This window comes from Neolamprologus multifasciatus, chromosome 6 (assembly GCF_963576455.1).
Source record: "Neolamprologus multifasciatus chromosome 6, fNeoMul1.2, whole genome shotgun sequence".
Taxonomy (NCBI): domain Eukaryota; kingdom Metazoa; phylum Chordata; class Actinopteri; order Cichliformes; family Cichlidae; genus Neolamprologus; species Neolamprologus multifasciatus.
In genome coordinates, this window is record NC_140444.1 from 26,752,035 (window position 1) to 26,873,930 (window position 121,896).

The following is a 121,896-nucleotide window of genomic DNA, read 5'->3' on the forward strand; positions in this document are numbered from 1 at the left end:
GGTCAGACCACCTCGAGTCACTGGAAGAACAATACCATTGACTCCTCCTACCTGGTTGCCTTGTGTGTCTTTGGGTGTGGGAGACTATGAATGGGCATGTCAACAGTCAGCTTTTCAGATTTTGTCATGGGTATTTGGTTGAGCGTTGAGCTGTGCTTTGATATTTTTCCCATCTGACATGCAGCCCCTCCCACTCCTCCACACACTGACTAAGGCTTTGTGAACTACAAAAGAATCTGATGGGAAGTTTGTTTAAGAAAGAGGATTAGACGCTGGTTAATGTGTCCAGAGAAAGAAGCAAATCAATGAAAGATAAATGGCTTTGTGACAAACGCTGTGCAGCCTAACTGTATCTGTGACTGTCTACACTTCAAGAGGAAAAAGATGGCTCATTTATAATGTAAAATGCTAACAATGTCATATGGTACTGTCTGGTGTAGTTACACTAATGAAAAGCTCATCAACTGGGATAAAGCTGGAAAAGGCAGCAAAGGTAACTGGAGAAATATAATTGTTTCCTCCCTTCAGATGCTTTACTGAAACCTCCCTCAGTTGCTGTTTATTTGTGCATTCGTATTCAGTGTTGTATTTAATAACTGAAAAGCACTGAAGAATATCTCCTTTCTTTGCCTCAAGAAACTCTTGAATTGAGCAGAAGGTATGGATCTGTACATTTCACAAATCATCCCGATACCTTTTTCAGCTGTCACACTATCAAAACACACTTTGAATGTGTGACCTTTGTGCATACATGTACTGTAATGTTGCTTGTGCCATGTTTGAAAGATGATGTGGTATTGTTTGTATGATGAGCCGTTTCTTCCTACTTTTCTGTTCCCGTCACTGTGGTACAAGTTCATCTTGGTTCAATCTATCCAAAGATTTCCAGGGCAGTTTTCTGGCAAAGTCTAATGTCCTTCCTGTTTTTTAGTCTAACCAGTGGTTTGCACCATTTTGTAAATCCTTTACAGTTACATTACAGCTGTGAGGGACAAATAGTTGCATGCATCTATCTATCTATCTATCTATCTATCTATCTATCTATCTATCTATCTATCTATCTATCTATCTATCTATCTATCTATCTATCTATCTATCTATCTATCTATCTATCTATCTATCTATCTATCTATCTATCTATCTATCTATCTATCTATCTATCTATCTATCTATCTATCTATCTATCTATCTATCTATCTATCTATCTATCTATCTATCTATCTATCTATCTATCTAATATATATCTGGTAAAAAGTGTTAGTATGTTCTTCTTGCAATTTGATAAGATCAAAACAAAATAGAATTAAAATCTTCTTTTTTTTTTAACTTTTACTTGGATTTAATAAGTCTGATAAAAGGTCACATCTGCTTTCATCAAGTCATACTGAGGGTATGCGTCTGCATCTTTATGCAGAAGTATGGTAATAATGTCCAAAAATTACATTATGTTCTTTTTTATGTGGCTAATCTGTTTGTTTGTTTGTTTTTAACAGTTTTACAAGTCTATGAAAAAGCAGCTGTTTTGGCATTAAAGTCTTAAAGTCTAAATGTTTCTGAGCAGGGCTAAAGTGCTGAACTGAAGACTTAGAAACATGTTTTCACATGTCTTTTATTATTATTCATCAGGAAGACACTTGTACAAAAGGGTTTTGTGTCTTTAGACTGACTGAAGAGGAGATGGGAACACATCAAAGGGGTTTTCTAAAGAAGGTGATGTAATACTTTGAACCAAGGACTCAAAGGCTGCTGCTTTCACAGCTATAGCTTCCTCTATAAGAGGAATAAACAAGACGAGACATGCCCAGTGTAACTTATACAGGAAGGATAAGGAGATGCACATACCTGAATATGACTCAGATGAGCTGATGATTATTGATAATAATGAGTCTCCCCCCAGGGGCTTCCTCACCTCATCAGGGCTTAGAGTAACAGTTTCAGATAATCCGACTTAACAGGGCTCCTCATGCTGTGAAGAGGCTTTACACAAATACTGTACAACATGTATTTACATTAGTATTTCATGAATTTTAAAGAAACAAAGAGACTACCATTAATTTTTGTTTGATTTTTGTTTGATTGAAAAAAAAAAGGAACAATTTTTTTTTCATATATATAATATCTTTTCTCTTCTGAGGTACTAGAGGTGCAGTGCCTGCAAGTCTCTTTGCCACAAGCCCAAACTTTAGGTACAGTTTGTTTTCTTTTTTTTAAATAGATTTCTGTTTAAGGTCGAGTGGGCTCACAAAGTGACACTGGATTCACAAGAGAAGGACATATTATAATATTTGAATGCTTTTTTTTTTTATGTAATACTAACTGACTAAAGGAAAAACTTTGTGTGTGTGCCTGTGTGCTCAAACACATGTGAGGTGTGACTACAAGCAAAATCCTCTGAATACACCCACCTAATCACACCTACAGCATTACTACAAGCCAATACCTTACAAATCTTACAATCGCATATAAATTCATATGTGTGTTTGATATACTTCATCAGTTTGCCGACCATCGAGAGTAACTTCAAGTCATCCGACAACGCCATTTGAGTGGAAGAATCCACTTACAAATGGCTTATAAAGTGAATTGGCTCTGGATACTGGATCACCTTAAGCAAACATTTAAGGATCTGATCCCTGTATCCTGCTTGTGGATTTTCCTTCTTATCTGCACTCACCCCTGGGTAAAACAAATTAACCCACAAGATGACTAAAAATAGAGGTGTGGAGACATTTTGGTGGTACAATTTCCTACTTCACCCTTAACCTCTGACTGTGTGGTGACACTCGATTGCACCCTTGAGCTGTGATGAAGGATTATTTCGAACAGTTTGTCTTTGAGCATCTCTTTTATGGCGTCTGAGAGAGAGGACTGATGTGGAAAAGGTGGAAGTCACACTCCAGACAACTTTTGTGTGTCTGTCTGAGGGAGCAAAGAGGTCAGAGGCAACACTCCCTTGTCCAGGGACCACACATATACGCACATGAGTGCACACATCTGTAACATTCGAGTCTTACTACTTATATTTCTGTGAGAACAAGCGCTCGTGACACCGGTTGCTGTCACTGAGAAGATAATTAAAGGCTTCTACAGGAAACTTCAGGAACAAGCCTCCTGTTTGGATGCCATGCACAACTGGACCGGTTATGCATTTGAGTCTTTCATGATTTTGTGGAGTGTTAACCTCAGGGCAAGTCATCTGGGTCTCAACTCTGTGTGGTGTAGTTCACAAATCATTTCATCGGCCGTACAGAAGTGTGCTCTAATTGTGAGGTGGAAGATGTTTTGTTCAGCACAAATCTCAGATACAAAGTTTAAAATTGTTGGAGGGCTTTAAAACACAAGCTTAAAACACATGTAAGGAGTTTCCATGTTCCCCCTGTCCCTAAGTCTAGTCTAAGTTGGCTGTAGGTGTGAATGTGAATGGTTATCTGTCTTCTGTGTTAGCCCTGTTGTTAGCCCTGTGAGAGACTAGGGCTTTCTGGGGTGTTCTAGCGAACTTTCTGGGGTGTTCCCTACCTCTTGCCCTGCTAGTATAAGGCCCACACCCCAACCTTGGATTGGATAAGCAGAAAGTGATGGATGGATACAATAGATGGATATGTGCGCTGCACAGAGACTGTTTGTGTACATTATCAAATCCACATTGTTATTGACTTATAGAGCAGCTATGCATAATTTCACAGATCATACTAGTCCTTATTTATCTCATACGGGGCTTAGACCAGTCCCTCAGTTTATTTATATTTTTTCCTCTATCTTTATCCCAACTTTCTTCTGATTGGGTGCCCCTCAAAAACAGAAGGTTTAAACAGCAGATGTATTGCTGTGTGCCCTACTGACATCATATGGAACCAAGAGCAGAAAGAACTTGAGGTTACTCTATTCCGTAACCCCCGTTCTCTGATAACATGAGTGAGGTGTCTCACTATGGGGAACGCTCTCTCAGCGTTGTCCTCAGAAGCCTCTATATCATTACTCCAGCCAGTATTGGCTGGCAGTCGTGACGCTTGCGTCAGGGAGGGGCCACCCTCTTCCCTATAAAAGGGTGTGACGCAGCGTCACCCGTCATTCAAGATAAGCTCACCTCTTCCTCGCTTCGTGCAAGGAGGGTGATCTGGTGAGACACCTCACTCATGTTATCAGAGAACGGGGGTTACGGAATAGAGTAACCTCAAGTTCTCTTTCAAACATTCGTTTCGGTGTCTCACTATGGGGATATGCAGACTCCCGTATTGCCAGATAAGCCCATCTGAACGACTGACTGCCAATTTAGGAGGTCTCGTGGGGACCCACACTTAACACAGTGTGGGCTAGAGACGGTGCAGTGACATCCAACCTGTAAAACCTTGCAAAGGTCAAAGGTGAAGCCCAGCTCGCAGCTGCACATATCTCTTCTATAGAGACACCCCTAAAAAAGGGCCCAAGAGGTTGCCATCCCTCTGGTAGAATGAGCACGAAGTCCCTCCGGGGGGGGCAGACCCGTGCTGGAATAAGCCAATTGGATCGCCTCAACAATCCAGTGGGAAATGCGTTGTTTGCTAACGGGCTTGCCAAGATGTGGTTTAGCCCAGGAAACAAACAGCTGATCCGACCTCCTGAAAGCCTTCGTTCTCTCCATATAGGTACATAAAGCCCTAACTGGACAGAGAGCATGTAGGCGCTCCTGTTCAGGGGAGGAGAAAGGAGGAGGGCAAAAAGCTTCCAGCTCCAATGGGGTGCATTGGAGATAAGGATTTTTGGGCACAAAGGCCAGATTTGGCCTGAGTGTGACTCTAGAGTTATCCCGCGTGAATCGGGTGCACTCTTTGTGTATTGACAGCGCATGAATATCACTGACACGCTTCGCAGATGCGAGAGCCAGGAGCAATGCAGTCTTCAAAGACAGGATTTTTATTTCCACCTGGTTTAGTGGTTCAAATGGTGGCTGTGAAACTGCCCCCAGCACCAGGGATAAATCCCACGTGGGAACGAGAGGTTTAGACACCGGGTGGAGCCGTCGTGCCCCTTTCATGAAACGGCAGACTAGCGGGTGATGGCTCACCGGGCCATCCACGAAGCCCACATGGCAGGCTGAAATGGCTGCTAGATATACTTTAATTGTGGAAAAGGCCTTTCCTTTATCTAACAGTTCTTGGAGAAAGGAGAGAATTGTTGTCACAGAGCATTGAAAGGAGAGAGTGTGAGACTTTCCACACCATTCCTCAAATACCCTCCACTTGTTCTCATACAATGATCTTGTGGAGGGGGCTCTAGCACTCTGAATAGTGGCTATAACACCCTGGGGGAGTCCTGCCGTACTCAGATTCAACCTCTCACGGGCCAAGCCCACAGGGCAAGGCGCTCGGGGTGAGGGTGAAAAATCTCCCCCCTGGCTTGGGAGACTAGGTCTCGTCGGAGAGGGAGAGGCCAAGGTTCGCTCCACAAGAGGGGCACAATCTCCGCTAACCAGTGGGACCTCATCCACCTTGGGGCGATCAATATCATTGTTAGCCCTCTCTCTCTCACTCTGGTTAGAGTGGGAGAAATTAAGGCCAGCGGAGGGAACGCATAAAGCAGAGCATGTGGCCAGTTGTGAGCTAATGCGTCTACCCCTAGCGGAGCCTCCTGGTCCCTCAGGGAGAAATACAGTGGACACTGAGCGTTCTCCCTCGAGGCAAACAGATCGACCTGTGGCTGGCCAAAGCGGGTCCAGATTTGGGTCACCACATGTGGGTGCAGGGTCCAGTCCCCGTACTGCGGGTTTCCCCTGGACATTAAGTCTGCTCCCAAGTTCAGAGCTCCTGGAATGTGAGTAGCTCTCAGTGACAATAGATTGATGCTGCTCCACATGATCAGTCTGCGAGCCAGCATGTGCAAGGGACGGGAACGTAACCCGCCCTGCCTGTTGATGTATGCCACAACAGTGGTGTTGTCTGTTCTGATCAGAACATGGTGGTTTCTCAACAGGGGAAGGAAGTGTCTCAGTGCTAGAAATGCTGCTAGCAATTCTAGCCAATTTATGTGAGCACCCCTCTGTTGTGAGCCCCAGCTGCCGCTCACTGCTCTGCCCTCGTGAGTAGCACCCCAGCCCGTGAGACTCGCGTCCGTGGTCACCACCTTTCTGGCTGTGACAGCCCCCAGTGACACCCCCTGAGTGAGAAATGTGGGATTTCTCCAACAGTGGAGTGCTGCAGCGCAGTCTGCTGTCACTCTGATATAGCGGTAGGTATGGCGCTTTCGATTCAGTCTCAGTGATGCAACCCATCGCTGAAATTCCCTCATATGCAGTCTGCCTAGTGGAATGACTGCCAGTGAAGACGCCATTAATCCCAGCATCTGCAGGCATTTTCTGAATGGGAGATATCTTCCCAACTGAAAAATGCCAGCATGTGATAGCATTTTTTTACTCTGTCCACAGAGAGACACGCTCTGTACGAGGCGGAGTTTAGAGCTATTCCTATGAAAGAGATGGCCTGAGCTGGCTGCAGGACACTCTTTTGGTAGTTTATGGTGAAACCCAGAGCCATCAGATGATCCACTGTCAACCTGGTGTGCTCTCTTCCCATTATTTCGGACTCTGATAGCAGCAGCCAATCGTCTATGTATGTTGCTATGCGGATGCCCCGCCTCTTCAGTGGGGCTATGGCTGCCTCTGTGCATTTCACAAATACCCGAGGGCTCAGTGAGAGACCAAACGGCAGTGAAATCTGGGAGGGGTGGTTGCGAATTGCAAACGATAGCCTCGCTCTAATGTCCTCACAACCCATTCTGGCGCAGCGAGAGCTCGCCATCTCTCTATTCTTGCTGACAGCGGCCCCAAAGACAGGCACTCCACAGTAGACGGAGCTCTGGCTCCCTCTTGTGGCGGAAACTGGTCCTTCGGGACAGACCCGACTGCGCATGCGCGGGTGGCCCGCGCTTGACCAGCGCTTATGGGGCCGGACACCACTGAGGGAATCAACCCCGGTGGTGTCTGGGTGCGTGGGGGCATTATGTTTTTCAACATGCTTTCTGTGTTTTTCACACATTTTTCCCGTGCCCTTGGCGACATACCTGGATGCAACGGGTGAGTTTTTAATAAACAGTGTGTTTTGTGAGACAGACATGCTTGATTCAGCTGAACAGTGTCTCGCCGTCTCTTTGTTGAAATGCGCTCTGTGGGATCCAACTCGAGTCCCAGGCGCTGAAGGTGGAGGCAGAACACACTTCTCCGAACGGGCTCCGGAACTGAGCCCTGGAGTGAACTTGGAGCCCGGGCTGGTCCGGCTCCGATCTCCCCGTGGGGGATGTTAGGCAGTCCGCTTCTTCTTGCGGTCCGACTGCTTGGCTGGTGGTGGGGCACCCTGAGCGGCAGCAGGCGGGACGTGTTTCCTGGGCCAGTGGGTCTTAGGGTTCTGCGATCCTAGGGGACCCTGGGCCGCGACCTGCGGGGCTGGGCGGCGAGGGATTTTAAACGTCGGCACGCCGGCTGGACGGCTGTTGACCTGAGCGAACGTGCGGCGACTGGGTGGAGGCGCAGCCTGGGTCTTCCTAGGGAGACACAGCTGCAGGGCCTCTCCCTCTTTCTTTTTCTCCTCGCACCGTCTTTGCATGGTGGCAACGGCGGTCCCGAAAAGCCCAGCGGGGTCGATGCTTTCGTCCAGAATGTCACGTTTTTCTCTGTCCGAAAGCCCCGACAAGTTCAGCCATCTTGCCCTCTCCTGTAGGACGATGATGCTGAGGGCTCTGCCCGCCGCTTGTACTGCTGCTCTAGTGAGGTGGAGACACTGGTCCGTAACTACGCCCAGCTCTTCCCACAGCTCGCTAGCATCCGGGTTCGCAGCAGCCTGGTCCTGGAGCTCCGCCGAGTAGGCTAGCAGGAGCGATGAGGCGTTCAATGCCCTCGCGGTGGTGGCAACCGATTTATACGCCTTGTCAGCCAGGGAGGACTGCAGGCGTTCGGCCTTGGAGGGCAGGGACGGACCAGATGACATGGAAAGTTTCTGGTTTGGGTGGAGATGAGAAGCCACCAGATTCTCCACTGTGGGAATTTGGTAGATGCCCTTCTCTTTCATTCCAGCGCAGTCAAACGCCGCCGCTCCCTGCACGGGGTTGGGTGACGAAAATGGCTTTGCCCAGCAGCGTGTGACCTCGTCCACGCATTCGGGGAAAAGCGGCAGTACCTGCTTAGTAGTGCGCTTTGCTACGGGGAGCCTTTTACCCTCGTATCGTGAGGTGGAGGTCTCCGTTGTCACCGCGGGCCATGGGATTGCCAGCTTTTCAGCTGCCCGTTTTGCAACGTCAAATAGCTCCATGCCGCGGGACTGTGTGCCGGGGTTATCACAATCGGCCCCTTGTGTCGCAGAATTTCGACCAGAGGGGGCAAAGAAAACGTCGTCATCCTCGTCCGAGACGAGATGTTCCGACGCTCCCTCAGAGGATTCGCTGAGTAGCTCGTCATTAGCCTCGAGAGAATCAAACATAGCTTCGCAGCTGACCTCGGCATCATCCACCAGCGGGAGGACGATATCCATCTCGTCGCCCCAGCTGGTGCCTGGTGTGGCGGACTCAGTGTGCTCCATCGGTGGGCCGACTGGAGACAGCATTGGGTCCTCCTTCGACAAGCTAGCCTGGCGGGCTAGCCTTCGGCGAAGGCTTTTGTGGGTGAAGCGAGCGCAGTGTTCGCATATACCCGGTGTGGAGATAGCTGCTTGGGCGTGTTGCAGCCCGAGGCACATCACACACGCGTCATGTGTATCTGAACCTGAGATTTTGCAACCGCAGGAGCAAATTCTGGGCAGCGGTTTGCGGTCTGCCATATTAAGGAAGCTTGGTGTAGCTAGCTTGGAATGGCTGGACGGCTAATGCTGAACTTTTTTTTTTTTTTTTTTTCTTTTCTTCTCTCGGTCGGGTAGCTATGGTGAGCTAGTATGACCTAGCTAGTGTGGTGGCTAGCGCTTGCGCTACTCGGCTTGGTGGCCGTGTGTAGCAAAGACAGATAGCTTGGTCAGCTAACTGTTGAGCTAGATGCGTGGTGGCAGCTAACACACTCTCCGACCTGGCTCTGTGGTGAAGAGCAGGTGACACGAAACGCGAGCCGTGCTAGCGCCCGGTGACCAAGGTGTTAGCTTGCTCGTGTGGACAGTTAAGCTAGCACTCACGTTCACAGTCAGGAGAGATGAGGATTCTAAGAAGCGAGAAGAGGAAATTGAATGACGGGTGACGCTGCGTCACACCCTTTTATAGGGAAGAGGGTGGCCCCTCCCTGACGCAAGCGTCACGACTGCCAGCCAATACTGGCTGGAGTAATGATATAGAGGCTTCTGAGGACAACGCTGAGAGAGCGTTCCCCATAGTGAGACACCGAAACGAATGTTTGAAAGAGAACATTTTTAGTCTGAGCAGTTATTTGTACATGATGAGCAGGGGTGGTCCTAGCCTGTTTGGTGCCCTGGACGAACACTCCCTCTACATATATAAGGATTGCAAATTAACATATTTTATTGTGACAACTGTTGTCGGAACCGTATTAAATTTGACCTGATAAATATTTTATATAGTGTGTGTGTGTGAGAGAGAGAGAGAGTTGTCAGGGCGAGGAGGGCGAGGCGAGGAAGAAGGAACCCAAACGCAGGACTCACAGGTAGGTGAAGACTGGTGGATGTTTATTATAAGGAGTGGAGGAACAGAGGGTGAACGGACACTGACTGGCTGGAACACTGAATGGCTGACTGACTGAGAGAACACGGGGAGGACAACATCACACGAACATCATCAATGACACGACAAAGAACGAATAGAAACAGAAGACTTAAATACACAGACTGATGAGGATGATAATGAGAGACCGGTGAGTACACAGCTGAACATAATCTGGCTAACGGCACGAGACGAGCTAACACAGGAACAAACAGGAAGTGACGAAATAAACTGAACGTGAACAAAACGGAAAGCACTGGGTCACCGACCCAGGAACCCTGACAGTACCCCCCCCTTCAAAGGACGGCACCCGATGGCCAAAAGAGAAAAAGACCAGAACAGGGCGGGCGGAGGGGGCCCAGGACGGAGGGACGGAGTCCACAGAGAGACAAACAGTTCAGGCGGGCGGCCACGTGGCCGGCGGCCGAGACGAAACAGTTCAGGCGGGCGGCCGCGTGGCCGGCGGCCGAGACGAGACAGTTCAGGCGGGCGGCCGCGTGGCCGGCGGCCGAGACGAGACAGTTCAGGTGGGCGGCCGCGTGGCTGGCGGCCGAGGCGAGACAGTTCAGGTGGGCGGCCGCGAGGAAGACGGCGGCGGCCGCTGAGCTGGTCCGGTGGGCGGCCGCGAGGAAGCCGGCGGTGGCCGCTGAGCTGGTGCGGTGGGCGGCCGCGCCGGCGATGACGGCCAGAACGTGGCTGGGGCGACGGTGCGGCAGCCGCCGGACCAGGCGAAGCAGAAGCTGGCGACGAGGCTGAGGCCGGACCAGGCGAAGCAGAAGCTGGCGACGAGGCTGAGGCCGGACCAGGCGAAGCAGAAGCTGGCGACGAGGCTGAGGCCGGACCAGGCGAAGCTGAAGCTGGCGACGAGGCTGAGTCCGGACCAGGCGAAGCTGAAGCTGAAGCTGAGTCCGGACCAGGCGAAGCAGAAGCTGAAGCTGAGTCCGGACCAGGCGAAGCAGAAGCTGGCGACGAGGCTGAGGCCGGACCAGGCGAAGCAGAAGCTGGCGACGAGGCTGAGGCCGGACCAGGCGAAGCTGAAGCTGGCGACGAGGCTGAGTCCGGACCAGGCGAAGCTGAAGCTAAAGCTGAAGCTGAGTCCGGACCAGGCGAAGCAGACGCTAAAGCTGAAGCTGAGTCCGGACCAGGCGAAGCAGACGCTAAAGCTGAAGCTGAGTCCGGACCAGGCGAAGCAGACGCTGAAGCTGAGTCCGGACCAGGCGAAGCAGACGCTGAAGCTGAGTCCGGACCAGGCGAAGCAGACGCTGAAGCTGAGTCCGGACCAGGCGAAGCAGACGCTGAAGCTGAGTCCGGACCAGGCGAAGCAGACGCTGAAGCTGAGTCTGAGTCTGAGGCTGGCCCAGGCGAAGCAGACGCTGGCGCTGAGGCTGGACCAGGTGACGGCACGGGAGTCGGGGGTGACGGAGCCACAGCTTTAGGGCCAGCGGGCGCGGAAGCCCCTGGCTGGAGACAGGCCGGGCCAGCGGGCGCGGAGGCCCCTGGCGGGAGAGCGGCCGGGCCAGCGGGCGCGGAGGCCCCTGGCTGGCAAGCAGGAGGGCTCACAGCTGGCTCTGGGTGCTGTGGCTGCAGGTCCGGGAACTGAACTGACTGGACTACAGACTGGACAGACTGGAGGACGGGAGGAGACTGGACTACAGGGGACGGGAGGAGACTGGACTACAGGGGACGGGAGGAGACTGGACTACAGGGGACGGGAGGAGACTGGACTACAGGGGACGGGAGGAGACTGGACTACAGGGGACTGGAGTGAAGGCTGAAGAGCAGGTGAGTGAACTGACTGGAGTGGGGAAGCTAAGGGATGAACAGAGGTTGGCGATGCTAATGGCTGAGCTAATGACAGAGTTACCGAGGGGGATAAGATTGCGGCCTGGGCTAATAAGGCTGGTGCCTGAGCAGGGGACACTTCAGCTAGCCTAACCAGGGACAGTGCGAGGGCGTGAAAGGTAGGATCAGGAGGTGGATGAAGAGGTGAAGTAGTAGGTGGGCCGGTTAGCTCTTCCAAGCCTCCAGGGAGGTCAGGCTGGGTTGAGGCTGCCCTCAGCCTGGGCGCTGGGACAGGCACGGGAGGTGGCTGGACACCAGTCACCCCCACCCGGGAAACAAGAGTGGATGTGGAGGTAGACTGCGTCGCAGCTGCCTTCCTCCTGGGAGCTGGCACCGGTGTGGGTGTAGGCCGGGCTCTAGACATCTGAGGGGGTGAAATGGCTGAAGAAGAAGGCCAAATCTGGGCTGCCGTGCTGGTGGGGAATGGCTGAGTGACGGGTGTGGAAATGGTGACCGGGTGTGTGCTACTGGCAGGTTTATCAGAGTTCGGTCTGTTTCTTCTGCCACCACGATTTACAGTCTTTGCGGGAGCACAGCAGAAAAACTCTTCCCAGTCTACATCATCCAGGAGGGAATCTCCCCATGAATCGGAGATGAGTCCCTTAGTTAATCTGGGTGAAGTGTCAAATGAGGAGGGTGGAAAACAATTACCGGAACTCACCACCGGGAGTTGTTGACAATAGTCCGTGTTATGGCGGCGTGTGCGCCGCTTTCTCCGGGAAGAGGAAGCGGCCGGGGTGAACAGCTGAGCCTCTGGCGCGGTAGCCTCCATTGAGCCGAGGTGGGAGGCGTAGCCGCGGTGTCGTGGCGAAGGTGGAGGTCCGGCGAATGAGGCGGCGGGTGTGCGAACGAGGAGCGGAGCGGCGAGAGAGGGAGCGGCTGAAACGCGGCATGAAACGTCCGCTCTCCGCGGCAAATGCTCCGGGGCAGGTGTGGCAGCAGGTGGGGGAACGCGGCGTCTCCGAGGCCCGCCCAGAGCCAGGCGAGTCCCCTCGAAGACGTGCTCTCGCTCCGCGAAGAGCCGCTGTTTTCCCCTGACCAACTCTGCCCAACGGTAAAGCGCTGCCACCTGCCGCTCGTTGAGGTCCGAGTCCGCTGGGTCCCAATCGTGTCTTCGTGGCACGGGTCGTGTCATTCTGTCAGGCGTTGTGTGGAGGCGAGGAAGAAGGAACCCAAACGCAGGACTCACAGGTAGGTGAAGACTGGTGGATGTTTATTATAAGGAGTGGAGGAACAGAGGGTGAACGGACACTGACTGACTGCGAGAACACGGGGAGGACAACATCACACGAACATCATCAATGACACGACAAAGAACGAATAGAAACAGAAGACTTAAATACACAGACTGATGAGGATGATAATGAGAGACCGGTGAGTACACAGCTGAACATAATCTGGCTAACGGCACGAGACGAGCTAACGCAGGAACAAACAGGAAGTGACGAAATAAACTGAACGTGAACAAAACGGAAAGCACTGGGTCACCGACCCAGGAACCCTGACAAGAGTATGCAAATGGCTAACAAACAGTCATTATAATTCGTCTTACATTGAGAATAGCAGACAAATCAACAATACACCTCTTCCAGTTAATGGCTAATTAACACTATGCTGAACACAGTCCGAAAGATTAACTAAGCCACATCTGTGTCTACTCTCTGCCTACTGTTTACCATCATAGCCGAGTGGCTGACAAAAGTAGTTTTTCCAGTCCCTACTGATGAATGTTATCTTGTTTCAGGATACATAATACATGTCATTATCCAAAGATACATCTGTTTACCTGTATCTTTTGCTCTTTTCTCCTCTTCTTTTCTCTTTTTTTCTAAACGGAGGACCTGATAGCTTTGACCTTTTCTTGTCCATCTTCCATCAGTAATTTTGCACTCCACTATCAACACCCAACCCCACAACAATATCTAACGGACCTACACTTTAGTGGAATCAGTTTTGTGTATGTTTTTTTCTTCTTCTGGTATTTCAAAACAACCCAGGAAAAATAATTAATACATAATGGGCTTGGATTGATAACATTATGAATGAAATGTGCACTATTTGATAGCAGCACACCCCCTCCCCTTTCGACAGGTTGTGTGTGAGCAGCAGCAGCGAGCAGGTGCACTGAGGGCCCTCACGCTCACTTATATGTGAGTGATAGAATTTAGAAAACACATCGGTGCAAATTATAAGTCTATATCATAATGTCTTCTGGTTTTGTGTTTGTTGTAGGTCTGTCAACGTGTTAACACTGTCATTACTATTAATGCAATAAAAAAATTTAATGCAATCAATCTATCTGGTGAGCAAAATTATTAATTAATTGCATTAATCGTGATGTTAACGTTGGAAGCCCTGGTTTTGTTTGTTTTTATTTGTTTTAGAGAATCCCCCGCTGTCCCGCCCCTCTCCTCCCTGTGCAGCAAGCAGCAAGGAGGTAAATGGAGGGCGTCCTCATTGCCAATGCCATGATGCAGCATGGCCCAGGTTGCCCATATCAAAAAACGCTACTGATGATGAGTTCCTTGACTATGATTAATGAGACTAGTAAATGGACTTGAATATATAAAACACATGGTTTTACTGCTCTTACTGAGCACTCAGAGCTCATTTAGACTACGAGCCACAGTCACCCAGTGCTTGTTATTCAGTGTGTAAGGACATCTCAGAATGTACACTGGTGAACCGGAGAAATAACCACCAATCTTCCAATCAGCAGACACAGTCACTCCAGCCAACAATAATATGCACAAAAAGTCTTTAAGTAAAAAGTTTGAACTGTTGGAAACACTGTTTTAATGAAATAAGACTTAGTGAGGACAAGAAAAGACAAAATCTGACACGTTTGCTGTTTATATTTTTTTTTATTAAATTGCTCAAGGACTAAAAAACACAAATGTGGAGGATAAACACACAGATTCTTCCATTAGTGGTTGAATGATGACCAGAGGTAGAAGAAAACAGACAACTCATCATAATGAGCACTTCTGCGAGACAAACAGCAGTGGAAGAAGCATTCAGGTCAGTTACATTAAAGTAACAACAGCAGTGCGGTTAATCATACTTAAAATGTTTCCTGTCTGTAGGTCGGGGACTAGGTTTTAGATCCTAGGATCACAACAGCGCTTCAATGACACAACATGAGGTGATTATACATAAACACACAGAGAAACTGACACTTTATACACAATCTATCGCTCTGACTATGTCTGATCATGCAATAAACGTGTCTTTTTCGATTATACATGTACAAATTATCACAATGTTATATTTTAATGTATTAACATGAAAGAAAATATTCAAAATTAAAGTCCATGGATGATGAATGTCTGAGCAGCGTTTAACAGTGAAGCTAATTAGAGCATGTCTACTTTATGGGATAAAACACAAGGATAAAAAATAATCCCAGAGTAACACAGAAAATCCTTACTTTTCACAATTGCCCATAAATTATGGCATTTCCAAGAAACTAAAATCTTCAGCTCTGATCTGTTGAGTCAAACTCAACTCATAAATAAGATCACCTGAGTAAAATTTGTAGACTAAAGCTGGTGCGCATGCGCACAGAGAATAATCTGATTATTGCTGATTAGAAATAAATGACACACAAAAAAGCCGCTCATGCGTCCTGGAGCTAGCAGTCCTCCTCGCTTTGCATCATGGACAGGAAGAACGAGCACACGCTGGCCCAAGAGCTGCTGCAGTACTCTTCCGCCGTTTTGCCGTGGTCCGCGCGCCGCCTCGTGCACGCTGTCGTTGCAGTGGAGGTGGAGTGAGATGATGGGGGCGGTGGGGGAGGCTGAGTCCCCGGGTCTCCGGACTGAGCGGAGACACGGGAGCTCGAGATGTCCAGCTTGAAGTGCGCACTTCGTGGCGCGCGCTTACACATCCCGGCCCTCACCAACGCGCGCTCGTCCTTGCACACTTTACCTTGGAGCCGTTTAAGCGCGCGTGCCACCTGCTTCCAAAAGTTTTGGGGCTCGGACAGGTAACCCGGGCAACCCCGGGGTTTGGCGTTGTATTCACAGCGCAGGTCTGTAATCCCGCCTGTGACACGCGCCTCCGGGTTCTCGCATTTGACCAGTAGCTGGACCGCATCCCTGACTTCGTTGGCGACCCACGTGCACTGCATCCTTTCCTTTGTGGAGAACTTTCCCCGGCCACCCGCTACACCCACCTTGGACACGGCTCTGTCCGATTTTCGGGCACCGCAGGACAGAGAGACCAGCTGTCCGAGGAAAGCCAGCAGCAGCCAGGGAGCTGAAGCCTTTAGTAGCTGCATGATGTGTTTCAGCAGAGTAACTTTCCACCTGAAAGCAAATATATGTCTATAAATGGTGACACTCAAAAAAGTGCAGCTAAAATGTCTCAACACTGAGATGCTGTTCCTAACTTACCGACAATGGCTATAGTTGCTGTGCGTAAAACCTCTTCTTGTGCTGCTACTGGCCTGCCACATGGCTTTCATACATAGGTACTATCACGCCCACTGCTTCCGTCCAGCACGCCCGCACACAGACAGAGAGAGAGAGAGCTATAGAAATCTAAATGAGAAAATGTGGCAGCAGTTCCTTATCAGATTATGTTTTGTTATGACATGCCCAAAACGGATTTTTCCACCTCTTACAGTGAGTAGAAGTGAATATGATCAGGGGGTGATGTGTCAGCATGCCAGTACACGTTCTTGGTTGATCCTAAAGAGCCACCATGAGCCTGATTACCATTACAACTTCCACAGCACATCCTGATGGTCTTCCAATTCCAACCCTCTGCTGTCTTCAGGAGATACGTCCCCAGATTATGTTTGCAGGTTTTGTGTTTCTTCTTCTTTTGTCTTCTTTTTCCCTTGTTGTTATAAAAAGATTCTTGATCTTCTAATAATAACCAAGATTTAAAAGAGGACAATAACAATTAAACATGAGGAAAATCCATTCTTATGAAAAAAGACTGTATTCTTTGGATCATAACTTTAATTTTCCATGTTAAACTCAAAATACCATTACGGATTATAAAGCTGCGGATCATAGTTCCCTATAAAGAACCAAATATCCATCTTCCCTGGAGTTGGTGGAGATCAAACACAGAACTAATGGAGTCTTACAGAGAGACCAGAGGCACAAAGTTGCTGTTCTGGATTTTAAATAAGCAACAGTCTGGTATGAGTTCTCTTGTGATGCACACATATGTGTCTAATCCAGACTAATGTTTTATGGTCTTTTTTTAATTTTATTTTACTGCATATATTCTGATTTCCCATCATAGGAAAAGATTGTTTTACTTACACAAGTGTAAAATTACATAACTCCATGTTACTTGTATATAGTAACTGACCACTCCTCATAGCTCACATGTGAATTGTTCCCATTTCTTTAGTCGGTTCTGTAAAAAAATACCAGGTAACAGTTTGACAGGGAAAAAATAGTGTTTTTGCACCAACAAGGTGATTCCCAAAGAGCTATTAGCTGAAAATGTGGCACAAGGTGTGCAGTGAGTCCTTAAAAATATGGGGAAACTGGATAAGAGCAGGAAAAAAGAAGAATCAACAGGCTCAAAAGCAACTGTCCACTGCAGATGAACAGTATCTGAAAGTCACATCCTTAAGAAATGTTGTGCAGTGTCCTCCAAGAGGTTGTACCTTTTTCCCTTTTTTATAATATAGAGAAGTAAAGGAGGACTCAAGAGGTTTGCACAATACTGTAAATTGTAAATCATTTAAGGTGAGTGGACTGAGATCTGAAGTTTAATAATCAAATTAAGGCAGTGGTAAAATCTAGCTTCTTTCAGCTCAGGCAGCTGGCAAAAATAAAGCCAATTCTTTCACGGCAGCACTTTGAGACAGTGATCCACGCCTTTGTTAGCACTCGGCTGGATTACTGTAATGCACTTTATATTGGGGTCAGCGCATCATATATTACTCATCTACAGAGGGTGCAAAATGTTGCAGCTCGTCTTTTAACTGGCACTCGAAAGTTTGAGCACATTTCTCCTATTTTAGTTTCACTTCACTGGCTGCCCATTTCTTTTAGGATTCATTTTAAAGCTCTCCGTGGCCTAGCCCTCTGAGGTGCCACAGCCTTATACACCCACCTGCTCTCTCTCAGGTCAGGTGCTCCTGAATGTACCCAGGACTGGGCGTAAACTTAGAGGAGATCGTGCTTTTGCTGTAGCAGCTCCAAAACTGTGGAACGAGCTCCCTTTAGAGATTAGACAGGCCACTTCTTTACCTGTTTTTAAGTCACTCTTGAAAACCCACCTCTTTACCCTGGCCTTTGACACCGCGTGAGATGTTGGTTTTTATTTTTATTTTATTTTTTAATTTAGTTGTTTTTAGTTGATTTGATGCTGTTTTATCTTGTTTTTGTTTTTATATAGGGCTGTTTTAATTTTATGCATTATGTGTTTTATTTATTTTTGCTGTTTTCTGTTATTCTATTGTTTTTAACTTACTTTCTGTACAGCACTTTTTTCCTGTGCTGGGTATTTAAAAGTGCTTTATAAATAAAATTGGATTAGATTGTTGAGGACTTGGTTTAGAGAGTTATCATATGCTTTCAGGAAATGATTGCAAGTCAGTGTAAAGTCCTTTAAAGTGATGCAAACTATGACTTTGTGCTTGTTTGTCTCCATGTTTGTTTTGGACACATTTTGGGAAAAATCTCACAGCGAGGACACTTCTGCAGCTCTACAACGTTTTGATTGCTCCTCTTCACACCTTCATGGCACCACTAGAACAGGGCCTCAATCTGTTTTTGAGCTCCCAGCTCAGCAGCATCATCTTGTGTTCACCGCAGGTTAAACAGCCTAAAAACAGATCACAAGTACAGTACTTTCTACTCCACGGTAGTTAAAGGCAAAGATTATACAGAAAGTAAAATGATGAACGTTTGACTCCAGCAATAATAGTTGCAGGGTTTTTTTTATTTATATTTGTGCTTCCAATTTCCTCTTTAAACCTGCACACATTTAGGTGTTGTAATTATATTAAATCAGGCCTATAATAAACTATAGAGTTTGTTTTAGTCTTATATTAATACCTAAAACAAATTCTATAGTTTTCTTATGGTCAGAGAGACAACACGGAGAACACAGCTCTCACTTTGATTTGGCTTGTTGTCATTCTTACTTTTTTTTGCTTGGCTTACTCTTTTCCCAAACATATTTTCTGCTATTTATTTTTACAACAACACATTTAAATTTCAAAGACTTTTTCCTATACTTATAGAACTTATAGCAAATGATAGAAATTTGCAATATCACACAGGACTTCTACTTCCTCTTTCAGCCCTGTATCAAATCTTTATCTTTAAAACACTCTATGGCTCTTGTCTGTAAAAAAAAAAAAAAGAAAAAGAAAAAGAAAAGTTTAAAAGAAAAATGCTGAATAAATAAATATTTTTTGCTTATTCCGTCTTCGGGACTGAAAAAGTGCTAAAAGTGACGTAACTCTTCCGTCTTTATCAAATTGTGTGTGTGTGTTTCACGGCCACCACATCCATTTCCACTCGTCTTCGGCATGCGCACAGACCCCCTCTGTTCCTGCACACTGCTGCTCTCAGGACTCAATTCATCAGCTCATACAAAGAAGTTTTTAGCTCTGCTCAGACACCTCCTGCACCACATGGGTTCTTTCAGACTTCGTGTCGCATGGTAACAGCTTCCCCAGCTGGACAGCAGTCGCGGTGCTTCAGCCGAAGGGTGGAAAGAAACAAGATCTCCTTTAAATAAATGAGCATGAAAGCTCTCTGCTTTGTTTCAGCTCAGTAGAAGAAGAAACAGAGGGACACAGAAAAGAGGAGGGCCACCACTCAGATTTTATTCTCTTCTGCAATTAAAGCTGGAGCAAATTTTCCATCATATACAAACAGAAACACATGCCTGCTATATTTTCTCCTTTGTCTTGCTGTCATTTTGACACATTCAAAAAAAAAAAAAAAAGACACTACAGGAAAGAAATCATCTGCTAATTGCACACAGGTGTAGTTCAAGGGTTTTGGTCTCTTTGGAAGTGTGGATGGGGCACTCCAACTGAAATAAAAAGAAAAATGCACTCAGGAACATATTGTACTAGCATTTTCAAACTTAAATGACAAGAAAAAGTCACATTTTCACATTAAAAATGTAAGTTTATAAGCTAAGATCGCTCCCTCTTTGCCCTTTCTTTTCCTTCATTTGTCACTCACCTTTGGCTGCGGTATCGTCTCAGTTTTGGAACCAGTTGATGACGTAGGTGCAGATGCCTTGAAAGCTCTTCCAGCAGTAATCGGATGCGAGACGGGAAGCTGTGGATTCAGGCAGCTCCGTCGGGTGATCACTGGTTTTCTCAGGCTTAGGAGTAGTCTTCCTGCTCTGACGCCCCTTGCCTGGCTGCTTATTGGGCTTCACAGGTTTAGCAGAAGTAACAGGCTTGGTCTGAGCTGGCAGTGCTGGTTTACGTGGTTCCTGAGCGGGCTTGGAGAGCTTCAAGTTGGCTGTTTTGGGCCAGGAGGCCAGCAAGGTCATCTGAGTCTCATCTGGGTATTTCTTGCACATGTGCGGGCGGTAGATTTTATTTCCCTGGCAGGCGTGGCTCAGTTTCCTCAACTCCCACATCATCTGCGTGAAGTAGTGGCGAGGGTTCTGGTTGTAGGCCCGGCACAGGGTGGGTTTGCCCTGGAAGTCGCAGTAGTAAGAGCGTCCTGGGGTTTGGCCCTTGCAGGAGACACGAAGGCGGGTGTAGTTCCCTGGTGCAGACACCACCATGGTGCAGGAGTCTTTGGTCTTGGTGCTGAATCTGATGGGTTCATCCCAGATGCTGCGCTGCTGCTGCTTGTCATTGTCGCTGCTGTTGTCGGTTTGAGCATTTGAAACACAAACAGCTGCTGCCGAAACCAGCAGCAACAGTCTCAACCCAGCTCTCATGGTGTTCAGCGTGGACTGATGGACGGGCGAGGGCTCAGGGGTGATCTGTCCGCAAAGAAAGTTAAGGTGTGGAAGGACGGAAAGCATGCGACTGTGAATTTATAAAGCTGAAGCTCACAAAGAAGGCATTATTCAGGTAAGCTGAAAAGTTTTAACCCCTCCCTTATGCTACAGACACACACAGAGCAACCACAAGGTTCGTGTGGTACGCTAAAAAAAACACCAAGGAGTAATGTATGGAAGGAAAGGGTGAACATAAACTTAGAGATGAAGACAGGAAAAGGAGGGGGTTGGCTTGTGGGAGCCGAGGGAGAATTAAGACGTCTGAAGAACACGCATGAGGCCAAATAGCTGCAAGTCATTATGCAGTGTCACATAAGAGTTTCATTGACCATTGATCAGGAGGGGAGAGCAGTGAGGCTCCAGAGCCACACTGCAGGCTCAGGTTACTTGGTGGAGATTTAAGAGTTGATATGTGACTCAGTAAAACAACAAATCTTTAGATGTTTGATGACTTTTGTTGCAGAATTAATTGAAATGGACTTCTAGGACGTCTCTCAAAGTTTCCAAAGATGGTAAATTATGTTTTACTTGCAGTACATATGTTACACTACAGGAGTGTTTTTGGTTGCACCTGGAGAAAATGTTTTATCCTGATAGTTTGAGAGGGTCTGACTGCAAACCTCACATCCGGGGGCACCTCTAGAGTCTGCGGGCGGAGGTAGAGCAGGTCATCTGCTAAGTGGAAGGTCAGCGGTTTGATCCCTGTGGCTCTTCCAGTTAGAGCCGGGAATCTATCTAAAGATAGTGAACTCCAGACTCCATAAAGAAACAGCAGTCCATTTATCATTTACCACATGCACACAGCGACTCTGTTGGCGGCTCTTGCATACATGAGCTGTTAATGTTGTGAGCTGTTTGGATTGAGCGGGCATGGCGTAGGTCTACTGCCTGGTAGTTTAAATGTAAATATCCCCCTTCCCCCCTACTGCATAAGCACTCCCATTCCTTGGGCACCACCAGTCTGGAGAGCCCGAGTTCAAAGTCAGACCAGACTGAAAATTTCCGCATTAGCTAGCGGGTTTGTTTGCTGAGTGAAAGAGTGTGTAAGTGCACGCACAGCCTCAGTGCATTCTGGGAGTTTTTATTTTTATGGCGGTTAGCCTGGTGAAGCGGAGAAAAAGCTCAGCTGGAAGAAATGCTGAGGATGTGTGTGTTTGTGTGTGTGGGCTGTCTGCACCATGTTTTCCTATATTTAGTTCTCTTCTCATAGGGTGCAACAGCATCACACCACCTCAAACACCACCAGCACCATCATCACTTCCTGTGAACGTGTCTACCTCCAGCTGCTGTGTGCGCATTGCAGTTATATTTTTGTATTTTCTAATTAGCTTTTATCATTAAATTTTTTTACTTGTTTTAATTCAGTTTAGTTTCCAGGATGGATTTTCTCATTTTCAGTTTAGTTTCTGTCTTTTTAATTATTACTGAGCACGTGTCAGAGGGCAATTTTCAGAAAATCAGGACAGATGTAATAAGAAAAAACACTTTAAAAAAAGTTCATAGAACCATTTCAGTTCATTTTATTTTAGCTAAAATATTTTGTCATCTAGTTTTAGTTAACTATAATTCATCTCTGCATGTGCCACATGAGCATCACGTGTGTTCCTGAGCACGTATCAAACTCCTTTTAAGTCATTTTTTAAAGGTTTTGCACACAATAAAACATTTCCTTTATATTTAGAAACGTGCGATTTATGAACCATGTTTATGCAATAAAAAACAGACGACACTGGATTTGAGTTTTTATTTAGAGATTTGCATCCTCACCACAAGCCCAGTTGTGTTTTTCAGACCTTTAATATTGCAGAGGCTTCTGGGAATTTTATTCGACAACACAAGCAACAGGCCCTCATTAACATTCTCGTGAAACATGATATTTTGTGTCATCGCTCCTTAAATCCTGTTAAAACAGCGCTTACCAAAACTTTTGAAGCTGATCAAACAAGTTGACAGCCTACATACAGTTTTTATGAACAAACAACAACATAAACAGGAACTTAATTAAATTTAGTTAAATAAAAGCTGATTCAATAGAATAAGCACATGTGTGTATTTAATAGCTTGTAACACTTTGTAGTAAACTGCGCAGTCTTCATGTTTCAAGGATGTACTGAGCCAAGCTGCCGCTTTGCTGCTTAAATGAATAATTCAATACCTTTTTCGCTTTTGTCTTGAGTTAGTTGAGAATATTAGCACTTCTGCTCTGTGAGGTTAACTGAGATTTGGACAGAAAGTGTGGAAACAGCTCAAAACATGTCTAAAGTCTGCTGTGACACATAAATGCTTAGAAAAGACACAAACTCTCACTGAATGTAAGCTTATTCAACTCTTTGGTCAAAAACACAGCTGCACAGCTGTTTGGTAGATTCCCATGAGAGATGTGATCTGTGTCAGTTTCACCTGAAGCACCAGGAGCTGTGTGCTTTTGTTTCCTGGTGATATATATGGGTGGCTACTTAATGAAGTTTTCTGCAGCCTAAATCAAAGCTGGATTACTTGTCCTTGTTTCAACATTTATTCATAAATCTGATCTGTTCAGCTGTTCGGTTTGTGTATTATTTCAGCTAATCCACTTCTATGAAGGATGACATGTACACTACATGCTTGGCTGCAGAGTTCTTGAATTTTCACAATGTGATGTGCTTAGACTGAGCAAAGCAAGTTTTGCACTTACTGGAAAAGACGATCCACCGTTTGACCACCATCGTCTTTCTAGCTGCCGAGTTTTACAAATAACCAAAAACTGCGGATCCTCTGACCGCACAAAGTATATCGACAAATTCAAATTCTTTTATATTTTAAAACGAGATATGATGACACATGGGCGGGTCTGACTGAAACTGCACGCTCACTGGCTACCAACTTACCAATCGCAAGCCAGTGAGCAGATCCTGGATAATCCTTCTTTCTGAAACATAACGTGACCAAGATTTACAAAATGGACTTAACTTGTTAGTCAGTATTAACCCAAAATAAGTGACAGAGCCCATGAACTCAGCAGAGACTTCTGTAGTGTTTTTAGCCACAGGTGTGGCCCCCTGGTGGTTTATAAAAACAATGCAGCTTCTTTGTTGACTTCACTTTTCATACCTGGAAGCTACATCCATGTTTTATACTGTGTGAGTGACATCATGGCCACCAGTGACCATACTCTGATGATAACTCTGTTACCTAGCAATGGCATTTTCCCCCTATTGGCTGAACTGTGTTGGTGGTTCCTCCCTTTTTTACTTTTGCCAATTTGGGCACTATTGAGAGTGCACGTAGCACAAGTGTTAGCTTGTTTTTCTCTTCGTCTTTTTGCTTTCCAGCTGCTTGAATTTCACATAAACTTCTCATCTAACCCTCTGAAAGAAAGCGAGTAGCTACTTTTTTTTTTCAAATTGTCAAACGATTCCTTAAATAAACACCTGCTAAGTGCAACCTGTTTGATGCAAATTATGTCAGCTATATTACAAATATTCACAGAGAAAAAGAAAGCTATTACTACAAAACCTACTTACATGTTATAAAACAAAGTTTAACAAAAAATATATAAAACTTTCAAAAGACTTGAAAGTGTAAAAACTGTACACTTGTGTTGCCTTGTTTAAAACTGATCATGTAAGTACAAATTGATTCTCTATGCAGCTAAATATGCAGCTGTTGCTGTACATAATAAAATGGTAAAGGAGTCGAGAAAACACTTCATAGGATTTTGCTGGCATTAGTGGTTTTGTCAAATGGCCTGAAGGACTACTGAAAGACGCCTTCATCCCAGAGTTCATGATTGTTCTTCCCTTTTGTCCTTGGAAGTGTTAAAAGATCTGAATCGGAAGCCTAAACAGCCCGGTGATCCTGGAAAAGAAGAAAGCTTTAAGAAAAATAAAGTGCACTAAGAGTCAGGTATGAAATATGTGAAGAGATACAGATGAGCGCTTACCACAAAGGGAAGATCAGTTCCAGTTCTCCTGTCCACTGTGGAGTGAAAAGAAAAGGTAATGTTTTATGTTAATGACTGGAACATCAAATCATCAGGAAGAGCAGCTGGAGCTGTTGCGACACCTTGTGACTGTTACTGTCATTGCTATTATTATAAGTTGCAGGGTGAGGATGATGGGTTTTTTTTTTTTTAAACCACATAGTAGATGATTATAAAAATCAAATGATTTCCTGTGGTCCACACAATGGGAATCACTTCCACAAATCTTTGAAGATTGGAGGGTAAACATGTACACAGGTATACAGGAATTATATTCATTTGTCTATAGCTGAAATATGTAAGAGTTACACACAGAATAATATTTATTAATTTATTTTCCTGTGAGGTTTTCACCTGCACACATTCAAAGCCAGGACTTGTGTTTTGGGGCCTTTACTGTTATTTCACAACTGGTGGGGAAAACATGAGTTTTCCAACATTTTTGTAGTGTTTGAAAACAGTTTTGGGTGCTCTGTTATTCAGAAGGAAACACAAATCAAGCATGCAGAGTACGTGCGTTCGTGACTCCTTCCAGCATTAGGTTTCTTCTGTTTTGTCCTGTTGAGGCTCATTTTCCTTTAACTGGAGAACACAACAGCTTCATCCTGTGCAGCTTTGACTGAACACTGCATATATCCAAGGATGAAAACTGATCTAATTGAGGCACAATCTGGATGCCTGACACGTGGCAGTATCATGTGGATATAAGCAGTTACCTCCATCACAGAAAACTTCATTTCAGTGGGCTCTGATGTTTGAATGCAGTGATGGATGAAGGATGAAGAAGAGGGAAGTCAGGAAAAAGAAGGATGTTTTTGTCAGAGTGAAATCAGCGGGGTGATGGTGGGATGCTGGATGGTCTTACATGGCTGGTTGTTAGCGTAGCTGTAAGGGTTAGTGGAGTCATCAGTGATCATCAATACCTCATCAGCAGGGAGAGAGTTCCAGTGGGTCACCAGACTGAGTAGCTCGGGGGGGCAGAGGCCCGAGGGAACCGAGTCAGGGTGTCACAATAGGGAGAGCTGAATGCACGCACGCACGCATGCACGCACGCACGCACACACACACACACACACACACACACACACACACACACACACACACACACACACAGGGAATTCTTTATATCTCTATATGTGGTAAATAAAAATTTACGCTGACAGGACTCCAAATATCCCTCCACCAATTAACACTCCAGCATGCAAGTCAAATTTAGCTCCACGCGGCTCGTACCTGATGGCAAGGTTTCCATGGATATCACACACCTGTTCACCGTGATTACCTGTATTGCCATACTGCAAGAGAAGAACGAGGGGAGGGGCAGATGAGAAAGGGGAAGACTCCTGTGAAAGTGACAGGGATGGAGTGATCCACAGAGAGCGACGCTCGCATCGGAAAGAAAGAGAGCGCGAGCAGTGATGGGAAAGTCCATGTTAGGAGCTCGTGATTTCAAAAGAAAGAGTGAAAAAGCTCAAGAGATTCGAAGCTGAACAGTCCCGTTCCAAAAAGCGAGTAAGTGTGTGGGAGAAGATGAGAAAGTGCGTGAATTATCGATGTTAAAGTGCAACAAGCCATGGGTAAGAGGAGCTGGAGTGAGCGGATACAACACAAGGAGAAAATACGAGGAGAATCCGTGTCCGTGAAAAGGAATAATGGACAGAGAAAAGGAAAGAAAATTATTAATGAATTTGGCTTTGATTTACATCAGAAAAAAACCCAGGAGGATAACGAGGAAGGTTTGGACTCACTCTTCAAAGACGTCCTCTGTGTCCATCCTTCTGTAATACTTGGCCAGTTTGACAGAGAAGACGATGCTGGGGATGAGCAGGACGCAGCAGCTGCCGAGACCAAACCAGAATGTGTTCTGGAAAAGAAAAGTACCAGTAATCACATCTTATTAGATTTCATTCATTGCTGTTACTTTAAACACTGAACTCTCCGGAGTAGATTTTTAGTGCTAAAACATTGTCAAAAAGATTTCAAATCTTGATATTAATGTGGGTATAATAAGAACTCATATTTGGTACAAAGACTGTACCTGTTTCTCTGTACCTGACGAAAGTTGCAGAGACTGAAACATTGCAATTGAATAAAAATAATGTTAAGCGGGACATTGTGTGGAGGTTATAATAAGATAACGAAACCACTATTTTACTGATTATTATCATTTATGGTCCACCTGCTTCATATTATTCTAACATTATTGTAACACAATACAGTCCTGTGAAAAACTAAGTACACCCTTTCAGTCCATAACTTGTAGAACCATCTTCAGCATCAATAACTTGATACTTTTCCTGTATGAATTTATTGGGAATTTTGGCCCGATAACACAGGGCTCTGTGTGAGAAGTTTGAGTCCAGCTTTATCTGTCACACAGATGGAGTGGAAGTGGAAGATGCCCAGTTCCCGTGTCTCCAAAACAAACCCACTTCATCATCCATCCTCCGCCGTTATGAGGTGTTTGTGCTGCTGTTTGGTTTTCATCAAATGTGGTGCTGTGCATTAAATACTTCACTTTGATCTCAGGAGTCCAGAGGACATTGTTCCAGAAGTCTTGTGGTTTGTTCAGATGTTACTTTGCAAACCTCATCGTGCTGCCATGATCATTTTAGGGGTAAGAGGTTTTGTCCTGCAACCCTTCCTAAGGAAGTCATACTTACTCAGTCTTTTTCTAATCTGAATATTATGAACTGAGGCCTTTAGAGTCTGAGATGTAGCTCTTGGATTACTTTCAGTCCTTCTGAGCCTGACTTGAGTGTGAGTTTGCTGGGACATCCATTCCTGAGAGATTGCGGCATTGTGTTAACACACATCTGAATATCCAGATGTGTGTTAACACAACACCTGTAACATCTAGACCAACAAACTACCAAAATGTCCGCCTCGTAATGATCTTCAGACTTGCTGATGATCAATGAATCAAGTGATTAACAGTGAGTAGCAGCATCTGGCGGCATCTGGCCTTAATTCCTATTGAAGAAGTAAGGGTGTATTTAATTTTTTTAGGGCTGTAGAGAGTCCCATAAAAACTTGTTTACCTCAGAAATGTACTGATGTACAAGTTTAAAGTAGACTAATAGAGTAATTGTAAATGCTTGAGCTAAGGTACTTGTTAATATGCAACAACTCTTAAATCAGGGGACTTTTTATTTGCAATCATCACTGAATGAAATGTCAGGACTGTGACTTTTAAAGACATAATAACATCATGGACCAATGAATGAATAATAAATATACTTGTTGTAGTACTGCTAATGTCACACGTTTTTGCAGCTGAATTTCACGAACAGAAGCCTAAAAAATGTGTGCACCGTGCACACAGACACACACCCATGCACACACAAAGCACATCTAAATGTACAGTAGCTGCAGGCAGTGCATACATTAAAATCCTGTTTATATTGCTCACAGTCTTTGCCCTGTTTGGGCTCATTAAACTCTCAGGAAGTTGCATGCTTGATATACAGCAAGTATAAAAACATAAACCTTTATAACTCCTCACTCCTCTGGAGTGAAAACACTGAGGAATCCATGTGTGTGTGTAAATCCCCGGCCCAGACACAAAACAGGCTTTATTTAATCTCAGTGTTTGGTACATTAAGGTACATGCACTGTGCAAACAGCTGGGAAAATACTCAGCACACATCCACACATACAGTGGGGCAAAAAAGTATTTAGTCAGCCACCAATTGTGCAAGTTCCCCCACTTAAAATGATGACAGAGGTCAGTAATTTGCACCAGAGGTACACTTCAACTGTGAGAGACAGAATGTGAAAAAAAAATCCATGAATTCACATGGTAGGATTTGTAAAGAATTTATTCGTAAATCAGGGTGGAAAATAAGTATTTGGTCAATAACAAAAATACAACTCAATACTTTGTAACATAACCTTTGTTGGCAATAACAGAGGTCAAACGTTTACTATAGGTCTTTACCAGGTTTGCACACACAGTAGCTGGTATTTTGGCCCATTCCTCCATGCAGATCTTCTCAAGAGCAGTGATGTTTTGGGGCTGTCGCCGAGCAACACGGACTTTCAACTCCCGCCACAGATTTTCTATGGGGTTGAGGTCTGGAGACTGGCTAGGCCACTCCAGGACTTTCAAATGCTTCTTACGGAGCCACTCCTTTGTTGCCCGGGCGGTGTGTTTTGGATCATTGTCATGTTGGAAGACCCAGCCTCGTTTCATCTTCAAAGTTCTCACTGATGGAAGGAGGTTTTGGCTCAAAATCTCACGATACTTGGCCCCATTCATTCTGTCCTTAACACGGATCAGTCGTCCTGTCCCCTTGGCAGAAAAACAGCCCCATAGCATGATGTTTCCACCCCCATGCTTCACAGTAGGTATGGTGTTCTTGGGATGCAACTCAGTATTCTTCTTCCTCCAAACACGACGAGTTGAGTTTATACCAAAAAGTTCTACTTTGGTTTCATCTGACCACATGACATTCTCCCAATCCTCTGCTGTATCATCCATGTGCTCTCTGGCAAACTTCAGACGGGCCTGGACATGCACTGGCTTCAGCAGCGGAACACATCTGGCACTGCGGGATTTGATTCCCTGCCGTTGTAGTGTGTTACTGATGGTGACCTTTGTTACTTTGGTCCCAGCTCTCTGCAGGTCATTCACCAGGTCCCCCCGTGTGGTTCTGGGATCTTTGCTCACCGTTCTCATGATCATTTTGACCCCACGGGATGAGATCTTGCGTGGAGCCCCAGATCGAGGGAGATTATCAGTGGTCTTGTATGTCTTCCCTTTTCTGATGATTGCTCCCACAGTTGATTTTTTCACACCAAGCTGCTTGCCTATTGTAGATTCACTCTTCCCAGTCTGGTGCAGGTCTACAATTCTTTTCCTGGTGTCCTTCGAAAGCTCTTTGGTCTTGGCCATGGCGGAGTTTGGAGTCTGACTGGTTGAGGCTGTGGACAGGTGTCTTTTATACAGATGATGAGGTCAAACAGGTGCCATTCATACAGGTAACGAGTGGGGGACAGAAAAGCTTCTTACAGAAGACGTTACAGGTCTGTGAGAGCCAGGGATTTTCCTTGTTTGAGGTGACCAAATACTTATTTTCCACCCTGATTTACGAATAAATTCTTTACAAATCCTACCATGTGAATTCATGGATTTTTTTTTTCACATTCTGTCTCTCACAGTTGAAGTGTACCTCTGGTGCAAATTACTGACCTCTGTCATCATTTTAAGTGGGGGAACTTGCACAATCGGTGGCTGACTAAATACTTTTTTGCCCCACTGTACAGGTAACCACAATGACATCTTACCAGTGAGTCGATTATGAAGCTGCATCCTACTATTTCCATACTGTCCACAATGTTGCTGATGGGTTTACACTGGGCCACCTCTGCAGTTAGCTGTAGGATAAAAACACACATGCTGGCTGATCTCTCTTCAGAATCCACATTTATTCATTAACTTCAAGTTAAACCAGCAGTTCTTAAACCATACTAAAACTTAAACACTAAAACTAAATTAAACAATGACTCAGATAATCAGAAGAGGCAGAGGAAGGATTTACTATACTGCAAATTTTGTACAAAGACACTGAAGAAAACAACAGAGAATAATGGCAGAGTACTCACAGAGTTTTTAACCCATTCTGTGTACTGTTTGAAGTATCCCACCAAGCTCTGCACATACGCCTTTGTTTCCTACAACCACAAAAATGAAAAACACTTATGAGTACTCACTATCATCACGATTGAGATTTCAAGCTCTGGAGTTCGTTTCCCTGTTGGATCAAGATTAGCTCTTTATAAACTTTTCTTTAAAATGTAACCTGTTTTGAGCACTACGATAATGACGTTCTTGGCCAGTGAATTAAGTTTGGATTGCAAACACAAAAAATATTTATAATAATGTAATCAGTCTGCTTACAATGGGACTCTAATAAGCCACAGAAAAACAAGTCGTCTTTATTCTGAGGCAACACGTTTGCTACCAGAGAACAAAATCACAACACCAGTCGCCTCAGAGCCCTTATGATTATAAAGCAAAGACCCTACAATGACAGACGGAATATCACAACAATCATACAACCCCTCTATGAGCAAGCATTTGGCAACAGTGGGAAGTAAAAACTCCCTTTTAACAGGAAGAAATCTCCAGAAGAATCAGAGGGGGGGGATGAGGGGAAAGAAAAGAGAAAAAAAGGAGACCATAAGGACACAAAGACAAAATGCACATTTTGGGACAATTTAATGATGTGAGTGTTGGTGTAAAAACCCCTGAGAGAAGACAGGAGTGGAGCACAATGCCCAGTGCATCATGGGAAGTTTGCAGCCTGTTGTGGCATGCTTAAAGAGCTTTTTGCTGTGTGTTCAACATTTATCTTTTGATGCTCCATGTCACCATGTTATGTTGAAGCCCTGATCGATGTACCTGCTTCACCACGTGGGAGGCATTATGAGTGAGGAGGTACTCTGCTGCATCAATGGCGCTCAGCACATTTGTGACTTTGACCTCAGAGAGAAAAAAAAGCAAAAGAAATTAGTTCACGAAATGTGGATAGGTTGCTAAGGAAATAGCTGTTTACACTGCTATCTGTGGTCTATTACAATAGTTTTAGTATTTACTGGCAGGTCGTTGGATGTCTTCTGCAGCTGTTTGATACTCTGGTGCAGCGTACTCTGTGTGAGAAGATTAAAGCACAAGCAGTCACACGGTGAAACAGACACACGCACAACTCCCTTCTTATTTACAGATATACATTCATCACATCACGCCACCGCTGTCACAACATGAAGGACGTTGCTAAGACAACACACACAAAAAAGAAAATAAATCACTGTCACAGTGCTGCACATCAACAGCAGCTTACCCGTGCTCTGACATATTTCTGTCACCACATTATGAAAGAAAAGAACAAAAAGAAGGAACACTGAGGAACAGAGCAAAAAACAGACCATGTAGATGTGTTTTGTCCCTGAAGACATTCTCTGTTCATTAAGATTACGTAATTACTACTATTTCCCTATTAAATAATGGTAAAAAAAAAAAAGAAAGAAAAAGCTTAGCTGTAATGCTACACGTTTGCCTCATTCAGTATGTGCAGATGTGCAAATCCTCCCTAGGCCACTTGCCACCAGCTTTCCTTTGCTAGGCCAACTCACAGGTTCTCCTTCTATGTGGGGTGAGACGCTGCTGAAATACGTGCTGTTGTTTTTTACATGAGAGTCACTGCTTCATACTAACTCAAATACTATTATCTTCACCTCCTTAACCCTGTGGGTATCTGTTTTTGGCTCAACCACTGACAGTTTGTTTCATTAATGGGATCAAAATGATTTTAATTTTACCCAAAACTGGGTAAAAAATTAAAGTTTTTTGTTGTGATGCCTGAAATAAAAAAGCCTCAATTCAAAATCCTCTGTTCATCTAGGACACTGCTAAAGAAAAATAAACAGGTGATCTTCATTGTCTTGGTAGCTGAATATATAAAATAAGACCTCTACCTATCTGCTTATCCAAGCTATGAGAAATAAGTGTTGAACTGTTAATAGTGCTGTTTGTATTTGTGCTGTGGTTAGTTAATTACCATTGCTTGCTCCAGTGGCACCACCTGTTCTCGGTGAATGAATCTAATGCTGCTGGCATGGCCTCTCAGTGCGTTCTCCAGAGCACCACGTGGCTGTAAACAAACACAGTTTTAAGGATACAATATGTTATTACAGATGTATATTGTTTAGGTTCCCATGAAAATGTAGAATAGATTTTGAGTCTTTAACGTAACTGAGAACAAATATTTTGTCATTGTTTTATTATAAGTTTCACTACAAGGGCACATGCAAAGTCAAGTACTGCCAGAGATGTGCCATCCTTCATGAAGATGAAATTAAAAAATCCACTTTTAATCAGATCATTTAGACAGATGTGAAGATTCACTTTAGGTCTGTGGTGAGAACCTGACTAATTCAGCAGCTCAAGTGTTCATAATTTTAACCAACTGTGACATCGTGGCTAATAGTTTTTCACCATATAGGCCTGTTTTGGAGCCATAAGAGAGCAATAGTGGGACCTCTGACTGCCACTGCTCTACAAAAGGCTGTAACCGTGCATGCGTACAATGTGTTGATGCTGATCTACAACACATGTGCAGACATTAATGACTCACCAGCTGGTCAGCCTGACCCTCCAGGTCACTACAGAAGGACAGCAGATCTATTAGAGTGACTCCTTTATTTACCTATAAACCAGGAATTCACACATGAAAGATGGTTAGTATAAAAGGTTTTCGTTAAGGTTTGTTTGGGGGTGGGGGTATTTTTATTAGGGATAGCTTTTAAAGTTGCAGAATCACTGTTTCAAATTAAATGCATTTTATTTATGCATATTAACAAAACTGGGAGATGTTATGATTGTATTCAGAATATTTTACATTAAACAAGAAAAATAAAATTAGCAGAATGATGGAAATAATTTTTACTGAGTGTATGCGCATGTAAGTGGAGTGAAAGGCTTTTTGTGCACAGATATAAAGGAAGTAAACAGTGTGCATCGTGCCATTCAACATAAACACAACCACAGATGCACACAGCTCACCTCAGTGAGATAAACCTGAAAGTCAATCTGTCCAATTCCAGAGTTGGCAAAGTTGATGAGGTTGTCTCTGCCAGCCTGCTCCAGCAGCGTGATGCCCTGCAGGTCCACCTGCACACTATCAAACACTTTGGCCAGGTCCCTGTTGTACTATTGTGAAACACGTGTAGAGTCAAACTACCATTCACCTTCTGCCATCAATGCACCTGTAATGGTGGCATACAGTAACATAGCTCTTACCACTGTTCTGTTGAGGAAGGAGTTAATGTTGAACATGGTCTCCAACTGCAGAGCGTGATACAGACCGTTGTTGTCATAGCACTCCCTGTGAGACAAAACCATGATCATCACAAACACAGTGCTGTGATGTTTTCTGCTTATCTGCAGGAAATGAGTTTCTTACAAAAACAACTAGAAAAATGGATTCAGTACTTTTTTGTGATAACTTAAATGTTACCTGTACATGCCGCCTAGAGTTAAGTCAATATTTGGATTCTGGAAAAGCATCCCAGGAAGGAAGTTCCTCTTTTCAGGATGGACCAGGAACGGCGTATCAATGATCTACAGACACACACACACAGTTTAAGAAAGCAGTGTTGTCCATTTTACGGCTCAGATAAAAGGTGAAAATAATAAAATCTCCAGCAGAATAAAAATAAAAGACAAAAGAGAGTTAACACCTTAAACAGTTGTCTGTTAGCCAGAGGTTCACATATCAGCTTTTCCACGTTGCCCCCGACAACAAACAGGGTGGTAACGATGACCATCAGCACCCAGGCAAAGATAAATGAGAAGCCAACACCACTGCAAGAGTAAAAAACAGACTCTGAGAGACAAAAATAATATTTTTGCTGTTATTTCCCACCATATATCACAAGAGATAATCCCGTAAGGGTCCACTTTTGATAAAACCAGTATTAATGTGAGGAAACTCTCTGAACTTGAGACGTTTCTATAATTATTTCATGTATTTACTGTTAAATTTAATCTTATTTGAAGAACACTATTGTGAGACTTCACTTTTTGTAAAGTAAACCTTTACTCAGTGTTTATAATGCTTCCTTTGTTATATGACTGTAAGCTAAATGGATCACAGCCACTTTTACAGTTTGAACTCCACCCTGAAAAAAAGATCCCTGAGTGATGCCTTCAGGTGAGTGAGAGTTGTGATGGAAACCTACGCCATCAGCAGGTTTCCCCCAGTGTTCGACAGGCAGCCGCGGGTGGTCGGGCTAGCTTGCTTGTCGTAGCCACAGTTACCACACAGCAGGCCGAGGATGTTAAAAGCCATCACCAAGACGACCATGCAGAGCACCGCCACGCAGGCGATCCACCTGAAGGTTAGACAGAGAGGTTTACCCACTTTAACCTAATTCATTGTAACCTAGAGTGAGATTATTTCTCACAAGCTGTTCAACTAGTTTGGTTCTTTTTATTTATTTTTTAAAAGCAGTGAGAAGGACCATGTGTTATAACTAGAGCTGAACCTTAACAGTCTTGTTTCCATCTATGACTTAATAGATTTTTAAAGAGAAACACACAAACCTGTAAAAATCCATCTGATCGATTTGGGGGTAATAGGACTCAATAGCTTTGTGTCTTTCATTTAGGAAAATGGTGAAATTTGCCAGAGAAGCTTCCACAGGGAACATCTTGGAGAAGCCGGTGATCTCTGCACCGATCTTATCCAGCATCCCCTTTACTCCTACAAACACAATTGCAACAATAAATAAGTCAGACAGAAATAAACTGGAAGGCTGGGGGTTTTAAGGTGAAGTGAAAAAGGGATAATGTGTCTGACACAGAAGAGAAAAACTTACGAGGCAGAGCTGCAGTTTCATCATCCACAAGTATGCAGACAAAGATGAAAGAAGAACATGAAACACTTTATACTCACTCTTATCTCATTTACAAAACAGAGCTCTAGCTCTCTCTCTCACACACACACACACACACACACACACACACACACACACACACACACACACACACACACACACACACACACACACACACACACACACACACACACACACACACACACACACACACGTACCTGCAACAATGTTTTTTGTTTGCTCTTTAACCAGTCTTGGTGTGTCGTTAAAGGATGCGTAACCCTGTTGGTGAACAGAATAAGAGAAAAGAAAGATGGCAGGTGAGACAAAAAGTTTTAGTATGGACAAGATGATGATGATGATGATGAGTGAGAGACGGCCACTAACCTTTTGTACAATGTTGCTGAAATCTGTTTTCAGGACAGTATTGACATTGGCCAAGGCATGATTAACATCTGGGATCTGACAGACAGAAAAAAGAAGCAGAGTAAACCTGGGGATATTTCTCACGGTTAAAATGTTCCAGTATTAGATGGCATATTGCTTCTTATCACCTTGGAGAAGTCAGCATTGATTCCCAGCTGGGACAGTGTGGAGCGGATGGTGCTACAGGTATGCGACACTGCTCCGTTCGTGCAGGCGGGGTCGGACAGGGTGTTGGACAGAGAGGCACGCTCTCCTGACAGGCTGGCCTGAAGCTTCCCCACCCCGTCCTGCAGCACCTCCAAGGACGAGCTGACGTTCTCCAGGGCCTCTTTGGTCTCCCGCATGGCTACAAACAACAAGAAATATGACACACAGTGAAACTATTTTTTCTTGAGACAACAGCGTGCTGGGCTTTTTTACACTGACCACAGAGGCACAACCCACAGAGGAAAACTATAACAAAAAACTGTTTCCAACTTAACACAAAGGTTCAGAATCACCATCTGCTTCTAACACTTTTGCAGACACAGCCACGAACACTGCACCACTGAGTCCCACTCAGCTCACTTTACCTTTGATGGCACTCTCAACTTTTGCTTTAGACAAAAGAAAATGTGAGAGAATCATAGAGGGGAAAAAAGAAAGAAAAAGAAATGAAAATAAAATGGTGAGGACTTTTCCTTAAAGACTGTCTTTAGTATTAAACCCACAAGAGAAGTTGTGGCATTTAAATGGCAGTCATTAGATGTAACCGTAGCAACTACTTAAAAAACTCCTGATTTTATTAGAAACTTAAATTTGCTATAAAATTTAAAATTATATGTGTATTACAGTACATCTTTTAAAAGAACAACTGAGATTTGTTTAAGAACTTGCACACTGGTTTGTGAGTCTCCGTCCAAGTTGTGTAATCTCAACGGGAGGTTTATACGGAGACGTTACCTCCTGCCATACGCAGGGCGGTGTCCAGCGAAGGAATCACTGATTTCTGCAGCTGAATGTGGATCCTACCCCCCAGCAAAGGGCCAATGTCTGTGAGGAAGCAGAGAAAGGTCAGAAAGTTCAGCACAGTTATGTAAAGTGAGAGATATCAGACAAACACTGTGTGCAAACATGCAGGGTCAAGCTTACTGTCGAGGTCTGACAGGACTTTATTCTTGGCTGTGGTGTACTGGGCTGTCAGGTAATCGACTTGCTGCAGCAGGAGACGCACAGTATTAATAGATATTGGTTATGTTATATTATTGGCTTTTGTTTTTTCAAAAATAAACAGGGTTATTGTGAGGACATACTGCAGGCGTGTTGTTAGCGAACGTCTTCAGGTCTCTCATGTTGGTGTTAATGAGCCGCCGAGTGCTTTTGACCTGTGAGCTGATGTTGTGGTTTGCGGCGAGAGCAATGAGAACACCCACACTGAAAAACACATGCAGGATCGATTAGGAGAAGAGCAGTGCAGTGACCACACTTTAACAGCAGAGAGCAGCACAGCTACATAATGGGGACTCCTGCATTATGAGTTTTAATTCTTGCTCACTGAAGATTCAACTCTGCCCTCCACAGTTAGTGATGTAAGAAAAACTGTACTGCTGAGTGTACAAGCTAAACATGCAAAGTGAAGCTAAGCATTAGGATTATGTGGTTAGAATTCACTTTGATTCACTGCAAAAACACCTTATTAGTTTTACAGTAGTGATATTTTACACTTTCTGTACGAACAAAAACAATGTAGAAACAGTAAAAAACACAAATCAACAAAAGCAACCAACTGGTTATATTGTGCTTTGGATGTGAGCATGCACATTTGTGCTGTGAAAGGACTCATTCAGATGGCGAGGCCTCTCATGGTCAGCCAAGTAATATCGGTAACACATAACTGTCCTTCACATTTAAATCAAATTTCAGTGGGCTTGCCTCTTCCACACAGCAGGTACTCCGCATGCTCTCTGCATATGAGCAAATTAAGTTATTGGAGTTTTTTTTTTTTTTACCCCACATAAAGGCAAGCATTTTTCATATGTGAAAAATTATACGTGTAAATCTGTGGCGCCAACATTGACCTGCTGAGATCTGTTCATTATTACAAGGGTTGTTAACTTTTTGGTCAGACTGCTTTCAGGAGCATTTTTGTTCATAATTTTAAGTCGTAACTTGCTTGTAGGTTGTAATCTATTTGAGAAAACAGATAACTTGTGTAAAGTTTTGGGTTCATATGCAGTGAAGAAAGCTATCCAAACCTACCTGGCACCATGTAATTTGACCCCTAAGCCTAATAACTGGTTGTGCCACCTTTGGCAGCAAGAGCTGCAATCAAGTGTTTGTGATAAATGGCAATGGGTCTTACACATCACTGTGGAGGAATTTGGCCCACCCTTCTTTATTTAATTGTTTGATTTGGTCACATCTGAGGATTTTCAAGCATGAATGGCCTCTTATATGATTTTTGAGTCATTCAGAGGTGAGCTTGCTGGCAGGGATGGGAATCGAGAACCAGTTCTGTACAAGAACCGGTTCCCAGTAGTCAAATTCTTTGGAATTGTTAGTCTGTTAGCCTATCAATACCATTTATCGGTTTCAGTTGCAGTTCAATAATTTCCGTTTGTGTGCCGGAGATGGAAGATAGTGGTACAGTCTACAGCCTGGATATAGGCATTACATTTAGTTTTAGTACACAAAAGGACAAGAGCACGATGGTAAAGTGGAAACTGCATCCAGGTCAGAACAAAACGCATTATGCTGCCAACACAACTTCGGCTTGACTTTCTTTAGATTGTGGTATGATGTGTTGCTTTTTCAGATTTTTTAATCTACTTCACTTTGTCAGACAGATTCTGTTTATTTCTATTTAACCTCTATTTATGCAGGTAGTCCTATTGAGACTCAATGTCTCATTTACAAAAGAGACCTGTTTCTGACAAACATATTAAAATTACAACAATAAATTAAAATTGTCTAATGTTTACACAGTTTTATCAAAAACAGGTGCTTTAAACAAGTGTTTAAATGATTTCATGATTCAGCAGGTCTGGCAATAATCATAGCTGGAAATGACTAATGAAATTATACTCAAATGTGATTAATTGGAGCAAAGGGGGTAATGATTTTTTCGCATAGGGCCAGGTAGGTTTGGATAGCTTTTTCCCTTAAAAATTGAAAGAATCATTTAAAATCTGCATTTTGTGTTTATTCTGGTTACTGTGATAATTTTTAATCATCAAAATGTCTTTGATGATCTGAAGTGTGGATGTGTGACAAATATGCAAAAATAACAAATCACCACAGAAGGTGAAATCTTACAGGTACTTCGCGATACAGAAATCAAAGCAGAGGAGAACCAGTGTCATTAAAATCATCCTCATTTTGGAGTATAGCAGACTGATAATGATAAAAACTGTGAAGAAGAGGAATGACGACTCACATGATGAAGATGGTTGTAGCAACCAGCGAGGCGGTATAGAAACCTCTGTGACAGTCTGCATTTTTCCTCTGTCTCTGATGCATCTCCCCTCCACAGTTATCACAGCATCGACACATGCAGAAGCACATAGCTATGATGGGGATAAAGACCACAAACACGACGCCGAAGGTTGCACATATGAGAAATCCGGACTCGTACTGGATCCACTGCGGGAGGAGAGCATTCACCCAGTTATCAATCTGCTCTCTGCCCTTTACTTTCGACAGAGATATGCAGTGAAAGCTGTGTTGAGAGGAGTTTACCTGCAGCAACAAGACGACGTTTTCTGGCTGGAGCACCAAACCAGATGTGGAGGTGTGCAGAAATCACACAAGCATGAACAAAAAGAAGACATCCAAACCAGGTCAATGTGACAACAGAGGGATTAAAAAAAGGAGAATCCTCATTTCTAAATGAATAAAGTTTTTCATGATGTGACACAGTCACTTCGTGGTTCTTGCTGTGAAGTGATATTTTAATTTCATCAAAATTATCCAAACATAAAAGTAATAAACTTTAAAGTGAGACACAAAACATGTTTTTTTCATACACTGGTCAATTGTTTTGTGTAAGTATAAAATTAGATAGTGCTTCTTTTAAAGATTTAAATTAAATAAATTAAATTTAAATTATACTTCACAGTGACGTGTCATCTACTAGTAATTTGTGAGCAGTGTGCCCCCAATACAACTGCAAAAACCTGCAAGTACACAATTTCGAAACTCAATGGTCTAACATCCATTCAAAATATGTTACTGTATCAGAAGAGCATGTGGGGGTTCTGTGGAGGGTAATTGGGGTGGCTGTAGCTCGGGAGGTAGAGAAGGTCATCTATTAATTGGTGGTTGGATCCCAGGCTGCTCTTGTCTGCATACCTCAGCATCCTTGGGCAAGATACTGAACCCTGATCCATTCATCAGGGAAAAGTTATAAAGCACTTTAGTGTAAAAGACAAGTGCTTGTATGAATGAGGCATGTTTTATAAAGTGCTCTCAGTATTCAGGTAGAACAGAAAAGCACTATAAAAGAACCAGTTCATTACCATTTGCCAGTAATTTTAACACTTAACATACCTTTCTCCATTCCTCTATTTTGATTCCACCCATGTTTTGCTGAATGACTTTGACAATGAGATCTGCAAAAAAAAAAAGAACACACACATACAGACGAGTGCTTACATACAGAAAAACTGCCGCACAGTGTAGATGCTGTGTTTCAGTGATTTACAGACAGGTACGTGATTACAAGCAAAGTTGGAGAGGGTAAAAAAGAATCCATTTATGTGCTCACAAGCAGACAACGCGGATTACGTGGGATCGTTTTTTAATTTCCGAGGAGAGAACGGCACTGAGACCGTGTTTTAGTGTTTTTAACGGGAGCTGTTTGAATTGTGTAGTTTGTCACCAGTGACTTCAGTTCAGTCCAGCTGTCTGTGTTTACTGTATATAGGTCAGCCAGCGCTAAGCCTACCTGCACTGTGACTCACAGCAGTGTTACTCAGCATGTAAAAGATGATTACGATATGCTTCTATGGACACAAGCTCACACATACATATTACATGTATGCCTATTTGACAGCATTAAAAGCAGGATATCTGTGCCACGTATAGGCCAGGCCTTTCTTGTAGGCCAGGCCACATCCAAACGTTCCAACACACTCACGTCAAAATACTGTATTTGAAAACTCAGCAGAGGTTATTTGAAGTTGTACAATTAAATGACTTTACAGCGTTTGTTTGCCAGATTTCTCACATTAAATCAGTAGTTCACAATTTCTTTTTTCGGGTCGCACTTCAAAAAGATACAAATGTCGTTTACACACATTATTTAACTCAAACACTCAAACGGCATTATTATAGTTTTGCATTTTTCTTATTAGTTTTTATTTCTGTTTAAAGTTTTTGTTTCCAGACAGTCTCCAGAGTGGGTTTAGTTTGTATTCTTTTCAGTGTAGGGTTTAGTCTTTAATTATTCTAATATGACAGGTGATTGTTATGGGCAACCTATTAGACATACAGAGTACAATAGAAAACAAAACAACACTTTATGAAAGCAGCTGACTCTCAGTCGTCTAGAGATCTCAAATCTCGGTAGACATTTGCATCTGGGCCTTGTTCGGCATGCTGTGCTGATACATTTCAATCACATAGTAGCTCATGATGCAGTACAACTCCCAGGCAACCCTAATATGTGAAGTACAGAAGGAAAGTTATGTTTTTCTAGTATTGCACAAACTAATGAGAATTAAAATCTACTGAGAAGTGAATGAGTCCTGTAAACAGTCATATCTCGTTTCACTAAAATCTGACCAGTACTCTAGGAGGAGTGGTTCTTGTGAAAATGGTGAAAAGCTCCTAGGAAACAACAAAAATACGATCTTGAGCATAATTTGGGTGAAGACTCATTAAGTGATTAAAAAAAAATCGGACTAAAAATCAGTCCTTGTGCCGGGTGGGCTGAAACTAAAAGCGAGAGCATTTCCACTACTTTTACTTTGTTGTTAGTGCACAACACTGTTTGCTATTTTTACCAGAAAAATCTAGTTTTTATTTTAGTTAACAAAAAGCATTTTTTAAAGAAAACTATAATAACGTCAACATAATGTTGGCAAAGTTGTTTATTTTCCCAAAAAGAAAAAGTATTCAACTTATTTCCAATCATTTTATAGATGTACCTTTTCCCTTTTTTTCTGTCTTTTAACTTAATATTATCTCACAGCAGAGCTTCTCGGATTAGTACCGTGTCATGTGCCACTGCACACAACAGGCAGATGGAGACCAGTTTAGCAAATAGATGTCTCTCTCTCTCACACGCACACGCACACACACACACACACACACACGCACACGCACACAGATTCTGGTTCCAGCTTCTGCTTGCACACCTGCTGATCATCAGGTGAGGTGATAAAGTGCACTTCACAGTGTCTACATGGTTTTTAACCTTCTGTTTGTATAAACATTTAATTTCTCCTTTTTTCCGGTGGAAAGTGTGCAGTAATGTCTGTTTTCATAGCAGATTTAATTGATCACATGTCAGAAAATTACTTTTGTGAGTCTGAGGCGGTTTCTTTACACGGAGAATTACACACACACACAAAAAAAGCAGCAAATCCATCCACATCAGAGAATGTTTAACATTTCGTGCTGGAAATTTTTGACAGAGTTAATTATGAATCAACAAATCAATTAGCTACCTTATCCTAGATCTTGTATTGAGTACTATCAAAACAAAGGAACAGATCTTCCAGATTACTGAACAGAACACTTTGTTTTTTGTGTTTTAATTTATTTTTTGATGCATTTATTTTTGTTGACTGGCAACAAAGTGTCTTTTTCTTCTTGCATTTTCAGACTTCCTGAACATTTCTGCTCAGTCAAACAAAAGTAACAGTGATGTGTGCTTTTCTTTTGTAACCACACAGATAATCCTCTCAGTACCCAATACTGTGTTTCTGCTCGTGGTGGGAGGGGACTCACATTTCTGTTTCTCTAATCTCTGTGAAAATGCTGCTAACACTGACCGGCCTGTCACAAAGTGTGAAGACATCGTTACTGGTTAACTCTGCAGATGCAGCATATGAGCACCTCACAGTAGGGTCAGTGCCACCTGCTGTTGCTCAGCTACTTAGTTAGCATTAGCCACTGAGGGCAGTTAAGCTTACACAGCTTAGTTCAGTGACCCAGTATAGGAGCTACCTACGGGAAATGAAAGGAAGAGAAGGGATAAACAAGCATCAGACTTATACCTAAAAGGATGAACAGACCACTGCCCAACATGATCTCATACAACCTCAGTAGTCCCCGAGGAAAACAACTCTTTTTTTATTTTTTTAAAATGAGCAAATATAAATAGAAAAATTACCATTTTCTTGCTTTTACTGTCTTGTGAGAGAAGCTTTTGATTGGTTTTAGTGTAGTTAGTAAATATTTTGTTTTTAATTAAAGACATTTCAATAAATCCCAGCCTGGCCTGAGTGTTTTTCTTACATATACTATACCTTTACTATAAAGGCAGTTGTGCATCAGAACTGCAAGAAATACACAGGTAAGATCCAAAACAAATTATAATAAAAATAAAAATCTAAAAATAACCCCTCTAGTTAGCTAATCTGATCTACAAATCAGAATTTACAACCATCTTACTGTAATCTGTAAATGTAGGTAAACACAATCCTCTACACTGACCTGCTCTGAGAGATTACTGGAAGATGTGGGCAAAACCTTATGCAACCCAACCACCACCTCTGATGCTTTTAGGAGACATTTGCATGCATGAATCATACACTTAACGACTATATTAGTCAGTTTCTATTCATAAGTGTTTGCCTTTGTGTTGCAGTTAACAAAATAATAGACTCACCATTTTGTATGAAAGGTTTTTTTATTTTTGATCAGAAGGTTTTTAAATTTAGCCATCTAAAGCAATCCAAGCTCGTCAAGCAGTTGTTAGTATTATATACTTTTGCTTTGGTGAATAAGACGACTATAGTGGAAATCTGCAATAAGAAATGTAATCAGTCCCAACCATGTTTTCTTGTCTTTTCCTCCAAGATTTATCATCCGACTCCTTCATCCTGACCAATCCCCACTTTAGGAACAGCTGCTTCCAATATTAGCAGCTACCAAGAGCGAACATATAGACAGACGCTGGCTTGATTCAATTTCTTTTCCTTTTGAATTCCTGAAATTCAAAAGTGCTCATTTACTGCATATAAGTGCATCAGTGCCTGGGTTGCAATGGAAAAGGTGTCGCTATCGTGATATAAGATCTTCCAAAAACAGAGAACTTTTGTTACTTTCAATAAATGATGGGTTTTAATGAGTGTTACACAATCCATTAAGCGCTGTACTTCATGTCAGCATGAGACACTAAAGGAAGTCAGAGCCAACTGTTTGCTACAGCAAAACTACTAAGAGGATTATGTGCCATGTCTTTTTATGCTTTTGTACAACACACTCAGACCTGTTTCAGATTCACATTTGAAGAGATGAGAAATGAAGACAAAGAATTTGAATTTCAAATGTATTACTCAACATTTCCTTGATGAATTCAATTATCAAGTGAAATTGTGAATAAAAGCTGGTTTCCTCCCACAGATCAAAGACTTGCATTGGTGATTATAAACTGGCCATAGGTGTGAATCATCACATTAATGGTTGTCAGTCTCTGTGTGTATGCTAGCCCTTCAAAAGGCTTGTTCTAAAGGTTGCTTCTTGTGTTACAGAATTAGATGAGAAGTCAAGAAAATGGATGGCCTTAAAAGAAAAGTTAAAAACAAAGCTAATTTATTTAAATAGTTGTCGATATCCAGCTGCCCAAACATTCAAAGATAAGAACATCAGCTAATATTCACAAACACGGTGCTTGGAAATAATTAATTTTGTTAATATACATAAAGAGGCGTACAAAAACTGCAGAAAATGTGCCTAACGTCTCAGATGCTAAAATGCAGGATTTTAAATAATTTCATTCTCCAAAATGTGCAAGTTCCTCTTCAGAGTGATCTAATTTAAGACACTTGGTAAACATTCCCACAACCAATCACAGTAATTAAGGCAAGCAGACAAACACCAGGACTATGACCCACTTTCGGTATTTGTGTGTGCACACGCCTGTGCATGTATTTACCCAAAGTTGTGAGTGTGTGTGTGTGACAATGCCATCTGCAGCAGTGGTAGCAGGACAGTGTTAGCATTAGCCTGTGGATGCTAATCCTCTAATCCAGCCTGTGTGTATCAGAGGGATAAGACGCTGCCTCCACACTCAGTGAAAGAGCCCAAAATGCTTCTTCACTGTTAGTGGAAAAAGGGATGAGTGAGTCCCAGAGGAAACCCAGTGTCAGGAAATGCTGATACCCCGCTGAACCTAAGCACACATGTTTTATTCTCTGCTAACACTCATATGCAAACAGTTCTGCTGGAATCGCCAAAAATAAATGAAATTTACAAAGTGAGGGGATTTATGGGGATTTGGACACAGTCTGATAACTGTGCCACATTACACTGATTAACTCTTTACTGATTAATTTTCAATGTTCTGACAGACCTGACAAATCTCATCTTTAACACTGCAGCCGAACACAAACTTGCCACCTCTGCAACAACTAACGATGACCGCATCTAAGCTGAGCACATAAGCATGCACTGCAGCACAACAGAAAACACGGACACATAGAGTTTAGTGCAGGACTCCATGGAACAATGTAAACTTACTCAAAAAGTTGTCAACTGCTCTGAACGGAGGCGAAGAACAAGCAGGCAGCAGGAGGAAGTGAATCAGTGAATCAGATTGCCAATAAATCAAATTAATTCAGCTGCCTCACTCAGTGAACAGACTGATTACCCCACACAGTTGAAAAATACTTTTGGCATTCTTTTCAGTTGTTATACAGTTAGTTATACAATGTTTACCACACCTCTTACTCTTTGAATTCAGTTTTTTCAGTCCCATTGCTGTATCACGATGCATTCATACCCAGATTGATTCCCACCCCTTGCTTTCCTGGCAATTCTCACTTTGGAAAAATATATGGAAATACTTGCCAGTATTTTATTTTAAAAAATTAAACGTATAAGCTTTACAGATACTACTACTAATAATTCATTTTTTCAAATAACTTTAAACTCAGATCACATGTGGTGTTTCTTTTGACCACACAGCAGATGTGCTTCAAACACAAAAAGGTGTTTGCATGTGGAAAGACCACAAAACACTACACACCTGTATTACTTCAACTTTAACGTCATGACACATCCAAGTATGTGAAAAACACGTTTCTCAGATGAACATAAATTGTCATGTTTATTAGGACTTTATTTTGTTTAGGACAAACTTTTTCAGCCTCTCGGCACATTATTTTTATTACTTCCTTCTATTAGTACATGAAAAAAATATACAAAAGGCTAATGAAATTAGCCTGGTTCATAACTTATGTTAAAAGCAATTTATCTGAATGTAGGGATCGATAATACCAAAAATTAGACTACCCTCAACTAACCCACATGGGAGTAAAGCTATCAGTATCTCTCAAGTCCATAGAAATGTAAAAAAAATAAAAATCAATAAAATCAATAAAATGTATTTTAAAGTTCTTTTATGTTTTGTCTCTCTTTTGATTTGTAAAAACTAATATCGTTCAAATTTCAGTGAAGGAAGATGGAAGGGATTCTGGAATTCAAGCAACACTACTGGATTATTTATTTATAATATTACAATTAATATAACCATATTATAATTTTTTCACATTTTTAGGTTTAAATATCAAGGTTATCTGCATATTATGACATCACTTAATATGTTTTTTAAGGATGAAGGAAGATGCAATTATTCAATTATCGTTTCTTATGAGAAAATATTTCGTGGAGGCTTAAAAATATGTGTTTTATTGAACCTTCTCTTGATTTAGGGATTATAGCAGCTTTGCAACCACCAGAAACAAACACATGCACTGGTCACTACCTCAGAGGATCAGGATGTGTAAAGCATTTACAGTGGGTAAAATTATTGAACACATCGGTAAATTTCTAAGTAAATATATTTCTAAAGGTGATATTGACATGAAATGATCACCTAATGTCGGTAACGGCCCATCCAATCCACACATGCAAGGAAATCAAGCTGTAGATGTCTATAAATTAAGTTACATGTAATAATGAGAAACAACACAGGAAAAAGTGTTTACTGAAATGTATTTAATACTTCGTACTAAACCCTTTGTTGGTGATCACAGATTCACGATGTATAGAGAAACTAGCCGCATGCATTGCTCGGGTGTGATTCTAGCCAGTTCTTCCCTACAGCCACTCCTCAAATCCTGGAGGTTTTGTGGACCCATTCTATGAACTCTGAGATTTACTTGTTTCTATAGATTGGCTGGGTCATTCTAGTAGCTTTGTTTTCTTCCTCTGAAACCAGCTGGGAGTTTCATGGCTGTGTTTGTGACCATTGCTTCCTGAAATGTTCTTTCAAATGTCCTGAAATGTCATTTCATCTTCATCATCCTGGTAGACGGAAGCAGATTTTTATCAAGAATGTCTCATCACATTTTTCCATTCATCCTTCTTTCAATTAGATGAAGTGTGCTAGTGCCATTGGCTGGAAAACGGCCATACACTGTGATACTCCCACCTCCAAACGTCACTGTTGGTATGGCGTTTCTGGGGTGATACGCACTGCCTTTTGACCTCTGAACATTGTGTATTATGGCCTCCAGTGATATCAATCGTAGTCTAATCTGACCAGACTATACTCTCCCAGTATTTTACAGGCTTGTCTAAATGTTGTTCTGCATACATGCTTCAGCATGCCTTTTCTTTGCCAATGGAGTATTGCAAGGTGAGTGTGCATACAGGCCATGGCAGTCAAGTGCATTACTTATTGCTTTCCTTGAAACAATTGTACCTGCTGATTCCAGGTCTTTTTGTAGCTCTCCACAAGTGGTCCTTGGCTCATAGACAACTCTTCTGATATTTGTTTTCACTCTTCTGTCCCAAATCTTGCAAAGAGTAGCTGGTCATGGCAATTTCATAGTGAAATTATGTTCTTTTCACTTCCTGATTACGGCCCCAACAGTGCTCACTGAGAAGGCTCATTAGTTTTACCCATAATGACATATGTCTTGTATGATACCTTAGTAATGAGACAGATTTTTATGGGCCTTCAGATAGGATTGAACCAGGTGATATTAAGTGGCCAATCAATATCATTTATGTAAGTACTGACAAATTTCAGCTGGTGCAATGACTTTTGTCTTTTTCTCTGTCATTTCTCATTATTACACATAATTAATGTATGTCTGTGGTTTGATTTCATTGCATGTGTGGGCTGGATGTGTTGTTACAGACATCTTGTGAGAATTTCCTTTAGAAATATATTTACGTGTTTAATCATTTTCCCCTACTGTAAGCTTGAAATTGGAAGCTTTAGAAGCAAATGAACAAAACATATATATGGCACCTTCTTCTGATTTAATGTTCATAACAGTTTTGCTTGATAGTGTTGCATTCACCACAAATGAACACATGCACCTGCCACTGTCTACAAGGCTCAGGTCGTGTAAAGCATTTATACATATATGTACAGAGAGATGATGTGGCACCCAGGTGGGCTACCTGTGTGTGTGTGATAGTGAGTCATACTGGAATGGAATAGCAGCATATGGTGCAGCGGATTAAGGTATTATGCTGTGATGCAGGTGACTGGGAAAGCTTCCCTTAATCGCAGATCTGCTAATTGATTAGCCAGCCAGGGGCCCTAACCCTGGACACCGAAATGGCAGCAACTTAAAACCTTCAATCCAATTGCTGTGTGTCATCCACCAACGTAACCACCCATAGTTGCACATACATACAACACATAAACAAACTGTTTTAATGGGATGTGATCACTGGATTACTGGCCTTCATCACAAAGACAACAGAGCAACATACATTGTTTTTATTGATCCTGTGATCACCTATGAATCACCTGGAGCATGGGCTTGCAGGAGATCATTCATGACTTATGACAGCTATGGATCCCTTTAAGCTGCTCAACAATCGCATATCATCACGGCATACCACCCCCCTTTTTTTTGGGGGGGGGGGGGGCAGCAGTGTTAAAATTAGATAATGATGACATGGCACAGGTTTACCTCTGGGTTTAAGGTTACACACACAGCAGCACAGCACAAATAACTCGTGCCACAGCAGCCTTGTTGAGGTTATTACTGTTTATTTGGACTTTGCCATTTGGTTTATGACGTACAACAGTCCAGTCAGGTCCCCAACCTCTAAGCCAAGTCAGTGATTTGTGAGCTGCCTGACGTTCAATGCCTCAAAACAGATCATGGCATCAGTATGGGCGGTGAGGAGAATCAAAGTCTAAAAATAAATGTCTTTGTTTAATCAGGATATATATATATTTTTAGATTCTCACATTAATCATAGCTTGTGTGGACCCAGACCTTTAAATGAAAAAACAATGGTCCACTTTTTTTCTTTTTTACTTACTTGCTTTAATATTGAAATGCATATCAATATTTTTATTTCATGTAAAAATATATGTTTAATATAGCTGTATCTATTTATAATGAATTTTTTTTTATGTGGTTGAATTTACCCAATCAGAAAACATTTATTTGATTTTCAAATGGATAAAAATAGAAAAATCCACAGACACCTATTAAGTAAGGTTATGCAAACTAATTAGCTTATTCATATGCAGACTAATAGAGTTTCATCCCTGAAAGCCTGCTTTAAGCCAAGAGAAACCCTGCATACACACATTCTCAATTGTACACTTTTCCACAACAATTGCACATTTAGTGCACACAATAAAGTATCTCTCTGTCTCATCTGTGATTGTGACGTGCCTTTAAAAATCCTGTGATTACACTGACAAGTAATGCACTTCTTACTTAAATGTACTGTGCACTTGTATTTCATATATAGACAGATATGCATAAACATATGTATACTGAGCATCTGTACAGCAGCATCTGGATGACAAGTAAGGTTGAGTCAAGTTTGTGGTCATAACGAGTTCTGCTGCTGTAAATAACAGATAATAAACCGGGTGCTAAAAATACTTGCTGAACTTTCTCCTCAGGTAGCCTAATTAAATGTGATTGGTCGCACCTGTTCGAGCCGCACTAACGTTGAAGTTGAACTAGGCTACGCGTTACAAGCGGTGGTACACCGTAAAGACAACGTCCTGGGAATAGGAAACACGAGTGGGGAGGTGTCGGTAATCTCACCTTTGGGAAAGGGGTTCGGCTGAAGGATGTAGAGAAACGCGTGGACCATATGGAAGAGGATCCCCATGCTCCCTGGCTCGTAATAAGCGTGGGTGTCGTAAACCGCCGCGGGTACAAACCCAAAATCCAGCGGCTCCACCGGCGGAGGTGAGCGCTCTCTGCGGGAGTCCGACCGGACCTCAGCCGGTACCGCACCCCTCTCATCCGCCTGCTGCTCGCTGCCTGTGGCCCCCCAGCAGAGCAGCAGCACGAGCCAGCGTGTCCACAGCATGGCTCCCCAAGGTCCTACTCGGTTTCCAAAAAAAAAAAAGTATGAGGGGGAGAAGAAACACAAAACTGGAGGGAGAAGGGTGGGTGACACCTGTCCCTCCTGGTGTTTTTTTTTTTTTTTTTTTTTTATCCCCACACCGCAAAAACAACCGTCCTAAGGAAAAGTTTTAAAAACAACATCCAATGGTCGCAGGAGTAGCAGCCGTTAGCTACGGGTTTCCCGGTACGGAGTCATCACCGACATCTTCCCGGGGCTCCGGCGGCCGAAGACGAGCGCTCACACACTCTCACCGGCTTCATCCTGCGAGCAAGCAGCCTAATCTCGCGTGCACGTAAAAGGCTCGAGCACGCTCGCGCGCGTTTGAAAGCTGGTCGGGAGCATCTGTGGCGCGCGACACCGCTCTGACCAGCCACCTGTCACCCTCTCTCTCATCCCCAGGTGTACTGTTCAAGCAGAGGTTCACAGAGTCAGCTGAGCAGGCCCGCAGACTTCACAGCAGGAAACCAAAAGGTGGATTTAAGCAGGCTGTTTGTTTGTCCAGGTCAGAGTCAATACAGTAAAATATAACGAGGTGTGGAGATTTTTTGTTAACTAAAAATAACAAAATGAGTGAATAAAAACAAATGTTTTTTTAAAAAAATCATAAATCTTGCCTCTGCTATTCATAGTAATGTCTTACTATTTGACTTTGGTTTGTGTTCTTTTTCTCTCAGGAATTAAAATTAATTCTGCTTCCAACATCTGAGCCAATAACGCAACTGGTATAAATTTTGAGCTTTTACATAACCCTTTTTGACCCTGCAGTTGATCCAACAATCATCATTTTGAAGGGTTTGGTCCATGGGGAGATATTTGTTTATGAACATGTTTCAAGCTTGATACATTTAGTCTGAGCCTGCTAAAGTAGCTTTGCATGATTCAGAAGTTCAGAATAATCTTGTTTTAAATACTGTTTGACTTGGATACACCTTGGGCCTCTGTGACTAAAAGTGAGTCTGGACACTTAGTTGTCTGTTAGATAGTTCAGCGAAGGGAACATCTAGCAAAAGATGCAAGGTTTGACTTGGCAAGAAAGTGTGGAAACAAAGCACTGAGTTTAATGGAAACAGTATAGTTTGGTTAAGCCTTTAAAAACAGCTTTGATGGCTTCATGAGTCAGTGCTCTCTTTTGCCTCTTTCATCTCACATGCAGCTTTTATGTGGCACTGGATGGGTTAAATGTGAAAAACCTGAAATATGTCGACACAATCAGGGATGTCGTGTATCCAGACCATTTATGTGAGCTGGACCTTTGGCAAAAAGCCCCCACCCTACCCCTGTGTGTGATGACATACACCCCCTCTAAATGTCCATTCAAGGGGAACAGTAGGCTGCAGTGTTTGCCTGGTTAACAGGGAGGGCATCGACTCCTTTCACTGAAATGCATGCGCGTGCACACACAAAATCACACCAGAAACTTACAAAACAAAGTCTTGTTTTATTCTCCTTCTACCACGTAAGGAGATGCATTACACGAATGAGCTGTACATGGAAGAGAAAAAAAAAACTCATACAATGTCTGTTTTTAGGTAGAGATCCATCCACATGCTGAAAAATACCTCTCACATATGACACACACACACTAATGCTGCATTCACACTCCTTCCAGCAGTATACAGCTATTTTTTTCACTGTACGGACCATGATCCTGTAGTGAGACTGGCTGTGCCCCTCATGGACCCTCACTGGTCTCAGTTAAGTTAAAAAATCTTGTTCAACAGTTGGGTCTATAATTTGTATAAGTATTGCATAAAAATGTCTCTAATTCCCAAACAGTTAATGGATCATTTTTGTAAATCCCCTTGAACTGAGGTTTGAAGTCTGCACTTCAGTCACATCTTCACTGTTTGATTTAAATCCACTCTCAAACTACAAAAACTGTGTCACTGTCCAGCAAATTAAGGACCGAACTGTGCCTGATCAGTTTTTAGTCCTGCGTTCCTCCTGCTCAGACCTTTTGGAGTCAAAGATGTAGCAAGCCCAAGTTGCAATTCTCTTTCCACGCAGCCAGAACCCATCCTTGTAATAACTCTTTACTTCCTTCCCCAGAAAAATCTTAATCCATTGTTTTGCATAAAAAGATATAAACTAGCTTCAACACAGAAAACTTGCACTTTGTTCATTGACAAGCTAGTTTTGGCCTGGATTATGAAGAAATCAGCATACAATGAAGCATTTCATGTGATTTTTCCATTCACTCTCACTCAGATAGCGAAGAATGAGAAAACATGTCAGATCAGTTTCCAACATCAAAAAGCAAACAGAAGAAAATGTTATATGCCTGTGATGTGTCGCCACTATTATCTGTAGGCCACATGCTTCAATGAAAAAGGTACAAATTAAGCACATAAATAAGTCACACCTGTCAGGCCTGGTAGGCCATCTCAAAATAAATACAAATCTGCACCATCATCTCAGTGCTTTAAGGTAATACCAACACAAATGACATTAAGCCTTCCAACTTTTTATGTCTCTTAAGTTACCAAACCAAACATTACAACTGAAGCTGATGCAGCCAAGCAAAGCCATTCTTAGTGTCACTGCTGCCATATTTAACCTGCTGGGACTGCAGCTCACCTCATCACCTCAGATCAACCTCAGAGTGTGTGTGTGTGTGTTAGAGCTTCAGTCTGCAGAATAACTTCATGATTTGAATCCTTCCATGTGATTGTGATTCAATTTAGAAAAAAGATTTGAAACCTGTCATAAAAACTTCATTTCAAATATCATCAGCCTTTTTTTGGGAATAATTTTAAAAAAACTAGTAAAAACTTTTGTTCTTTCTAAAAACAGCTTCTTACTGATTGTGCTTCTGAACACACGTGATTTGACATACGCAGATTTCTCTCTGTAGTCTGCTCCTCCCGTGTTTTACATGCTGTCTTCATCAGCGAGTGCGTCACCGCCAGGCCTCTGACCCAGTGCCAGAGCCCGCTTGGCTCATCAGACACACGCAGGACCAGCTGGAAACGTCTGATGCCGCCTCGGATCCTTGTAGTAACAGCTGTATGCCTTTGCTGGTTTTGTCAGTCAATAAATAAATAAATACTTGAGGGGTCAGGTGCACAAAAGTAAGTACGGTCTGAGCATGCTCCATGACCCATGTCTGATCCCTGAACCCTGTAGTGTTGCCAGGATTGCTACACTGGTCCTTCAGTCTATTCGGTTGCCACAAATGGTGAAGCGATCTATCTCCAGCAGGTCTTTCTTGGGTGGTCGGTGTGCAAGTCCGCCTCCTTCCAGTCCCGTGTCAGCGTTGATGATTTTGTCATCGTCCTCCTCGTCAGGAGTCGTCAGGAATGTGTCTGAGTCACTCTTCGGGAAGGAGGGGGCAGCGTTTTCTGCTGTGTTGGTGGGCTGACAGATGTCTGACGGCAGAGAAGTTTCTCCTTTGTCAGCTGTGGATTCTGTTATAAAGCAAGTTAAGAGTTTTTAGCAGCAGTTAAGCTCAGGAAAAGAGACAGTGAGACAGAGTGACTGAGCTACCTTGCTGCGGTGAAACGTGAACATGTTTTGTCCGGTGAGCTCTAGAGTTTGCACGGCTGGAGGCGACAGAAGGCGGAGGGTCAAAGAGCTTTTCCTCCATATTGGCCTCTTTGACAAACACACAGGAAGTTCCCAGGAGAACGATACTGTTGAGAACCTTCAGAGTGATCATCCTGCTCACAGAGACAGGCAAAAGTCACATGGACATGAAAACAAACAGTGTCAAGAAAATAATTAAAAATGATGAAGACATGTTGGCCAATTACCCCAAGTAAAACAGCAGCACACACATAAACGAGAGCGACCCCTGGATCTTCACTGAGCTGGTCACCACTCTGATCAGCTGAAAAAAATTCGTCACATTTATAAGCAAGCAAACGTGGGAGCAAACATCTCAATATCAAAAGCCATCCTGTGAAAGAACAACTGACCAGCAGCGCTAAAGGAAGCGGGATGAAGCCCATTCTCCTGGATACTGAGTCACTGTAGTCTGTGTACGCCTGGAGACACAGTTAACACATTGTTATGCAAAACATCAACAAGCAGCACAGTTTTACTCATGAATAACTCCATTCTTTTAATGAAATCATAAACTAAAAATCAGGAAAAACTGCTGGATGTGCTTTCAACACGTTCCTCATTCACTGTTTAAACGTTACTCACCGACTGATAGATCAGAATCAATAATTATCAGATGTTATGATTAGAGGTGAATAGCAATAACAGAAAAGAAAAGGACATATGTACAACACCGTCATCAGTGTATCATGCTGCAACTGAATCAAGGTGTATGAGGCAGGGCTACTGGCAATGGTGGATGCTGGCACGCGTGTCTGAGCTCTTCTGAGTGTGGTGGAAATGTGACCGGACAGAGGTACCAAGATGAGGCGCCCCAACCTGCACCTGTGCCATTCTTGCGGCAGCAACCCACCCTACGGCTGTTACTGGCGCACAGTGGCCAGTAGATCAGGAGCATGTCCTGACGCCAGTCAGGATTTAGTCCCAAAAGGTCTCCTACTGAGCATGCCGGGGACATGCTGTGTTGAAATTCATGAGAGGCAGCCGCAACAAGTAAGCAGGGCACAGCTGCAGCCTGCACTCAGGAATGGAGAGACATTCCTCAACTTACTCAGGCACTGAATATGCAGTCCAGGCCATACCTCGTATTATAGTGAGGGTTTATGAAATCTATTCGAAACACTAACCTGCCTTTTGTTTTTGGACTAGTATATATAATAAAAAAAGAGGAAATAAGATGATATGTAGTGTCATACAGAAGAAAATATTGTCTTTCATTAGAGAAAACACAAACAGCACCTTGTCCTTTTATTTGTATTTTCCTAAATTACTGTGATTTGAGCCGCTTCACTCACATTTTTCTGTCGACTGCTGACCAGGTCAAAGGCGAGGCTGGCTCTGTATTCCCCGTATACCTGAGACAGAGGCAACGTGTCAACCGATACAAGAGAAACATCAAAATATAAAACAAATAAGCTACTGAGTAGAGCGCCTGCCTTGTCGTGGTGACGTAACAAATGTTAACTTGTTTGCTGCAAGTCTCATAATTGGTTTACCTGCTTGTTCTTTACTCTGGTGCATGAATGCAAGGTGAAAGCACAGGAAAGGTAAATTCATGAAGCCGAAAAGAAGCAAAAATGTGTGTGTGCGGATTAAACGTGGATTAGTATGGACTCACAGGTGCTTGAACACTTACAATGTGAGTGAGGTTTGTGTGATTAGGTTTGACAGTTTGGGGATAAAGGGGTTAATCCCTTCCTGTGGGGCTACTTTCTGTTACATAAGCATAGTTACAACTCCTTGGAGGAAAATCAAAGAGAAAGGCGACCCATGAGGGAAGGAAGTGAGAAATTGATAAGGAAAAAATGGGCCTGCTGACGGTTTCTCTTGCAGGTGGGTGATTCTCTAACAGTATAACAATAGTGCTAAAGAGACCAACAAAGTGAAAATACACAGATTTGTAAATCATGAAACACTACAATATAACATATTTTATATGGGTCAAGTGACCAGAACTCTAATCCTGTTATTGTTCTAGATCATCTTAATTTGAGGTCCATATCATGGTAAATACTAAATATTTTACCTATTATGTTTTGAAACACAAGACTAGATTTAACATGTATATAACCCTAAATGTTGTGAGATCACAACATTGTAAAATGGGTTACACTGTTTGAATAGTGAAGTTTGTTTCTTCAATTGAAAACAGTGGAAGCATTTTCACTTGGATCAGTGTGCATTAAACGGTTAAGCTCTTGCCATAGGACCAAAATTAGCTAAAATAGAGCAGATCAAACTTAGTTGCTGCTATGCGTGTTATCCTGTTAGTGTGGCATCATTACATTACTCACTGTAAGCATTTTTCCTGCATATACAACTGAAATTCTGCACATTACTCTCAAATTTGTTTTGTTGACCGCTTAGTTGACTTTCTTTTCTGATGCAACTATTGTCAAAGCACAGATTCTCTCTGATGTTAAGTAATATACAGGTTGTACTGACCATCGTGTCACAGGTCCAACCCTTTCATATCCCCAGTTACTGCCTGGAGAAACCTTGTGTCAGGTTAAACTGGCCATCTGCAGGCTGTGTCTGTACTCCCCATATACTAAATCTAACCTCACAGGTATGACACGTTTTCCAAATGATCCCTGACGTCCTTTGAAGAGAAATGCCCATACAATAACTGAGAAAAAAGAAGCTCTAAAACTTAATTATCATAGTCCACTGGTTTTTCTCTGTACACTGCAGCAGACGTTTAATGATGCCAAGAATATATAAATAAAACTGCTGCCTATTTCTAAGTTCAGCTGATATATGGTGACACTATACCTACAGTTAGATGTGCTTATATGCGCAAAAGCACATCCAAATGTAGAAAGTAATAGATTAAGACATAAATGAGAAAATATCCCATCAAAATGGTTTTTTATACCTAGAATAGTGACACTCCCCACTAATCTTTTCCACACAAATATCTGAACTGTGTTGAAGCTGATAGACAACTGTCAACAATTTAAATTGTATTAATAAGCTTTTAAGCTTATTTCCCATTTTATGGGGATTTATTCCAAGTTTTTCACATCAGAGCTTGCTAAGACTGTCAGATGTTCATTCTAACTAACAGATTTATTTTAGCTGATTTAAATTGTGTTTCTCATTGTACTGAATTGCTGTTGGGTGAACATGATAGAATAGTTCAATAGTTTTAACTAATGTGTTTCTCCTCTAGTTGCCAAACACTCAACTGCACTTTAACCAAGTTAATAAACCGTCAAACGTACAGAGAAAGGACTTACATCAGCACTGATGTCATTGAATTTGGTGATAAAGGCGTGCTTGACAACATCCACGGCAACCTCTGAGGCTATCACCATGACTACATCAGGAAACAGCACCCACAAGTGGTCTGACAACAAACACATTGAAATCTCATCAGTATAATTATTTAATCCAGTATTAGTAGTAAAAGAAAACAGTGAGCTACTTAGCAAGAGTGAAAAGACCTGATTATGAACCTAATCGGGGTACTATGATAAAGCACATCTGTATGCAGCTGTATATCTTTCAGTACTCTTTGCAAAGCTTTGTATTAGGTTACCGGCATTCCATGAAAACTGCTCCATGTTTCTCAGACAGACGATGAGCAGGAGGATGTAGTTGGTGAACCTCTCTTTTATGTCTATGGGAAACAAACAAATCAATCCAGGATTAACCTACTTTGTGCTCACTGCAGTTGAGCTCGATTCCACATATTTACCTTGTATTAAATAATCATACTGAGAGGAGGAGGCACAAAGTATTCAAAGATTTTGATTTTTGTGGAACGTAGCCAGCTGTTTTACCACCACTTACCACTGTTTGACATCTGGAAAAGGTTGTTCTTTTCAAACTTCTTAAATACACTCCCTTTGATCTCAACAAACTGCAGAAAAAAGAAAAACCCACCATAAAAACATCAGGACTGAACTGGAGATGCCGCATGTTTTAAACGGGGTAATATGTCTGTGCATAAAACTCACGTTGTTTGACATCATAATGGTGAGCAGGGACTTGTTGTGGGAGTTGAAAGCTACATTGAGAGTTGTAGCCTGAACCATGATGAGGATGGCATGAAGAACTGGATACATGTTGAGGAAAAACACACATTTTCTGCACTGTAATAATACTGACGCAATGACTTTATGTGCCCTACTAGTCTGAAGTACAGCTGTTAGATTTGCTGCTGCTGATTACTTCAACCTTGATTGACTGTTTGGTTTATGAAGAAAGTTGAAGACTGGGAAGATTAAATAGCAGAGTGATGAATAACGCTTGTTTGGGATCACTGGGGGCAAAAGGTCTTTCCTTTTGCCTCTAATGTGGCCTTTTTCTATCAGTTTCAAAATCTGAATTTAAGCTTTTAATTTCATTTGTTTTAAATACACTTCAGAAAAACATTTTGCTGAACGATAAAACTGATTAATGTTGCAAATCAACTTTAAACTGACTAACTTTTAACCATTTTTATATAAGTGATGTTTTTGAGGATACAGACGTAGAGAACAGCCATGAGGAAGTGAGGAATCACGCCTATATGTGCTCTCTTCTTCTCCTTGGGTTCTGTGGCGGTCCAGTACAGAGCGTCCAGTATGTCTTGGCCAAATGATGAGAACAGGCGGTCCGCCACCTGACGACACAACAAGGGAAGGATGACGGGGGAGAGCTAGTCAATGAGTGGTGCAGCGTCATTAGATACTGAACTGGCCAATGAGAAAGATTACACAGTGTACCTCTAACATGTTGTAGATGATGTATAGTTTGATGACAGACTGTCCTCTGATGAGATGGTACATCATGGCGTAATCCACGTAGCTCATCATTGAGTAACACAGCACCATAATGAAGCCTTTGAGTACGTCGCACACCTGGGCTGGCTGAAGCAAGCGGGAGCCGCTAAATAACACACAAACGTCACAGACAAGGAAAATGTTCACAAGAAAATTACCAGAACAGAACAGCATAGTTGGCTGTTGCCTCAGAGCTCTGCTGCCCCCCGGAGGTCAATAACAACATTGCACTGCTTCAGACAAAGACCCTGCCCAGGGTGACAGAGCCCCCTTTAAAGTGGGACTGCAGAACATATTTATTCCTTGCACCTGTTTTTTTTTTTTTATATATTCTCAATTAACCACAGTTTGATTCTTTAAAGTTTCTAAAAAGAATTCTGGATTTGAGGAAAGCAGGGAAGCTCTAAATATGGGTCATGTTGCCTACGCTGTACATATCACAAGATATGCAGATTTTGGAAAAAGTGCACACAACGCAACACAAAAAATTAAGTGACTGTAATCAAAGTGATTAACAGTGTAATATTAGTACTGATCAACAAAGGACTAATAAGGGATGCACCTGCCTAATACATAGAGTGTATATTAGCCCAATCCTGACTCAGAAAGCCAGACTGAGTGTCGGTGAGCAGACGAATGGGGCCAATCTGTTCGGCATTCTTCTGTTTACTTTGTTACACATCAGCATCAGTGAACCAGCTCCTAATGCAAAAGCAATCATAACCGAGGGAATATAGTGGCAAAGGTTTTGCATTTTATAGGCATGTCAACAGCTTTAATTTTTATGTTGATAGAAGTTTATTATTAAACTGCAAACTGTGGTCAAGTTAGGTGACATGATTGAAAATCCCCGATGAACACGATGGTTTCCATGTCGGCGTCTCCCTGCCATTTGCTCTCACTCCCATTATGTTCAGTTTACCAATGTAATGCTTGTTGGGACGCTTTTATTGCACAGCAAGATTCAGAGTCTATTATTACTCCACATCTGTGAGAGCAGGTGCACTCACAGTGACAACAGGTAAACAAGAAACTAGTGAGACTGTAAATAAAAGCATGCCGTAACCAATGAGTCTCCCTTTGAAAACAAATTAGATTGGTGCAAATAATCAAGGTGAATAAAGTAAACAACTTTTTCTTTATTTTATTCATCTTGCTCAAATTGCCGCAAATCAGTAAATGTAAATAGCCAGAGTTTGCTTTTTTTTTTATAACATTATGACAGCAATGACTAGGTCGAGCCTGACATTTTGACTTTGTTTTGCTCTATTATTCTCTGATTTCTTATGTTCTACTAACCAATTTTGAAGACAGAAAAATCACTGATGAAGAGCTGAGGCTCTACTCCAACATTATACTTCACAGGACCTGATAATCATGATAATCACAACATTTGTACCTCATACATAAATGACATCTAACACAATCTATGCAAATATAATTTTAATGATGGTGGAGTTATACTGATGAGAAGCACATGTATCAAAATATTCCCTGTTAATAACAAATGATAGGTTAAGGAAATAATACTTATATATAATGAAATGTACTCTAATACTTATGCTTATACGTTACCTGAGACCACAACATGGCACTGTGAAGAGTCGCAACAGGGCCAGAATCACCCTGAGGGGCAACAGCGTAAACACATAGAGGAAGGCGTCCAGACAGAGGAAGAAGCCGAATGTCATCAGCTGAAAACAGGAAGAGAGGGGAGAAATACATTTATTACAACTGTGTTTATTTCATTTAATTTTTTTTCTTTAAGTGTGGGGGTGTACAGTGTGTTCACCTTCTCCAGTTCTTTGGGGATGCGGAGGCATGTGTAGACCCTCTCTCTGCGCTCTGTGTATTTGGCCTCGTTGTGTTCTAGGAAGTAACCTCTGGTGAGCTCAGTAGTTATGAATCTGACCAGAGACAGGTCTACAGATACAGACAGGAATAAATTATTCTTTTTACTGTGTTTTGAATCTATCACAAACAACACTATCAACACAGCACACATAGAGGAGTCCTTACTTAATGGTAAATTCAATCAGATGAGAACTGGCTACACTAAAACCAAAACTACTCAAGCTAATCTGCTGCTGGAACCGTCTAAACTCCTCTGCTGAAGCTTAGAAACATGAACGAAGGGATTTGTTCCCATTTAGCCACAAGAGTATTAGTGAGGTTGGCCACTCGTGGTTCGATCAGGCCTGTTGGAGCTCCAGTTCATCCCAAAGGTGTTAAGATTTGGAAAGTTAAAGCTGTTCTGGTCATTTGGTTTTATATCAACTTTTTTCATTTCACTTACATGTTTGAAGCGGCTTTAGGCCTTATACTATGTTCTTTTTTTTTAAATATTAGGCTCCTTTTTTACATTATATAATGACAATACATACTCAGTATTCTGTTCAGAGTCATCTGGTTTTTTAAGTACTCATAGCATATTTTGTTCCCTTTATTTGGTTAAATTCAATAATAAAAAAAGAAGTCCTCTTCATTAGTATTAAAATGGACTGTCATTAGCATTCATTAACATCCAGTGCTTTTATTTAGGTATTTAATCTGACTTCTAAATCAGTGCAATTTAACCTATGGTAACGATAAAGAGCTGAGAAACAAAGTCTTTGACATCTAGCAGTCTGGAAAGGAATACAACGCCATTTCTAAAGCTTTGGGACTCCACAGAGGCATGGTGAGAGCCATTATCCACAAATGGAGAAAACTTGGACCAGTGGTGAACCTTCCCAGGAGTGGGCAGCCAACCAATATTACTCCGAGAGCTGATCGATGGCTCATCTATGAAGTCACAAAAGAACCTGAACAATATCTGAAGAACTGCAAGCCTCACTTGGCTCAATTAAAGTCAGAGTTCATGATTCAACAATAAAAATAAAAAAAACACAGACTGGATAAAAATGGCATCCATGGAAGAGATCCAACCTTTGTGTGTTTTTTTTTTTGTAACGAAAAAGAACACACAGGCTTGTTCCACATTTGCCACAAAACATTAATGATCTACATGACTTTTGGGACAATATTCTGTGGACTGATGGCACAAAAGTTGAATGTTTGGGAAGGTTTGAGTCTGGCATAGAACTAACACAGCATTTCATAAAAAGATTATCATACACAAAGATGGTGGTAGTAGTGTGATGGTCTGGGGTTACTTTGCTCCTTCAGGACCTGGAAGACTTGCTGGGGTAAAAGAAAACATGAATTCTGCTCTTTACCCAAACATCCTGGAGGAGAATGTCTGGCCATCAGTGCCCTGAAGCTCAAGAGCACTTGGATTATGCAGCAGGACAATGATAAATAAACGACACCAGCAAGTTCACCTCTGAATGGCTAAAAAAACAAAATAAAATGAAGGTTTTTAGGGTGCCCTGGTCAAAGTCTGGACTTACATCTGATTGAGATGCTTCGGCACGACCATAAACAGGCCATTCACGCCTGATGAGAAAGACTCATTGCCAGCTATCGCAAACGCAGTTCTTGCAGTGTTATCAAGGGTGACGCAGCCATCAGGTTTAGAGGGGAATTATTTTTATAATTCAAACACATTATTAAAATGTGTTTGATGTGCAGCAGATATGAAAAGGGCTCAAACAGTACTGTATTTTTTTCCAGCTCTGGGGGAGCTTTATAGATAAAGTTTATTTTCTGAACAAGAGGAGCAGAGTTCAAAACATGTAGGTGTTTAGCAACCAAGAATGGTCAAGAAAATCTTTATCCAGTTGCATTAAAAATAGCAATATCGAGTATATACATAAGAAGACCGCGAGTGCACCTGCTGAATTCACAGAGAAAGAAAAGTGTATAAAATTTAGAAACAGCTGAGCTTTATGGTGGGGGGTATGTCCACGCTTTCTAATAAACAAATCTTACTAGAATAAACCATTACAATTTATGGTGCCAATCATCTGAAAACACATGGCCTTTTTTCTTCTTCTTGCATCTGGGTTAAAAATGATTGCCATAAGCATTACGTTGAGCAATCTTTCAAGTCAACACGGGTGTCTGTGCACCTATGGCTCACACAGTGTCCACCGACTCATCTGAGTACGCCTGTGCAGAGAACCAAACCGCACGAGAAGCCAACTGGCTGATCTGGACTTTCTGCATGATCACATGCAGTACTGCTGTCTTACTAACAGTCAGAAATCCTCCTGTTAGATTTAATTTGGATGCATATCACACAATTGTGCCACCTGCTCGTTACTTTACTCTAGCTCAGTTTCTCACAAACAGCTACTGAGGCTTCCTGCAGCTACAACATGTGCAAACTCGGAGCAAGCCCCGAAAAGCTGCAGAAGCTCTGTTGACATTTTACATGCCTTCTCGAGAAACTCTACAAAAAACACCCTACAGCCGCCGTAAACAATAATTATCTCAGCTGCTAGCTAGCGCTGTCAAACTGGGAGTCAGCGCCTGTGGAAACGAAGCTAGCTCTCACCTGACAGGTTGCTCTTCTTTCCCCTGCTAGCGCCATTTTTATCGTTAAACCCCAGCGTCTCCGTGACTCCGTCTTTCTCCTTGTTCTTCCCCGCTGTGGCAGCCTTCTTCTCCCTCTCCCCGTCCTCCTTCTCCTTCTCTTCACCCAGACCTGTCGACAGCGCCTCCGCCATCTTCGCCAAACGAAAGTTTCAGGCCGCTGCTGCCTGGGAGACTGACGGTCAAACGTCATCACGCACAGCAGGTTGTCCAACTCACCGGCAGATGTCGCCAAAGCCCTGAGATTATTTGCCGCACGTTTCAGTTTATAATCCCACGAAGCTAAAGACATTAAAAAGACTGTATAAAATGACACAAATAACAGCTTACGTTTCATTATAACCTATTCAACTGAGAAAGACTGTGAAAACATACAAAGCTGATTGAGTTTTTATTACCGTATATGCAATAGATTCACTATCATCATAACCCTTTTCCAATTGCACCTATAGGCAATTAGTTGTGTGAACGTAACAGAAACACACACACAAATGTGTTCAGTATTTAAGGAATTTGCTGATTTGCGTGGTCCTGCTCTTCTTATATATATCGCTGCCAACACAACTCAAGAGACACAACTTTTACTTTGAAGGCGGACTCTGGCGGACCATTACACCACTAGCAAGAAGGTGACACAAGGCAGGATGAATTCATGCTTTCATGTCTTTTATGCCCATTTTGGACCCTGCCATCTTGATGTCACAGCAGAAATCAAAACCCATGAAACCAGGCAACCTTCTCTAATCTCCTGTTGTGCAGTTTTGGTGAGCCCATGTGACTTTCTGTACAGAAAAGCCCCTGGTGCAGCCTTCTGCTGCTCTAGACCATCTGGTTTGTGTTCAGAGATGCTTTTCTGCATACCTTGGATGTAACCAGTAGATCAACAGTAGATCTACAATCTTCGGTTTTGAACACATCTCATCTTGAAGAAATTTCTTCAAATTTGCCAAATGCATTCACTTGGACCACAAACTACTTAATATTTGGAGGTCAAAGGTCAAAGTCATCAAGACTTTATGTCTACTTAATTTCAGCAACGCCTTGAAGGTAAGAAGCGGAGGTCGAAACACAAAGATGGGGACCAATAAACCCTGGCGGTAGCTAATAGATCACGCTGACCTTCAGGCTCTGGGACATAATGAACCACATCTGTCATAATTAAGCACGGTTACATGATTTTTAAAGCTGTAACCAGAATTATAGGTAGATTTCTGCATGCAAAAGCCGAGCAACAAAGGTTAATTAATGCCATGGATAAAGAGGAGAGTGAAAAGAGGGAGAGAGACAGAGAGAGAGAGCAGAAACCAAGCGCGCAGCACGGATAGAGTTTCTCCCGGCGAGGGATCACTTTGACCTCCATGGATTCAGTTTCCCCTTCCTTGTGACTCACACGTCAAAGCTACACGCTACACGTTGATGCTACACAACGGTGGGAGCAACTTATGATGCTTTTTCTTTTCTTTTCTTTTTCTTTCTTTCTTTTTAAATTGTGGGATAAACTTATGGTGATCGCCGAGCGCGCACTGCGGTTCCTGCCTCGGGGCACCATGGGCTCGTAAGATGCCTTCTCTGTGGAAGCGGATAACATTCTCGGTGGCCTCGGCGCTCTGTATCGGCTCGGTGGTCCTCTTGGTGGTGGCTTTATCCACGGAGCGGTGGGTTACCGGGCGGATCCTCTGTAAAACCGGGGTGGAGATAGTGAATGCGTCAAATCCCGAGCTGGACCAATTCATCGGGAGCATTTATTACGGATTGTTCCAGGGAGGAAAGACCAAGAGGTGCGGGCTCGGGGACAGGCGGTCCAAAATTTACAGTAAGACGATTTCAGACTTTTAAAACTACACAGATGCTGTCTTATTAGAGTAGAACAACACCTGAGCATCACTTTTGTTTATTTTTACAGGGGTGTTTACCCTGAACTCAAACTTTGTTCTTTTAGTTGTGACATGAGTATAAAACATTTACTAAGATATGATCATAGAGAGGCACAAAGAAGCTGATGCTGTGAACTCAAACCACTTTCACACTCACAAAAATCAGCGCGTGGTCTTATTTTAATGAATATACCAAACTTTTAGGGTTTGGGTAGCAAACAAAATACTAAAATTATCTAAGTTTGTTTGCTATCCACAAATTTACATAATAATGTAGAGGGTTACAGCTCTACTTTTTATACAGTCCAACAGAGCTGACAAGATGCAGTATTTGATTCTTTCTGCTCTCTCCAGTTTTCCCAAAGCTTGTGCGTACACTGAACGGGGGCCTCCACATGATGGTGATCCTGTTCCTGCTGGTGGCTGTGGGTTTTGCGCTGGTCAGTCTGTCTTTCTGCATTTACAACGCACGCAAGGTTCCATACCAGAGCATCAAAGGGCACAAGGGACTCTATCTGTGGAACTTCATCGCTGGTATGTCTCAGATGATGCATCATTTTGTTTCTTGTCCTTTCCCTGACTTGCCTGCTTCTCTGTCTGCAGCTCTGTTTGGTGCCCTGGGTGTTCTGTGCTTCCTGGCAGCTGTCAGACACCACAGTCTGACCGAGCGAGTGGCAAACTTTAGGGAGAACCTCTTCGTCCTCGTTGTCTTGGATGACAGTCTGGACTGGTCTTTCTGGCTCGGCGTAGGCAGCATTGCAACTCACTTTGCTGTCTGTGGAGTGGTCGCGATGAGTCGTATCAAGCTGCCCAAACCGGAGATCAAAAAACCTGAAGAACCGACTGTCTCTGCTGTGGACCTGCTGTACTGAAGAATATTGTTTTTTAGCATTTTCATCACTAATGATGGACAAGCGCCAACCGTGAAAACAAAACAGTGCCGGGGCCCTGTTCCTTTGAAGCTGTACTGAGTTTTAGGTTAATTACAGCCAAAATTACGGAGTCATAACTACATAAATTAACAAGTTGGGACTAAAGTGGCGCCTAACTCGCATACAAAGCCTAGGCAAATTCGTCCTTACCTTGATGATCATGCAGCTGTTTGAAATGACTAATGTATTAGTATAAATCTGGCTTTGATGCATATGGATTTATACATTATTATGTTTGATTTTTCAGAGTAAAAGTCAAGCTTAAAAGTAAACATGCCAAATCTCATACTTTGAATGAGTGCTGCAGTGTGCAGCACAGATCCTAAAGTCAGTATGAAAATAGATTTTTTTTCTTTTAAATAGTTGTGTAAATAAAGTGTTAATGTGTAATACTATGTTTGTACATCATGAATTTCATTCAGACACTTCAAAGCTCAGCGATACATGTCTGCAAAAGAGCATAGAGGGTTACTTTAGTTATGTCAATCATTCACACTAGAAGAAGATTCACGTCTCCTTGGTCAGTTAGTTCATGCAGGAGACAGACCATCGAGATAGAAGAGATGGACTGAATGAATGAAAAGGCTGCAGAGCGTCCATCCTGAATTACACCTTTTACCCTATTCATCATCTACATATTGTTTGCAAATACATGATTATTTTTCAATCATATTTATGTGTTGACAAAGACAGAGTAGTGTCTCAAGTACGTGGTCAATGTCAAGTCCTTTTCTGATGCTTTTTAAAAATTTATTTATTGATATATTTTATTTACTTATTTCATTTTTAAAAAGTTTTAAATGTTGAGCTTGAGAGATTCTTAGCCGATGATGCAATAAATAATTGTATGATGTGTTTAAATAAACGACAGTGGTTTTAAGTAAAGTCTTCCTATGCAGCTTTCTATGAAGACAAAAAAGTTGTTTGTTAGAAAAAAAGTGAAAAAATTATTTTGAAAAAGAGTTCATGTTACATCAGCATGTCGAACTATGTCAGAGTCTTCAAGATCCATTCTCCCTTCTTCATAGAAACGTGTGTTCAGGCGTCTGTATATAAGATAGCATTAAACATCAAGTGCTTACTTTTTGTGACTAGTTTATGACTTCCCTTGACACCAAAGCTTTGTTTTTCTTCTTAAGAGACTGTCTACAGCAGGGGTGGACAATCTTCCCAAAGAAGGCCACACGAGAAACTGAGACTGTTTCTTACGTGGCCTGACATTAATTTGAACTTTTTATAATTTATTGGACTGTCCCTCAAGAATAGTTTCTAATGTGACCCCATTGGAAAGATTAACTACCCACCCCTGGTCCACAACATATAATGTCCCATATCCCTTCATTCACACACATATACACATGGTTTAATGATGTTAGAGAATCCCCTAAAAATCATTCCATGTATACAATTGCTGTACCTACTAGTAATATTGATCAGAAGAAGACTGACGATGCTTTTTAATGTCAAGCTTGAAAGAATATTTATTAGTAGATTCATGTTATTGTCAAAAATAAAAATACTGAAGATAAATACTGTGTGTGTTTTTATCTTTTTGCAGTTTATGTCAAGATTGTTTTACTTAGTGAAGTCAAACAAAGGCGATTGTATCAGTTTATATTACAGCCATTTTAACATACAAATAAGGAACCCGTAAAACAAATATAAAGTGTTCATTAAAAGTATGAAGTTGCTACATGTTTTTTTCAGCTTTAGGTCTTCTTAAACTGCTTTGATCGCCAAATAATATCACCAGTATCCGTAATACTGGCTCTTAATCAATTATCCATCTGCCGCTAGGTGGCGACAAAGGCCCCTCTCCGTCGTCTCACTGTGACGTACAAATAAACGCGACCGTTCGGCTTCCTCTCGCATATGCTCAGTGTACGACCTTTAAAAGTGATTTATTTGGGCTCTCGGTGTGTGTGCAACAGATGGCAATGTTTCTGGTGAGGACAGCTGCGCGGACGGCGGTGCGGACAAACTCCTGCAGGTCGTTTTGTGTCTCACACACTCAGCTGAGCGACAGAAAGGTGAGTTTAGCATCTGGTGACAGTTACATCATCATTATCACACGAGACTCATTCAGTTTCAGATCAGTTCGGCTCCGTGTGTTGGTTCAGATGCTCTGCAGGTTCATGCGTGAGAATGTGGCCGTCTGCATCTTTTATCATATTGATTGTTTGTGTGTCTGCAGGGTCTGGTGCTGGGAGTGTTTGAGAAGAAGGAGGAGGAGGAGGAGGGCACTCTTCACCTGACAGAGGCGGCTGCAGGGTTTGACAAGTCTCTCTCCGGAAAGCTCTCTGAGCTGCTCAAACTGTGAGTCTCTGTTACCTGCAGACTGAGAGTGAACAGCATTCTTTGTGTGCGATTAGCCTCATAAACATTTGTATTTCCCAGCTCTGGGCCTGCACTCAAGAACGGCAAAAGCAGAGTATTTTATGGACTTCACAAGGTAATAAGGTGTGACTTTATGTTTATAAACCCCGTCTCCTCAGTCTAAGATCTCCTGATGAATGTTGTTTGTGTGTCTCCTGCAGGACTTCCCATGTGTAGCAGTAGTCGGTTTGGGTAAGAACAACGTAGGTGTTTGTCGCACAGAAAACTGGGACACCAGCAAGGAGAACATCAGGCAGGCTGTGTCAGGTATGCCGTTGGTGTGTATAACAGAAGGAGTAAAGTGTTGTGCAATATGGCTTAAATGTGTTATGGACTGGTTCTTATATAGCGCTTTAAAGCTTTATACAACATTCCCCATTAATACAGGCATTTTTTTTAAAACTTCAGCGAACACTTCATCAGCCAGGGATCAATCCACCAATCTTCTGATTAGTAGATTATCTCACCCATCTATCCATCCATCCTCTTCCACTTGTCCAATACGTGGTTCTGGTGGCATTCCTACATATTTCCAGTTCCTTATGATGGATCTCAAGGTGTGAGATATGTAATCTCTCCAGCGGGTTCTTTGTCCACCACGGGATCTCCTTGCAGTTGGGTGTGACTAGAAAAGCTCCATTTGGAGGCATCCCAACCAGATGCATGAACCACCTCAGCTGGCTCTTTTTTTTCTTTTTCTTTTTTCATCTATGACCTATCCCAAAGTCATTGACCTTTAATTGTATCAGCCACAAAGTTAACTCTGCCTTTTCTTATTCTTGTTTGTTAATCAAACATGCTATAATAATCTGTCAGTGTGGAAACTGCTGTTATGCTTTGACACCCTTAGAAATGTACAAGTCTAAGGTGCGTTTGCAAATGGGTGCTTGCGTAATCCGTGTACTCTGGGTACTGGAGCATAGCACAGCACCTCTGAAATGCTTTGGATCTCAAAGTGAAAGTAAAGAAAAAAAGCGCATCCTCTGATTCGGACACGAATGTTACCTATCTTTAATGCCTCTGGGATGTTTAAAAGGTAAAAATAAATGCATCATATTTGACCTTTAGCTCAGAGGTAATGCAGATTGTCACCTTTAGGTTCTATTGCACAGCAGTGCTTCTGTTGCATGTTACATCTTCATCTGCACTCATTCGGGTTTATGCTGAATTCGTACCTGGTTTGTTTCTGTCATTCATGCATGTTCAGCTGGCTGCCGGTTGCTTCAGGACCTGGAGGTGAGCCACGTGGAGGTGGACAGCTGTGGTGATGCCCAGTCAGCAGCAGAAGGCGCCGTTCTGGGATTGTTTTATTATGACCAGCTCAAATCCAAGAAGAAGACCAAAGTAACAACGCAGCTTCACGGCAGGTAGATCCGAGAAACTGAAGCTCACTGACTGTCAGAGGTTTTTAACGCTTTAAATACAGCAACATGCTACTTCCTGTGTCTGACTCTTCCTAGCGCTGACGTGGTCGGCTGGGAGAAAGGCATCGTGTATGCTGAGGGCCAAAACCTGGCACGGCTTCTCATGGAAGCGCCGGCCAATCACATCACGCCTACTGCTTTTGCCAAAACCATTGAAGAGAAACTGGCTCCACATGCTGATCGAGTCACCATACACAAGAGGTGAGTGTTTCGTTAATCACCATCATCCCCGGCACCGCTTTCAAAATCAGGGAGAAAAAAACATTGACTTTAAACTGTTGCATGTTTCAGGGGAAACTTTTCCAACTGATTTTCTTTGGGCTTGTTCAATTGGTTGAACAAAATGTTACCATGTTTATATTGTGTAACAGACACACAGTGGTTAATTGATATAAAGCAAAAGCTGCGTGTGGCCTTTAGGCATGGCACATACTCTTATAAACAGATAAACAACAGAGCATCTTCAAAATAACTGCACTTTGGCATCTAAGAATTTCCCCTCCAGGCTTTCAATTCAGTTTCCAATTTCGTTGTACTATTGTACTAGGCATGACTGTGCAATGACAATAAAGATTTATGTCTTATCTCTCAAATTACTTTGCCTCCTCTCATCAGTTTCTAATCATATACTGTACAATAAATGGTGTCCCATTCCCCCGACTGAAGGCATATAAAAAAATATTTTTATGCATCCATTCTTTTCCACTTACCTAATTTAGGATCGGAGGGGGGTGGAGCCTATCCCAGCTGCCACAGGGCGAGAGGCAGGGTACACCCTGCACAGAATAGCACCAATAAGTGAATTACTGTTGTATATTTACCGATCCTGTTTTTGTTCTGAAGAGTAGATGAAGTAGAAGAGTTTTTGTTTAATAAACTGTGCCATTGTAGACCGCAGGCTTGGATCGAGGAACAACAGATGGGAGCCTTCCTTAGTGTGTCTAAAGGTTCAGAGGAGCCCCCTGTCTTCCTGGAGCTACATTACAACGGTTCTCCTGACAGTAAGCAGCCTCCGCTGCTCCTAGTGGGGAAAGGCATCACGTTTGATAGGTAACACACAGCAACACGGGCTGGGATCAGATACTGTAAATGCCTCACTGAACTTTTTTATTACACCATACAGTGCTGTCTTTATGATTCTCTGTCTGTAGTGGGGGCATTTCTCTGAAGCCCTCTGCCTCTATGGATGCGATGAGGGCCGACATGGGCGGAGCTGCCACGGTGTGCGCCTCCATCGTCACAGCAGCATCTCTGAAACTCCCTGTCAACATTGTCGGTGAGCATCTTGATATTAAATACCCTGTTTGTTTGTTTTTTAAATTTATTTTTGTCATACATAATATGTGTAAGTCTGAGCACTTCACTGCCCTGATTCATTCAGGTCTGGCCCCCTTATGTGAGAACATGCCCAGTGGGAAGGCTACTAAACCAGGTGATGTTGTCAAAGCCAAGAATGGAAAAACAATCCAGGTTAGTGGAATCCTGAAATGGGCATCGAACTGCTACCTGAGTGTGCTTGTGCCAACACTGTGGCTCAAGTGTTGGAGCGTGCCATCTACCAGTCAGAAAGCTGATGGATCAATTTGCAAAAACTTGGAGTTGCTTCTGAATGTTAGGTGCTTCGACATGGATTAACGTGCTGTAAGAATGTGCTTGTGGCTGATGTTTATTGTTAAGGGGGGAAAAAATCCAAACCTACATGGCCCTGTGTGGAAAAGGTGATTTCCCACTAAACCTAATAACTGGTTGACGACCCTTGGCAGCGACAACTGCAACCAAGTGTTTGCGATAACTTGCGATAACTTTTCCAGCACTGCGGAGGAATTTTGGCCCAATGATCATTGCAGATCCCAAAGGGTTGATTCTGTTCGTCTGGACGTAGCGTTTTCAGTGGGAGAAATGATTTGTCACTCATCCAAATGACTTCTTCAGTCTCAGCTGACTGCAGGTTTCCCCAACCTTATAAACAGTATATTCGTACAATGACTGAAACTAGCCCACTGAATGAACAATGGGCTGTGAGGTCAGTTCCTTGATCATTAATATGCAGATTGTAATGACCATTGATCAACAACCAATTAAGCCCAATTATTTGCAAAATTGTTGTAATTCAGCCCCACTGGAGGGTTTTCAAGCATGAGCTGCCTTTTTAAGGTCATGTCACAGCATCTCAATTGGATTCAGGTCAGGACTTTTGACTAGGCCACTCCAGCGTCTTCATTTTGTTGTTTTTAAGTCATTCCAAGGTGGAATTGCTGGTGTGTTTTAGATCCTTGTCCTACTGCAGAACCCAAGTGCGTTTCAGCTTGAGGTCACGACTGGCTGGACAGCCTCCTTCAGGATGTTTTGGTAGACAGCAGAATTCATGGTTCTATTTACCACAGCAATCCTCTAGGTCCTGAGGCAGCACAACAGCCCCAGAACATAACATTACCACCACCCTATTTTACTGATGGCATGACGTTCCCTTTCTGAAATCCTGTGTCGGCTTTATGCAGATGTAATGGAACACATACCTTCTAAAAATTCAGCTTATGTCTCATCAGTCCACAGAATGTTTTCCCAAAAGTCTTGGGGATCATCAAGATGTCTTTTGGTAAATGTGAGATGAGCCTTTATATTCTTTTTGGTCAGCAGTGGTTTTTTCCTTGGATATGCCATGGATGTAATTTTTACCCACTCTCTCTCTCTCTTATTGCTGAATCCCGAACTCTGACCTTAACTCAGGCAAGTGAGGCTTGCAGTTCTTTAGATGTCGTTCAGGATCTTCTGTGACCTCCTGGATCATTCATCGATGTACTCTTGGAGTAATGTTTTGAGGCCGGCCATTCCTGGGAAAGTTCGCCAGTGTTCCATGTTTTCTCCATGCCTGTATAATGGTTCTCAACATGGTTCATTGGAGTGCTTAGAAATGATTTTGTAACCCTTTCCAGCCTGATAGATCTCAATTACTTTGTTTCTAAGGTGTTTCTTTAGATTACTGTATGATGTGTTGCTTTTTGAGATCTTTTAACCTGTCAGACAGGTTTTATGTAAGTGACCTCTTGATTCAACAGGGCTGCCAGTAATCAGGCCTGAGTGTATTTAGTGAAACTGAACTCAGCTTTCCAAAAAATGTGGTTAATCACAGTTAATTTATGATTTAACAAGAGGCATAACTACTTTTTCACACAGGATCGGGTAGGTTTGGATAACTTTTCTCTTTCACACCACTGTAAGTACCAGGACATTTACTGCATGTGTACAGTTGTACAGTGTTTTTGTTTCTGTGTTCCAGGTTGATAATACAGATGCAGAGGGCAGGCTGATCCTCGCTGATGCTCTCTGTTATGGACATGTCTTCAACCCCAGAGCCATTGTCAATGTTGCTACGCTAACAGGTATGATTTCTCCACCAGTTTGTTTACACAGTGACATCAAATTTTCTTTATGCTGCAAGACATTAATCATAGACAAATGTCAAAACCGTGGCGTATTTTGTCTTCAAGGTGCGATGGATGTAGCGCTCGGCTCAGCAGCAGCAGGAGTCTTTACAAATTCTGACTGGCTCTGGGAGCAGCTGCACAGGGTACTGCAGATACACGTTAAAACACGGTGCCTCAGTTCAACTGCTCTTCTGTTAACGTGTGTGTGTCTGTGTTTGTAGGCTAGTGTTGTGACAGGTGACAGGGTGTGGCGGATGCCTCTGTTCCAGCACTACACCAAACAGGTGACTGACAGCCAGCTGGCTGACCTCAACAACATCGGCAAGTACAGCCGGTACGTATCTGTGTCATCTCCTGTTAGAGGCATTGCTGCAGCAGAGAGACGTCCAGTCAATGCTCCAGTGTGCAATGAATTGGAATTTTTCTTCTTCTTCTCATGAGTGATTTCTTTTTAGTTCTGGTGGTGCGTGCACTGCAGCTGCATTCCTGAGGGAGTTCGTCAAAGCTCCTCACTGGGCTCATCTGGACATCGCCGGTGTGATGAGTAACAAAGACGAAGTCCCCTACCTGAGGAAAGGCATGTCTGGAAGACCAACACGTACACTGGTGGAGTTTGCTGCTGGTCTAGCCCACAATGGCTAAAAGGAGACGGACAACAAATATTGATTAGACTCTTTCCCAATCTTCTAGCAAGACTCAACAGTGTAGGAACAGACCGGGGGCCAAACACAATGGTCAAATGCCACACAGTGTGAAACAGGCCACTGGATAAACTGATATAATTATATGAAATGGAGATATTTTTGTAAAACATCTGAGCTTCACTGTTTCCATAAACCACATGCATCTGTCTCAGACCAGTCCCTGGTCCTGTTGTCATCCTGAAGCTGTGTAGCATCAACAGTATTTTTTGTAGTATGAATAAATAAATTCTTACTGGTAAATAAAAACTGTTTTGTATGACTGTCACTGTTCAGACATGCTCTATTGAGAATGGTGCACCCACACTAAAGTGGGAAAACCGTTTCTTGTAGACTGGCTGTAGACTTGTACATAGGGGTGTTTAAACTACGTTTGCATTCCACTACAGTGATGCAGCTGCTGCCAATTTCTGGTACATAACTGTACAAAATGTAATGAGACATTACTCAGAAGCTTTAATGTATATAAAGATATAGATTCCTATCATCTCCCAGGAGGACGCTTTGACTAAATTATGTCCCCCACAAAAAAGCAACAGACCAGAAAGATATTGCCACTGTGTCCCGAAAGATGTACAAAAGGTTGTCCACCTAAGTTTGGCTAGAAAGCTCTGTGGACTGTATACGCATGCGCGGACTGTAGAGGGGAAAAACAATCAGATCAAGATGGCTTCGTCCATGAGTGGGATGTTTAGCGGCCAGCAGCCTCCTGGTGCACATCCTGTCGGGGGTTCCGGCGGACCGGGCCAGCCGAGTTTTGCTAGTGCCGCTCCCAGGACCCAAGGAAGCAACACACTGGTGGATGAACTGGAGGCTTCTTTTGAGGTAGGAGTCTTCAGTGGTGGCTTCCTTTAGCTGTGCATGCTAACTGTCGCTAGCAGCTTTAGCCGGTTAGAGTTAGTGTTTGTTTGCTGGTGCTGTTGTACCACAGGGTGTACCCATTTTACATTCAAGTCCTGTTCTTAAAATTATTAAAAATAATAATAATTATTATTATGAGCAAGTATTGTGGCGTGTAACAAAGTCCCAGCCTCGCCCCCTGTCTGTGCCCTGCTAATTAGCAGACACTTGGTAACAAACACACGGGCTGCTGTCTTTTTTTCTAACACCTAAAACACCATAATCCTCCCTCTTTGTCACTTAACTAAATTTAAAAAGAAAAAAACACAATAGACACACACTTAACACATTATGCACACCCGACTCCTTTGTTGGTTTAATGCGCTATGCTTCTAGCATTAAGCTGGGCATACACTGCGATTTTTTTTTTTTTTCTTCAGTCGCGTTATTCAGCTCCTGCTCAAACTGTACGATTGAGTCGCAGGTATTAGAAGTTCGTAGGTCACGATACTATACGGCCCGATGCTCTGATGCGACCTGAGAGCTCATACTGTGTCTGTCGCTCTCCTTCTCTGTGTTTCACTCACACAGCCCCCCCATCATCAACTTTGCTAAATTGCTAATGGAAAACATTGACCAGGCAGCAGCAATGTCTATCCAACTCTTTTCACGGTTGTTGCGGTCGTTTTAATTTTGTGACGCCACGTCGAAATGTCTCGGCTGAGCTTGTGTCCAGATCACACGCTGCTCTCTTTGCACAATATTCGCTGCCCGAATGAATGCCATTTATGTGCCAGGTGTTTATCACCACTGTGAATAATGCTGCTGCCAGAGTAAATCTCTGCACCCAGTGACAAACACAAGAATGGAGCTTTTTAATGCAGACTATATTTAAGTTTCACTAAGGCATAAACATAGAAGTAGTTCTAGTTACAGTTTTTTACTAGCATTGATGTCTTTAACGAATTTATCCTCAGTTGCAAATCAACAGCATTGCTAATTTCTTTGTGTAGGTTGGAAGGCAGGTATTATTCACATATTTTAAAGTTTAATTAATCTATTTGGGGACAAGCAGTCTAGAAAACTGCCTGGACTCAAAGCTGGAACATCACTCATTCCACATCAAATCATCACTTTTTTTTAAAAGAACATTTTCTGCTTAAGCACCTTTGATTCGCTTGAAAGTTTCAGGGTTTGAAATTTATAATGATTGCTGTGAAATTTTAGCTTCATTTGTTAAATACTATTTTAGATATCTAGGCAGTGTGTGATCACAAATATCTCAAAAACTTTAAAAAATAAAAGCATGACAACGTAACAAGTATCAGTTCAACATTTCTGGTACAGGAAAACAATTAAGATTGGGGAAAAGGGGATTAGTAACTCATTTCACGTGAGTAGTTCAGGTTTCCATCTCCACATGCTGTAATTAGCAGTCCAGTGCAACACCCTTACCCTAATACTACGACTGCTACGCGCACTCAGGGATCGGCAATCGGCATGTTGACTACTGCCATGAATGCTGCAAGACTGTGAACTTGTTTGACTCCCCAAGGCAGATTTCAGGGTGAGAAGAAACATGCTGGAAGTGGGTCAACAGATCATTTTTCTAAAAAGTATCTGATATAGAAAGGTAGCATTTCACAGAAATCATCATAATGGATTGCATTTATATATTCAAGGCACCCAAAGCGCTTTACAATTCCACTATTCATTCACTCTCACACACTGGTGGAGGCAGGCTACAGTTGTAGCCACAGCTGCCCTGGGACAGGCTGACCATATCGCGCCATCGGCCTCTCTGGCCAACACCAGTAGGCAGTAGGGTAAAGTGTCTTGCCCAAGGACACAACAACCAGGACAGAGAACCCAGGGATCGAACCGGCGACCTTCGGGTTACATATGCGCTTCCCAACCCCCTGGGCCACGGTCGCCCCAGATTTTGGACCTTTGGACTTTGGACCTTTGGACTTTGGACCTTAAAAGTTTTAGGCAAATTTGAGATGGTTGAGCAGAATGTCTGTTATGATTTAAGAATGTTGTCTCTTTTTATTCTTTAGGCATGTTTTGCATCCCTGGTGAGCCAAGATTACGTTAATGGAACAGACCAGGAGGAGATTCGAACAGGTCAGTGAAGCACAACACTTTTATTTTCCACATTTCACATTTTAGTCCGTATGCTGACATGTTGTGCTTATTGTAGGTGTGGACCAGTGCATACAAAAGTTTCTGGATGTGGCTCGGCAGACTGAGTGCTTCTTCTTACAGAAAAGGCTTCAGCTGTCTGTGCAGAAACCAGAGCAAGTGGTGAAAGAGGTAAACTATTGCAATGAATTGGCTCCACTTATGTTTCCAATAAATTTCCTTGTTATTTGTGCAAAATAAAATAAACAACTAGTCGTGAATGTATGTATTATTCATTTTTCTCAATTCGTCAACTTGTCCTCTCACTTCAGGATGTGTCAGAGTTGCGTAATGAACTACAGAGAAAAGAAATGCTGGTTCAGAAGCACTTGACGAAGCTACACCACTGGCAACAAGTGCTGGAGGATGTGAGCGGCCAGCATCGTAAACCCTCAGACCTTCCCCCTCCTGGACCGCTGGCCTTTCTGGAGCAGGCCTCTGCAAATCTGCCCCCTGCCCCTTTAAAGCCAAACTAACACACCACATGTACAGTCACATCATTTGAAACTGCCCCGCTCTCAAAATGTGCTGTTATGCATCCAGTGTGTGCAATAAACCACCTGGAAACAGCAAAACAGTCACTTGCCAAAATAAAGACTTTTGCTCTGCAAGGTTGGGATTGACCTGAGTCCACCAAGGCTGGCTGGAGATGACACAGAAACAAGATATGTGAGCTTGCATTCATCAGTTGTGCATGCTTCATTTGAAGTAATGGGCAAATAAAGTCTGTATTTGGAGGATGGCAGTGTAATGTGACTGTATCTAAAACGAAGAGCACTTTCCTGCAGAAATGCGGGGAGGTTATTACAATATTTCTACAGTTATTTTCCTCTGTTTTCATTTATGTAAATATTTTCGTTGCTGATTTTTTTTTAATTGTAAAAATAAAATATGAGAATTTTTGAAACTATACTGAAGTCTTAGTTATTTTTTACCAGAGTGCATTTTGTGATATAGTGATTGAAACAGGTTTGACCTCGCCCTGTAAAATTTCCAAGGTGTACTCCTCGGGTTTATTGGTGGGTCACAAATGAGTAGTACTCAACCTCTAAAAGTAGCTTTGTGTCATCTTCTGATAAAACACTGAACCGAGCCTTTGGTGCAAACCAGAGGGTCAGTGTTTAAATGGCATGAAAGGATAAAAATGATTTGTGGCATTTTGGTCCAGTATTGATACTCCTTTAGAAATCCTTCAGTTTTGTGGAAATTAACTATTAGATCAATAGAACATACATGAGACTGTAGCTCAAAAAACAATTTACAAATAAATTATTTGGAATGTCGTCTGTGTTTACATAAAAACCAAAATAACATTGTTATCTTGGCATTTTGGTTTAAACAAATCTACCTTCCAACAGCTTTTATTCCAGGTCACCACTACACTGAGTCAGTAGTGAGTACAGAGAATTATGAAAGCATGTTGTCTCTGATGTAATTGGTGTCTTCACACCACAGCAGATTTGTTCTGCTCATTCTCACAGCTCTTGCATGTTCACAAACAGTACAGTCAGGCAAAATATCCTCACAGATGGTGCTCCGAGGACAAATTTCTGCAAATGGGTCTGTGGTCCTGACATGAAGAAGCCTGGATTTTAAATGTAATACTAATGTGTTTAATTAGCAGTTATCCACTCTTTTAGTACAGTTTCTGATTGACATGGACTAGATTTAACATGTTGTACAGTGTGTATCTAATGCAGGCAGATATCTAAATTGACAGAAAGACTAATTAAAAACATAAATGCTCATGTATGTTAATTTTTGACTTCCAAAGACATGACTTGGGAGAGAAGAGCAGAACATATTAGTCGCAAGGATGAGATATATGAGTATTTGTGGTCATGTTTGTGAGATACACAAACAATTAGTAGATAATGAAGCAATCAGTCTCAATCAGATCTCATTGTGCAGCATGACAATAGCCCCAGGCATGTACTGCTTTATACGGGTTCTGAGTAAGTGTCCAAATAATGAAATAAAAGTAAACTGATAAGTGAGAATTATGATGCCAATGAAGAAAATTTTGACTTACAAAGTAAAATGCTAAAATAAAACTTTGTGCTTGATGATAAATAAAAGTTTTGTAATCCTATGTTTACATTTAATCAAAATTGTGACTTACTAGGAACAGAATAACAAGAATTTAAGCCAGTAGTGTAAGATATAAAGCTAAAAGACATAGAAAAGAATAAAATAGAATAAAACTTGATTGTCATTGTACATGTACGACAAAATCGCGGGTGCTCCACATCAGCTGTGTTGGAATAAAATATAAATAGTAGACAGCAGGAATAAATAGCATACAGGAGAAATATATACAAAAACAATAGAAAGATACATTGGAGAACAAATTGCAAAGTGCTTTGAAGTAGTGCAAAGAAAATCTTTGTTAGATATTATAGTATAGTATTATTTTATGTGTTTATTTATTTATTTTACTACAAAACACATTGGTCTTAACTGTGCATATAAGTAAAACTGACTTACTTAATATAATACTACAAATTTAGTAATAAAATCAAAACAGAGAAATGCTAAGGCAGGTTTAGCATGAGGCAAACACTCAGTAATATGATATCTAAAATCTGAATCCATAGTATCTAAATTCTGCCACGAAAATTTAAAATTCAAACTTACTGATTTATAAATTGACCTTATTTAATAAAGTATAACTTAGACTTTAAAAATCTAAAGTTTGAGTCCTTTAATCAAAATCGTGGTAGTATATCAAAATAACTTGTTATAGTTTATGAAAGTAAATCAAACACCTTGAGTTTGTAGCTGAAAATGATACAAACGTAGATCATAAACAGTCAACCAAGTCAAATTTATAACAGGATCAAATTTAGAGTACGAGGTCAAAACTGTGACATTATAAAGCAGTTTCTGATCTACAAAGTCAGATTTAGAGACATAAAACTTTGGGCTTGATGAGAAGCAAAAAACACGTTTCATGTTTCATGTATTTTTTTAAATTGAATAAAAAATAAAAAGAAATGCAACAAAAATAGGGCCAAAATTGTCCATCATAATAAGACCAAACCTGGAATAAATGATGAAGTCTAAAGTCTTTACAGTGTCACTTTTCAGTTTCCCCTTGTGATACTGTAAATGATTTATAATGTAAGGTCCCCTGATCGTGTTTATGAGCTGTTTCTTTATGAACAAACTGAACTGAGTGTTTGTTCAGTTTCGTGAGTCTCCCACAGCTAGAGGGAGACAGCGCTTTCTTCTGGGACGCCTTGGCTGCTCAGAGGACCGTCTTTACCGACATGTCCTTGTTTGTGCGTTTTAATCAGCGATTGGAAAATAACAGGTATCCTTGTCCGTCCGCCTCTCGCACCCATAAACACCCAGGAGTAAAAGAGAGGGGACGCTGAGTAAAAACAACCCCCGTCTAACCCGGCGGTGTGCGCCTTTCCTGCGCGTTTTTCGGCCCACATAAGGAGCAGTCCGCTGGGTACAACAGCCGGACTGAATCGCAACGTGTCTGTGGAGAGTGTCACCGCAGCAGTCGGGCTGTGTGTTTCTATGGAACAGGCTGCTTTAATGGGGCTGTCGTCAGCCCGTCTCTCCGCCTCTGGACAGATGATCGCCGTGATTCACGCCTGAATTTAGACCCATCGAAGACGACACTGTGTGGATATGGAATGGTGCATGCCGCTGGGCCAAGTTTTCAGCCTCTGAAAAACACCAGAATCATGGACAGTCATCCGTTGTAAGTGCAAAAAGCTGCTGAATCTCTCTCTCTCTCTCTCTCTCTCTCTCTCTCTGTGTGTTGACGTTTCCCAGTGGCTGCTTGACGGATGGTGCCGCATTGACAGAGACAGCGGCCAGCCGGTGTGGCTGCTCAATGACCGGGTGGGGAGGACTGATACCCGGGGACTGTGGCTGCAGGATCAGGCTGCAGGCTCTGTGGTGGTGTCATAACGTTGTGCTTGTTGGTCTAACGCCTCTGTTTCTGTTCGTGGCACTGAGGACGTGTGCTTCACAGCCGTGTGTGGGTGTATTTGTGACAGTAAACAGAGGAGCAGCATGTAAATGTACATGTTGAATGTTTGATTTCAGGAGAGGGAGGGCAGAGGTGTGCGCTCAGAGGTGCGAATAACAAAGTAATTGTGCGGATTACATATCATATACTTCTAGTCCAGCACAGTTCAGCCAACTTCATCGATCTGTTTTTAATGAATAGTCAATAGTGAAGGTTTTAAGTACACACGTGATCTTATCAAACACCTTGGGCAGTCAGAAGGTTCCATCTTAGGTTAAGCCTAATCCATGTTTTACGACATACGCCAGAGTGTCAAACATGAATGGAAATCTCTGTAGCAGGACTTTTCCTGTTCTCTCTCACAACCTCTTCAGACTTATCATGAAACCCTCAGGAGAAGGGCCCCTGAGTAGAGCTGCTGGATTATGGTGCCACCTGAAAGTGCTACTTGATTCATCAGTATAATAATATCTTACACACAGGAGTCATTTTTCTTCTAAATTGTAACTCGTATTTTTCTCAGAACATTTTCGCTATTAATATTGAATAAGCACTTTTATTAGTGCTGCAGTGTTCTTACATTGTTTCACTACTTATGTCAGTGACAGGAGAACTTATGCAGGGTGTGTTTGTATTTTAAGATGTGCAGCATCTTCTTCTCACCTCAGCAGATCACCCGCCTCCATCTCTCCTTATCCCCAGCATCCTCCTCTGTCACACCAACCCTCTGCATGGCCTCCTTACCTACAACCATGAATCTTCTCTGTGATCATCCTCTTTTTCTCCTGCGTGGCAGCTCCGTCTTCAACATCCTTTGCCTGATATATCCACTCTCCATCCAATCCATCTCAGCCTTGCCTCTCTAACCTTTTCTCCAAACTTCTCAACCTGAACTGTCCTGCTGATAAATGAATTTCTAATCCTGCTCATCCTGCTCACTCCCAATGAAAATCTTAACATCTTCATCTCCTTGTCAGTGCCAGCGTCTCCAAACCATACATCACAGCATGTCTCAGTAATGATGTGCAGCATGTGACTGACTGCATTCTATGTAACTACAAATTATAACAATAAACAAAAACAATATGAATTTGCATGCAAAACATATAACTTTGGCAACATTGGCTATGCGCTAAACTGCTCTTTCAAACACAAGTATCAGCAGTGTCTCAGGCAGTGCATCCCCTGTTCTAATCATAACGTTAGTGCAACAACAACAGTTAATAATATCAACAATAATAATAATAGAATTTATAGCAGAACCGTTCAGCTTTTACATGCTACAACTGAGAGTCTGCACCTTGTTGATATAAACTAATAATTAAGGTCTTTAGATAAGATTTTAAACAAGACAAAGCACTACCTGATACTGCAGCTTTGACTGGACTGCTAAACAGTTTACAAATGAGCATTTAATCTTAATTGTGGTCTCCTGGGAAGATGCCTTCTTTACGTGTGTGAAAATCAAGCTTGGTCCTGATACAGCACCCTCTAAGTGTGTGTGTGTTTTTTGTCAGGAAATCAGGAAATATTACACCGTCAGTTTCCAAATCAACAGTAATTTATCTTCTCTAGGAGATAAACCAGCCACGTCGGGGTTTAAAGTGATTGCAAAGACACTTTGGAAAACTTAATGAGAAGTTAAACGCAGTGTGTGATTGTGCTTTTGGTTAAAGCTATGGTGTTTAGAAGTGATTCTAAACAAAAAGATGTCCTCACTGTGATTGCCGTGCACCAGGAGACCCGAGTAGCTCTCAAGTTACGCGTTTTGTGTTCCCTGTGTGTTTGCTTCTTGTTTACGTATCTGTACTGTTCCTCTCAGGTGCACTAGACTTTGTCCACACTCTCTGGACAAAGAGGACGGAGTGGAAAGGCACGGTCCCGTCACTCTGAACCCTCGCCACATGAGGAAGGCGTTCAAAGTCATGAACGAGCTGCGCAGGTGTCCCACACTGTCTCTTCAGTTATTTGTTGCCTCGTCCTCAACAAATCCTTTCTGTAAACTGTAACGGTTTCTGTTTCCTACTCGTGTGTGTAGCCAGAGCCTGTTGTGTGATGTGACCATCGTGGCAGAGGACGTCGAGATCGCTGCTCACAGAGTGGTTCTGGCTGCTGGGAGCCCTTACTTTCACGCTATGTTCACAGGTAACGACCTGTGAACCTCCATTCTCATCTATTCGGTTCCTTTCATTGTTTTTAGTGCCTGACACAGTTGCTACCTTTGTGGTGCTGAAAAGCTAACGTGTGCATATGTACTAACAGGCGAGATGGCAGAAAGTAGGGCAAAACGAGTGAGGATAAAGGAGATGGATGGCTGGACTCTGGGCCTGTTGATTGACTACATCTACACGGCGGAGATACAGGTCACGGAGGATAATGTGCAGGTAAACACACACATGCATTAGCTCAATAACTACAGCCTGGAATCACACTGAGTGGGTTTGCAGCATTTGCAGTGACCACAAACTATTGTGGGTTTTAACCTGCTGGCCAGCTGTGGGCTTTCTGTGTGGGAACTCTGGTTTTCTCCCATGGTCCAAAGACTCGTATGTTAGGTTAGCTGATGATTCTAAGTAGGTCATATACATGATATCTTTCATATTTTCCATATTATGTCTTCACGCTTCTTAAGCTTTTCTTATCTTGGGATGACTGTGGATCAGGAGGTAAAGCAGGGTGACTACTAATTGAAAGGTTGGTGGTTTGATCTTACATTGCTAACACTGGTAGGCTCAGTGTTTTTGGTGTTGTGGGTCAAGCAGTCTATACTAATCAAAGGGCTGGTGGATTGAAATTTTTTAACTCAGTAGGAAGTCGTGTATTATGATCAGGGCTTTTGGTCAGGTTAAGGTCTGGAGTCTGGAGCCCAGGGCCAGAAGCTAGAGAGACAAGGTGGTGCAGCGGTTAGTACTGTTGCCTCACAGCAAGAAGATCGCGGCTTCTAATCCAGTCCGGGGCCTTCAGTGTTGGGTGCTCTCCTGATATTTTAACTTCCTCCCACAGCCCAAAGACATGCAGTTAGTGGGGCTGGCTTAACTGGTAATTCTAAATTGGTGTGAGTGTGATTGGAAAAATCTCCTGGGTTTCAGGAAAAATCTAAAACTTGCATCTGTATTTAAATAAGGCTGTATTTAATATTTGGTGTCATTTAAAAAAAGATGACACTGACCTGGATGACTAAGTTTTTCTGACGTAAATATTTCTGAAATGCGTTCATGAAATGATGAAATGTGATTTAATCAGGCTTTTTCTCTAGAAGATTTGTACTTGCTTTAAAACCCACGAAATTAAACCAGAAAAGTAGTTTCCATGTTTGAACAGATTTTTTTTTTTAAACTTGGGAAGGATCAGATCACCACAGTGCAAATAAAGACACGATAAAAGATGCACGTACAGCATGTGATCACTTTGATTGGTAGCTGTGCTCTAAGCTCAGCTGAGTTTATTTTTAGGTTTTCACTTCTTTCTTGGTCTAAAAGTTGAAAAAGACTGGAACAGTTTCGTTAACATAAACTGTCAGTGAGTCAGAGATTGCTCTTCTGCACACCAGGCCAACCTGTCACCGCTCTAAATGTACTGATCTGTACGCTGTGGCAGTAAAGCCGAAACCTGTGTGCAAACCTCGTGCTCTTGTTTCTCAGGCGCTGTTGCCTGCAGCGGGGCTGCTCCAGCTGAACGAGGTGAAAAAGGCTTGCTGTGAGTTCCTGAGCTCTCAGCTTCATCCGTCCAACTGCCTGGGAATACGAGCCTTCGCTGACCTACACGCCTGCTCCCAGCTTCTCACGCAGGCTAACAGCTTCGCAGGTTTGTGCGTTCAAAAGTCTGCATGTGTGTGGCAGCACTTCCTGTTCCTTTATTTAAACGAGTCCGCGTGTCCGGGAGGATCTGGGGAGACAGAATGAGAACAGGTGTAATTAATGAAGTTGTGGAGAGAAGCAGCTGTGTTTATCTGCAGTTTGTGCCCGCAGAGCAACATTTTACAGAGGTGGTCGGCAGTGAGGAGTTTCTTAATTTGGGCATGGAGCAAGTGTCCAGCCTTATCGCCAGCGACAAGCTCACCATACCCTCAGAGGAGAAGGTACGCTCTCTCGTCGTTCTCATTTTGCACGTGTAGCAGAAGTAAAGTAAAAACTTTCCAATGATGTGCGTGTGCCTGTGTGCGCTGTTGTGTAGGTTTTTGAGGCCGTCATAGCTTGGGTCAACCACGATAAAGACGTCCGCCAGGAGCATTTGGCTCACCTGATGGAACATGTCCGCCTGCCGCTCCTCTCCAGAGAATACCTGGTGCAGGTGTGTTTAGCTGCTGTTCTTTAATCTGCTCTTAAATGAAGTAGAGTTAAAGTTTTATGCACTATCAGCTGCCAGTAACCTTTTGTGTGTCATCCTTTTTTTAAAAAAAGAAACTGGGCTGGTGTAAAGCCTCCTTAATGATTTTTTCCCCCCATCTCTTTGAGTGATGTAGAAAAGCACTATATACAGAACATGAACCACATGTAGGTCAGAGAAAGAAAAACGGCAGGAAAGGGTGATTAAAAGTGAATTCAGTAAAAAATGTGGGAAATAAAAGATGAAAGAGGGGCTGACGGGAATAAGGTGCCACAGTAAATTATGAATGTACACAATATAATGTAATTTATACTTTTTAAAGACTAGACTCGTGCGAGTGCAAACAGTGCAGCAGAGCAGTGCTTCAACATTCAACGATGGCCTGTTTTATTGTTTCTGGAACGTTCAAACAAGCTCACGCAAGCAAGGAGAGCTTTCTAATTCTGTCATCTTGCTGGTGAGGTTGGTTATGACAGGAAGATGTTGTGTGTCTGTGTGTCTCTGTGTGTACACTTCACTGATGTGTTGAAGATATCTATAAAAAAACAAAACTATGATGTAAAGTGAATGTGTGCTTCACTTGTCAAAAAGGGCACTTTTATTGAAAGTGATGAAATTAAAAATATAAATGTTTGTTTTTCTTTGTCACTTCTGTTGCTTTAAAGAAGTGGATTTGATTGTTTCTTGGTGCAAAACTGAGTGCAGTGTTTGCTGTGGCTGAATCTTTTTTACAGTAAAGTGGCAGCGGCTGAAGTCCTTTAGCATTTTTTTTTTACTGAAAAAACATGATGCCCTTGTACAAATACCTTTTTTATGGGTTTTTCTTATGCTGACTTTTAGCTCAGAAACATCACACTCACTGCGATGTACTGTAACGGTAAATCATGCAAGCTAATTCGTTCCTCCCTCACTGTTCACTTGTGTCAGCGGGTGGAGGAGGAGTCTCTGATTAAGAACAGCAGTGCCTGTAAAGACTACCTGATTGAGGCCATGAAGTACCACCTGCTGCCGGCCGACCAGAGAGCTCTGATGAAGACCGCCCGCACACGCATGAGGACTCCAGCCTGCTGTCCTAAGGTACTAACACACTATGAACACTTACATCCACATCAAAACAGCATGTGCTCTTGTAATGGCATCGCTGTTGTGCGTAGGTGATGGTGGTGGTTGGCGGTCAGGCTCCTAAGGCCATTCGAAGTGTTGAATGTTACGACTTTGAGGAGCAGCGATGGTACCAAGTGGCTGAACTCCCAACTAGGAGGTGCCGAGCAGGTAGGAAACCCTCAGTAATCATAATAAATGAGCTGAAGAATGTCACCTGGAGGCTCCTCGGATTAGGCAGTTTGATTCTCATCTGCCTACCAGGATTTTCCCAAGAAAAAGTGAGAATAAAAAATACATAAAGTTTTATGTCACTAAGCACTGATCAGGAGAATGACAGATGTTTTAAACTTTGTGTTCTCTCTCAGGTGTGGTGTATGTGGCTGGATGTGTGTACGCGGTGGGCGGTTTCAACGGTTCTTTGCGCGTACGGACGGTCGACTGTTACGACCCGATGATGGACCGCTGGACGAGCGTGAGCAGCATGCAGGACCGTCGATCGACACTTGGGGCCTCTGTGCTCAACGGACTCCTGTACGCTGTTGGAGGCTTTGACGGCAGCACAGGTCTGCTGCTGCGATTTTTAATTCGTGCGGTCGTGACCTCAGCGTGTGACGCCAAATGTCCTTTAAAAATGTGACAGCAGAGAATTTTCAAAATGTTTGCTGTATTTTTGATTGACGCTCTGCGTGTTTGCAGGTCTGTCTACGGTTGAGGCGTATAACGCTAAGACAGACGAGTGGTTCCATGTGGCGCCCATGAGCACCCGACGCAGCAGTGTAGGAGTCGGCGTTGTCAATGGTGAATATGATTCCCAAACTAAAATCAGCTTTTAGAAATAGACGGTGAACAAACTAACAGAAATACCTAGTCTGGCAGGAAAAACGGCTTCAGTAGAGCTCATATTTTTCTTTTTTAAAGCAAACCACTATTGCAAAATACTACAGTACTACGATATTTACTATGGCAAGAGCGGTGTGATTAAAAATATCATAGTTCCTCCATCACTTGTGTCTTTTATCCGCCCCTGCACCTCGTTCTAAATTATGGATTGCATGTTTTTCAGGGATCCTTTATGCTGTTGGAGGTTATGACGGAGCCACCAGGCAGTGTTTAAGTACGGTAGAAGCTTACAACCCTAAAAGCAACACGTGGAGCTATATAGCAGAGATGGGAACAAGACGCAGTGGAGCAGGTGTGTCAACTTTTGAAGTTATTTGTGTTTTAAAATACTAAATGGACCAACTGATCTGTTTGTCAGTACAAATCTTTACTGAAGCTTACTTATAAAAGAGGACTAAATGAAAAACATTGCACAGTGTGCTCCTCTGAGTAGATCGTGATCTCTAGTAAGTGCATGTCCAATGCCTTCCTCAGGTGTGGGTGTATTAAAAGGTTTACTTTATGCTGTGGGGGGCCACGATGGTCCATTGGTGAGGAAGAGTTGTGAAGTTTATGATCCAGCCACTAACAGCTGGAGACAAGTAGCCGACATGAACATGTGTCGACGTAATGCAGGTAAGCAACACGGCGTGTGTTCACCAAGCAGCCTCGGATGTGTGGTGCTCTTGTGTTAGATGTCTTTTAATCGTTGTGCGTTTGTGTGTGCAGGCGTGTGTGCTGTAAATAATGTACTCTACGTGGTGGGAGGAGATGACGGAAGCTGTAATTTGGCCTCGGTGGAGTTCTACAATCCGATCACTGACAAGTGGACGCTACTGCCGACCTGCATGAGCACAGGTCGCAGTTATGCAGGTCAGCGCTCCACATATGGAGCCACATAGTTTTCAATGCTTTCTTGAAGTTGGCTTTTGTTATTTCTTGTGGTTACTTGAGCCATACTGTGCAGAATGATTTAGAAAGGGGCGCTTTATATTGTAAGGTAGAGGCCTTGCAATAACATAGAGAAAACTGCAACAATAAAATGAATCCTCTATGAACAAGCAATTAGCAATAGTGGGAAGAAAAAACTCCCTTTTAACAGGAAGGAAACCTCTGGCAGAACCAGGCTCACAGAGGGGCAGCCATCTGCCGTGACTGGTTGGGGGTGAGGAGAGGAAAACGGGACAAAAGACACACTGTGGATGAGAACCACTTAATAATAACTAAAGATTCAATCCACAGAGAGTAAAGAAGAAACACATCATGGGAAACCCCCAGCAGCTTAGAGCTATTGCAGTGTAACTAAAAGAGGATTCAGTCACCTGATCCAGGCCATCACTATAAGGTTTACCAAAAAGGGAAGCCTGTTGTGTAAGAAAACGAGGATATAGTTGTTTGAACTTAACTTATTTTATTTCTGTTACTTCAGGTGTGACTGTGATTGACAAGCCCTTATGACTGCTCTAAACACCCGCCGCTGATTGGGAGCAGAACGTATTCTCCTGCTGAATACTGATCTTGGATCTGTCTACGATGCCAATGCTTCAAATGTTGGGCAGCATTAGCACAGGCACTGACGAAGATGAAGGAAATTACAAGAATGTTGTTGAAGATGACGAGGATTTTTGCACTTACCTGAATGGGGGAGGAGCTGTAACCAACAAGGGGATCAAACCTGTGTTTTAACCCCTTCCCCTCCCATCTCTCGTGGCAGGACTGCAGCAGCGACTGGACAAAGCTATTTGAAGCATCTGTGTACCACTGCAGTGCCACAGAAACGCTACTGATATGAAGCTACTTTAACTCCAGAGTTATTTTAACATTAGTAATGTTAGCTCAGAGAAAGACCACTGACCTGCTCCATGGGAGAGGAAGGCAGAGAAGGACCATTTGGGACTGAAATGGGTTTCTCTTTCATTTTTTAAAAATCCTATTGAGAAGTGAGTTGTGTGTGAGTGTGTGTCTGTTTGTGTGAGGGCTCATATGTGTGTGTGTGTGTGTGTGTGTACGCTAGCATTTAAAGGTGCTCTGTTGCTTGCACATGTGAGCATGTGTGTTTGTGTGCATCTGGTGTGGTGACGCCTAGTTCGATGCCGCATGAACGCACTCCGTGTGACCTCCGATCTTTTACAGTGTTGCAGGGTGGCTGCTCAAGAGTGCCTGAATGTCAAAGTACGGTCTGTCTCCCCTTCTCCTCTATTATGCCTTCAGTACTGTTACTGGACAGAGAGTGGCTGCTGGTCTGGGATAGAGAACACACATTTTGACTTCGGGTAGGATGCGATGGCTGTGTTAGCTCGCTTTCAACCAGAACAGCAACATGAGAAGCAGCTGTAGCAGGTGACGGCGTACAATTATTCTGGAGGAAGCTGACTTTGATTGGAGCCAGGAGCCTCATTCACCTTGCCAAAAAAACAAAACAGTGATCAGTAGAGGGGAGAAAAAAAATACAAAAACCAGTTGGATGTGTCACCTGGCAGCCATATTTAGTGTGGTTGTAACCACTCATGACAACAGCAGGCTGAACTCACTGCATGGTTCCTGTCTCTAACCTGCTACCCTCCAAACCGTACCCTCTTCTCGTTCGGTGTAGCAACTGTATTAACTACTGCACACCCTGACATACTATGAATGTGCCAATTTTAATATGTCTCTTCTTTACTGTCTCTCTTTTATGACTCTTCTCCACTAATCTGTTCTCTCTTTCTGGAAAGTGACCAAACTTACTGTTGAGTTTCTTTTGTTTCTTCAGTCTCTCGCCTCTCCTACTATATTGAGAACTTGCTACAAATAGTAACTGGTATCGCTGTTTCTTGTCAGTGTATTGAGGAATGTCATGTAGGCTAATGACTTTGACAATGTTTCACTACTTGTTTTATATTATCATTAATAAATATGCTTCTTGTATTTAAAGCTGTGAAATGATAAAATCTGTTTTTAATATTTTGCCAAATCAGTAAAACCTTGAAATGGAAATTCCTGTGTGTGATGCTTTACTCCTGTTACAAAAACTGATATTTCATAATGCCCAGTGTCCCTTTTGGCCATTTCTCATTACTCTAGTATATCTGGTACAAAATACACTTCATGATGCTTTATTCTGTTTTAAAGGCAAATATTGTATTTTCTTTCTCCTAGGACCTGGCGTCCACATATGTGGACATCACATTTTGGGTTATTTAGACCAAAATACTCCATTTTGCTCTACAGGGGCCTGATATCCACTTACGAGGACATTATACTGCTAGTGTTCTATCGAAATTTTAAACGAATATCCTCATATGTGGCTCAATTTTTCTTAAAACCAAAAATCAGGTAAAAAAAAAAAAATCTGGTTATTCTTTGTTTTTACATTCATCAGGTCCCAATCAGCCCAAATATCAAAGAGAAATTAAAAATACATGCCGTGGAAGAGTTCGGGTCTTAGGAGGTTAAATGTATTGATGAAGCAAATGGAGAGTAACACAAAGCATTTTTTAAAATCTTTTTTCTTTTTTTTAAATGGTAAATGGTCTGTATTTGTATAGCGCTTTACTTGGTCCTAAGGACCCCAAAGCGCTTTACACTATACACAATCATCCACCCATTCACACACTGGTGATGGCAAGCTACAGTGTAGCCACAGCCACCCTGGGGTGCACTGACAATTGACGCATTAGATGCATTAGTAATTTAAATTTGCCAAAAATACTTCTGTTTCTTGGACTGTAGGGGTTTTATAGTGTGGTCTACATTTATGTCCAAAGTTAGGCAAAATAATAAAATTAGTTTGTTGTACAATGTATACCACCACGGGGAATTTTAAGCCAAGCAGTTAGGATTTGATTGAAGATTGAAGGGGTTTAACAAAAGTGTTGTATTAACTGTTCAGTAATTACAGGAATTTTATTTTTATGCATAGTCCCCCTATTTTCAGTGGCTCGAAAATAATTTAATTATTGGCTTATGAACAGTTTTGTAGTGCAGTAAAACACTATTCCTCTTTTTTTAATGTCGCAGCAAACACATCTGAAGTTTTAATTCAGGGTGTTGAATTTTTGTTTTATAGATTTTCACTGTAATTATCAACATAAGGCCCAAAGGGCTATCGGTGCAAGGTAGGCTAAAAAAAACCTAAATAAATCTACCACACAGAGAGCATAATGTTTAGTGGTGACATCCTTAATCTGGTACATTGATATAACAAAACAAATGAATATTAATGTATATAACAGTTAAAAGCAACTTCACAACACCTAACCAAGTCAAGAACTCTCTCCAGGAGGTAAGTGTATCACTGTTAAAGCCTATAGTTAAGACACCTCTTTATCAATAGAACCACAGAGGGTTTATAACAAGGTGCAAACCACTAATTACACTCAAGAACATAAAGGCCAGATTAGGTGGTTCTGGGGAAACAGTCTGAAGAAAGGAAACCAAGAAGAACTTGTACCAAAATGATGGAAAGAGAAAAATATGGAGAGAAAAAAGGAACGGCTCAGCGTAACACATCGGTCAAACATGGTGGACGCAATAAATTAAGAGTGTTTCTTGATGGTATGACTGCTGATTGAAACAGCAGGATGAACTGTGATGTGCACAGGACTACAGACTCTGCTCAGATTGAGACAAATGTTGTAAAACTGATCAGACAGTGCTTTACAGTGTAAATGCTGACCCCAAGCATACTGTAAAAGACTTTCTCAAGGAAAAGAAATGACATACTGTTCTTTTTTTATCTTTCTTTCTTTCTCTTATTTCAAATGATTAAAATTTCAACAAAACAAACACGGGAAACAGAAAACATGATAAAAACATTTTCAACAAAAGGAATGCAAAAAACAATGCAAAAACAAAGGGTGTTCGAAAGGGAACTGAACCTTAAAAAAATGTATTTGTGTCTTCACGATACCAAATATTATGTATTATCCTTATTGCTCTGATTTGCATTGTGCATATGTTTTGTAGAGGACTCTTGTAAGTGTTGCCCTAGATTTCAACACAGTACTTAAATATGGTAGTAGCAATGTGCAATCTTGTATTGTTCGGGATGTACCTTGTTTTTCCCAAAATCCCTGTGGTTTTTGAGATCTTGTTTCACAAGTGTTTGATTTATAGTTTCCAACAAAGCTTGTGGTTACACCAAGAAATCTCTTTTCAAATACTCTTTCATTGGATACTTTATCAATTTCCAGTCTCCAGTTGTAAACATTTCTCGATTTCCAAACAACATAAATTTGGTTTTGGATGAATTTAAAGATAACTTTAAGTCTTTAAAGCCTGTCGTCATTATATCAAAAGCCTTTTTCAGGTCAATAAATATCCTCACTTCATATTTTTTATTATCTAAGTATTCAGTTATATTTTCCACTAACTTCATCATTGCCATAAATGTTGATCTAGCTGATCTAAAGATTAAAATAGTATTATTCTCAATAAGTTGTCAAGCCCTGCAAAAAAATAAAATAAAATAAAAATAGATGTCCAGTTATATTGGAGAACTGTCTAAGTAAGGAAACTGGGCTGTAATTTGTAAAATTATGGTCCTGGTGGTTGAGCCTGGTGAAGCCTGAACCTAGCAGAGCCTGGACCTGGTAGGGCCTGGTCCTGGTGGCTCGGCTTGGGGGAGCCTGGACCTATTGGCTGAGACGGTGGCGGAGTCTGGCCCTGGTGGCTGAGCCTGGCCCTGGTGGCTGAGCCTGGCCCTGGTGGCTGAGCCTGGCCCTGGTGGCAGAGCCTGGCCCTGGTGGCTGAGCCTGGCCCTGGTGGCTGAGCCTGCATGGTTTCTGTTCAATGGGCAAATCATTCGCCTAATTTCAACCCCACAGACATGCTTTTTAGTTTTTAAAAATTAAATGGAGACAAATCCACAAACAAGCAGAAACTGGTGACATCCATGGTTGCTAGACTTCAGGCAGTCTTTGACTGCAAAGGATTTTCATCCACGTATTAAAAACAATCCACACTGTAAACTTTTGTTAGTTTGTTCAATTAATTTGGATCCTCTGAAAATGTCTGCAATTTCTTGTAAACAGTCAGCAGAATTTCTTTTTTATGTCACACGTCTTTGATTTAAAATGCACTGTGATGGTCTGCAGAGGTAACATTACCAATAAATAAATAAAATAAAATAAGTGCATCATTAATGATGGTTTTGTCTGTAGTGTAAAGGGAGTTGCACAGTTGGCAACTAACTACATAGTTTGCTTTGGAACAGAAACGATTATATTTTATGGTAACAAATAGGAAAACCTAAAGTTTAATTTGTGTCGAATTAGTTATTTTTAATACAGAAAAACAAACATAACTCATACTACGTGCGTCTCAACGTGTCCACAGTATTTCCACAGTAAACACTGGAGTCAGAATCTGTTATAAAATACAATTAAAAGTGAAGATAACGCATGGCTCAAGTATCTCGGGACGAACCACCCCATCTCTTCCCTCATACAGCCTGTTAAATTCTGCTTCGGTTACGAAAGAAGACCTCACTTCTGATTGGCTGTTGCTGTAGAAACCCCCAGTCTCACTATCGTCGCTCCATTTTGCGGACCAATCAGAGGGGAAGTTCGGCCCCTCGACGTCAATCTCCTTTCCTCTCGGCCAATCGGAGTATCCGATATTACTGCACTTCACCCGCTCGGCCACCTCTCGCTCAGGTTGACGGGACATACAGCGGAAAGGTAAGGGTTGAAGCTTGTTGTCGGCACTAAACAGGGCACTTAGCAACATTTTTAGCTTCTATAGAAAATACGTGTTTGTTATTTAGGCGTAAAAACAGCAGAATATGGTGCCATAAGTTCGGGCAAAAGCATGTAGAAGATATTTAGGCCTCTGCTAGCTTGTTTACTGAGACGTAGTTAATATTCATAAACTAATTTAATAAAGATTTTATTCATGCCACCTGCAGTTGACACACTGGTGCTTTTATGAGATGTTATGTGTTACGAGGTAGTAGGGTTTAAAATTGGAGAGCTGTTCGCTTGAATGCGTTTGTGAGATTGGAAAGTGTCAATACTTATTAGTTTCGTTATGCGTGTTTTTATTGATAAAAAAAAGTTACTCTCTGGCAGCTTTAAAGAAAACTTTAAAAAAAAACGTCCTAAAGTTGAATGTCTGCTTACTGTAGGCAACAACTTCCAAACAAATAGATGTAGCCCAGTCAAATGACAAAATTTATGGTAATGTGGCATTATTAAATGACTTAACATTGAAAATTATGGGTTTTTTAATAGCTGTTCCTACTTTGAATACTTTACTTCTACTATTGTATTTGTTTTTTTCAGTTAATAATTATCCTTAACATTATGTCTGATTTTTGTCGTATATTTTTATTTTAAAACTTACACAGTGGAGTAGCATGACTATAGTGGAAATGTAATTTTGCATTGATTCTACTTATTTTTGTTCCTACAGATATAATTAAGAGCTGTGTTCCTGTCTTTCAGGCCTCTCTCCTGACCTGCAGCCAGCTTGCATTATCTTTCAGCATGGCGGTGAACGGCACTGCAAACATTTTGAGCTCTGCCTATCTTGCAGTCGAGTATGTTGATGCTGTTCTGCCAGAAAACCCGTTCCAGCCCTCCCTGAAACACGCCTGGGGCTACATGCTGGACAACTACACCAAATTCCAGATTGCCACCTGGGGCTCACTCATCGTCCACGAGTTAATTTATTTCCTGTTCTGCCTGCCCGGTTTTATCTTCCAGTTCCTGCCTTTCATGCAAAAATACAAGATTCAGCAGGTTTGTTTTTTTTTTAAAATTGATGTTGTTTTTTATTTGTTTGTTTGTTTGAAGATGGATGTTTACGCATTCTCCTGATCCCCGGGAAGAGACACAAATCCCTTTGGATTTTTTTTTTCAGGACAAGCCAGAGACGTGGGAGAAACAGTGGAGGTGTTTCAAGATGCTGCTTTTCAACCATTTCTGCATCCAGCTGCCTTTGATCTTTGGCACTTACTACTTCACAGAGTATTTCAACATTCCTTATGACTGGGACTCCATGCCACGCTGGTCAGTGCAGATCAGTAATGCACACCTAAATGGATTAAAGTGACCTAGACATAGAGTAGAACAGTTACACAACTGTCATATGAATTATGGGTCCTGTAATGCATTGCTATTAACCACAACTATAGGATTTAAAAAAAATTTATTGACATCATGTTGACACTGGTATTAACCCAGCTTTATTTACCCAAGTGTAACCTTGAAATCAAATGTGGACTCCCTAAATACAATAATTATGGTTACAATGAGACTCTTTAAGACTTTAAAGCTCTTGCACAGCAATAATTTATATAAAAATATACTTTTTTATTATACATGATCTGATATGTTGATCTGCTTCTAAATAGAAAGGGAACATTTGAATATGCTTTATACATGTAACACAGTTGTTCCACATGCTGCTAATTGTCTGTCAGATCTGTCTGTTGGGATAATTTCAGTGTGCTTTTGTAAACCTCTCTTGGCCTTCTTCTCCAGGCCATATCTCCTAGCTCAGTGCTTCGGCTGTGCTGTTGTTGAGGATACCTGGCACTATTTCCTTCATCGCATACTGCATCACCGCCGGATCTACAAGTACATCCACAAAGTCCACCATGATTTCACTGTGAGTAAAACAGATGAGGGATAAGATCAATAAACACAGCTTTCTGCTGAGTCTGTTTACGGAAGAGTTACTTATTAAGCGTGTTTTAGCAGCTGTTTACAATAAAAAAACAACAACAAAAAAACCCACTATGTACAGTCAGCATGTCTCTCCTTTGCCTCAGGCTCCGTTTGGCATGCAGGCAGAATACGCTCACCCCGCTGAGACGATCATCCTCGGGGCTGGCTTCTTCATTGGCATCATGATTTTCTGCAACCACGTGTTATTGCTCTGGGCCTGGGTCGCCTTCCGTCTGATGGAGACCATTGATGTCCACAGGTAGGACACAGTGGGCGCTTTCCTTTTTACTAAATAACTCCTCGCTTTCAGTCTCTTAAATGCAGCTCAAGGAAGCACAGGAACCTTGCATCTCTCTCCTTCTCTCATTCTCTCCCTTTAACCCAATGAGATTTGTGGGAAAGATACAGGTGGGGGGAGTGAGGAGAGAAGTTGGAGGTTTTAATTCCTCTTTAAGCTGAACCTCTTGTCCAGAAACAGCCTTGTGCCAGATGGTTTATTATGGTGGCTGTAAATAGAACAATGTAGTTTGTTTTCACTCATTTTTATTTTACAGCTTCATCACTGAGCCCAATCAAACTGATTAAGCATACATCTCAACTTTAGTTTGTGGTGTGTCGAGGTCGTCCTCTAGAGGGCCACAGAGCTCATCAGATGTTCTGTTAAACAGTCTTCATGAACTCCTTTGTGTTAATACAGGACACATTATCACACATTTGTAGTTTAGAAATAGTACTTTTGACACTAATATTATTTAATTAACTTTTTCTATGAAAACAATGTTTACTGTATAATAATAATAATAATAATAATAATCAAAATTACACATTTATTTGTATAGCGTCTTTTTAAGAAAACTCAGGAAAAACAGTTTGATAAGTTTGATAACAATCAACATTAAACATAAATAATGAAGCAAATTAACAGTCAAAGTAAAGCAGATCATAAACATTTGCATCGTTACCTAAGGTTAGGGCCAATGTGAAGTGTTGAAATTTGACAAAATTAAAATGTGTAAAATGTACAGCATACTAAAACGGTTTAAAAGGAACATAACTAACATCATTATTCAGTATTGTGATGAATGTTTTGTGTGAAAATGCTTTAGATACAAAGTTCCCATATGTCTGGGATTGACATCAATTGGTTTAATCTTTCTTGCTTCTTCTTTTGTCATGATTCTATCAGAGGTTGCCGATGTTGTTGATTTAATTTGTTCATTTAAAGTGTCAATTATTTTAAAATCAGGGTTAGGGGCTCATAAGCTGAAGCTACGACATGCGCCCTTTCCATCTGTCAATTGATTCCTTCTTTTTATTATTTAATTTCTTGTGATATAAGTAAAATGATTCAAACTTATTAACCGATTAACCAAGCTTAAGTAGTCTCGTACAAATATTCTGTGCACTCTTCTAAAACTGAAAACATCAGCCTGAGGACAGAGCCAAGTTAAACCCATCTTTTCTTCAGTAACAGACTTTGAGAACCATTCTGCTTTCTGAAAAAGACAAATGTTTTTGTTTTAGAAGGATAGTTATCATCAAAGATTTTTAGTCATTTGTGAAAGTTGGTCACTTTTTGGGTGACATTATGACATATCTTTTTTCCTCTTCTTATTTCTCTTAGCGGTTACGACATTCCTTTGAACCCGCTCCACCTGATCCCGTTCTACGCCGGCGCTCGTTTCCACGACTTCCACCACATGAACTTTGTCGGGAACTATGCCTCCACCTTCACGTGGTGGGACAAACTGCTGAAGACAGACAGCCAGTACAACAGCTACATGCAGAAGCAGACAGATAAGAAGACGCAGTAAACTGCTCAAGTCTCCCTTTATGGACACACGCCTGTCCTGTCAGGTGGAGAAGAGGCAGTGAGCCGTACAGACAAAACCACGCAATTACTGCTGATTTTCATCTCTGTACACTTAATAAAACACGTGCAAAAGTTGTTTTTAAAAAAATGAGTCAGCACATCTGTGGTTTGATTATGAATCAGACTGCGTGTTGATTCGGTCTGCCTTCTGTACCTTCTTAGAAAAGAAGCAATGTCTGTTTTTTTTTTTTTTTTATTCCAACAGCTGGCTGAATAAAAACCATCAAGTCCTCATTTTGATTTTACTTTGTTTTCAAAAGGCTTAAACTTAAATGCTTCTTTAACCCTCTGAATGTCTCAGCACTTTAGCACTTCCTCTAATTGATCTGATGTGGTCTTTCCTTCCTGTAGTTGAATCTGTACTTCGGTGGAAACTGTATAAACTCAATGCAGACTTTTGAAAACAAACCAGTCAGGCGTGTTTGATGCAAACTGTAAATTATTGATGAAAAGGGGATGTGTTCTAGGTCATTCAGGCCTGTAAAAATAATTAAATGCTGCTCTAATTTTATATAAAATAAAAAAATCTTTGGTGTTTTTTCTGTTTTTGTCAGAATAAAATATGTGAACAAATTTAAACAGGAGTTGTTGCTGTAGCAGTTTTGTTTTTCTGAATTTAGTCAGAGAAGAACATGTGTGCCAGCAAGCTATAAATTTATCCATTACTGCTAAATTGACATTTTTTTTTAATATAGTGAGTGCTTAGGCCCATTGTATGTGTCGAAGTAGCATTCCAGAGGCTTGCTGGGTGAAGATAGCATCTTCTCAAAAATGATAAGTGTTTTTTATTTTATCTGTCACTGGTTTTAATGTTGTGGCCTTTTGGTGTACCTGGAGTTGGTTCACTGCTGCACTGTGGACACACCCCCGCAGCTCCATCCAGCACACACAGGCAGCTGCATCAAGTGAGCCAACAGCAGCCAGGACCAAAGAGGAAGTGAGGCATTTTATGTGACCCGGGAAAAACTCGATACATAAAACTGGCAAATTCTAATTGTTTATGGCACACAAATAAATAAAAACACCTTTTCTTTTTACATTAATACCACAGCTTTGGTGAACTGTGCTGCTCAACAGCCTAAAACCATGTCTGAAAGTTTTGAAAAGTTGTTTTGAAAAATTACTTAAGTGTATAAAAAAAGTTTAAATGGGTGAAAGCTCAGTTAAATTTTATTTATATAACTCCAAATCACAACAACAGTCACCTCAAGGTGCTTTATATTGTAAGGTAAAAACCCTGTATGAGCAAGCACTTGACAACAGTGAGAAGGAAAAACTCCCTTTTAACAGGAAGAAACCTCTGGCTGAACCAGGCTCAGGCAGGGGCAGCGATCTGCCATGCCTGGTTGGGGGTGAGGTTTAGGATTATAGTCCTTAATTTTGCAATATTGTATATTACTGTGTAAAATATCTTCTACAAAAGAAAAAAATGATACAAAAATAAAGCAAAAATGAGCAGGAAACGACAACAGAAGCATCTCAAGCTGCAGCAGCATGCATTCTCTAAAATGAATGTGCGTGTTTTAACATAAATAATGCTCTGAAAGAGTTGTTGTAAGGGCCATAATACAAACTTTTTTGTAATATTTTGTCATTTGTGCTTATTCATACTCTTCTACTGACTTATTATGTCCATGCTGCAACCTGCGGGTTGTCTTGCTTACTTTTCGTTCTTATTCCATCCTCCCCCCTTTTTATTCCTTGTATTATCAATAATGAGTTTTCCTTGTGTATAAGCAATTTAAATAAATCTTGGCTTTTTCAGTTTATTTTGAAAATTATGACCGGATGTGGGGTTGGTTGTGGCTGGCTTTACGCAGTATGTTGACGGGGAGCCTGAGCTCAGGTACAGCGCATCACACTCAGAGGGAAGAGAGAGAGAGGCAGAGGGAAGGATATTTATAGCCTAAAGCGAGGCTGCAGCACAGCGATAAGGCTCGGAGCCAATCCGCCGGCAGGCAGGGAGACAGGCTTAGGAAAACGAGGACGCGTCAAAATGAAACACTTCCTTACGGTTGTTATACTCGGGGCTGCGGTAGTCACCCTGGTCAGCGCGGCCGGTACCGACGGGGCGATCTCCTTCGAGTACCACCGCTATGAGGAGCTGCGGAAAGCGCTGGTGTCGGTGTGGCTGCAGTGTCCGACCATCACCCGCATCTATACCATCGGGGAGAGCTTCGAAGGCCGCGAGCTGCTGGTGCTAGAGATGTCCGACAATCCGGGGACGCACGAACCTGGTCAGTTTTACGCACAAACAAAGTCTGTTTCACACCGAACGCGCGGGACCATCACCATCCCCACTCCCTTTGTCCCCGTTTTCTGTCGCGGTATGAACTAATAGAAATCCATTACCACCCGCTAGGATAACACAAATACATTATGCACTATTGCGCATAGCAGCAGTTTGGCTGTGCCCTCATTTGTGTGTGTGTGTGTGTGTGTGTGTGTGTGTAAAGGTTATAGAAAAATGACTTGTGTCCCCGAGATAACAGCAGAGGAGGAGCGCAGGTGGGTCGTGCTGTGCGTAAAGGGGCGAGCGAGGGCCCCGCTGCATCAGTTCTGGTGAATCTAGATGGTAGATAGTGGGATCAGCCGTGCAAAGCCGCCATTTTGCTGGTTGATAATGATCTCTTTGGGCTTATCCCGATTCGTGATTCTTAGAAAACACCACAGAAGCGGTGGATCGTGCCGTGACCCATTTGGAGGTGTTTCGAATTAGCCTTTCCAGCTTAAAAAGGAAGTTCAATTCAAAGGAAGGAGGCTTTGACTTAAATGGACCCATTAGTCATTAGCAGGGCTCTACAGTCATTATTATTACATCCCTATCTACTTCAGTGCTCTGTACTATTTACTGGATGAAACAACAGATGATGAGTTTTACTGATGTGGTGCATTAGGCAAAACAACTACAGATGTGGTTAACCGCGTTTTAGATGCAATCCACCTTCTCCTTTTGCAAAATTTTCCTCTCCTAGATGGGAAACTTCCATTTTGGGAGGAAAGCTGCATCTTCAGAGTCATCAGCAGAGGCAGAGCTAGACATTTGAAACACCCAGGGCTTAGCCCTAAAGGGTAGTGTGCATGTGGGATTTTTTTTTTTTTTTTGAGGGGGGGGGGGGGGGGGAGTTTAGAAATGACTGAAAGATTAATTGGCTCTGTTTTGAGTTTTGTTCAAAAAAGAATGACTTCATATAGGGAAAAATATATATCACATATGCAGGACACCCTAAACTAGTTTTTTAATTAAGCAGCAAGGCAGAACAAGGTCGGGGCTGTATCAAGACACGAGGACTAAACCCCAATTCAACCAGACCCAGAACTGATCCAGAATTAAAACAGGACTACAACAGTTCAAAATCAGGACTACTTAGGATTTAACCAAGACAGAACCAGAATCAGAACTAGATGATAGTAGCACTAAAAATCATCATAGACCTGCACTACACTTATTTTTTTAATTCTACCAAAGTACACTATTTAGATTGAGAAAGGTTTATAATTATTTAGCCTTGTTGTCCAAACAAGCCTGCAAAACTTAATAAATATAGAATTTGAAAAGTAACAAACCTAAAAAGAAACACTAGGTAAGAGATACATGAGTACCTATGATACGGTGATACTTTTGGTAAACAACCATTTGACTAACATGTGTGTCTCACCTGCTCTTGTTCCATCTCTGTTCTGTCCTCATACTCCATCTCCCTCTCTGTTCCTCTCTCTCCCTCTTTGTGCTGACAATCATCAAATATACAGTTGAAACCAGATATTTACACACTCTTCAGATCAAAACACAAACACTTTTTTAATTGTAACATCAAATCAGACTAAATGTTTATTTTTTTAGATTGATAAATATAAAAAACATATTGGTTAACTTTAAGAGTAAAGAGATAAACTATCTGTATTTCTTAATTGAAATGGCACCAAATTGTATTCAAAATTGAGCCACACTTACGGAGCTCCACAATTCTTTTCCTGGTGTTTTGGTTGACATTGATGACTCGATGACAGCTCGTACTTTTCCTTTTTCTCCCTCCCTCGCTCACAGACACATAACGTGTATGTGTCTGTGCATTCTCCCTGCAGCATGGACTACACTGCCTATGATGCTACATTCTTTAGAGCTATGCCTGTAGCATTCTGCCTATTAGCTTAGCAAAAAGGTGCTCTCTCACCCAGGAAACACGCAGAGAGAGAGAGCGTCACCATGTAACCATGGCAACCATAACGCTGCCGCCTGGAACAACAGAACATAGCTGTCAAACAAAAACCCAAACAGTCCTGACCCGCGACAATATGAAACAGGAAAATACCGCCGTGTAATCCATTTATTTCAACAAAGTAACTGTATTCTAAATACCACCTTTTTAAACGGTGACTGTAACGGAATACAGTTACTCATATTTTGTATTTTAAATACGTAACGGCGGTACATGTATTCCGTTACTCCCCAACACTGAGTACGAATGATTTGCTTTGGTACCTGGTCAAACTTCAGTTCTCCTCTGTCTGCCTGGCTCCGTTTCTCCAACAGCGCACTCGTAGGCAGCAGCTGCCCCGCCCCGCTTAATGCCTGAGCTCGGATCATACCAAAATTAGGGAGGATTTACGCACAGTCGAAAATTCCCACAGTGTGCACTATGTGCTTCGAATATTGTGTGTAGTTTTTTGCTTTATACAGTTGTCAGCCAGGCATCTAACTATGAAAAAATTTCAATCCAAAAGACCCCGGGCTTCTGAAAAAACAACCCGGGCTTAAGCCCAGTAAGCCACCCCCCGCTCCGCCACTGCTCATCAGATGGCTTTCCAAAATATTTTAAACACAGAGGGTGTTTGTTCCAGGGCCCCAAATGATCATAAGCTCTGTGGAAAAACGACCGTGGTTAAATTTCCCCAGAATATGAGCCTTTATGCTTCCTTGGAAGGATGTCACTGAAACAATCTATGGGTTCTTTATTTATTTTTAATCTTTTAGCTCTCTTTTTAAAATGCCAGACTTGGAATCCATGTCTCCATTTGTATATATGATGGTAAACATTAAAAACACCAAAATTTTAGCGTCCAATCCCTAACTGAGCATTGGCTTGTTTTTCACATACATTAGTAATAAAGTCCTTTTATCATTTTGACCTCTTAATCCAAACCTCACTGCTGACCCGCTCAGACTCATTGGCGTGCTTTAAGTATGGAAACAGTGAGAGGAACACTGCTGGTCCAACCCAAGCCTGTAGTTTATTTAACCTTTAATGAACCTTTAGCCATGAAATAATTAATTTCATCTCAGTAATCCTGAGCTAGAGTTTTCAAAGGAAAGTGGAAACTCATAGCACAAGGGTAATATTTTGTGGGATTTTTTTTGTGTGGAGAGGTGTATCTTTTTCTATGGGTGTATTTATGCATCGTTAATGGTGCACCACAGGTTTGGTGTGCCACTCCGCTCACATGGTCACAGAGTCTAATGACCATACATACTAAATAAGTCTGTAATAGTCCGGTGGGCGTACGCAGGCATGAGTCACAGTAGCGAGCCGTTATTACTACCAGATGAGTTTCCAAGCCGCTACTTCGCTAAGCAGGACTGGGGCCTCCCCTCCTCCTTCAGCCTTTTCCTTTTCCCCCCCTTTTCTCCTCTCCCTCTGCATCTCTGCCGAGCAAAACATCCACAGAGGGCAGGAGCACGATGAAACAGAGAAGCGCAGAGGAAGAGGAGCTCCAGATGGGGAAGAGCAGAGTAAGAGGAGGGAACTGCGGATGTGTGACGAGAAGGATAAAACTCAAGCTTCCTTCAAGGCATCCTGCTCATATTTTATCTGAGTCTGCAGTGTGTTCGAGCTAAGGTGGAGCCAGAATAGCTGTTGCCGGGGCAACAGATCGGCTTAGCGCACTGAGCCGACTAGCGGCTCGTGGTTGGCTGGCTGACTGTCTGGCTCAGGGAAGACCATGGTGATGGTCCTGAGCGGATGCATCTGTCAGTAAGCAGCCATCTGTCATGCGGTGCGGCACTGGACCTGCCTGTAGTCATAAATACTTGTAACACATTAATATACATTGAGTGCCCATAGTGTGGATGGAGACTGGATCAGCAGGTCTTTCTATATTTTCAATGGGTCACATTCTCACTCACCAAAACAGACCCCCGAACCCAAATTAGTGCCTGGTTTGCTCTCACTGATTTTGTTTCTCGCCTTTATGTTTGGTTATGTTGCTGGTGAAAAACAATCTGTAGCTGACAGCAATGCCTGCCCAGGAAACTAATGAACTCAGCAGAACACAAGGCAGCTAAGACCCACATATTTTCCTGCAGCAGTTTGTTGTCAACAAATCTTTTTAAAAAAAAGGAGAGTGAGTAATGGACTGGGGTGTGCCAGGTGGACAGACACATGATTCAAAAAAACAAGACTGCACTGATTCCGCTGGATGTGTAGGTCTGCCTAGACACTTGTTATCTGACAAGCTTACCATTAAAAGGGGTAAATGTTGCGTTTCCTAATTCTTTCTGCTGTCCACGGTGGTACAACATCACAGAGCAGTGCTTCAGACCTGTTTCGAGTGTCATATATATGCGTTTTCAGCTTGGCATTTCCTTTAACATTGTATGATGGCATGAAAAGTTCAGGACTAGGCTCTTCATGGCTGAAACTACTTGGCATGATATGATACTTGAAAAGGAAACAGGAAGAATGAAATGATTTGAGGAAAATGGCGTGTTATTCATTTACCGTTTCATGACACCAGCCTGCCAAAAAGTGATCACATGTAGGCTTTTTTTAAAAAAAAAAAAAAAGTCAAGTATTTTCATTTTTATGTAATCAGGTAGATTCATCATATGCTAATTCTCCACCATCCACCTTTTAAAAGGGAAACTGCTGCATTAAATCTGTCTGAATATAGTTAGGCTACTACTACTGCTTAAACCGTACATAAGAAACACGTGAATGTCCCTCAAAGTGCACATTATGTACTTTTGATACTCAAGGAGCCATTTGAGGATTGTTATTTAAACTAAAGGATTTGAATGCTTCCATCATTTGAAGGAGACCGAATCTCACAGCTGGCTTATATTTAAGCTAAAAGCTTCTTTTCATCAGGGGAAATGAGGCTCTGGTTAAACTCTTTTGGCTCTCATGTCTGGAACCATTTACAATGTTTCTAACACCAGGAGGAGAAACCCTATATTGTAATATGCTTCACTTTGTCTGAAGGTGAAAAAAAATATGTCAGTATGAGGTACTGCTTGATCCAATCTGCTGTAGACCATCTCACGAGGTGGAAGATGTCATAAGACTCCACGGCCGTCTGTTTTATGATACGACAGAGAAAATGTGAAATCCCCAGTTAGCACACACTCAGATGCCCGGTTAAAGCATATAACAGCCAGACACACCGCTGAATATAACATATCAGATGACACTGGGTGTGTTGACTATAACCTGTCCTTTTCAATGCTCCTGTTAGAAGACATTACGGTGGAGGGGATGGGGTGTAAAATGAGGACATTTTGCTTCGTGTAGAGATGGTGAAAACAGCCGAGAGACAAGAGGTGCTGATGGGAAAAGGAGCTAAAAATGACAGGAATGATGATTGAAAAAACAGGAGCGTCACAGGAGTGCAAGTGTGATGAGGGTGAAGAAGAACACGGGGAGAATAAGGGAGCAGCAGAAATGGAAAAAAATGGAAGAAAGAAAGGCCAAGGCATCAGCCAGAGGTCATTTATTATACATCAGACACCCACAGCCATCTACCACCTCCTCCTCATTCTTCGCCTTCACTCTGCTCTGACATGTTTTCCTCCTTCTTCCACTGTCAGCTTTGCTTTTATTCTCACCCTTTCCTACACTTTTTTGTTCTTTCTCTCTTGATATTTTATTTATTTTTTGTTTCTTCATTTGCAGTTTATTTTTGTTATTATTTTTATTTATTTTAATTTTTTTATTTTCTTCACAGCCGATATGTAGGCACTTCTCTCCCATGTCTTCAATCGTGGAATCCTGAAAGATTTTGATGATGTCTCTGTCCTAAAAAAACAAAAATCAAAAAACCCAGTCTGCTTCTAACACTTGTCAATTTCTGAGGTATGTACAGAAGAGCAGATCCTTTTTTCCCCTTTTGGCAGGCATCGGTTATAAGCAACTATAGCTCCCACAGGCTGTGAGAGTGCTCTTTCAGGAGAGCACAGCCATTAATGTTTAAATGAGAGGCAAAAATTGCACAAGTTCAATGTTAGTGACTACAAATGTAGAGGCTTTCAAATCTTGGACGTGAGTTGTTGAGTTCTGAAAACAGTTTCACAGGTTTTTAGAAAGGTGTTTACACACCAGCAGAAACTGGTGCATTCACGGGGGATAGGGGGAATCAAGCATTTACAGACTACAGCAGCGAATGAGCATCCGCATACCAAGAAATGTTTTATTGATGCCTATCATAAAGAATCTAAAGCAAAGACTATAGATTAAAGATAATTGCCAGAATAAAAAATGACTTCATGTGGTAGAAATAAACTGAGCACTGGTGAGCTTTCTCTTGTCTTTGTCCATGTGTCTGTAATGTGAGCGTGTATATGAGTGTGTTTGTGTACCCAGGCACGAGACAGACAGACAGATGCGGAGTGAGAGTCTGTTTACTCGCTCTCCCAGTTCATCTATCTCCCTTAGAACCTGCCCCTGGCAGGGATGCCATGACGACTGAGAGTGTGCTTAATGTGGTCATTCCCAAATGACGTTTGTAGCTGCAGCCATAATTACTCGGTCGCCTAGGAGACTTTAGTGCTGCTGATCATTTGTGACAAAGGTCGGAGGATGCATTGGATTTTGGCAGCGTCACATGTGTCATATTAACCTTTAGCAGCAGGGAGTGATTTAAAGTTAAAGAGCATTTGGAAACTCAGGTTTTTACTGACGTTAAGTTGTGATATGTAAAATCTATGAAAACAGAGAAAGATGATGTGATGTTCTTCTTAATCAATTAGTTAGACTAAATTTTTAATGGTTTCATCCTCACCTCATTTCTGTTTGAATCACTGTAAAGTGAATCTGTTTTGGCTTTGGGATGTTTTCCACATGAAGGATGTGGCTGATCTGGACCTTTGTCATATTTTACATACTAGTAAAACCTGTTCAGTCTTACAAATTAAATATTAACTGCTTTTGTGAGTATCATATGTGGACTACTTAAAACATGTATGTGCAAAAGTCTTGCACCAACCCTTGTGTCTTCTTTTCAGTCCAGATGAATTGAATTTATATAGCACCAGTTCGAAACAACAGGAGTCCAACTTTCTTTTAATAGTTCTTTTAATTTGTAATAGTTCTCCAGACTTTCTGAAAGTCTTTTAAAGTTCTTCTTTTGACATTATCTGCTTTTTCACTCATTTTTAGTCCAGTCCTTGTACCTGGCTATTTTCAGATGGATGAAGAATCAGATACATCTTTTGTTTGCTAAGCAACTTAACACTGATCTATGAATCACTGAAGCACAAAAAGGCACCTTAGTCAAGGGGTGAACCAGTGTTTACATGTACCAGATGACTTAGCAAACATCCAGTTTAAAATTGTATCCAAATGCACTTTGTTACTAGCAGCCTATCAAAAAACCTCATCATCTGTTCTAATTTCAAAGGTAACAGATGGAATTATGATTTTGATCCACTATATAATACCATCAGGAAGGCATCTGATGGTTAACAGCGTCATGACAATGATCCCAACAACTCTGCCAGTACATAAAAACCATACCTGGATAGAAAAAAACACAGTCAAGGATTGGCCTCCCAGAGCCTGGCGCATTGTGGGATCATCTTAACAGAGAACAAAACAAAAGGCGCCAAATATCCAAAGAAGAGCATTGAGTGTCCTTGAAGAAGCCTGGAAACTGTTCCTGAAGACTGCTTAAAGAAGTTAGAAGAAAACTGTCAACGAGAGTTCAGGCTGTGTTGAGGAACAAATGTGGTCACACCACATATTCACTTTCAAGCTTTAAAATAAAAAGAAACAACGGATGAATTCACATAGGAATGTTTCCTGTTATGAACTAATGCTATCACAGGTGACGCCTTACATTTCAGAAGTGAAGGGTCTCAGCTACATCAGTTTCATATGTTGAAAAATCCACATTTGCAGTTTCATGTGTGAGCAGTTTTTTTATGCGGGTGTCAGAGTTAAAGCTCATTCTGACCTTACCAGAAAAGAGGAATAGATTGAGAAATAAGGGGGAAGGGTTTGCATGTGTAAAAACAGAACAGATGGAGCTGTTATGAAGTGTTAATGAGCGTGAATCTGCAAAAAAACATATGAAAACAAATGACAGGCATACTCCTCATGTCACCTCATAGCTAGCTAGTCTGCACATATATGGGTTCTAAATAAACATGCACAGCTCTGTAGTCTGCATGCTAACATGAAGTTCAACAGCATAAAAGCATGTTTTGTAAGGGAGACGGGAAATGTCTCACGATACTGAGCATCTGTTTAATAGCTTGAAACACAGTAACTCATTTTTTGGCCGAATGGAACATCAAAGTGTGTGTGTTTGAGTGTGTGTGTGCATGCATATGGCAGCTCTGTTGGGCTTCTGAAGGCTGTAAAAACAAAAACATTCAGCAACGCCAGGACAGAAAGAGTTAATTGCAGGCTTGAAATCATTAGTAGCAACTGTGAGGAGATTCAAACATTTAAAAATAACCTGGCTACCAGATGTGGCTGGGTGGTGTGTGTGTGTATTACTCACGCATGAAGCTGCTGGCGTTACTCTACAAATACATGAAGAGACCAGCCAAAATGGATTTAAAAAGTCTTGAAAGCATTTTATACAATTTTTTAGTTATAGAAGAATATATATAAGATACACAGAATAATAATAGTTATTATTCTTTAGGGGAAAAATAAGGAAAACGAAATGACCCAATCAGGGTAGAAGGAAGAACAATAAAAACACAGTTCTCAGTAAAACCAGCACCCTGCAGCGATTTGGCTTCAGCACACTTGGATACTTGCTTGCTTTTAAGCATTTGCCATTCTCAAACTACATTTTATAACTTGTAACCGATCTGAACAAAAGACTTTGTTCTCGTACAGCCGCAGAAAGCCATTAATCTTCGATTCATAGCCAATCAAAGAATGTTTACAGCTTGCTGCAGCTCATACGTCTTCTTCTTTGTCATTTTGTTAGAGGGCTTTAAATAGGTCCAATTTCAAACTTGTCCGTGTTTTGTATATATTTGTATAGATGAAGAGCCTAATTGATATCTAAAACAGATGGTGGGATCATGGGGGTTTACTACAAGGCAAATTCACTGGGCTCAAGACAGAAATAGCTTTTAGATATGAAAGCAAGATCACCTTTGGTAAAGAAAAGCAGATGCCGTTTTTCTACCCACGCACTGACGTGGCCAATAACAGTAAATCCACCAAATGGTACAGTGTGTATTTTTAGATAAATACAAAGAAAGGAACCAAATTTAGAATCAAATCAGATCCAAGGTTCTCAAAAACAGGACAGGATGTTGAAATGTGCAAAACATAATCAGGATATCAGACTACGACCCTGGCGCAATACAGTAATATGTGTATTAAACACAGACGTTCAGTGAGCAAGGATAAAAGTACATTTCTTAAAGATTTGTCATCCAGTCACACAGGTCTAGATGCTGACTGGTAACTGTTCACTGAGGACAAATGTGTATCCTCTGATCATTTGGTGAGGGGTGAAATTGCTCTACCAAAAATCATCTTGCGTTGAGGCAATGTTGCCTGCAAACACTCAGCATTTACTTTTCGAGCTGTAGGGAAAAATTAGAAAAACTGACACAAAGCAGAAACATAAGCCGTCCACCTTCACCGTTAAAGTTGCATCTTTTTGGTCTCAGTGGTAAGCACAACTTTTACTTTTTTTTTTTCTAAATACTGCTTAATGAGTTGTTGTGAGTGTTTGCAGACAAGGTGGCAAGTTTCCATGACAACTACAAGTGACCAGTACACAGTTTTTACTGTTGACAAATCCATTATTTGCAAAACATAAATGTTTTAAAAATCTGAAATGTAACTGATAACAATGGGGTGGCTGCGGCTCTGGAGGTAAGCAGGTCATCTAATAATCACCAGGGTTGGTGGTTTGATCCTTGGCTGTTACAGTCTGCATGCCAAACTGTCCTCATCAGATTGTGAATGTTACAAAGAAGGAAAAAAGTGCTCGTATGATTGTGTGTGTGTGAACGAGACTTGTTGTTTAAAGTGCTTTGAGTGGAAAAGTGGAAATAAGAAGCAGTCCATTTGCCATTTACCCACTTTTCTGGTGATCTGAAGAGCTCACTGTGGTGAAGATTGGCTTGTAAACCTTTAAAAGCTTTTGAAAAAAATCCAAAATTAGATTGGCATTTGAACCTGCCATGTACGGCCTCCTGCTTCATTTAAGACAAACACCTTCATATTTAATAGACGTAAAAGACGTAATAATAAAATACTATCCCCAAGTGTAAAATACACTGATAATTTGGGAACTGGAATGACTTTAAGTGACTTTGTTAATTAGTAGGTTTTAATCAATCATCAGTAATCATAGTTGGTGACTGTTAATCAGTGATTTGGGGAATTAATTTTGGTGTTTTGAGTTAAATTCTCTCTCAAACCCGTCATCAGCAGGCTCCTCGGTGCCACGTGTCTGACAGAACAGTGTGTGACACAGTCGCTGCTTAATCCACTGTGTCTCTCTCATTATTGTCCAGAGGAGCACTGGGCTCGACGTTCGATACGATGTAACCTTTCTGTTGATGAGTCAGTGTGTTCGTCACTCCTCGAGCGTGGACGTCCTCTGTGATAACTTCCATAACAAATCATAATGTGACCTGTTTGGTCCCGAGGAGATAACAGATTGTTTCCATGATGGTTTCCCGCTATAGTGTCGATGTGGCCAGCTGTATGTGTGTATTTTTTCCTTTTGTGAGATTACGTGAGAGTGGTTTATGCTGATTCATTGTCAGCTTTGTCAAATCCTCCTCCTTTGTGAGATGTGTGTTCAGTTCTGCCTCTTGGCCAAAAACCTGCTCTTCACAACAGGGACGATTACATTATGTCCAGTCACAGTTACGTCTGTGTGACAGTGACTCAACAGGAGCCTTCTGGTTTCTTGCAGGTGAGCCTGAGTTTAAATACATCGCCAACATGCATGGCAACGAGGTGGTGGGCAGAGAGCTGCTCATCTACCTGGCTCAGTACCTGTGCAACCAGTACCAGCAGGGCAACGAGACCATCATCGATCTCATCCACAACACCCGCATCCACCTCATGCCGTCAATGAACCCCGACGGCTTTGAGAAGGCCGCCTCACAGGTGAAGAAACAGCACGTAAAAATCACTTTTTGAACTTTATGTCTGGACAGTTTAAGCTTGCAGCCCTGCAAACAGTCATTTAGGAACCACAAGTCTTTAAATCACACCTACACAGCAAGAGCAGCATCTATTAAAGCTCCAGACACTGTCTTTTAATCTGTCCCCATCTCATTTCTGTTTACTGTGCAGCCCGGAGAGATTAAGGACTGGTTTGTGGGCCGCAGTAATGCGCAGGGGGTGGATCTAAATCGTAACTTCCCTGATCTGGACCGCATCATCTACATCAACGAGCGGGAAGGCGGAGCCAACAACCACCTGCTGCAGAACATGAAGAAGGCTGTGGATGAAAACACCAAGGTAAAACAAACTGACTTACTGATCACAGGATAAGGTGGCCGTTATTTCTTACTTACCACGAAAAGACTGAAGTAGCAATAATAATGCTAAGACTCAAATCTTTGAGTCTTATTCACCCTTTCTGTGTCACTCAGAAACAAGCTAATTCAAACTATGTATTAAATAATTGCTCTGGTCTGTTTTCATGTGTGGATTGCTGAACATCTGTGGTTATCTACGGTACATTTACAGCAGAAGGATGGAAAATGTGAGATTGAACCAAAGCTGCTATAATCAAAAGTGTATATTATAACAAAGCTAGTAAATGAATGGCTAAATGAAGGGTTGCCAGCTCAGTGGGGAATCAAAAGCCCCCCAAAATTGACCCTTGGTATTGTGGGGTGTCCACCATGTGTGTGTGTGTGTGTATGTGGGTGGCATTTTTTGTGTGTGCATGCGCAGAAATGATGAATTGATAACTAGCAATTCAAAAATGGCATTTTCATTTATTATTAGCCCTGTTCATTCATCAAAAGTAACCAAATTTGATGGGAAATCCTTTGAATATTAAGTAATTTGATTACTTGTAAATTCTAATTTTGTGACATACGTACATGAAATTTAATGGAATCTAATCAAATTAAATTGACTTGACTGGCATGCATTCAGTTTATACCAGGCATATTTTCCTTAATGATTAATCAGTTGAATAAATACAACTTTGATTTGATATATTTCAACTGCATTTTATTCAAAATTATTGTACCATGTTTATTGAGGGTCAAGAATCATTTTTTTGAGTTTGTGTAGGTTGAAGGTGATATTGCTTTAGACATTTATTATCTAAACATTATTGTAATTGTAATTTTTTAATGTTTCACATTTGCAGCTGGCTCCAGAGACCAAGGCTGTGATCCACTGGATCATGGACATCCCCTTCGTCCTCTCGGCAAACCTGCATGGAGGAGACGTTGTGGCCAACTATCCATATGATGAAACCCGCACTGGTACACACACACACACACACACACACACACACACACACACACACACACACACACACACACACACACACACACACACACACACACAGTATAAGAACATTTATATCACATGTTAGAGTCCATTTGAGTTTTATTGAAGCCTATTCCCTCCACTGAAAAGAAAAAAAACATTATAAAACACTGGCGCTGCTCTTCATCATCATCATCGCAGATATGATTCCTGATGATGCGACCCAAATATCCACATTTAAAACTTCCCAAACAGAGCAAGTGAAGTTTTTGCTTCGCCTTTAGTAGAAGAGATCACTCCCACACCTGTTTTTCCTGTTTGGGTTGTTAAACTGTATGTAAACTGTTCCTTTCTTTCATGTGAGGATGTTTATCAAGATAAATATTTGAACCATTTATGTAACAGCAAACATTTTAGTCCCTTTTCTTTAGAATGTCGTAAATTTGATTTAAATCAGATGGAAAATCTTTCCACCGGCTGGTTCCTCTGCGTCATCGCTCAAAGCAAACAAAATGTGTTGAGCAGGCACACGTTTTCTGCTAACACTTCATCATAGCCGCTCTCTAAATGGCGAGTGCTTGTTTGTTCTCTTTCCTCTCATTAAGGATCCACCCATGAGTACAGCGCCAGTCCGGATGATGTGATGTTCAAGTCTTTGGCTAGAGCCTACTCCATGTATAACCCCGTCATGTCCGATCCTCACCGAGCCCCGTGTCGCAAGAACGATGACTACAGCTTCAAAGACGGCATCACTAACGGCGGGGCCTGGTACAGTGTGCCTGGAGGTAAGAGGCAACTAAAGCATACCTCTCAATAAGGACTTTCTCCCTTGATTGCTCAGTGTGGCCGAGCCACCAGCTCTCAGAAGAGTCCTGGTTGCGCCAAACCTCTTCCATCTGAGGCGTCTGTGCTCATGGAAACTCATGGGCAGCAGAAAAGTTTTTGTAGGCTTCCCCAGATCTGGGCTTTGCAACAACCCTGTCTCTGAGCTCTGTAGGCAGTTAATTTGAGCTCACAGTTTTTGCTGTGATATGCATTGTCAGCCACGAGGCCTTCTATAGAGAGGGAATTTAATTTACCACAGGCGGACTTCAGTCAAGGCGTAGAAATGTCTCAGCAACGGTCAAGAGAAACTGGAGGGATTGAGCTAATATGTTTTTTTGCAATAGGCTTGAATTCTTATGTAGATGTTACCAAAAGCGGGCAGTATGGTGGCACAGTGGTTAGCACTGTTGCCTCACAGCAAGAAGGTCCTGAGTTCAATTGCACCATCAGGTCTTTCTTTCTTTCTGTGTGCAGTTTCCATGTTCTCCCTGTGCTTGTGTGGGTTCTCTTGAGGTACTCTACCTTCCTCCCACAGTCCAAAGACATGCAGTTATCAGGGTTAGGTTAACTGGTTATTCTAAATTGCCCATAGGTGTGAATGTCTGTCTGTATGAGTTAGCCCTGCGACAGACTGGTGACCTGCCCAGGGTGTACCCTGGCTCTCAATCTAAGACTGCTGGGATAGACTCCAGCGCGCTCGCAATCCTGAAAAGCCAAAGAGAATGGATGGATGTTACAAAAATTCTGTTTTTAGTTTGTCTGTATGGGGTAGTGTGTGTAGATTAATGAGAAAAAAAGAATTGATGGCATCATGCTGCAACATCACAAAATTGAACAAGGTGAAGTGGGTGTGAAGACTTTCTCAAGTCACTGTATGTAACTATTTATATTGTTTTCAGGTAAATGGTTAACCCAGTTTCAAATATATAATCCTGAATTCTGTTGACTTTTTCGGTTTTGCTTTCTTTCTCTCTGCGGTTTACAGGAATGCAGGATTTCAACTATCTCAGCAGCAACAGTTTCGAGATCACCCTGGAGCTCAGCTGTGACAAGTTCCCCAATGAGGAAACGCTGAAGAGCTACTGGGAACAGAACCGCAACTCGCTCGTCAATTACATCGAGCAGGTAGGCAGGACTCTAAATACAGATGCCATAAATCACGGTTTGCAGTCTCTTCCATTTGCACAGCTGACCCAGAGACAATACCAGTGCTTGCAATCTCAAGTCTATAAGTGCTAATGCTTGAAATAAACTGCAAAATGTGTCATCTATAAGAGCAAAATTGACCTTCAAAACACAGCAGTCACAACATATTTTTAGATCATAGGTTGGATCTGACAGGATTTATGTGACTAATTCTTCTAATTGAGGTGAAAGAATCATAACTTTGATGGTAAAAAGGAACCACATAATCGGACACGTAATGCAGCCTCACGGCGTCAGAGTTGCAACTTCCCATCCAGACGTCAAACACTAATTTGTGGTAATGCTACTTCTTCCTTTGTTTGCTCACAAGAGGTTGCTCAACCAGAAAAAGCTCTATATTTATTAAATGCTCAATGCTCTGCTGAGGAGACTGTTACAGTACATCTTCTCCACCAAAAACTAACAAATCTTTTACACCTGACTCTAAAAATGCTGCCATCAGTCCTAGAGGGAACATGTTCTTCACGTGTCAATGTGCGCATTGTGTGCAGGTTCACCGTGGCGTTAAGGGCTTTATCCGTGACCTTCAGGGCAACCCCATTTTCAATGCCACTGTGTCTGTGGAGGGTATTGACCATGACATCACCACAGGTAAATTCATACAATTCACAAAGCACAAGTGCTATCACAGCTCTTGCTTGCTCCATGTGAGAAATATAATGGAGAGATGGTGCAATGCATCCATCTCGTGGATAGTGTGGGTACTGCAGTTGTTGCTTGGAGCTGCTCTGAGCACCAGTGTGTTGGTTAAACACATTTTAATAAGACAATCTGTATTTTATAGCCAAAGATGGAGACTATTGGCGCCTGCTGGCTCCAGGAAACTACAAAGTGGCAGCCTCTGCCCCAGGATACCTGACTGTCATCAAGAAGGTGGCTGTACCCTACAGCCCTGCAACCAGGGTAAGACACACAAACAAATGACCCATCACATTCCCTGTGGGGTCTTTTATCTTTGCAGAAGGTAACCTGAGTGGAAGTTTCCCAGCCATATTTTCTGGATCTCTAAGCCCTACACCTATATGAAAATATACAATCCAGAATAAGTCACTGAACCTTGGTCCCTCCAGCAGACACCACAAACACATCAGATGCTGGATGTCTGACTAATGTTGGCACCGCTTACGTAATAATGTAAGGTCTCGGTTGAAGTGTTCACAATAAGCCACTAAATGTTTAATGGAGGAGTGATATTCATCAACATGTGGCCAGCTGTAACTGTGAATTAAGTGCAATAACACCAACTGAGCTCAAGAAGTGCAGAACACCTATCATAGTTTATATGTTAAACTTCAACATATAAACTACTCGTGTGTCATACTGAAATGTTTGGTGGGATTCCAGTAAATACAACTTCAGTATTCCTTTTAACCTAGAGGTATGAGCAGGAGAGCAATGTGTCATGACTTAGCAAATTCTGAACATTTTAGTGACCAATAAATCACTGTGATTTTTACTTTCCACAATAATAAGTTTCCACAATAAAACACACCTTTCAGCTTTTCATGTATTTTGAAATTGGTTTTTTTGGAGACCTGGAGTGTAAATGTGCCTGTTTCTAAAACCCTTTGGATCATCTTCTGTTCCGTCTGTAGACGTGACAATAAACACAAAAAGGTTCTGTTATTTTTTATAGAGCAGGTTTGAGATATATTTTTTCCATTTCCAAAAAAGTAATACATATTTTACATATTGGAATTAAAGAATAGCAACAAAATATCCATCCTATTGAGCCAGTATTGATTCCATCCTAATGCCTGCCTATCGATATTATCAATATTTGGATAGAGAAAATCGGAAAAAAAAAAGCAACATTTGAATGAATGAATAGAAAAGTTTCTAGTTAAAGAACAACTTACAAAACCAACACATTATCTCCAAAGTCCGTTGGATCCTCCTTGGTTCTCAGCTGCTGTATCTTGTGTGTCTCAGGTGGATTTTGAGCTGGAGTCCCTGATGGAGAGGAAGGAGGAGGAGCGGGAGGAGCTGATGGATTGGTGGAAGATGATGTCAGAGACACTGAACTTCTAACGCGTTTGTCTCGCTGACGATTGGAGCGTCCACAATTCGATGTAATATAGTCAACGTTCTGTGTGCCCGTCCGCTCTGAAAAAGAATATATTGTCTCTTCTTCTACTTCTTTCTTTTGATTGTGTTCTCTCCATTCTTACTTTAATTAATTTTGTTGTTTATTAATGTAAGAGTTTGCCTCACACTCCTGTAGATTGTTTGAATATCCTGCGCGCGCAGTGAAAGACAAAAGGAGGAATTTGCAGGCAGCTTGCTGGCAGTGAGATTGGTCTTGACTTCCGTGGTATTGTGTTCTCTATCGTACACGTGATTGGTAACCATGGCACTCACCTATATATCCAATGAATGACTGACTGAGTAATAATGTATGTAAAAGATCTGTTTACATGATTGCCACATGGCTCTGTCTATAAGTATTCATTTTTCCCCCTGTTTTAAATGTCTCTGTTTCTCCAGGCTTTAGTACCAATACATACACAACGCTACTACACACGAAACCTTCCAAGTCTGAGTAGCTGTAAACACACACTCTGATACTCGTGCTGTTTTTTTCCTGTAAAATAAAGCCGATGTTGCACTACGGTACTGAGATAATCAGGGACATTGAAAACACTGTAAAATCACTGTAAACATCATATTGTAAACAATCTATACAGGCAAGCTTGTTTCCATATATGTTATTGATGTTACGATTTTTTAAACTGCAGCACAGCTTTGATTCCAGCACAAGATGAATGGTTATGATATTATAATATATACTGTATTTATGAACTAGGTATAGCAAGAAAAGTTTTTTGTAACTAAAAAAATATGAAGAACCACAATCATGACACTAATAAATCAGTCAACCCAAAGCCATTCCTTTGTATGTGCACTATACAGGAAATACTGTAAGACATAAGGAAGGAAGATACATGTTTACTGCAACATGAATCTTTTGAGTGGACAGTTGGCTGACTTACATGGATGCAGTTCACTTCATTTTAGAGCTCAGAAAGGATTTATTGAATGTATGGCTATGGAAATGGTTTAAACAATGTAAAGAATAAACAAATCAATAAAACTCCCCTCTTTATGTTGTCGAACTGCCGTCTGGTCTCTTTTGTTTCAGCTCTTTTTGGGTGACAGCAACTGCAGTTGTTCACTTCTTAATGAGGCTGATGGATGGGAGCAAATGGGTAAGGCTAAAGCTCAAAATAGCCCCTCTATTTTGAGCTTTTTAAATTTTTACAGGGATGATTTGGAAAGCATTTGCTGTTTGCAAGGAAATGGAGAAACAGTCCCTAAAAATAGGCCCGATGGCGAGATGCCACAGTGGATTAGAGGGGAAACATTCAGCAGAAGTTTTGCATTAATGCCTCAAATCTGTTAAGAAAGTCATTTTATTTATGGTTTCTTTATTTCCTCATGAGCAAAAGAATTTCGCTTTATGATGTCAGCTCATCTAACAGCATATAGTTTCAGGTTTTCAGTGCTCACAGCTGTTGCCATAAGGTGTTGCTTATGGATGGTTGGAGAAGTTACCGCCTATAATTATAGCAAACACCCATCCGTGAAATGGTCATATAACAATCACTACTGCAAATTCTTACTTACCAAACCAAGTTTGATGTTCTGGTACAAGCACGTGCCTGTTTGATTATTGTATAAGAAGATGATGTTTGCATTTTAAACATTTTACAGCTCAAATTAGATGAGAATATAAAATTCTGATGTAGATTTCTATTCTGTTTGAGTACAGCAACGCTGTGCATCTCTCTGACTTGGTAACATTTTAGCCTTCTCTCTTTTTTTTATAGAAACAGCTAATTTCTGCATAAACTTAAACTTATGTTATAGTTTATGAATTTATTGGTAAAAAGCAAAAACAATTAAAAAAAATGGGAAGTAAGATCACCGCAGGAGCTTCTCGATCTTGTATGCCAGCAGTATAGCAAAGATCAAACGAGTAAGAAAAAATAAGTTTTATAAATTAGGATAATAAAAAAGTGGATCTCCAACAAATCAATGTTTCATTCAAAAGAAAATTATTTTGTTACATTCAGAATTTTTATGTAAATATTTTATTAATATTAAGGTTGGTTACAGTGCACATCATCTCTAAATTGTGTTGGCATGGACTCAATTTCTGATGTCAGTTTGACTCTTCTAATCACTTTGCTGGGTACACATATCGTTTTTCCCCCCTTGCACATTAATGCATAGTGCAGTGGATTCATGCAATTTTAGCAGCTCCAAACTGAGGTTTAATCAGGCAGAATAAGTGAAAACAGATGTGTGGGTGTGACTGACCTTTAACAAACAGCAATGAGAACTCACAAGTAAGAAACAGTGAGCTTGTGTTTTCATGGATTTGTTCACTTAACCACTTCACTTTGACTGCGCATCTGGTGAGGAGTGACGTTTAAATAATGCTCAGTGTGCCCATATAACGCCTGGCAGATCAGTAATTTCTAAAATACTCATTAACTGAAACCGGCACAAATGACCACATCACATTCATCTTTATTCCCCATCCTGATGCTCAGATTGAAAGATCTGTTTGTCTCTCCCTCTCCTCTGTGTGCCTGTACGGAGGTGGGTGTGGTCCAGAGAGGACACACCTGTTGTTGGCATGGCAGCTTTTCGTCTTTCAGTGACAGCACTTAAACCTGACTCTGACACTTTTATATTATGGCTCTACTCACATTCAGGCTGTATAGCTCAGGCATCTTTGAACTGCTTTCCTGACCCCTTTGTCAGCTCACAGTGCTTCTTGAACATGAGACACTCCCAGAAACGTGCCTGTTCTGTAGCTAAAGGAGGTTGGGATGTTGGCCCTGTGGTAAAAGCCTTTTTGAAACTTACCTGAACACCTGTCTGGAGATACTTAGCTCAGTGTAACTTTGCTTTGATATTACAGCTTATTTATTCTATACCATATATTTACCTCCACAAAGGGCAGATCTGATTTGATTTAAAGCAGCCTGTGTTCACTGACTCAGAAGTCTGTTTTCACAGAAGGACATCTGATATCTCACAGCAGGAAAAACGCTGTCCAGTGCTAAAATTACAGATGGATGAATTCCACCAAGTTTCACGGTTCTGGTCTCTGCTGGCTCGCTCTCCTTCTTTCCTAACTTACAAGGATTTCTGAAAAGATCAGAGCCATCAATAATGTCATTAAAAGCATCTGTGCTTCATATTAGGACTAAAACCTGCTGTCAAAAGACCCCTTCACTTCCAAGTTCTTGGATTGAAATTGCTTGCCTAGTCTAATAAGTTATGAATCTTGAATAAGGGAGGACATAATTTATGTGAGATAGACAAATCAGTGCCAGTGTTTGACTTCAGCTTTGTGTTTAGATATAAATCTTGCTCGTACATATTGTGCCTTCGTATTGGTAGAAAAAATGGCCTTAAGCATTGTTATCTAACTTTCACTCCCTGCAGTCACACACACACACACACACACACACACACACACACACACACACACACACACACACACACACACACACACACCTAGCAAGGGTGGCACTTTTAGTCCAACTATGCGGTTGAATCAGCTGTTTTAGCATTAGATGCTAACTCTGCAGATCAATGGCAACCTCGGTCTATTACTCATACCGACCCTATTAGCATCTGCTATTAGCATCTTGTCATCAATACCATTGATCAAGCTGCTCTGACTTCAGGGCAGAGCGGGACACAGAGGGGACCTGCTGAGAGAGAGAGAGAGGGAAGAGGACATTAATCTGATCAGTCAAACGTGATATTAGACAGCTCCTCCCTCATCAATAATGCAGGAAGACCTATTTGTTTTGGCACTGGGGCCAGTAAAATGTGATGACACTGTGCTGGTAATTAGTTCATTATTGGACTGAAGTAATCAGCAAATATTTTGATAAGTGTTGGAGCGATTTATAGCAAAAATAGGGGGTCAGCTTCTTGTTTATCATTTATGAGGTTCCAATGTTGATGTTTGACTAGAGAAAACAGCATGGAGGTGTTTATTATTATTATTATTGATTTATTTGAAAACAGATTCAATTTTACTGCATTTCAGGATGAAATGTTCTTTCTGTACACACACACTTAGAAAACCAGGACTTTTAAGAATGCGTTTGTTTGGTTGCATGTGTAATTTTACACTCCTGCAGCCACAGCACATCTTTGTCATTACTTCTTAAATCCTGCAGATGACAGTAGTGTGCTGACGACCTGACAAATCACAGAGAGAAGAAGTGTTTGCACATGAAGACTACAAACTTCTAAAGGTTTCTGCACCCTCTGTAAAGGTTCACCATCAAACTCTCAGTCATTAAACCATTAAGTCACAAATATAAAAGCTAGAACATGTTTTGCAGGTGCAGCCTGTTTGCATTTGTTGTTAAAATGTTTGGCTTATTTTAACAAAGTTAGACTGTTTGTTTTAAAAATGACCCAAGAATGATTTGGTAAGTAAAAACTAAAAAATATAGACCAGTTTTATTCTCAGGTTCACTGAAAGTATGTAATGCAGCCTTGTGTTCAGACAAATGGTGGAGGAGTAATTGATCTGTCTCTGCTCCTTCTTTTGTGATACATGTGTAAGGAGTGGTAATGATAAATCACACCCCAGAACCTGTATATATGTAATCTAAAATAACTCCTTGATTACTAGAGTTGCAATGATCTATATCGACTTGTTGATTTATATCAGCCTACTGGTGAATAAGATGGTAAATAAGCTGTGAGAGAAGGAGAGCGGGCTCAGAGGTTCAGTACATACATTTCTTTCACACGCCCAATTTTTTTTATTCGGTAACTTATTTTTTTGTCAAAATTTTAAAACTTGTCTTCAGCTGAGTTCATGCTGACTCAGTTAAAATGATTTGAGACGCAGCAACAACATTTTCTGAACTTTAAAAGCTCCACTCAACAAGTATTAACTCTGAGCTGAAACTGGGTTTGATCTTTGATATGATTTCTCCCTTCTGTTCTCTGTCAGGATGATCCCACACTGCTTCAGTAATGTTGAGGTGCGTGCTCCGGTGAGGCCAATCCATGACTGATAGTGTTATATTGTGTGTTTTTCTATCCAACTTACTGTAATAGCAGTTTGGGATCATTGGCATGCTGAAAAAAAGAAGCCAATTAGATGCTTTCCAAATGTTGGATCAAAATCTTCAAAATTACACTTTTTCTGTCTATAATTCCATCAAATTTGATCTCCAACACTACTGTCCAAAATCAAGGCCCAAATCCTAACAGTGCCTCCAACATTTTGGTTGCACTGCTGTACCCCTTTCCTGACCTACTGGTGACAATATGAATAAAAATGTAAAATGTGCCTCTCACACTGTGTTATCTTTTGCATTTTTAATAGATTCAAATAAAGAAATGTGAATAAATGATGTGTTTTTTTCAACAGGCTGCTATCAATAAAGTGTCTCAAGATAGGGTTTAAAATGTGATCTTTGTTTAACTTCTTACACAGTCTATGGTCTGTCGCTTGACTTCAGTTAACAGGATGTGCAATTCCTTTCTCAGTTTTGAGGAAAACATTGGTTCTCACAATGTGCCGAACGTGATTTTGCAGCTGAAAGGTCTTTGTACAGCAAACCCTCAACCCTCACTCACTCACTCTCTTCTCTCTCTCTCTCTCTCTCTCTCACACACACACACACTGCACATTTCTATAGCCTTTCTGAAAAGAAGCATATCTGCAGTAAGCAGAGGCCAGAGCACACACACGTTGATCATACAGCTGTGTTACCATATCTCTGAGGACATTGCATTGACTTATATTAAGTTCCTGGAGCTTTACCCTAGTGTAGTCTTACATTACCTTAAATCAATTCTTCTAAAATTTGGTAAATCATGTTATGAAAACTTGCTTTTTTGCCCTCCAAAACAAAGCTGAGCCTCCACGTTATGACAGCGTAAATAGATTTATGTCCCCATAACACGAGTAATACAAGTGCACACCCAATACCAAGTTCTAGAAGAAGTGCAATGTCAGCAAATGGCTACTGTACACACACACACACACA

General features: G+C 41.8%; 10 protein-coding genes and 1 pseudogene across 23 annotated transcripts; 7 read left to right on the plus strand and 4 right to left on the minus strand.

Annotated features, from left to right (window-relative positions):
* LOC146517132 (annexin A5-like) overlaps positions 1–5,757 on the plus strand; it is a 16,506-nt pseudogene extending 10,749 nt beyond the window's left edge.
* Positions 5,758–13,827: 8,070 nt separating this feature from the next.
* LOC146517133 (fibroblast growth factor-binding protein 1-like) lies at positions 13,828–16,356 on the minus strand. Its single transcript, XM_085161881.1, has 2 exons — positions 15,897–16,356; positions 13,828–15,809 (listed from the first exon to the last, which is right to left on the minus strand). Exons 1-2 carry the CDS (start codon positions 15,965–15,967, stop codon positions 15,134–15,136), a joined length of 747 nt encoding a protein of 248 aa, XP_085018007.1. The 5' UTR covers positions 15,968–16,356; the 3' UTR covers positions 13,828–15,133.
* A 2,933-nt stretch (positions 16,357–19,289) lies between these two features.
* fgfbp2b (fibroblast growth factor binding protein 2b) lies at positions 19,290–22,076 on the minus strand. The gene is made up of 2 exons (XM_085161880.1): positions 19,680–22,076; positions 19,290–19,524 (listed from the first exon to the last, which is right to left on the minus strand). Exon 1 carries the CDS (start codon positions 20,482–20,484, stop codon positions 19,699–19,701), a length of 786 nt encoding a protein of 261 aa, XP_085018006.1. The 5' UTR covers positions 20,485–22,076; the 3' UTR covers positions 19,290–19,524; positions 19,680–19,698.
* Positions 22,077–22,190: 114 nt separating this feature from the next.
* Positions 22,191–50,034, minus strand: prom1b (prominin 1 b). Of its 13 annotated transcripts, XR_014874419.1 has the most exons (30): positions 49,441–50,034; positions 39,776–39,837; positions 38,966–38,992; positions 38,664–38,869; positions 36,541–36,661; positions 36,380–36,443; positions 36,191–36,280; positions 35,821–35,844; positions 35,377–35,594; positions 35,210–35,284; positions 35,041–35,104; positions 34,805–34,813; positions 34,530–34,689; positions 34,166–34,318; positions 33,665–33,788; positions 33,442–33,545; positions 33,225–33,309; positions 32,988–33,134; positions 32,560–32,631; positions 31,984–32,076; positions 31,267–31,284; positions 31,022–31,075; positions 30,828–30,908; positions 30,029–30,097; positions 29,711–29,800; positions 26,170–26,285; positions 25,655–26,008; positions 25,287–25,443; positions 24,383–24,417; positions 22,191–24,297 (listed from the first exon to the last, which is right to left on the minus strand). XR_014874419.1 is itself a non-coding variant. In XM_085161872.1 (28 exons), the coding sequence occupies exons 1-27, from the start codon at positions 49,709–49,711 to the stop codon at positions 24,396–24,398; spliced, it is 2,619 nt and encodes an 872-aa protein (XP_085017998.1). In that variant the 5' UTR covers positions 49,712–50,034; the 3' UTR covers positions 22,191–24,297; positions 24,383–24,395. The 13 variants fall into 13 exon arrangements, 4 of the variants coding, with proteins under 4 accessions (XP_085017998.1, XP_085017994.1, XP_085017995.1 ...); XR_014874415.1 differs by lacking the exon at positions 25,655–26,008; XR_014874418.1 differs by lacking the exon at positions 34,805–34,813 and having other exon boundaries at positions 34,530–34,686; positions 35,029–35,104.
* An 850-nt stretch (positions 50,035–50,884) lies between these two features.
* Positions 50,885–62,738, minus strand: tapt1b (transmembrane anterior posterior transformation 1b). The gene is made up of 14 exons (XM_085161874.1): positions 62,528–62,738; positions 59,879–60,009; positions 59,662–59,780; positions 58,030–58,192; positions 57,791–57,926; positions 57,280–57,377; positions 57,113–57,182; positions 56,859–56,939; positions 56,557–56,666; positions 54,610–54,669; positions 53,668–53,736; positions 53,503–53,579; positions 53,237–53,409; positions 50,885–53,157 (listed from the first exon to the last, which is right to left on the minus strand). The coding sequence occupies exons 1-14, from the start codon at positions 62,697–62,699 to the stop codon at positions 52,904–52,906; spliced, it is 1,713 nt and encodes a 570-aa protein (XP_085018000.1). The 5' UTR covers positions 62,700–62,738; the 3' UTR covers positions 50,885–52,903.
* Positions 62,739–62,846: 108 nt separating this feature from the next.
* Positions 62,847–66,775, plus strand: clrn2 (clarin 2). The gene is made up of 2 exons (XM_085161886.1): positions 62,847–64,378; positions 64,794–66,775. Exons 1-2 carry the CDS (start codon positions 64,126–64,128, stop codon positions 65,309–65,311), a joined length of 771 nt encoding a protein of 256 aa, XP_085018012.1. The 5' UTR covers positions 62,847–64,125; the 3' UTR covers positions 65,312–66,775.
* A 420-nt stretch (positions 66,776–67,195) lies between these two features.
* On the plus strand, positions 67,196–73,546 carry lap3 (leucine aminopeptidase 3). The gene is made up of 13 exons (XM_085161875.1): positions 67,196–67,401; positions 67,566–67,687; positions 67,769–67,823; positions 67,909–68,014; positions 68,955–69,114; positions 69,208–69,372; positions 70,063–70,221; positions 70,323–70,447; positions 70,553–70,641; positions 72,449–72,551; positions 72,660–72,739; positions 72,818–72,930; positions 73,052–73,546. The coding sequence occupies exons 1-13, from the start codon at positions 67,303–67,305 to the stop codon at positions 73,236–73,238; spliced, it is 1,563 nt and encodes a 520-aa protein (XP_085018001.1). The 5' UTR covers positions 67,196–67,302; the 3' UTR covers positions 73,239–73,546.
* Positions 73,547–73,929: 383 nt separating this feature from the next.
* med28 (mediator complex subunit 28) lies at positions 73,930–77,233 on the plus strand. The gene is made up of 4 exons (XM_085161885.1): positions 73,930–74,122; positions 76,198–76,264; positions 76,341–76,453; positions 76,594–77,233. The coding sequence occupies exons 1-4, from the start codon at positions 73,964–73,966 to the stop codon at positions 76,795–76,797; spliced, it is 543 nt and encodes a 180-aa protein (XP_085018011.1). The 5' UTR covers positions 73,930–73,963; the 3' UTR covers positions 76,798–77,233.
* A 2,317-nt stretch (positions 77,234–79,550) lies between these two features.
* Positions 79,551–89,597, plus strand: klhl2 (kelch-like family member 2). Its single transcript, XM_085161873.1, has 15 exons — positions 79,551–80,039; positions 82,135–82,254; positions 82,351–82,457; positions 82,575–82,696; positions 83,954–84,116; positions 84,281–84,390; positions 84,486–84,602; positions 85,566–85,715; positions 85,793–85,910; positions 86,108–86,305; positions 86,439–86,540; positions 86,806–86,934; positions 87,117–87,257; positions 87,351–87,494; positions 88,051–89,597. The coding sequence occupies exons 1-15, from the start codon at positions 79,972–79,974 to the stop codon at positions 88,077–88,079; spliced, it is 1,818 nt and encodes a 605-aa protein (XP_085017999.1). The 5' UTR covers positions 79,551–79,971; the 3' UTR covers positions 88,080–89,597.
* A 3,565-nt stretch (positions 89,598–93,162) lies between these two features.
* On the plus strand, positions 93,163–97,744 carry msmo1 (methylsterol monooxygenase 1). Its single transcript, XM_085163193.1, has 6 exons — positions 93,163–93,283; positions 94,049–94,345; positions 94,467–94,615; positions 95,090–95,216; positions 95,380–95,534; positions 96,900–97,744. The coding sequence occupies exons 2-6, from the start codon at positions 94,091–94,093 to the stop codon at positions 97,087–97,089; spliced, it is 876 nt and encodes a 291-aa protein (XP_085019319.1). The 5' UTR covers positions 93,163–93,283; positions 94,049–94,090; the 3' UTR covers positions 97,090–97,744.
* Positions 97,745–98,983: 1,239 nt separating this feature from the next.
* cpe (carboxypeptidase E) lies at positions 98,984–116,964 on the plus strand. Of its 2 annotated transcripts, none has more exons than XM_085163191.1 (9): positions 98,984–99,385; positions 110,271–110,482; positions 110,657–110,824; positions 111,693–111,810; positions 112,423–112,602; positions 113,628–113,767; positions 114,340–114,439; positions 114,633–114,751; positions 115,781–116,964. In XM_085163191.1, exons 1-9 carry the CDS (start codon positions 99,145–99,147, stop codon positions 115,877–115,879), a joined length of 1,377 nt encoding a protein of 458 aa, XP_085019317.1. In that variant the 5' UTR covers positions 98,984–99,144; the 3' UTR covers positions 115,880–116,964. The 2 variants fall into 2 exon arrangements, with proteins under 2 accessions (XP_085019317.1, XP_085019318.1); XM_085163192.1 differs by having other exon boundaries at positions 98,986–99,385; positions 110,271–110,467.
* The last annotated feature ends 4,932 nt before the right edge of the window (positions 116,965–121,896 follow it).

What these genes read in the sequence shown, in the direction of transcription:
- prom1b (XM_085161872.1), bottom strand. Translation starts at nt 49,711, where the DNA reads ATGCTGTGGACACGCTGGCTCGTGCTGCTGCTCTGCTGGGGGGCCACA. An exon ending in AGTTGAGAGTGCCATCAAAG is followed by an intron (nt 35,595 to 35,820) that starts GTAAAGTGAGCT and finishes TGTTGTTTGTAG; the next exon opens with CCATGCGGGAGACCAAAGAG. An exon ending in CAGAATGGGTTAAAAACTCT is followed by an intron (nt 29,801 to 30,028) that starts GTGAGTACTCTG and finishes TTTATCCTACAG; the next exon opens with CTAACTGCAGAGGTGGCCCA.
- fgfbp2b (XM_085161880.1), bottom strand. Translation starts at nt 20,484, where the DNA reads ATGCTTTCCGTCCTTCCACACCTTAACTTTCTTTGCGGACAGATCACC.
- lap3 (XM_085161875.1), top strand. Translation starts at nt 67,303, where the DNA reads ATGGCAATGTTTCTGGTGAGGACAGCTGCGCGGACGGCGGTGCGGACA. An exon ending in ACTCCCTGTCAACATTGTCG is followed by an intron (nt 70,448 to 70,552) that starts GTGAGCATCTTG and finishes TGATTCATTCAG; the next exon opens with GTCTGGCCCCCTTATGTGAG. An exon ending in TCTGGGAGCAGCTGCACAGG is followed by an intron (nt 72,740 to 72,817) that starts GTACTGCAGATA and finishes CTGTGTTTGTAG; the next exon opens with GCTAGTGTTGTGACAGGTGA.
- clrn2 (XM_085161886.1), top strand. Translation starts at nt 64,126, where the DNA reads ATGCCTTCTCTGTGGAAGCGGATAACATTCTCGGTGGCCTCGGCGCTC. An exon ending in CAGGCGGTCCAAAATTTACA is followed by an intron (nt 64,379 to 64,793) that starts GTAAGACGATTT and finishes TGCTCTCTCCAG; the next exon opens with TTTTCCCAAAGCTTGTGCGT.
- klhl2 (XM_085161873.1), top strand. Translation starts at nt 79,972, where the DNA reads ATGGTGCATGCCGCTGGGCCAAGTTTTCAGCCTCTGAAAAACACCAGA. An exon ending in AGGCTTTGACGGCAGCACAG is followed by an intron (nt 86,306 to 86,438) that starts GTCTGCTGCTGC and finishes GCGTGTTTGCAG; the next exon opens with GTCTGTCTACGGTTGAGGCG. An exon ending in CATGTGTCGACGTAATGCAG is followed by an intron (nt 87,258 to 87,350) that starts GTAAGCAACACG and finishes TTGTGTGTGCAG; the next exon opens with GCGTGTGTGCTGTAAATAAT.
- tapt1b (XM_085161874.1), bottom strand. Translation starts at nt 62,699, where the DNA reads ATGGCGGAGGCGCTGTCGACAGGTCTGGGTGAAGAGAAGGAGAAGGAG. An exon ending in GCAGTTTTCATGGAATGCCG is followed by an intron (nt 56,667 to 56,858) that starts GTAACCTAATAC and finishes GTTTGTTGTCAG; the next exon opens with ACCACTTGTGGGTGCTGTTT. An exon ending in GTGCTGCTGTTTTACTTGGG is followed by an intron (nt 53,410 to 53,502) that starts GTAATTGGCCAA and finishes CTCTGTGAGCAG; the next exon opens with GATGATCACTCTGAAGGTTC.
- msmo1 (XM_085163193.1), top strand. Translation starts at nt 94,091, where the DNA reads ATGGCGGTGAACGGCACTGCAAACATTTTGAGCTCTGCCTATCTTGCA. An exon ending in TGGGACTCCATGCCACGCTG is followed by an intron (nt 94,616 to 95,089) that starts GTCAGTGCAGAT and finishes CTTCTTCTCCAG; the next exon opens with GCCATATCTCCTAGCTCAGT. An exon ending in GAGACCATTGATGTCCACAG is followed by an intron (nt 95,535 to 96,899) that starts GTAGGACACAGT and finishes TATTTCTCTTAG; the next exon opens with CGGTTACGACATTCCTTTGA.
- med28 (XM_085161885.1), top strand. Translation starts at nt 73,964, where the DNA reads ATGGCTTCGTCCATGAGTGGGATGTTTAGCGGCCAGCAGCCTCCTGGT. An exon ending in AACTGGAGGCTTCTTTTGAG is followed by an intron (nt 74,123 to 76,197) that starts GTAGGAGTCTTC and finishes TTTATTCTTTAG; the next exon opens with GCATGTTTTGCATCCCTGGT. An exon ending in CCAGGAGGAGATTCGAACAG is followed by an intron (nt 76,265 to 76,340) that starts GTCAGTGAAGCA and finishes TGCTTATTGTAG; the next exon opens with GTGTGGACCAGTGCATACAA.
- cpe (XM_085163191.1), top strand. Translation starts at nt 99,145, where the DNA reads ATGAAACACTTCCTTACGGTTGTTATACTCGGGGCTGCGGTAGTCACC. An exon ending in CTGTGGATGAAAACACCAAG is followed by an intron (nt 110,825 to 111,692) that starts GTAAAACAAACT and finishes TCACATTTGCAG; the next exon opens with CTGGCTCCAGAGACCAAGGC. An exon ending in CCTACAGCCCTGCAACCAGG is followed by an intron (nt 114,752 to 115,780) that starts GTAAGACACACA and finishes TGTGTGTCTCAG; the next exon opens with GTGGATTTTGAGCTGGAGTC.
- LOC146517133 (XM_085161881.1), bottom strand. Translation starts at nt 15,967, where the DNA reads ATGAAAGCCATGTGGCAGGCCAGTAGCAGCACAAGAAGAGGTTTTACG. An exon ending in AGCAACTATAGCCATTGTCG is followed by an intron (nt 15,810 to 15,896) that starts GTAAGTTAGGAA and finishes ATTTGCTTTCAG; the next exon opens with GTGGAAAGTTACTCTGCTGA.